A 144,179-nucleotide genomic window follows, 5' to 3' on the forward strand; every position below is an offset into this window, starting at 1 on the left:
ACTGCTGTAATAGAGGCAAGTAGTTTGTGGAAAGATAATAGAAGACATTCAAAATTCTATTTGATGAACTATTTTTTGGATGACTATACTAAGAAAAGACTCCAAGATAAGAATAAATAAAAATAAATAAATCTAAAGTGGTAGAGATAAATCTTGAGTTACATCAGGAGATTGTGAGAAGAATGTGCTAGAGGAAAGGGGCTTTATGTGCCCCACTAAGATTAGTAACAACACTAGTCAGCATGGACTCTTTAAAAATTCTTGCTAAGGAAAACAAGTGTATAATTCTCCTGAAGATTTTTATTAACTCAGTCAATTAGTACTTATATAAAAAAGGGTAGGCAGGGCATAAAAGACTAAGGATTATCCAGACAGTGACGAGATTATTTTATGGTATTGCAGTTGAAATAGCAACATAAGTAACTAGAAGTTATTGCTAATATTTACTTCTGCAATATGTGACTTGCATGTACATATGTTCATTGAAATAGTGCATGATTAATATACTTGTTTTATTTTTATCCCTTTTTTGTGTTTTTAGTTTTGTATTCTCATCATAAATATATTGCAACTTGATTATTTACTAATTAGGCTTATCTCTGCTGTTATCTCTGTGGAAGTAATTTGGTTATTTTTCTTATGTTGGTATTTATATGCCTACTAATTATTTTTTTGCTTTGACTTTGTTTACTCTTATGTATATTTTTGTTATATGGTATCAAAGAAAAAAAATAACACTATACATTGAGTACTGGGCACCAATCTATCAGAAACAATTTTCATCTAACTTTCTTTCTTAATATTTCTAGTGGAAATAAAATCAAGTTTTTAATATACTTCAATAATAAATATATATGTAGTAGGAAAGTGCATATAATATATCCTGCCCATAATTTAAACCCACCATCACAAAAATAATCTGTCAACTAATGCTCTAAATTATATTAGGTCCATTGCATGCATTGTTGAAGTATAATCACTGTGATTGACACCCTAAAGTAATTACATAGCATGCTAGGTTAATTTTCCTTATTATATAGTGCTAATGCAATTTGATATTATAATGTAAAATTCAAGATGTCAAGTGTGTTGTGGCTGATTTAAATTTTTTCAATTAGAAAGTTCCTTTCTTTTCAATGTGATGGGAATGGGGATGAGGGAGAGAACTTGAAACAAATATGCATAGTCAACAAAATTAATTTCCACATTAGACAAGTCCAAAAATTTGTCTTTCTATCTTTTTAGTTCATCATTTCTCTGTCAGAAAGAGGGCAAATTCATCATTAGTCCTCTGACTGGTTTTTGTGCTGATCAAAGTTCTTGAATTTTTCAGAGTGGTTTATTTTTATCTTCATAGTTATTATTTTATAAATTGTCCTTTTGGTTCTGCATCAGTTCATATTAGTCTTCTCAGTTTTCTCTAAAGTCATCCCTTTTGTGATATTTTTATGAAATATATTCATTTTATTTATAAACCCTAATTTACTATCAAATTGACAGTTATCCTTTTAGTTTCCATTTTTGACACAACAAAAAGATCTGCAATAGATATTTCTTGTATATATCTATTCTTTTCCTTTATCTTTTATATCTTTGAGATACTGATCTAACAGGGGTTTCACTGGATCAAAGCATAGTGGTATTCTAAGCACAATTTCAAAATGCTTTCCAGAATGTCTGAATTAGTTCATAGCTCCACCAAAAGTGTGGACCATGTCAGAGTGTTTGTTTTCCCATAGCCACTGTAATATTTCACATTTTTTTGTTTCAAAGCTAATGGGTAAAAAAGCAAGCAAACAACAATCAAAAAAGTGAAAACACTATGTCATGACCTACATTCAGTTCCAGCAGTCTCTTTCTGGATGCAGATAGCTCTCTCCATCACAAGTCTATTGAAAGTGGCCTGAATTACCTCGCTATTGAAAAGAGCCATATCCATCAGAGTTGATCATCATATAATCTTGTTTCTGTGTATAATGTTCTCTTGATTCTACTCACTTTAATTAGCATCAGGTCATGTAAGTCTCTCCAAGCCTTTCTGAAATCATTCTGCTGATCATTTCTCACAGAACAATAATATTCCATAATATTCATATACCATAACTTATTCAGCCATTCACCAACTGATGAACATCCACTCAGTTTCTGTCTAGTTTCTAATCCCAGAGATAAGCCAGTAGAAATTTCTTTTAGGGCCTCACTAGGCTACAAAGAAAACCTGCTCCTATTTCCTTCAGAATCAAATAAGTTTGAGAGCCAAATGAGTGATTCTCTAGCAGAATCAAATCAGAAACAAATCAAAAGTTTACACTTAAATCTTTTTAAAAACCTCTTTTGGGATTCAGACCTATGTAAGGGTCCAGAGAGGAACCTCGCATAGTGCAATGAGAAAGAGACTAATGCCTCTGCATTTGCAGAGAGGCAAATGAGAAATTTGATGCCTAAGGCACCCAAATGTGATCTTTGGAGCTAGTAGGGACCTCCTCAAGAGTAGCAACTCTCACCACAATGAGAATGCATCATCAATGGGAGATGTCTCCTTATCTTATTGGCTATGTGTGTGACCTCATAGACCCAATATAAGTAGTAAGGACCAGGATGTAGGAGGAGTGCAGAGGAGTACAAGAAGTGCAGAGGAGTGCAGGAGTAGTACAGAATGAGATCACGTGGAATAAGGACATGTGCTGGCAAACTGCTGTGTCCAGGTGCTCTGCTGAACATAGAACCATTGTTTGGTGAAGCAGTGGCTGGAGATATCTGAAGTCCTGGGATTAGGTAAGATTAGCAATTGGTAAAGAATCACTGCTCAGTAAGGCAGTGGCCAGAGATTTCCAAAGGCCTGAGATTAGGCAAAACTGACAATCAGTAACCACTGAGGGAGAGGTTACAAGTGGCAACCCAATGTGGGGGCATCACTTTCAAGACTGTCAGGCCCCACAAGGGAAGATTCAACAGTCTCATCAGTAGATGGGAAGTCAGGGAAGCATAATGGATCTGGGTCTAAGTTTACTTGTGATGATGCCCAATTACACAGATGTGCACACAGCTCAAGTATATAAATTAGAGAGCCAGATGGGTGATTCTCTAGCAGAGAACACTTCTGATGAGGAGCAGGGGGCTTGTTCCAGCTTCAAAGTGTTTACTTCCACACCCATTGAGTACAGCTCAGGAAGGAAAAAATCAGGAGGATTTGAGTAAATTGATTAAGAAGTTAGAACAAAAGGTATAAGAACATCACCTACAGGATGAGTCAGAGAAGAAAGAAAAGATTACATTACAACAATTAGAACAAGAAGTGCAAGAGTTACAGGCTGAGTTAGAGAAGAAACAAAAAGTTACTTTATAGCAGTTAGAACAAAAAGTACAATAGTTTTGCTTACAAGTTGAGTCAGAGAAGAAACAAAAAAAGTTATTTTACAGCAATTAGAGCAAAAGGAAGTGAGAAGAGCCAGAGAGGTAGAAGTTAGGAAGAGAAGAACTAACTGAAGATAATGGTTTAAAATTAGTTTTAAGGAATTCCACAAGTTTTAAAAGCAGAAGAAATTTTAACTAAGGCAGCCAGATGAGGAAGTATGAGGAGAAAAGCAAGCAGAGAGTTGGTGCTCATAGCCCTTGAGAGTAAAGCCCCTGGGGCAGAGCTTTTTTATTTTTATTTTTTTATTTTTAGCATTTTACTGATTTATACAGCTTGCTACTGCTCTAGGAAATCTGCAGGGCTTAGCTTCTCTACCAAATGGTAGAGAAAAGAAAAGGTAGATCAAGAATCTTGCTGAAGAGAAGGGGTGTGGTCCTTTTCACATTCAAAGCTTTCAATTCTGCATATGCACTTAGGGTATTCCCCATCTCCTGACCTTCCTCCCTCAACTCCGTCTTATGGATAGGAGGAGAAAGAGGAGTGGGAGGGGCAATGACACCATCAGCACCCAGTATGAAGCAATTTTGCCACCCCCTTTGTCCTAATTACAAGAGGTGGGGCTCAGGCTCAGAGCCCCAGGCAAAAAACACTTGGGACTTGATGGCAGCAACTATTATACACAGAGAGTCTTTAAGCAAGCTGATGGGGGAAGGGAATTACAATTGGGTAGAATAGAGCTTTATGCCACTGGGACTACTGAGATCCCCTAGAGCAGGGGGTCCTTCAAACTATGGCCTGCAAGCCAGATGCAGCGTGCTGAGGACGGTTATGCGGCCTGCCGTGTTATGGCAAAATCAGACCAGAAGTGACGTTCGACCTAAACTCGCGTTAGCAATGCACACTTCAGGCACTGGGTTGAGGTGGCGGAGACAGAGTGTGAGGTGATACCAAGGTGAGATGAGTTCCCAGGCCAGAGTGTGTGGTGTGGGAAGGGAGAGAGATGCAGAAGGAGAACTGACAGCCCACGGCCTTGTACTGTAACAGCAGCCACCACAACAGACAGGCATGGGGGATGTACAGTGCATGCTGTACATGTCACGGCCACTGCAGGAGGAATTCACTGCAGCAGTGAAGGTCGGAAGCGGGAGCATGAAGAGTGGGAGAGAGAGTGTGGGAAACGGAGGCATCACAGTGCAGAGGCAGCTTGGAGGAAGTTGGGCATTGCAGTCTGTATGTCTCTGTGTGGGCAAAGTTATTGCTGGTATAGTGTTTTTGTAGAGCTGTATATATATTGGTATTTTACTAATAGCAATTTGGAATCCTTAGGAAATAACGATGTCAAGAAAAAAAATTGATTCAGAGTGTAGGATATTCAAAGAACAGTGGACTTATGATTACTTTTTCATTCAGTACAAGGAAAGAGCTGTATGTCTGATATGCCAGAATATAGTGTCTGTGTTCAAAGAATATAATTTGCATCGACACTATGAAACTCAGCATAAAGATAAATATGATTGTTTGTTTGGAGAAGTGAGAAAAGATAAAATATTAAAACTGAAAAATACATTGACAACTCAGCAAAATACTTTTGTGAAGCAGAAGCAGCTAAATATTTCATCACTGCGAGCAAATTTTCAAGTTGCCAAGCTAAAATAGCACATACTGGCAGACCTTTTGTGGAGGGAGAATTTGTTAAAGCATGCCTTCTTTCTGTTACCAAAGAGACATGTCCAGAGAAGGCCGATTTATTTAGTATAGTGGGTCTTTCAGGACCTACAATTACATGGAGGATTGAAGAAATGGGAGACAATCTGCATCAGCATTTGCAAAACTCCATTAGAAAAATTTTATATTTTTCCTTGGCACTTGACGAAAGCAATGATGTTTATGATTCTGCACAACTTCTAATTTTTATTCATGGGATGAATGATTGTTTTGAAGTCATAGAAGAGCTTGCTGCTCTACAAAGCATCAAAGGAACAACTACAGGAGAGGATATCTTTGAAAAGGTTTGCCAAACTATGAATGGTTTGAAGCTGGACTAGGCTAAACTATCCAGCATGACAACTGATGGTGTTCCTAGCATGGTGGTCTAAGAAAGGAGTAATTGCTCGCATTAACCAAGAGATGAACAAACATAACCATTCTCATCCAATAGCCATACACTGCCTCATCCACCAACAAGCACTGTGTAGTAAATCACTGAAGTTGGACTCTGTTATGAAAATTGTGGTATCTTGTGTTAACTTCATTAGAGCTAATGCACTAAATCACAGACTATTTCAGGAATTTCTGTCTGAGCTAAATGTTGAGTATGAAGATGTTCTATATCACACAGAAGTCCATTGGCTGAGATGAGGGAAAGTTTTGAAACATTTCTATGACTTACTTCCACAGATTACAACTTTTCTGCTTCCAAAAAACAAAGTACCAGACCTCAATGATGCAGAATGGAAATGGCACCTTGCCTTTCTGACAGATGTAACAGAGCTATTCAACAATTTCAATATGCAACTTCAAGGAAAGGGGAAACTCATCTGTGATATGCAAACACATGTCAAAGCATTTGAAGTAAAATTAGGCTTTCTCCTCAAACAAGGGAAGAAGGAAAACTTCTGCCATCTCCCCATAACTCAAAATCTGTTAACAGAAAAAACTGCTGATTGCATTCCCAAACAAAACATGTGTGTATTCACTGGAAAAAATTGCGAAAGGAGTTCCAATTTAGATTTTAAAAGCTTCATATCCATGAACAGGATATACAGCTTTTCCATAACCTATTTTCTATTGACATTGAAAATGTGGATACAATTTACCAAATGGAACTGCCTGAACTGCAGAATTGTGATTCTCTGAAAGATGCATTCAAGTCAAGCAGCCTTCATAATTTCTATGTATCTCTCCCCTCTGAGACATATCCTCATCTCAGGAACCATGCACTCAAAATGGCAACCATCTTTGGCAGCACTTAGGTCTGTGAACAGACTTTTTGTAGAATGAAACATTTGAAATCTCCAACCAGATCAAGACTAATGGATGCACACTTGCATCACCTGTTACGACTAGCAGTGACAAATATGGAACCAGACACTGACCATCTCATTAGCCAAAAGCAGGCCCATAGTTCCCATTGAAATACTGGTAAGTTTGTTGATTTAACTTTACTTCATTTTAAATATTGTATTTATTCCCGTTTTGTTTCTTTACTTCAAAATAGGATATATGCAGCGTGCATAGGGATTTGTTCATAGATTTTGTTTTTACTATAGTTTAGCCCTCCAATAGTCTGAGGGACAGTGAACTTGCCCCCTATTTAAAAAGTTTGAGGACTCCTGCCCTAGAGAGTCGAAATCTGTCCCTGTCCCACCTATAGATCCCTTGTCTCTACACACAGTCAGCTTGACCTTTCACATGCTGAGAGAGCTTACAAAACAGTGTCTATCCATATACTGATTTGGGAAACTGAGGAATGTGTAGCTAATGTCCCAGTCAATAATATAGGTAAACAATGTATGATTTATACCCAGGAGAAGAAGTAGCATTAGGCTTCCTGATACACACTCCTGAAATGCAATTTGGTGATATTTATCCAGATTTTGACTCCCAGCAACAGAATTCAGAAATATTCTGGGCTTCAGCTATTATAGCTGACCATCCTATGCTCACTATCTATGTAAATGGCATACCATTGAAAGGGTTGGTAGACACCGGTGCAGATCATACAGTCATTAGAGGTGCCAATTGGCCCAGTCGTTGCCCGAAGATTAAGGTAGACACCTATATGTCTAGCAGAGGAGGATCAGTAGCAGCTGAAATTAGTGCTACCCAATATAATAAAGATGACAATACTCCATAAACTAATATATTTATTTAGTGTTGTACCAATCAGACTTCCAAGAAAATATTTTAATGATCTAGAAAAAATAACAACAAAACTCATATGGAAGAACAAAAGATCAAGAATCTCAAGGGAATTAATGAAAAAAAAAATCAAATGAAGGTGGCCTAGCTGTACCTTATCTAAAACTATATTATAAAGCAGCAGTCACTAAAACCATTTGGGATTGATTAGTTGATTAGCTGATCAGTGGAATAGGTTAGGTTCACAAGACAGAATAGTCAACTATAGCAATCTAGTGTTTAACAAACCCAAAGATCCTAACTTTTGGGATAAGAATTCATTATTTGACAAAACTGCTGGGATAACTGGAAATTAGTATGGCAGAAATTAGGCATGGACCCACACTTAACACCATATACCAAGATAAGATCAAAATGGGTCCATTATTTAGGCATAAAGAACGAGATTATAAATAAATTAGAGGAATATAGGATCCAAGATGAACTAGAGATCATTACTGATCACAAAATAGAAAATTTTGATTACATCAAATTAAAAAGCCTTTGTACAAACAAAACTAATGCAAACAAGATTAGAAGGGAAGCAACAAACTGGGAAAACATCTTCACAATTAAAGGTTGTGATAAAGGCCTCATTTCCAAAATATATAGAGAATTGACTCTAATTTATAAGAAATCAAGCCATTCTCCAACTGATAAATGGTCAAAGGATATGAACAGACAATTTTCAGATGATGAAATTGAAACTATTTCTACTCATATGAAAGAATGTTCCAAATCACTATTGATCAGAGAAATGCAAATTAAGACAACTCTGAGATACCACTACCTATCAGATTGGCTAAGATGACAGGAAAAAATAATGAATGCTGGAGGGGCTGTGGGAAAACTGGGACACTAATGCATTGTTGCTGGAGTTGTGAATGAATCTAACCATTCTGGAGAGCAATCTGGAATTATGCCCAAAAAGTTATCAAACTGTGCATACCCTTTGATCCAGCAGTGCTACTACTGGACATATACCCCAGAGAGATACTAAAGAAAGGAAAGGGACCCATATGTGCCAAAATGTTTGTGGCAGCCCTGTTTGTAGTGGCTAGAAACTGGAAAATGAATGGATGCCCATCAATTGGAGAATGGTTGGGTAAATTATGGTATATGAATGTTATGGAATATTATTGTTCTGTAAGAAATGACCAGCAGGGTGAATACAGAGAGGCTTGGAGAGACTTACATGAACTGCTGCTAAGTGAAATGAGCAGAACCAGGAGATCATTATATACTTCAACAATACTGTATGAGGATATATTCTGATGGAAGTGGATTTCTTCGACAAAGAAAAGATCTAATTCAGTTTCAACTGATCAATGAGAAGCAGCTACACCCAAAGAAAGAACACTGGGAAATGAATGTAAACTGTTTGCATTTTTGTTTTTCTTCCTGGGTTATTTCTACCTTCTGAATCCAATTCTCCCTGTGCAAAAAGAGAACTGTTCGGTCATGCACACATATATTGTATCTAGAATATACCATAACATGTATAGGATAACATGTATAGGACTGCTTGCCATCTGGGGAAGTGGGTAGAGGGAGGGAGGGGAAAAATTGGAACAGAAGTGAGTGCAAGGAATAATGTTGTAAAAAAATTACCCTGGCATGGGTTCTGTCAATAAAAAGTTATTAATAAAAAAAGGAAAAAAAGAAATTAGTGCTACCTCTTTGAGAAGGAAATTTGAGGAAAAGACAGTTTTTACTCTTTTTGTAGTTTAAAAAAAAAATCCCCATCAATCTGTGGGGAAAAGACATCTTACAAAGTGAAAAAAAATATGCCTTATTTTATATATATATATATATATATATATATATATATGCCTATATATATATAGGATATATACTATATCCTATAGTACAGGAGCAACTTCACCAAGGACATTTACAACCTTCACTAAGTCTTGGAATTCCCCTGTATTTGTTATAAAAAAGAAATCTGGAAAATGGAGGATATTGACTGATTTAAGAAAAGTAAATGAATAAATGGAGACAATGGGAGCTCTTCAGCCTGAGCTTCCATCTCTTACTCAATTGCCTAGGGAATGGCCTCTTTGGATTAAGGATTGTTTCTATTCTAACCCTCTGGATAAGGAGGATATGAAAAGATTTGCCTTTTCAGTGCCCAGCATTGTAATGTTCTTGTTGATTTTCTGGAGGTCTTGGAACAGCCTTTGTTTTAGTAGATTAATCACCACAATAATAGCCAGGTGTTAAAGTTGAAAGTCCAGATTCTTTATTATCTCCTTGCCTGGAGTTGGGCAGCTTTCTGTAGAGCCTTTCCGACTAGCCTTGGTCTCAGTGAGGGAAGTGCAGGAGGCCAGCCACCACAGTGGTGTGAGATAAAGTGAATGAATCTGTCTCTGAGTCTGAGGGCTTGTGCTTCAGCCTTCAACCACCACAAAGATGGACGATGGAGTGAATCTGTCTCTCAGTCCCTGCTAGCTGTTACATACTCTATTATAATTACATCATCATAGGTGTGAATCTTGTAGAACTATATTAAATACTAAGTACATGTACTGAACTAGAGAACTATTAATCACCATGCTAAACTAGACGACCATTATATTATCAATTACACTGAGTTAGTACCTTGTAAGAAGCCTTGTTTCAAGTATAAGAGTTCTGGCTCATAATACAGGATTAATTTAGCTGAGCCTTATGAAAGATTTGAATGGACAGTTTTGACACAGGGAATGAAAAATAGCCCTACGATGTGTCAAATGTATGTGGCTCCTGCTCTTACTTCTGTAAGAAAAGCATTTCTAAAAGCAAGTGTTAGAAGCATGCCTACAAAAGACCATAGAAACACTAAGGAGCTACCAATTTTATATAACCCCAGAAAAAATTCAAAGGTATGCTCCTTTTCAATATAGAAATGAAGTATATCCTAAGGTGCTTACAGTACAACAACTTTCTTTAAGAACAGAGAATTTGAATACCTTAAATTTGCAGAAATTGATAGGAGCTATCCAATGGATGCATCCAGTGTTAGGCTTAACTACTTATCAATTACAACCATTATATGACATTTTAGGGGGAGACACTGCTTTAGACTCACCAAATCAGCTTACAAAAGAAACTCAAGAGGCTTTGAGAGAGATTAAACTGGCTTTGTCCAATGTGGTTGAAAGAATCATTCAAAAACCCTTGGAAGTATCTGTTTTTGCCACAAAAGAGATGCCACGACAGCCTTCATCAAGTAGACAGTGTGATCAAGTGGGTAACCCTCCAAGCACAACCAGACCAAAGCCTTACTTTCTTACCCAATGCTTGTGGCTAGAATTTTGTTAAAGGGCATTAAACGAGTAGTACAATTATCTGGGATAAGACCTGACAAAATATACACCTTTTATACCAATGCACAAATTAATGTATGCTGTGAAATCATCCAAGAATGGAAAGCTTTATTGGCCACACCTCCAAATGTTACATATGGGTCTCCATTAAAGATAATCCAGCTATTACATAATTAACAATGGATTTTTGAAAAAAAAAAGTTTCTAAGGTTCCTCTTAAAGGACCAACTATCTTTATAGATGCATCCAAACATAACATTTGTGCTGTATACTCTCATGACTTAACTGTAAAGAGAATAGTCAGAACTTCTTTTCAGTCCACTCAGCAGAATGAATTTTATGCAGTTATGCTAGCTCTTAATTATTATCCAGGAGATGGCCCATTCACTAGGTGTGGTACAAAGAATTGTAGCTTTCAATATGTATCAGCTGTTTAAGGAACTTCAGGAGCAAGTGAGAAAACATTCAAGTTAAGTATTTATCTTGCATGTCCACTTTCATAGTGGACTTCTAGGTCCTTCTAACCATGTTAGCCAATATTCCCTTATTTCAGGCAGCCCAAGAATCTCATTCTAAATATCAAACTGCTTGAGCTTTATGCTTGCATTTGGGAATAACAAAAGAGGAAGCTGTACAGCTTGCCTTTCTTTCCAGGCTCCAAAGCTCCCTCTAGGGAAGAACCCTTGTGGTTTGAAACTCAATGAAATTTGGCAAATGGATGTCATTCATGTTAAGAAACAGTGCATCCATGTAACCTTGAATACATATTCTCAATCCTTCATGGCTTCACTCCAATCTGGGGAAGCAGTTAGGCATGTGATCAGCCATCTTTATCATTGTTTTTCCACTGTGGTAGTCCCACATGCACTTAAGACAGATAATGGACCAGTTTATATATCTTTTGCCTTTCGGTTCTTCTACATAGAATTTGGCATTGCCCATTCCACTGGCATCCCAAAAAACCCTACTAGCAAAGTCATTATTGAGCAGGCTATTTGTACCCTCAAGATGCTCCAGTCTAAACAAGAAAAGGGAGTATTGAGGTTCACTTGACTCTCTACCCAACTCATGCAGATTCGCTTAGATACAGCAATATATATATACAATTACCTGCAATTTTCATGTTCTGTGAATCTTACCCCAGCAAGGCTTTTTTGGCACATGCAAAAGGCATAACTGAACAATAAACTGGCCAACAAGAATAAGAGCCCTCTCTCCACGGTGATGTTGAAAGGCCTGGGTTGGGTCAGGGTTTGGGGACCCGGGTATGCTCTTGTCGTTCCAGATACAGACACGACAGCAGAATATAAGTGTGTGTATGTATGTGTGTGTATATATATATATATATATATATATATATATATATATATATACACACACACACACACACACAAACTTCTAACTGCCACAATAATGAGAAAATTCTTATCATCCACCCATGTAGAAATGTAAACAGATAAAGCTTAAGTACTTAATGATATCCCTTTCCTGATTACCTCATTATGCTTCTCCTGAGTACTATTCAGCTCTGGTCTTTTCATCATGAATACTTCAAAGTCCTCTATTTCATTGAATGTTAAACTATAATTGAAGGATTATACTTGGTTTTGTTGGATAGGTGATTCCTGGTTGTGATCCTAGCTCCAATGTTCTCTGTAATATTATATTCCAAGTCTGCTGGTCCTTTAATGTAAAAGCTGCTAAATCTTGTCTAATTGTGATTGTGTCTCCACTGTACTTGAATTGTTTCCTTCTAGATGCTTGCAATATTTTCTCCTTTACCTGGGGATTCTGAAATTTGGCTAATATATTCCTGGGAGTTTTCATCTTGGGATCTCTTTCGAGAAAAATTTCTGGTAAAATTTCCATTATACCCTCTAGTTCTAGAATATCAGAACAGTTTTCTGTGATAATTTCTTTAAAGATGATATCTAGGTTTTGTTTTGGGGGAAAGAGGTGATTACAGCTTTCAGGCAGGGCAATATTTTTTAAATTCCCTCCTCTGGATCTATTTTCCAGATGAGATTTTTTTTTTCCTAATGAGATATTTCACATTATTTTCTATTTTTTCATTATTTTGGTTTTGTTCTATTTTTTTTTTTTGATTTCTCATAACATCATTAATTTCCATTTGCTCAATTCTAATTTTCAAGGAATATTTTCCTGGTGAGCTTTTGTGCCTCCTTTTGTATTTGACCAATTTTGCTTTTGAAGGCATTCCTCTTCTCATTAAATTTTTGTATTTCCTTCTGCATCATTTTCATTTCCAATTTTTTTTTAATCTCTCTAACTTGATTTTCACAATCCCTTTTGAGTTCATCTATGACCTGAGACCAATTCTTATTTATTTATTTTTAGAGGCTTTGGATTAGGAATTTTGACTTTGTTATCTTCTTTTGAGTGCACTTTTTTCCCCCTTCCTTATCACCATTGTAACTTTCTATGGTCTCCTCTTAATTTCTTATTTTTCCAGCCTATTACTCAGTTTTTAAACCTTTGTAAAAGGAAGCTTCCTTTCTAGGGGAAAGGATACAATTTCCCAAGCTTCAAGAATTTTGTGTAGCTGTTTATAGAGATCTTTCTAGGGACCTACTTACAAGCATCTCTTTTGCCCTATAAGGAGGGTTTCTGCTCAACTGCGGCTGTAAGTTCTGATGTGCTAAAGTAACAGAGTCCTTCCTTAGTGATAGTAAAGAGACTTTCTGTGGACTGAGGCCTCTGGAAGTTGAGGCTGCTACCACCAACTCCTTATTTGCTGGTTTCCCAGGGCCCCCTCATCCCCTAGTTGATGCACATTTTTCCTGCTAACCTTCCAAGTCCTTTTTTGTGTCTCTGGACTGAGACATCTAGAAAATATCAGTACTATAGCTAATTCAGAGTCCCAAAGACCATTGCTGCTTTGCTGGCATCCAAGCCAAGATTGGGTTTGAGGCTGTGCTGATGAGGCAAGCACCAGAACTTCAAACTGGATTCCCACCCTTGTACTACAGACCTTTTCTGCTGACGTTCTAAATTGTCTTCAAGTGGAAAATTGTTCCATTCCATCTTTTTTATGTTCTGGCATGCTACAATTTGTTTAGAGTCATTATTTAAAGGAATTTGGAGTGGTTTGGGGGAGAAATTGGTGAGTCTCTGTCTTTTCTCTGACATTTTGGCTCACCTCCTTCCCTGTTTGTAATTCAAAGCTCCTATTTGGCTCTGGTATTTTCACCAAAAAGTTCTCTCTTTCATCAAAAGTTCATTTTCCACTAGTAGGATTGTTGTTGTTGCTTAATTGTCTTCAGTCAGATATGATTCTGTGACTCCTTTGCAGGTTTTCTTGGCAAAGATACTGGAGTAGTTTTTTCTCCAGCTCATTTTACAGATAAGGAAACTGAGGCAAACAGGGGTATGTCACACAGCTAGTAAATCCTGAGGACAGATTTGAACTCAGGTTTTTCTGATTCCAGGTCCAGCACTCTATTCCCTAAGCCACCTAGCTGCTATCATCTGCACCGTGACTTCCAATTCCTTGACCCTGATAATTCTTTCCAGGGTCATCTCCTTGCATTAGCAATCTTCTCTCCTCCTCATCTTGACTCCTTAGTAAACCAATTCAACTTTATACTGTGCTTCTTTCTTGATAAACTCCTAGCTTCCTTATCATATCATCAATTACACCCAGCCAAGCCTCAGTGTTGTATCACTCCCACCATTTGTTGCCCACACCTACATACATATTGCTGAACAAGTTGGAGAAAATCATGCAATCATTCTGCCTGGATCCACTACAAATTTATGTTACATAAAGTTAAGTCATTACTGCTAGGAAATTCTACTGTATTTCACTTACAAAATTACTATCCCACAGAGGCTCTTCCAAGCCTTTTCATTCTTTCTCAAATTTCCTATTGTTCTTTCTCCCCACAATCTTTCAAGTGACAACCTTGCCTCAAATTTTGGGGGGAAAATTGAGGCAATTTTTTCATGAACTCCCTATTCTTCCTCTTTCTCATCTACTATTATTCAATTGCCTTCTGCCACTTTCTTTTTCTTCACTCCTGTTTCATATGATGAAGTGGCTTTACATTTTAATAAAGCTAAACCTTCAATTCTTTATGTGATCCCATTCTGTCCTGTCTCCTCCAACAGATCTTCCCCTCAATTATTCTCACCCTGTCACTTATTTTTGCTATCTCCCCTATGTCTCATGCCCTACTGCCTACAAATGTGCTCAGATCTTTGCTACTCTGAAAAAAACAAAACCTCACTTGATCTTTGCATTCCAGCTAACCATTATCATATATCTCTTCTTATCTTTGTAACTAAGTTCCTGAATAGCTCATTTCTCTCCTCTCACGCTCTTCTTCAGTTTTTACAATATAGCTTCCAACCTTAGAATTCCACTGAACCTGCTTTCTCCAAACTATTTTATGATCTCTTAGTTGCCAACTCATATGGCCTTTGACTTCTCTGCAACTTTTGACACTGTTAATCACTCTTCTCTTTAATACTTCTTCTCTTTGGATTTTCAGGACACAAGTCTCCTTTAATTTTCCTCCAAACTATATGATTGCTTCATCTTAGTCACCTTTTCTAGATGCTGCTAGATCATAGATGTACTTCAGGTACTAAGGTACTAAGTGAAACAGTATGAAGGAGGCAGGGCCCAGATTGGACTCTACCTCCTTTATACTGTTTCACTTAGTGATCTTATCTCTTATAAATCTAACTACCATCTCTAGTTAGTGATTTTCAGATCTAGCTCTCTTATCCTAATCTCTCTCTTATGCTTCAGTCCCACATTCTTACTGCTTTTTAGACATCATAAACTGGAGCTCCAGTAGACATCTTAAATTCAGTATGTCCAAAATAAAACTCATTATCTTTTCCCCTAAGATCTTCCTCCTCATTCTTCTACCTTCCCTATTTACCCAGAGAGGGCAGCAGCATTTCTCCAGTCCCTCAGACTCACAATTAAAGAGCCTTCCTAGATTCCTCACTATCTCCGACCTTCCATATCCAAGATATTGCCAAAATCTGTTGATCTAACCTTTGCAAAATCTTCTCTCTCTGACACTATCATCACTCTAGATTATTACAGTAATAGCCTTTTGGTGGATCTGCCTGTCTAAAGTTTCTCCTTACTTCAATCCATTCTTTTTTAGCCACCAAACTCATTTTTCAAAAGCAAAGATCTGATCATGTCATTGTCCCTTATCCCCAATACTCAATAAATTACAGTAGTTTCTTATTGCCTTCAGGAACAAATATAAATGCTGTTTGACATTCAAAGCTTTTCATAACCTAGCCCTCTTTTATATTCCATTCTTCTTATACCTTATTCCCTGATATATGCTCTTTCATTCAGCATCTCCAGCCACCTGACAAACAAGACATTCCTCTCTGCTCCTGGCATTTTTTTCTGGCTGTCTCCATTGCCTGAAATGCTCTCCTTCCTTTTCTCTGATTGCTGATCCTCAAGTTTCCTTTAATTCTCAACTATAATCCCACTTTCTATAGGAAGTCTTTCCTGTTTTTGTATGGCTTTTCAATTATGTCTAATTCTTGATGACCCCAGTTGGGATTTTCTATGATTTTCCATTTCTTTTCCCAGCTCATTTACAGATTGAGGAACTCTGAAACAAAGTTAAGTGACTTAGCCAGGGTCACTTAGCTAGTCAGTGTCTGAAGCTGAATTAGAACTCAGATCTTCCTGACTATAGGCCTAGTGTTTTATTTACTGGATCACCTAGTTGCCCTGAAAGTCTTCCTTAAGCTCTGTAAATTTCAGTGCCTTCCTTCTTTTAATTATTTCCCATTTGTTTTGTATATATAGTATTGTTTGTATGTTTTTGCATAGTATCTTTTCCATTAGAGTATAAACTTCTTGAGGGAAAAGACTAGGTTTTTTTTTTGTACCCCTAGAACTTAACATAGAACCTGTCACATAGTAAATGCTTAATAAATGTTTATTGATTGATAATTATTTTGAACTTCTAGCCCTAGTCATTAAACTGCAGGTATTATTTGTAGAAATGATCTATACATTCAATCCACAATGCCAATCTTAAGTCAATGACTCATTTTCTTTCTGTTCCTTGCCTAGTACATAGCTTCAATCCAGTTCTAATCAACATCCATAACTATGCCTAACTTTCATAGTCACAAGTACTTCTTCTCAACCTGTGTACATGCAACTCCCTACCCCCTTATTCCATATTGCATTTAGGAGCTCAGCTCTGCAGACAGAGCATCACAAATTCTGGATGACTCTTGTTAACTCTTCCTTGTCTGTAAATGTCATATGATCCGTTCCCTGTTTTATTCATAATAGTATCTTCCTCTTATTCACAGGCCCAATTTAATCCCATGAGAGTAGGTTCTGTTTCAGATATTCCTTACTGTGTATCCTTTAGTGCCTACATTCTCAAAAGATAGCTTCTATATTCCTATTTTGACCTGAATAATGAGTCATTGTGCTTTCTTCTTGGATTCCTTGTTCACTATTTGATCAAGTACTATTCTTCAATATGTGTTAAAGTTGTAGAAATAAATAGCTAGGAAGAAATGCTTCTTTCTATTCCCAACCTTTTCCCAAGTGTCAGCTGCACAGCTGTTTCTGAAAGGAGTTGCAAAGTTTCAAAATCCAGGGAGGAATGTATAAGATTTGAGAACTGAGATCCTGAGCAGCTTAGTTCAGGGGAATAAACTTTTGTATCATCTGTGAGCTGGAATGAGAACTGAGTTACATCCAAGTATTTTCTTTTTTTTTTTTTAATTTGAAAGACTCATTTATTTGTTATATGTTCTTCTTCTTTTTTAAAATAATTATACCTTTTTATTGACAGAACCCATGCCTGGGTACTTTTTTACAACATTATCCCTTGCACTCACTTCTGTTCTCATTTTTCCCCTCCCTCCCTCCACTCCTTCCCCCAGATGGCAAGCAGTCCTATACATGTTAAATAGGTCACAATAGATACAATATATGTATGCAGAACTGAACAGTTCTCTTGTTGCACAGGAAGAATTGGATTCAGAAGGTAAAAATAACCGGGAAGAAAAAAAATGCAAACAGTTTACATTCATTTCCCAGTGTTCTTTCTTTAGGTGTAACTGCTTCTGTCCATCACTGATCAATTGAAATTGAGTTAAATCTCTTTGTCGAAGAAATCCACTTCCATCAGAATATATCCTCATACAGTATTGTTGTTGAAGTATATAATGATCTCTTGGTTCTGCTCATTTCACTTAGCATCAATTCATGTAAGTCTCTCCAAGCCTCTCAGCATTCACTCTGCTGATCATTTCTTACAGAACAATAATATTCCACAACATTCATATACCACAATTTACCCAACCATTCTCCAATTGATGGACATCCATTCATTTTCCATTTTCTAGCCACTACAAACACGGCTGCCACAAACATTTTGGCACATACTGGTACCTTTTCCTCCTTTAGTATCTCTTTGGGGTATAAGCCCAGTAGTAGCACTGCTGAGTCAAAGGGTATGCACAGTTTGATAACTTTTGGGGCATAATTCCTGATTGCTCTCCAAAATGGTTGGATTCATTCACAACTCCACCAACAATGCATCAGTGTCCCAGTTTTCCAGCATCCCCTCCAACATTCATCATTTTTTCCTGTCATCTTAGCCAATCTGATAGATAGTGGTATCTCAGAGTTGTCTTAATTTGCATTTCTCTGATCAATAGTGATTTGGGACACTTTCATATAAGTGGAAGTAGTTTCAATTTCATCATCTGAAAATTGAATGTTCATATCCTTTGACCATTTATCAATTGGAGAATGACTTAATTTCTTATATATTGGAATCAATTCTCTATATATTTTGGAAATGAGGCTTTTATCAGAACCTTTAACTGTGAAGATGTTTTCCCAGTTTGTTGCTTCCCTTTTAATCTTGTTTGCATTAGTTTTGTTTGTACAAAAGCTTTTTAATTTGTACATCCAAGTATTTTCAAAGAGACTTAATAGAGAAAACACAGACTAAGAGTAAGGAATAGATATTAAATAAGCAATGAAATGACAATGATAGGGAAAGAGTGAGTGTCCCCAGCTCTCTCCTAGAATTAGTGAACTGTTCCTGTAAGGATCCAGAGGAGGATCAGATTGAAAGAGAAACTGAAAGGAGAGGTGGTATAGGACAGAAAATTGGAGAGATCAAAGTGAGCTGTAGGATCCTTACTGTCATCTCTTGGCCTGAAGTTACCAGTTTTTCTGACTTCTTCAAAAAGTGGAGAAAATTCAGGCAAGTCTACCTTTTCTGCAACTTTTCTTTCCCATGCCTGTCTAATAATAGGTATTTAGTTTGTCACTTTTAACCAAGACATTCTTGTATTCTCATTTTCCCTCAAATCTTTAGAAGTCAGGAATTAGCTAGAAAACTCAAAATTTAAACAAGTGTTAGAATTTTAGGGATTTTCCTGCAAAGGGTAATGTAATTATATTCATAATTTTTTTCCAATAAAAATTCTATAAAATCACAGAGAAAGCAGTAATGTAGATCTGGAGGTAATTATGTAGTCAGGAGGCTAAAAGTGACTTAATTATTGTCAAGAAGCTAAGTAACTCTCCAGGGAGAAGAAAGCAGAGAGGATTAATGTCAGTAGTCCAATTTTATCCTTCATGAAGGCATCATCTTCTCTTTCAAAAAGAAGAAACAAATTTGAATATTTGAAATTATCTACATATAGCTACAAGTGTCTTGCTGAAAAGAAAAGAGCCTGATACTCTGAGGAGGAAGCCCATTTTTGATCTTTAAAAAAATAATGATGTCTTAACATCTTCTCAAAATAAAAAGATATCCAGTAAAAATCAAGGAAGAAAAAACATATTACAGGAGGCTTTATTTCTCAATTCAGGGGGAATACTGAAGTAACTACTTACTAATTTGATAATAATATAATAATAAAGAAGAAAGAAGTTCAATGTCTTTCCCAGTTAGATATTAAAGACATGACATGTTTTCTCCACAAACTGTCCAAGAAAAGGAAGCTGTATCTCATTATTTGTATCCTGGCAGTGACATTGATTAATGATTAATGAATTTGATCTTAGTTCAGATGTCTTTTAGATTTGTTTTATTGTTCATTGTTGGAGAGTAAATTTTTCCTTAGTTCTTTCTTTGCTCTGTATTGTTTCTTAAAAGTTCTCTGAATTACTCACATTTCATGTTTGTTACAATATATTATTCCATTTTATTCTTATACCAGAATTTTCCAGTCATTTCTCAGTTGATAGGCATCTCTTTTATTTTTTATGTTTTATTACCATAAAAATACTATGATGAATATTTTGTAATGCATATACACTTTCTATCTTTTATTTCCTTTTGCTACATACTTAGTAATAGGATTGCTGGATTAGAGGATACAGAAATAACATTTCTGAACAGAGAAAGAAAATTATAGACCAATCTCCCTAATGAATATTGATGCTAAAATCTTAAACAAGATATTAGCAAAAAGACTCTAGAAAATCATCCCCAGGATAATTCATCATGATCAAGTAGGATTTATACCAGGATTTCAGGGCTGGTTCAATATTAGGAAAACTATTAGTATAATTGACCATATTAATAACCAAATTAACAAAAACCATATGATCATCTCAATAGATGCAGAAAAAACATTTGATAAAATTCAACATCCATTCCTATTAAAAAGCACTTGAGAATAAATGGTAATAAATAGTCTTTTCCTTAAAATAATCAGTAGCATCTATTTAAAACCTTCAGTAAGCATCATATGTAATGGGGATAAACTGGAACCATTCCCAATAAGATCAGGAATGAAACAAGGTTGCCCTCTATCACTATTACTATTCAATATTGTATTAGAAATGCTTGCTTTGGCAATAAGAGCTGAGAAAGAAATTAAAGGAATTAGAGCAGGTAATAAGGAAATCAAATTATCACTCTTTGCTGATGATATGATGGTATACTTAGAGAACCCCAGAGATTCTACTAAAAAGCTATTAGAAACAATCTACACCTTTAGCAAAGTTTCAGGATACAAAATAAACCCACACAAGTCATCAGCATTCTTATATATCACTAACAAAATACAGCAGTTAGAGTTACAAAGAGAAATTCTATTTAAAGTAATTACTGACATAGAAAATATTTAGGAATCTATCTGCCAAGGGAAAATCAGAAATTATATGAGCAAAACTACAAAACTTTCCACACAAATAATGTCATATTTAACCAATTGGAAAAATATTAAATGCTCTTGGACTGGGTATGCAAATATAATAAAGATGAAAAATACTACCTAAATTAATCTATTTATTTAGGGCTATGGCAATCAGACTCCCCAAAAAAACTATTTTAATGACCTAGAAAAAATAACAACAAAGTTCATATTCTGGGGAATAGAGATAGATAAGATGAAGAACTTACAGGAATGTATGAATTCTTTTTCTGTTTTTTATTATTTCTATGTCTCTGTTACCTGCATAAGTATGGTGTGTGCAAACCATTATTTACTTAAAACTAGATATATTTACTTAATCAGAAATGATGACATTTATCCTTGTTCAATGTTATCAATATTTAGATTATTAAATGCCATCAGCTCAGCAATCTGAAGTTTGAAGGTCTGACTGATTCCTCTTGAAACCAGGGAAACAAAGCATTCCATTTTAATCTGCCTTTGGCACCAATGTTTAAGATTCATTTAGGGAAGAGGGCCCCTATTTCTCAATGCTCCCCAACCTATGATGTAATTCTTGGTAACCAAACCTATAAAAACTGTATATCTTTCCCAAATCTTTAGCCCTTCTACTGCAAGCTTTCTCTCTCTCTTTCCCTCCTTGCAGTGGAATTGCTCATTCTCATGAGAATTTATTAATAAATAACTTTTCTGCTTTCTACTGAGTGATCTCTGAGTAGTCATTTTGGGTAAGGGTCTTCTACATCCCTCACAATATGGAAAAACAAAAGGTCAAGAATTTCAAGGGAATTAATGAAAAAAAATCAAGTGAAGGTGGCCTCACTGTACCAGATCTAAAATTATATTATAAAGCAGCGGTTACCAAAATCATTTGGTATTAGCTAAGAAATGGACTAATTGATCAGTGGAATAGGTTAGATTCAAAGGACAAAACAACCAATAACTTTAATAATCTAGTGTTTGACAAACCCAAAGACCCCAGCCTTTAGGATAAGAACTCACTTTTTGACAAAAATTGCTGGGAAAATTGGAAATCAGTATGGCAGAAACTAGGTATTGACCCACACTTAACACCGTACATCAAGGTAAGGTCAAAATGGGTTTAGGGCCTAGGCAAAAAGAATGAGATTATAAATAAATTGGAAAAGCCTAGGATAGTTTACCTCTCAGACCTTTGGAAGAGGAAGGAATTTATGACCAAAGAAGAACTAGAGATTATTACAGATCACAAAATAGAAAAATTTAATTATATCAAATTGAAAACTAATGCAGACAAGATTAGAAGGGAAGCAATAAACTGGGAAAACATTTTTATAATCAAAGGGTTTGATGAAGGCCTCATCTCCAAAATATATGGAGAATTGACTCTAATGTATAAGAAATCAAACCATTCTCCAATTGATAAATGGTCAAAGGTTATGAACAGACAATTCTGAGACAAAGAAATTGAAACTATTTCTAGCTATATAAAAAGATGCTCCAAGTCATTATTAATCAGAGAAATGCAAATTAAGACAACTCTGAGATACCACTACACACCTGTCAAATTGGCTAGAATGACAGGGAAAGATCATGCTGAATGCTGGAGGGGATGTGGGGAAACTGGGACACTGATGCATTGTTGGTGGAAGGGAATACATCCAGCCATTCTGGAGAGCTAAGGAGGGGAAAAATTGGAACAAAAGGTTTGGCAATTGTCAGTGCTATAAAATTACCCGTACATATAACTTGTAAATAAAAAGCTATAATAAAAAAATTATAATTCAATTACTATTACTGACTTGGGGCATATTTGGGTGGGATATGATTGTTCTGCCTTGCTAATATTATTGTGAAAATAATTATTCTTTGTCCACTTCTAATTGGTGGAAAAACTTTTAGTCTTAAATATTTGTTTCATTTTTCAATATATTTTAGATATCAGATTTTTACCAACAACATTTGATATAAAGAATTCTTTAATACTGACTTATTCTAGCTGCATTTCTTTTGTTTATACAAAAAGCCTTTAAATTTTATAGAAGTGAAATTATTAATTTTTGGTTTTTTAATCAATTCAACACATTCTTTAGTTGTGATATACTTTGTATCATGAAACAACCATCTATTTTCCTTTTCTTAAAATTGATGACCTTTTATTGTGATGACCACGTATTTTAAAATCAGCCAGAATCAGGAATTCAGATTAGGGGAAAATCGTCAATCTTTATTCTCAGTGAAGAAAGATCAGAGGTGGAAGAGAATGGGCAATAGCAATGTGTGCAGCTGAGTCAAGAAGCTAGCTAGACCAGAAGCCACACGATCAGCATCTACCAGCATAGAACCTAGGCTCAATCTCTCCCAGCCTCTCTTCCTGTCTCTCTGCCTCCACTCACCAAAATCGTCATTTCCTATACAATACATCAGAATTTGCACAGAGAGTGGGCGGGGACCATTCTTTATCCAAGCATGTATATTAATAGAGTATAGTCCAATTACTATTTAGCCTCATGTGCTTGGGACCTCAGTGCATCAACTCAAGCCTCAGCCCATTACATTTTATATTTAGATAATTTATCTATTACAGCTTATTTTATTACATAAAATAATGTACAATTGAAATTGATTTTTTGCCAGACTGGCTTTCAGTTTTACTAGTAGTTCTTGTTAAATAGGGAATCTTCTCAGAGTATTTTGGGCCTTTCATATTCATTTAGCTATATATCTTGTGTTTATGTAATTTTGCGATACTGATATACTTTTTCTTTTTTTAGCCAGTGCCAAATGATTATTATGACTTTATAATAGAAAGCTTGATTATTTCAGTCCCTTTTAAATTCAACATTTTTCATTATTTCCCTCAAAATTATATGCCATTTATTTCTTCCCCCAATTTTTTTCATTATTCTGTTTAAATCTACAAAATAAGTCCTTAGAAGTTTGACTGGTAAAGTACCAAATCTGCACACTATTGCAGATTATACCATCACTTTAATTATATTGGCATAGCCTAACCATAACTAATACATACTTCTTCAAATATTTGTCTTCTTTTATTTTCTGCTGTAGAGGTCTTTGTAATTGGACCACAATTGTATGCACTGGATTTGACTCAACAAGTTGACTCAGATATTTTGTGCATTTTAAGTTATTTTAAATGTATTTTTCTATTATCCTTTGTTAATAATTTATAGAAATGAAGTTTTTTCAGATTTATTTCTTAAACTACTAATTTAGTAAAACTTGATCAATTTCTTTTCTGAACTTTTCAATATGTTTTCTGTATTCATGGAATAGTGTGAGTGTAGGCCAAATTGGCTTCTTGGTATAAATCCCCCACCTCTATTCCCAACGCTCTTCTCAGAGGAGCTATATTAAATGATCCAAAATTCCCTCTATCTTTTATGGCTGTGAACGCACAGGTAGAGAGAGTGCTCTAGAACAAAATATCAGGGTTAAATTAATCTTCTTCCATCCTCTCAATTTTCTTATTTCCAATAAGTAAGTTGAAAAGTAGAAAAAGATCATAATTAACAATGAAATACTGAATACAAATTGATTTTCTCATGCCCCGAAAGAAAGGCTTCAGGGATTTAATGAGGGAGGCTAAAAAAGGAAAAAAGAACATGATTACTACAATGGAATGTAGAGTCCCAGGTAGTTCAACAGGAAAACTTCTATCCTAACATTTTTCATTCCCGGTCTGCCCAGGCAGACTTGTTCCTGAGTCCTAGTGCCTTTTATTTTGGTGATTAGTTCTGCTTGCATTTTTACTCTTCCAGCTCCATGAGCCTCCTCATGGCTTTTTTTTCCCCTGGCTTAATATATCTTCTTCACATTTCTTCAGTAATTGGCTTCCTTTTCAAATTTCTTTTCTGGACTCTCTAGAATTAACTTTTAAAAGTCATTTGGAAGTGTAGTCTATCTTTTGTGACTCAATCAAGGGATTAATTGGCACCTCATAAAGGTATCACCTAGCTGACCAAATTTTTACAGTTTAACACCTCATTAACTTGTTTCATTTCTGTTATTAGGCCTATGAAAGACCAATTCCTTTATATATGTAAATCACCTATGTAATTTGTGGATAGGAATAGTTTTGTTGCCTCTCTAATGTTATTTCATTAATTTCTTTTTCTTGCATATTTCTATAGCTAGCATTCTAGTACTATGACAAATAATAATAGGGAATTTTTCTCCCTTTCATTCTGGATTTGCTATAAAAGCTTCCAGTAATCCTCATTTCAAATGATAACAGGCATTAGTTTTACACATATACTTCTATCATATTAAAGAAGGATCGTTTCAATGAATATGATTTGTAGGCTTTAGCACTGTGTTTTATTGAAAGCTATTGTGTGTGTTTGACTAATGTTCTATTGTTTTGTAAATTGTGTGACTATTTCTGTTAATTATGTACCCACTTTTGATCATCTTGAATTTCATTTAACTTGATTATTTTTTTTTGATGTTTCCTGTCATTTTAATTAAGACACGTGTGAGTGAGCAGCCCCTGTGGGCTGTGTTCTCCCTCCCCCATGCCACTCCAGCAGCGGGGCAGATGTGGGGTTAGAATCAAGGCCCCGGTGCCCAGGGGAAGATTATTGCTGACCTCTTCAATGTGAGAAAAGTTAAAAGGCCACAGGCCTGTGGTTGGGGCCAGCCCTGAGTATTCCCTTTCCCCAGACAGGCTGGCCCAGGGGATAAGGGGGTATGTCCAGCTCAAGCTGCACTCCCATCCTCAGGACTGTGCTGTGGTAGTGGGCAAGGAAGCCCCTGTAGTTAGGTATAAGGTACAGGGAGGGGGGGTGGTCGTGGTCCCTGTGTGCCAGTTCGTAGGAAGAGGGGAGGGTCCGCTTATGTCCCTCTGCTCTAGCCAGGTCCTGTGACCCACCAGCAGAGATGTGATCCGCAGACCCTCTGACCAAATAGAATGGCTGCCCTCAGTGCAGCCCCGAGGCACTTTGGTGGTGGGCGAGGGCTGGAGTCAGGCCAGCCTGGCTCAGTTCACCTTGACTTTGGGCACCCCTTTCTGCTGGGCAGTCCTTGGCAGCCACTTGCCTTTGGTGTACGATTGGTACCAGAAGTTGGAGAAGAGCACAAGTAAGATGGTCCTGTACATCCAGATGAGGTGAATGATTACAGGGTACTGGTAGTCACAGCTGGGCAGGAAGTAATACTGAGAGATGTGCAGCAAGACCAGCACAAACTGGATCAGATGGATGGCTGTCATGTGCTTCCACCAGAGATAGGGCTGGGCGGCCAGGCCCAAAGTGGACAGCCCATAATAAAGGTACATGATCACATGCACAGAGGAGTTCACCGTGGCATGAAAGGAACCCATTCCTCCTGGGGCCACCCTAACGCCCCACCACCAGCTCCAGGGTTGATTGATGAAAGACATGCAAGAAACTCACCTGGCCATTCTTCTTTTGAAGAATCAAGATTACTGTGTCCATCAACTCGATGAACTTGGAGAAGAGAAAGAGCTAAGCCACACAAACCATCCAGAGGGCCTTTGCGTTCTGGGAATAGTCCATAGGGTCACAACGCCATGTGTAGGTGCTCGGCCAGCCAGACATCAGGAACTCATAGACTATGTAGAGGAAGAGAACTACCAGAGAGAAGTTGTATACGACTATGAAGCTGTGAAACTGGAATGGCTTTCGATTGGCCATCAGCTGGGGCCCAAGGGACAGCACAAAATAGATATAGCCAACAAAGATGGAGGTCATGAGCAACGGGGTGTCCATCAGAGGGTAGTCCTGCAGCCGGGGTCTGCTCTCTTCTTCAACTGTTCATTAAGGACTCCATCCTGGCTGCATTGGCTGGCCAAGCGAGTGCACTCAGAACTCTGCGGGGCAGGCGGTGGGATGGCCGGACTGGCAGGGACCGGGGGTGGGGAGGAGGGGGTGGAGGCAGAGCAGCTACCAGAGGGCCAGGCCACAGAGAGCAGGAGGAGGGCACACCCTGGAGTCCAATGGTGGGTAGGTCAGGACATCAGTCAGTCAGTCAGTCTCAGGGCCAACCCGGCCACCACTTCCTCCACTGCCTCCTCCATTTAACTTGATTATAATAGTTTCCATTGGTGGCTATACATTTTTTTTAAAGTTTCAATAAATATTTACTAGTGATATTCATATGAAGACATATTTGAAGATTTTTAAAAAGACATTATCCCTGTTCTTGATGGAGCTTACAACATATATAGAGGTATTTCAGGAATAAAATTAATAGGATTTTGCAAATTATTGTACGTTGGGGAAAAAGAAAAGAATAAAAAATAGATTTTGAGGGTTGCTGCTTAAATATGACATTTAAGATGAAGATACTGGTTTGGAGGATTCAACAAAAGGATGATATTGGAGAGTTAGGACATTCAGGGGAGATGTCCTACAGGCTATGGAAAAATGCTTGATTGGATCTCAGTGATTTGTGACTTGTACAGAATCATACAGCTGGTAAATGTCTGAGATTGAATTTGAACTCAGTACTTCCTGATTACAAATCTAGCCTTCTATCCACTGTGTCTCCTTGCTATTCTCTTTTTTCTTAATATTATTCTTTGCTGCTTGTTTCTATGTTTCTAGCTACATTAGCCTATTGGATAGAGAGAAGAGAGCAAGAAGGATATGGCTAAATGACTTCAGTTGTCTTGAAGGAGAATTAATTATAATTATTACCTCTCCACACAAATAAAATCAGATCTAATCAACTGGAAAAATGTCAAATGCTCATGGGTGGGGCCAAGCTAATATAATAAAAATGACAAACTTACCTAAAATAATCTACTTATATAGTGTCATGCAAATCAAACTCCCAAGAAATTATTTTACAGATCTAGGAAAAATAATAACAAAGTTCATCTGGAAGAACAAAGAGTCAAGAATTTTGAGGGAGTTCATGAGGGAAAAAATGAAAGTGACCTAGCTGTGCCAGACCTAAAACTATATTATAAAGCAGTGGTCATCAAAACCATTTGGTACTGGCTAAGAAAGAGAATAGATAGAAAATCATCCCCAGGAAAATACACCATGATTAAGTAGAATTTATACCAGGAATGCATGGCTGGTTCAATATTAGGAAAACTATTAGTATAATTGACCATATCAATAACCAAATTAACAAAAAAAAAGATCATCTCAATACATGCAAAAAAAAGCATTTGTTGAAATCCAAAATCCATTCCTATTAAAAAACACTTGAGAGTATAGGAATAAATGGTCTTTTCCTTAAAATAATCAGTAGCATCTATTTAAAATCATCAGTAAGCATCTTATGTAATGGGGATAAACTGGAACCATTCCCAATAAGATTAGGAATGAAACAACATTGCCCTCTATCACCATTACTATTCAATATTGTATTAGAAATGCTTGCTTTGGCAATAAGAGCTGAGAAAGAAATTAAAGGAATTAGAGTAGGTAATAAGGAAACCAAATTATCACTCTTTGCTGATGATATGATGTTATACTTAGAGAACCCCAGAGATTCTACTAAAAAGCTATTAGAAATAATCCACACCTTTAGCAAAGTTGCAGGATACAAAATAAACCCACACAAGTCATCAGCATTCTTATATATCACTAACAAAATACACCAGTTAGAGTTACAAAGAGAAACTCCATTTAAAGTAACTACTGACATAGAAAATATTTAGGAATCTAGCTGCCAAGGGAAAATCAGAAACTATATGAGCAAAACTACAAAACTCTTTCCACACAAATAAAGTTCATGTCCTAGGCATAAAGAATGAGATTATAAATAAATTGGAAGAGCATAGGATAGTTTATCTCTCAGACCTGTGGAAGAGGAAGGAATTTATGACCAAAAAAGAACTAGAGATCATTATGGATCACAAAATAGAAAAATTTAATTATATCAAATTGAAAACAAATGCAGACAAGATTAGAAGGGAAGCAATAAACTGGGAAAACATTTTTATAGTCAAAGGGTCTGATAAAGGCCTCATCTCCAAAATATATAGAGAATTGACTCTTATTTATAAGAAATCAAGCCATTCTCTAATTGATAAATGGTCAAAGGATATGAACAGACAATTCTGAGACAAAGAAATTGAAACTATTTCTAGCCATATGAAAAGATGCTCCAAGTCATTGTTAATCAGAGAAATGCAAATTAAGACAACTCTGAGATACCACTACACACCTGTCAGATTGACTAGAATGACAGGGAAAGATAATGCGGAATGCTGGAGGGGATGTGGGAAAACTGGGACACTGATGCATTGTTGGTGGAATTCTGAATATATCCAGCCATTCTGGAGAGCAATTGGGAACTATGCTAGCTATCAAACTGTGCACACCCTTTGACCCAGCAGTGGACCCATATATGCAAAAATTTTTGTAGCAGCCCTTTTTGTAGTGGCTAGAAACTGGAAAGTAAGTGGATGCCCATCAATTGGAGAATGGCTAAATAAATTGTGATTTATGAATATTATGGAATATTATAGCTCTATAAGAAATGATCAGCAGGATGATTTCAGAAAGGCCTGGAAAGACTTACATGAACTGATGCTGAGTGAAATAAGCAGGACCAGGGATAAGAATTCAGTGTTTGACAAAAGCTGCTGGGAAGATTGGAAACTAATATAGCAGAACCTAGGGATTGACCCTACTTAACACTGTACACCAAGATAAGGTCAAAATGGGTTTATGATCTAGGCATAAAGAATGAGATTTTAAATAAGTTTAGAAGAACATAGGATAGTTTACCTCAGACCTGGGAAGGGGGAAGGAATATGTGACCAACGAAGAACTAGAGATCATTATTGATCACAAAATAGAAAATTTTGATTGTATCAAGTTAAAAAGTGTTTGTACAAACAAAACGAATGCAGGCAAGACTAGAAGGGAAGCAATAAATTGGGAAAATATTTTTACAGTCAAATGTTCTGATCAAGGCCTCATTTCCAAAATATATAGAAAATTGACTCAAATTTATAAGAAATCAAGCCATTCTCCAATTGATAAATAGTCAAAGGATATGAACAGGCAATTTTCAGATGAAGAAATGGAAACTATTTCTAGCCATATGAAAAGGTGCTCCTTTTCATATGGCTAGAAATCATTGTTGATTGAAGAAAATAATTTACTAAAAATCAGTACTGAACAAATGGAAATGAATGACTCAATGAGACATCAAGAATCAATCAAGCAAAACCAAAAAAAGAAAAAAGAAAAAAAATAGAAGAAAATGTAAACTACCTATTTGGGAAAACAACTGACTTGGAAAATAGATGTAGGAGAGATAGTCTAAAGATTATTGGACTTCCTAAAAACCATGATGAAAAAAAGGGCCTGGATATTATTTTTCAGGAAATCCCAAAGAAAATTGCGCTGATGTCCCAGAATCAGAAGGTAAAATGCCCATTGAAAGAATTCACTGATCATCTCCTGAAAGAGACCCCAAAATCAAAACTCCAAGGAATATTGTGGCTAAATTTAAGAACTATTGGACCAAGGAAAAAATTTTGCAAGCCACCAGAAAGAAACAATTCAAATACTGATAAGTCCCAATCAGGATTACCCAGGACCTAGCAGCCTCCACCTTAAAGGGTTAAAGGGCCTGAAATCTGAGATTGTGAAAGGCAAAGGAACTTGGATTGCAGCCAAAAATAAACTACCCCACTAAATTGAGCATTTTCTTTTAGGGAAGAAAATGGACATTCAATGAAATAGAAAAATTTCATTTATTTCTGATGAAAAGACCAGAACTGAAGAAAAAAATTTAACCTCCAAATATAGAACTCAAGAGAAATATTAAAATGTAAAAATAAAAGCTCTCTTGAGAACTATATTTCTGTTATGAATACATAGAGAGTGCATGTACAGTTTGATTTTATTGTTATAATTTTAAAAAGAAACTAGAGGTGGAAAGGGAATTGTACCAGAAAAGGGGAAAGTGGAGGTAAAATGAGGGAAATTACATCTCACCAAGAGGCAAAAAAAAATCTGTTTCAATTTAGGAAAGAAAGGAGGGTGATGAAGATTGTGTGAATCTTACTCTCATTAGATTTGACTCAAAGAGAGAATATTAGATATTTTTGGTTTCACAGAGAAACTTCTCTCTCACTTTATAGGGGAAGTTTGAGGAGAAAAGGAAAAACAAAGGGGGAGGGTAATAAAAGGGTAAAGAGATATAGGGAAAAGTATAAGAAAAGAGGAGGGACTACAAGGGGGAGGCAAATGGTCCTCATAAATAAAATACTGGAGAGGAGTGAAAGGGGGAAAGGAAAGAGAAAAGCATAATTTGGGATAAAATGGCAGGGAATACAGAATTAGTAGTTTTAACGGTAAATGTGGACTGGAATGAACTCTCTCATAAAACAGAAGTGGATAACAGACTGGATTAAAAGCCAGAACCTTACAATATGTTTTTGTTGGTTTGTTTGTTTGCTTGTTTTGTTTTGTTTTGTTTATTTTATTTTTTATTTTTTAATGTTTTTAAATTTTATTTATTTTTATTTATTATAATAACTTTTTATTGAAAGAACCCATGCCAGTGTAATTTTTTACAACATTATCCCTTGCACTCACTTCTGTTCTAATTTTTCCCCTTTCCCTCCATCCCCTCCCCTATATGGCAAGCAGTCCTATGTATGTTGAATATGTTGTATTATATCCTAGATAAAATATATGTGTGCAGAACCAAACAGTTTTCTTGTTTCACAGGAAGAATTGGATTCAGAAGGTAAAAATAACCTGGGAAGAAAAACAAAAATGAAAACAGTTTACATTCATTTCACAGTGTTCTTTGGGTGTAGCTACTTCTGTCCATCATTGATCAATTGAAACTGAATTAGGTCTCTTTGTCAAAGAAATCCACTTCCATCAGAATACATCTTCATACAGGATCATTGTTGAAGTATATAATGATCTCCTGGTTCTGCTCATTTCACTTAGCATCAGTTCATGGAAGTCTCTCCAAGCCTCTCTATATTCATCCTGCTGGTCATTTCTTACAAAACAATAATATTCCATAACATTCATATACCACAATTTACCCAACCATTCTCCAATTGATGGGCATCTATTCATTCATTTTCCAGTTTCTAGCCACTCCAAACAGGGTTGCCACAAACATTTTGGTACATACAGGTCCTTTTCCCTTTTCAGTTTCCTTGGGGTATCCCCAATCAAAGGGAAATGACATTAATCTTTTGGGAAATTCCAATTCCTTCAGAATTTATTTTTCAAAAAAATATGTCCGTTTTCCATTTTTAACAACATCATTATTTTTTTCCTTCTTTGCCAATCTAAATTATTCCAAATTTTTTAAATTTCCCAAATTATTTGGAAAACCTTTCATATTGGTTAGCCCAACATTAAAATTTTGTTCATATCCTTTTCACCTTTGTAATTTGGTTTTTTTAAAAAAAGGTTTTTTTAAAATTTTAAAATTTTTCTTTAAATGTTTTCTAGTTTGTTGTTCCTTCAATCTTTTGATTGGTTTTGTTTTACAAAATTTTAATTTTTCCTTTTTTTTGATCAATAAGGTTTGTTATTCTTGGTCCAAAATTTTTCTCCTTAAAGTTGGAATAAATTTCTATTTTATTTTTTTTTAAATCCTGTTTTTTTTCAAATTTTAATTTGTTTTTTTTTGGTTTTTTAATTTCTTTTAATTTTTGAATAATTTCAGTTAATTTAGTTTTTTTCAAATTTTTTTTTCTAAAAGTTGGGTTTTGTTTGTCAAAATTTATTTTTAAATTTAATTTTTTCTTTGAACTAAGTTCATAATCTTTTAAATTTTTTTCCCAATAAAAAATTTTTGCCTTTTTTTATAATTAATTTAAAATTAGACCAATTTTTTTTTTTTCTTAATTTTTGGTTTTTCCTTTTATTCAAAATTTTTGTTATTTTTTTTTAAAAATATTTTTTAATCCCAGTTAGATTTAAAAATTAGTTTGGGTTTTTTTTTATTTATTTGTTTAGTTTCCTAAAATTTATTTTTTCCAATTTAAATGTTTTATTTGTTAAATTTTTTTTGTTTTTAAACTTGATTTTTTTTAATATTTTTAAATTTTACTTATTTTTAAAAGGAATTTTTTTTATTTTTTATTTTTTTGTTTAAAATCTGGGATTTTTGATTTATTTATTTTTACTTTTGTAAAGTTATGAATTTTTTTTTTTTTTTTGGGTTTCTGGGGTTTCCCTTAATATCTTAGAAAGGGGTGTTTGCTTTCCTCATTTTTTTCTGTTTTTTAATTCTTTTTCTTTTTGTGTAATGTTTCATAAATTTGAATAATTGGGATAGGGGACCTTGTTTACCCAATTTTCTGGGAAAGGTTCCTTTTTTTCCCCATTGATATGAATTATGATGGTTTAAAAAAATTTTTTTTTAAGAAAAAGCTTTTTCCTTTTAAATTTTTTTGGGGGGTTTTTTTTTAAAAATTTTTTCATTAAGGGATTAATTATGGTTTTTTTTTTTTTTTAAAACTTTTTAAAATAGTTTTTCTAATATTGAAAGCCCTGCATTCCTGGTATAAATTTACTTGGTCATGTTTTTTCCCGGGATGATTTTCTGTAATTTTTTTATTTTTTATTTGTTTTAAATTTATTCATTAGGGATATTTCATAATTTTCTTTCTTTTTCAACCTACCGGTTTAATATGTACCATGTCTGTGTCGTAAAGTGTTTGGTAGGACTTTCAATCCATATTTTTTCAAATAGTTTATATGATTGGAGTAAATTGTTCTTTAAATGTTTGGAAAATTCATGTAAACAATTGGTCCTAATTTTTTTTGGGGTGTTGGTTAAAGTTTTTACTTTTTTCTAAGATGGGTTTTAAGATATTTACTTTTCCTCTGTTAATTGGGGTATATTTTTGTTATTCTTTCATTTCATTTGTTGTCAATTTATTGGCAAAAGTTGGGCAAAATAATTTAATTTTCTCTAATTTTCTTCATTATGAAATTTTTTTTCATTTTAAGACTAAAATTTGATTTTTCCTTCCTTTTCTAATCAGATTTACTAAGGGCTTGTTTTTTGTTGGTTTTTTAGAACCAACTCTTAGTTTTATTAATTAATGTTTTTTTACTTTCAATTTTTTGATTCTCCTTTTATTTTTAGAATTTCAAGTTTAATGTTTGACTGGTGGGTTTTTAATTTGTTCCTTTCTAGCATTTTTAGTTTAACCAATACATTGACCCCTATTCTATTTATGCAATAGGCCTCTAGAGTTAAATTTTTAAAACTTTGGTTTCATCCCAGATTAATTTGTCTATGTTTGCTGTTTCACCCAGTCATTCTTTAGTAAGATTATTTGTTTCAATTATTTTTGGCTTTTTGCTTTTGTTAATATTTTTTTTGATTTGATTTTGGATGGTTTTTTTTTGCCTTACTGTTTTGGTTGTGTTTTGATGTTCCTAATTAGGGTCTTTTTTTTAGATTTATGAATTGTTGAAAAAGTAATTTTCTGTTCTATTTTTTGGTTTGTAAATTTATTTAACTTTTTTAGTATTTTTTTCTTTTGACTTTTGTGGTTTATTTATTTAATTTGAGAGTAAGGGGGATACTTTCTTATGTTTTTGTTTCTTTTTTCTTTTAACTTTTAAAATTTAGATGTATACCACCTGGTAATATATGTTTTTATATTGATATTGTTTCATTATTTCTTTTTAGCAAGATATATGTTCTTTTCTTTTTTTAATTAGATAATTTTGTTTTTTGATTTGGATCAGAATGGTATTCTTTTTGATTTCACCTGAAGTAGATTTTGCTCCAACCTGTTACCTTTTTACTCTGATGTATTCCCGTTAGGTGTGTTTTTAAAAAATATTGTAGGATTCTGGCTTTTAATCATTTCTAAGCTTTCTTATGAGTTTACCCTGTTCAATTTAAGGTTAAAATTACCCTTTGTTTATTGCCATCTTTTAACCCTGTTTATGCTTTTTCTCCCTTCTTTCCCCTTACCCTCCTTCCCAATATTAAACTTGTAGCACTACTTGTTTCTACAGCACTCTTTTTATATCCCTCCCTGCTGCCACCTTGGTTCCCCCTATCTTTTCCCTTTTCTCCAGTTTCCATATTCCTTTCTGCTTAGCTTTTCCTTCCCTTTTTCACTTTTCCCCTTTTCATTTTTAATGGATGAGAAAGGGTTAAATAAATTAAAATTCAAAATTTTCTTTAAAGCCAATTCTGATGGAGTAAAGATAACCCCAATATTATCCCTCATTCTTTCTTCTCAGAATAATAGGTTTCCTTTCTTTCATGGATGTAGTAACTTTCCTTTTTTTTACAATGTCTTTCTACCTCCAGTTTTGAACAAGGTATCATTATTCTTTTATACATTTTTACAGTAAAATATAGTTCCCAAGATTTCTTTTTATCTTTTTAGGTTTCTCTTGAGTTCTATATTTGTAGATCAAACTTTTTTTTAAGTTCTGTTTTTTCACCAAAAATAGGTGAAATTATCTTATTTTGTTGAATGACCATCTTCCTTGAAAAAAGATGCTCATTCTGGCTGGGTAAGTTATTTTTGGTTGCGTAACGAGTTCCTTAGCCTTTGGAAATATCATATTCCAGGCCCTTTGATTTTTAATGGTGTGATCCTGGGTGATCCTTTTTGGTTCCTCTATTTTGAATTGGTTTTTCTAGCCACTTGGGTATTTTTTCCTTTGTTTGAGGGTTCTGCATTTGGCCCCTATTTTTTGGTGTTTTGATTTTGGGATCCCTTTCGTGGTGATGATTTTTCAATGTCTATTTTACCTCTGTTTTTTGGACTTTGGGCAGTTCTTTTGATAATTTCCTGGAAAATAATGTCCAGACCTTTTTTTAATCATATTTTTTGGGGTCCAAAACCTGATTGGCTCTCCTAGACCTATTTTCCAGGTTTGTTGTTTTCCCAAGAAGGTATTTCACATTTTTCTCCATTATTTGACTTTTTGGTTTTGCTTGACTGATTTTTGTTGTCTCCTCGAGTCATTCAGTTCCATTTGTTCAATTCTGATTTTCAATGAAGTATTGTCTTCATTCACTTTTTTATATCTTTTTCTAATTGCCCAACTGTTTTGTTCTATGGAATTTTTTTCCATTTCGCCAATTTTATTTTTTAGAGAGCTATTTTCTGTTTCCAGTTCACAAATCCTATTTTTCAAGGATTTGATTTCTTTATCCTCTTTGTTAAATGAGTGGCATGACTTCTCCAGACTCTCTTGCTAAGCCTCCTTCTCCTTTTCCCATTTTTCTTTTTTCTCTCTTGTGAGAGCCTTTTTAATTTCTTCTATGAGATTCATCTGTGCTGAGCGACAGATGATCTCCTCCTTTGGGGATTCACTTGGAGACAGTCTCTTTTTAGTCTCCTCAGGGTTTAGAGTCTGTTCTCTATCCATGTAGAAACTGTCAATCATTAAGGTCCTTTTCAATTTTTTGCTCATTTTGTCAGAGAAGAATCAGAGACAAACTAGTAAAGAAAAAAGAAAAAAAAAAACTCAAATGGAATCTGCTTTTTCGGGGAGGGGCTGGGTGGTGCTACCGAACTTCCTCTACAGACTGCAAGGGGCAGCAGCAAGGCACTAGTAGGACTCTGCTGCCCCTGCTTGAGACTCTGAGAGAGTGTGCTGAGAAGCTGTGGGGGAAGGGTGGCCAGGTCCCGAGAAACTCCAGCTGTTTGGGGTTGTATTCTTGACCCCCGGTGTTTTTAGCTTCTCTACTGGGCTACTGACTTGCTGCCAGGGCAAAGTATCCAATGATGTAGCAAAGCTCTACCCGCAGAGACGGCTGAGATCATACCCCTTCCTTCCTGCAGTTTGCTTGGCTGTGAGCTGCCTGCAGAGCTCTCACTGCCGCTGCCTGCCCTCAGCCTGTGCCTGATCTAAAACTGTCCCACCCTTGAGCAAAACAGACCTTTCCTGTCGAATCTCAAGGATATCTTCTCTTGGTAATTATTTGTGGATTTTTTTTTCAGTCAAGCATTAATTCAGAGGCTTGTCATGAATTGAATTCTGAGAGAAAACGTGGAGTTTACACAGCTGTGTGCCTCCTCTCTGCCATCTTGGCCCTACAATATGTTGTTTATAAGAAATAAGTAATAATTAGGAGTTATTTTGCCCAACTTTATGCCAATAAATTTGATAACCTAAGTGAAATGGAGGGATAGTTACAAAAATGTAGATTGCCCAGATTAACAGAAGAGGAAATAAATGATTTAAATAGTCCCGTTTTAGAAAAAGAAATAGAACAAGCTATTAATCAACTCCCTAAGAAAAAACCTCCAGGGCCAGATGGATTTACATTTGAATTCTACGAAACATTTAAAGAACAATTAACTCCAATAGTATACAAACTATTTTTAAAAATAGGAAAGAAGTCCTACCAAATTCCTTTTATGACACAAACATGGTACTGATGCCTAAACCAGGTAGGATGAAAAGAGAGAAAGATAATTATAGACCAATTTCCCTAATGAATATAGATGCAAAAATCTTAACAATAAAATTAGCAAAGTTATTACAGAAAGTCAACCCTAGGATAATACACCATGACCAAGCAGGATTTAAACCAGAAATGCAGGGTTAGGTCAATATTTGCAAAGTTATTAGCATAATTGACTATATCAATAACCAAACTAACAGGAACCATATAATTATCTCATAGATGTAGAAAAGGCATTTGATAAAATCTAACATCCATTCCTATTAAAAATACTAGAGTATAGGAATAAAAGGACTTTTACTTAAAACGATCAGTAGTATCTATTTTGTTTTTGTTGTTGTTTTTAATTAAAGCTTTTTATTTTTTAAAGCATAGCATGGGCAATGCTTTAACATTAACCCTTTAACATTAGTTCCAATTTTCCCTCCTTTGCCTCATGACCTCCCTTAGATGGCAATTAGTCCAATATATGTTAAACATGGTAAATATATGTTAAATGTGATATATACATACATAATTTATACAATTATTGTGCTGCACAAGAAAAATCAAATCAAACCAGTAAAAAGAAGAACAACAACAAGAAGAAAATGTAATCAAGCAGCAATGAAAAGAGAGAAAATGCTATGTTGTGAAGCACATTCTGTTCCCACGGTTTTCTCCCTGGGTGTAGATGGCTCTTTTCATCACTGTACAACTGGAATTAGTTTAAATCATCTCATTGTTGAAGAGAGCCACATCCATCAGAGTTCATCATCATATAATCTTTTTGTGTTGGTTATGATGATTTCCTGTTCTACTCATTTCACTTAGCTTTTAGTTCATGTGTTTCTCTAGGCCTCCCTGAAATCATCCTGCTGCTCATTTCTTATAGAACAATAATATTCCATAACATTCATATACCATAATTTATTCATCCATTCTCCAATTGACAGGCATCCATTCAGTTTCCAGTTTCTTGCCACTACAAAAAGGGCTGCCATTTTTGCTCATGTGGGTCCCTTTGCCCACTTTAAGATCTCCCTGGAACATAAGCCAGCAGAAACACTGTTGGGTCAAAGGATATTGCAGTTTGATAACTTTTTAAGCACAGTTCCAAATTGGAAATCCGGAATGGTTGAATCTGTTCACAGTTCCACCAACAATGTATCAGTGTCCCAATTATCCCACATTCCCTCCAACATTCGTCATTGTCTTTTCCTGTCATCTTAGATAATCTGAGAGATATGTAATAGTATCTCAGAGTTGTCTTAATTTGCATTTCTCTGACCAATAGTGATTTTAAGCACCTTTTCATATGACTAGAAATAGTTTCCATTTCTTCATTTGAAAATTTTCTGTTCATATCTTTTGACCATTTATCAATTAGAGAATGGCTTGAATTCTTATAAATTTAAGTCAATTCTTTATATATTTTAAAATGAGGCTTTCATCAGAACCTTTGAATGTAAAAATGTTTTCCTAGTTTATTGATTCCCTTCTAATCTTGTCTGCACTAGTTTTGTTTATACAAAAACTTTTTAACTTAATATAATCAAAATTATCTATTTGATTCAATAACGATAAATAAACTTCTTGGGTCACAAATTCTTTCTCCTCCACAGATTTGTTACCTGTGTAACAAATGTTACACAGGTAACATCTATCCTATGTTCTTCTAATTTGTTTATAAAATCATTATTTATGTCTAGATCATGAACCCATTTTGACTTTATCTTAGTATACGGTGTTAGGTGTGGGTCAATGTCTAGTTTCTCCGTACTGGTTTCCAATATTCCCAGCAATTTTCATCAAATAGTGAATTCTTATCTCAAAAGCTAGGGTCTTTGGGCTTTTCAAAAACTAGATTATTATAGCCATCAACTATTTTATCCTGTGTACTTAACCTATTCCACTGATCAATAGCTCTATTTCTTAGCTAGTACCAAATGTTTTTGATGACCACTGCTTTATAATATAGCTTTAGATGTGGTACAGCTAGGCCACCTTCATTGGCATTTTTTTTTCATTAGTTCCCTTGAAATTCTTGGCCTTGTTTCCTTCCAAATGAATTTTGTTATTTTTTTCTATGTCAGTAAAATAGTTTCTTGGGAGTTTAATTGATGTAACACTAAACAAATAGATTAGTTTTGATAGCATTGTCATCTTTATTATATATATTTACTCGACCTATCCAAGAGCACTTGATATTTTTCCAGTTATTTAGATCTGACTTTATTTGTGTGGAAAATGTTTTGTAGTTTTGCTCATATAGTTCCTGACTTTCCCTCGGCAGATAGATTCCCAAATATTTTATACTGTCGACAATGGAATTTTTGTATCTCTTGGGTTTTGGATTTTGTTAGGATGTTAAAAATGTTAAATTTATGTGGATTTATTTTTTCCTGCTACTTTGCTAAACTTGTAGATTATTTCTAAAATTTTAGTTGGTTCTCTAGAATTTCCAAGCATCAATCTTCGCAAAGAGGATAATTTGGTTTCCTATTCCTCAATTCCTTTAATTTTTTTCTTTAATGCCAAAGCTAGCATTTCTAATACTATATTGAATAGTAATGGTGATAGTTGGCACACTTGTTTCACCCTGAACTTATTGGAAATGGTTCCAGTTTATCCCTATTACATATGACAGTAGTATCTATTTAAAACCATCAGCAATGGATGCCCATCAATTGGAGAATGGCTTAATAAATTATGGTATATGAATACTATGGAATATTATTGTTTTGCAAGAAATGACCAGCAGAATAATTTCAGAGAGGCCTGGAGAGACCCACATGAACTGATGCTGAGTGAAATGAGCAGAACCAGGAGATCATTATACATGGAAACAACAAGGCTGTATGACAGTCAATTCTGATGGACGTGGCTCTCTTCAACAATGAGGGGATTCAAACCAGTTCCACTTGTTCTGTGATGAAGAGAGCCATCTACACCCAGAGAGAGAACCATGGGAACAGAGTTAGAACACAACATAGCATTCTCACTCTCTCTTGTTATTTTGCTTACATTATGTTTTCTTTCTCAGTTTTTCTTTTCCTTCCTTCTTGACCTGATTTTTCTTGCACAGCAAGATAACGGTATAAATATGTATACATATATTGGATTTAACATATATTTCAGCATATTTAACATATATTGGACTACCTACCATCTAGGGGATAGGGTGGTGGGAAGAAAGGGAAATTTGGAACAAAAGATTTTGTAAGGGTCAATGTTAGAAAAATTACCCATGCATATGCTTTGCAAATAAATAAATAAATAATTTTGAAAAAAAAACCATCAGCAAGCATCATATGTAAATAATAATAATAATAATTGTCCCCTTCCTTTAAAAATAATTATTTGGACCAACAGGATGATTTCAGAAAGGCCTGGAGAGACTTACACGAACTGATGCTGAGTGAAATGAGCAGGACCAGGAGATCATTATATACTTCAACAACAATACTATATGATGATCAGTTCTGATGGACCAGGCCATCCTCAGCAACGAGATCAACCAAATCATTTAATGGAGCAGTAATGAACTGAACCAGCATTCCAGAAAAAGAACCTGGGAGATGACTAAAAACCATTACATTGAATTCTAATCCCTTATTTATGCACAGCATTTTGATTTCCTTTCACAAGCTAATTGTACAATATTTCAGAGTCTGATTCTTTTTGTACAGCAAAATAACGTTTTGGTCATGTATACTTATTGTGTATCTAATTTATATTTTAATGTATTTAACATCTACTGGTCCTGCTGCCATCTAGGGGAGGGGTGGGGGGGGTAAGAGGTGAAAAATTGGAACAAGAGGTTTGGCAATTGTTAATGCTGTAAAGTTACCCATGCATATATCCTGTAAATAAAAGGCTATTAAATAAATAAAAATAATTATTTGGTGACTTCCTAGAAAATCTCATTGTTCATCTTGTCTTCTTTTTATTTAGGTCAAGTTGTGATCCGCAATATCTAATTCTGAGACATGCTTTCTCCATTCTATTATATTTCTAGCTGAAGAACTGCTTAAAGGAGGCTTGAAGATATGAAAATTAGCATATTCACATCACACAGGTACATATATCTTATTGTAGAATTCAGAGTCAATATAGCACATGATGAATATGCAAAGGCAATATGTCTTTGAGGCAATTATTATTATCAATATTTATTAAGCACCTGCTATATGCCAGCCTATACATCTAAAAATGAAACAAAGCCCCACTGTCAAGGAGCTTACAATCTCATGGGGGGAAAGACAACATATCAAAGTAGGCTGAAAGAGGAGAAAGAAAGATACCAAGGATGAGGGCAAGATACAGAAATCTAGAGCTGAGTGGGAAATGAAGGGTGTTCTCCTTAAAAAAGAAATTCTGGAAGGAAATCCCTGGTTCCAATCAGAGAGAGTGCATTTTTTCAGGGGCACGGTTTACTATTGAAGTACATGTTCCTGAGTTTTCAGAATGAAGGGGTTCTTAAATGTTCTTAAATGATATGTGCAGATCCCTCTTGGTCCTGAATATGATATGTAATACTAGGTTTCTTTCTATGGAAATTTCTGGGTTTGAACTCAGTCTCTTGATGACTTGAACAAAGTTTTAGTTTTGTACCTTTCTCTTTCTCCTCACACAATTCCAGTCCTGGAGGTGACACTGACTGGTACCAATTAAATGTTGATTAAGCCTTTTGCAGGCCTTTCACACTGGCTCTTTCTCCATCTAATACAACTTCTGTACCTTAGAAGAGGTTGATGGTGCTGATTGGTTCTGGTGTGTTATGGCTATAGTTTGTACTTTGAACTCCCTTGGTTTTCAACTGGGCATGGGCAACTCAAGTGCTAGATCACATTCAAGTTGTCTGAGTGCTGGACTGGCCCCTGGTCTCTGCTGCCATGAAAGGATAGACTGTCTGGGTTGTGTCTTGCATGGGCATTGGTCTGGCTCTGCCTTCTGCTGCAGGATACCTGGGTCCTAAAGTACATACTTTGTCTCCTGTTATTGGTTTGGGCTGTTTATATATTTTTCCTTTTTTTCTCTCCCTTTTTGTACCTTACTAGATTGAATAGAAGAACATAGCCCTTTTTCTATGGCTTTTTTTTAACCATTGTTTCTTGTGACACATTGCTTTACTGGCACACTGTTTTGGGTAGTTTGGATTTATCTAGTCCTAACATGTCACCATATTGTTTTGGCTTATCTTGTTATTATTCTTTGGTGAGATATTCACTACACTTAAACTGCTAACACTTTTCCTATCTAACATCTTCCTGTTCCATAACACAAAAACCATAAACACAAAAGTTCATAATACTGTAAATATTCATATATGTGCTACGGTTATAGCACATTTTATATGTACAAATATTTATCTGGCCATTGTCTACTTTGGGAGTTAAATTCCTAGAGAGCAGATGTTTTTGCTCTACTTACCTTGTATAGGATCTAATATTTTACTGCACACAAACAAACATTAGTTAGGTACTTTATATTTTCATCACAATAAATAACTCATTAGTGAAAATTCTGAAACCTTTTACAATATAATTCAAGGAATAAAAGGGGCCTTAATTTATTATGATAAAAATTATCAATTTTTCTAAGGAATCTATTTGAAATTGCTAAATTACTTGGTTTAATCATGTTAAAAATCCATTTTCTTCTTCCCTACAATTATTAGTCATGTAAGAAAGGTTTCTGTTTTTCCCTCTTTAAAAATTTTTTTCAAGTCCATTAATTTTCAAATCTCTTTCACATTTACAATTTAACTTTTTCCTTAAAATATCCAAGGCAGAAATAGCCAGATACAAAATTGCAAAGAGGCAAAAGATATCTTTAGAAAAAAGTTCTTGTTCTTTTCACACAGGAGGACTGTTATCCACTTTAAATTTTTTTTCAGAACACAAATTTACTATCAGTTACTACTAAATCAGCTATATTCTTATTTTTTATCTCATTTCTATCTATAGAGGCATGATTGAGTGATATAGCACTGAATCTAGAGTCAAGAAGACCTGAGTTAAAATTCTATCTTAGACTTAACCTCAACAAACTCCAGTTTTCTTATCTGTAAAATACAACTAATGATATCACTTACCTTACAGGGTGTCCGTAAAAAAATGAATAGAAGTATTTTATAAAATTTCAAGAACTATATAAATTTGAGCTATTGTTACTATGATTTATTGTTATAGCATAAAAGTCTTTGTTGTCTATTAAAGAGTTGCTAGGGCATCAAAAAGCAAATGGCAAAATGTTTTGCTATTTTTTTTTTTCATAAAAGAGGCCCCTTTCTGAAGCCCTTGAAATCATAGAAGAGGCTTATTTTTTGGTACTTACCCATAAAACCAGGGACATGACAGTAAGTGACTCAAACCAAAACCATTGGGTACTTGATAATTGGTACTAGAGGAGGCTAGGAAGATTTTGGAAGTCAACACAAGCTAAGTATATAAAAGAAGTAAGTTATATTTTCTAGGATGTGATAGATTTATATTGTGAGATTGTCAGATAAATCATTACTCTTTTATGGTTTTCTTCTAAATGAAATAGCACATAGAGGATGAATGGGAAATTTGAGACACAATAAAAGAATAAATGTTTTGTTGACAGATATAATACACTAATATTTTCTCTACAATTTGTATAGTACAAAATTTATTGATATGTGTAGATGGATTTTAATTTACATTAAATGCTAATAAAAATGATAATTTGCTAATAAAATGGCTACCACACAACTGTTTACCAATAGAGTGCTATATAGGAGGAAAGATCCTGAATAGGTATAGGAATATCATATAGCTACTTAATAAGGTTAAGACATAACAAGCCCTCTAATAAATCAGCAGATTATAATCTTTATGTTTGAAATTGCTAACCATAAAGAGCTAATTGCATAAAGATTAAATAAATATTTTAATTAATCTTAATAGACATTCTTTAAGAAAATAAGATGCTGCTGCTCCCTAAGTAGCTACTTTATTAATTGGCTGAACATGGTTCACATAAAAAGTAAATATGCAGAAACATGTTTGAACTTAAATAATGTAAATGTATATCTGCCCTGCCAATGTTGGAGATAGATCCCAGAAAAAAGTTCTTTAGAAAAGTATCAGATATCATGTGCCTCCTGCCTTTCCAAAAAGCTGGCTCAACTTGTCAGCCTAAGAAAATAAATAACAAATATCACAACTTAAAAGTAATTGACTGCACCTAGCATGACTTAGGCCATGTCTGCTAGAGCTATAAAAAGCACAACATTGTGTGGAGAAAAGGTAAGTAGAGCAAGTTAGCTATTCATAACATCAGCTCATTTTGAAGTAAATGCCCTTTTAGTTTAATGATCAAGTGCTATGGAAAATATGTTCTCCTAATACTTTGGTATTCAATTAAGTAAAAAGCCATTAATCTTACTATACAAAATATTATGTTGGATACAGAAAAAATATACTACATATCAGTTTCTAATTTTCAAATACAATTTATCTCTAATTTTAAGACATATGCTAAATGGGATTAATGATTTTTTCTTTCTTACTTACTTAGCAAGTCATTCACATTTTATATGTCCCTTTAGATATAATTAAAACTCAGGGGTCAGTGTCAACATATCATAATCCCACTGAAGCAGACAGCCTGGCATACACAATTTATCCAGGTTAAATTACAATCTGGTAGAATTTGTAGTCTATGCCCATCATAAAGGTAACATATATTCATTTCTTGGTTTAAAAAAAAAAACTAAGAAGCCCTTAATTGTTTCTATGCAAACAATTTTCATTTCTATTTTACTTGAATTTCTACTTCTCTTCATATATAAGATCATGAAACTAGAATGTATTCCAAGTATTTAGAGATTATGTAGGCTGATTTCCTCATTTCATAGATGAAGATAATGAGGCTCCAAGAGATTGTGACATGATCAAGTTCACACAAATAAAAAACATTAGGCATGAGATTTTAATTTAGATCTTAAGCCTCCAGAGCCAATTAATTTCTCTACTCTACTACTCTACATTTCCAAGCCAGGATTTGTTCATTATCATCAATGAAAGTTGTTTGTTATTATTATTATGCAATTTGACACAGCCATGAAATATATATGTATATGTGTGTACATGTGTCTACACACATATACATATATATATTATAGAGACACACATATTTATATACTCTCAAATAATTACTTCAGTATTTCAAAAAAACACACTATTTCTTTGATATGACTCCTCTCTCCTCCAGTACAGATCATAATCCAAGCAATGTAAAATAATTGCCTTTAATGATTAAAACTCAGTTGAGCAACACAGCTTTCTAATTAGAACCATATTTGAACCCATTCCAATTTGTTAGGGCTTTCTAAAACTTTGACATGAGTGCTTAGTACACTATTTTTAGTGTTAAAAATACTTAATAAATGCTTGTTAACTTGGCTTGACTAGACACTGTTCACATTTTTAAGAACCAGAATCACCTTTACATCATAATTAGGCACTGAAATTAGATTTTAACCTTACACAAAATTTGAAAGATAAAGAGAAATCAACCTTTCTGAAAAAAAAAAGTGGAGCTTATTTACTCGTTTAAAGGTCTATACTTTTTTTTTTTTAATAAGTAGGACTAGCTGTGTCTTCCTTGACAAAACATTTAAGATACTGACTTTTTAAAAAGTCATATAAATTTCTCTCTAGTATTTTGGAATATGTAAAACATCTTACATATTAAGAAAATATGTGACCTCCAGTGCTAAGTCTAGATGTTATTATGTAGATAAGTTAATGACATTTTGGCATGGTAACAAAAGCAAGTGAAATCTTCTGTGCAATGTAATTTCTAAATGAGTATTTGAAGACAACCTCAAGAACATTATCTTTCAGAAACATAAGATCAGCCCAGATAGCTTGATTATGCTTTAAGTAATTTCCTGTGGTTCTAGACATATCTGTCTGAAGGTGCTTCACACAAGTGCTAGGAGATTTAAATATTGATATTATGAGGATATATATTTTACAGGTCAGACTTTAACTTTAAAAAAACATCCAGTGGATGAGTCATCCTTGCCCCAGCTAAAAAAAAATGTTAATATAAACATTGGTATCAATTATTAGTGCAATGAAATAGATTAAAATGAGCAAAACTGATAAAATTATAACACATATGGTGTCTCCAGTACTTAGATATCATATAACACTTCATAATGTAAAATTGATCTTGATAAGGGAAATTTTTTCTATCTAGCACTACCTCCTCTAGTTGAATATATTTCCATCTAAGAATAGGAAAATATATTGAATATATAAATCTAAAATTTATTTTACTAGTATAGCCTGTGAAATAACAATGTAGCAACAAGTGATCACTAGAAATAACAAGACAACAAATTATAATAAGCCATAAAAATAAAATGTGCTTTTTGATACAACTATATTAATTAATGAGGATCATACAAATTCAAAGAAGGTTTGAAATATAAAATATTTTAATTGAAACAAAAAACAAAGCTTTTAATCATTCTTTCAATCTTTCAATCAAATCACAGTTTATGATATCTTGTTTGTGCAGAATTGTTTGCATATTGTCTCTTCCATTAAATTATGGGCTCCTTCAGGGGAAAGACCATTTTTGTCTTTCTTTTTGTCTTCCAGCTTAGCACAGTCCCTGGTATATAAATACTTTTTGACCTGACTTAACTGACACTTCCCATCCCTTAATTCATAACAATTTTTCTTCTTGAATGTTTGAATTTTAGAATCATGATTCTACTTTCCCAGATTTATGAAGTTTCCCAATCCTTCTGCTTTCCCAAATTTATGAAGTTTCTCATGACCATCCCTTCCTCAATTCTTCAATTCCTAACATAATCATCATTATTTCATAGAAAAAGTAGGTTCTGAGTTCCCTTGAACATGATGAAGTATAGTTCTAGACTTTTAGATATGGTCTTTGGTAATATTTCTTTAAGAAATGCACTTTCAAAGTTTGTGACTAGATCAGAATAGATATTGGCAGGACATTAGATCAAGAAATGTTATGCAAACTGCTTGTTTTTGGTCAGAAATTTATGCACACTTTGTGGAATGATTAAGCATTACCAGAATATGACAAGTCTTTAGTCTTTTTTTCCAGAGATAGAATGTCAACACAGACACGGTTCAAAGTTTGAATTTTTTTTAAGAGATCATATGTTTTCCAGAAATGTAACACAATTTTATAGTATTTTCCCCTGCACATAACATACATAGATAGGTTTCACATTTCTTAATGAAAACTATGATCATCTTGGGCCAGTAAAATCTGTTCTTTAGTAAAGAACAGTTTTAAGGTTCTCTCTTTTCAAAATGATATAAATTTTTTTTGGTGCTAGTGGATATGTCTGGGTAGGAACAACAGGATTAGTGAAAGTTTGGCACAGTTCTCCATTGAACATTTTCAGATTCTTTCTTTATCTGAATATTAAGGCACCTTCAAGGGTCTAGAAATATAATCCTTTAGCATCATTATCTTATTTCTTTGCTTATATCACTTCTCACTCATAAATCACCTATTTTTACTGCCACCCACAGACAATGGAAGTAGAGAAGGCTGGTTCAATGAAATAGAGTTCACATAATTCTTAGTATATTGTCCAGCAGAAGTCTCAAATTCAGAAGCACATTATCATCTGCTTGTATTATATCTTCTTGTGTGTCATATATTGCTTTCAATCTTTCCTTAGGTGTCACCTGGTATCTTAGGTATCCCTTTGTCTTTAGACCTGGATATTTATTTCCACACTAATTTCCTAGAGTTTCTAGTGTGGAATAAGAAATATTAATATAATTCTATGTTTTAAGTATAAATTTGATGGAAACAATTTTATTTAATATTCTAAAGTCCAAGCATTTCTAACTCAAAGAGAGAAATAACCAAATTGACCAAGAACTCCTTCTCCTGTGCCCTTGAATACTTTTTTTTTTAACAAAAGATAATTTATAATTTATAGAAATATCAAAAAAGGAAAAGGATATCTGTTAGAAGATAGTTATCAGTTAATACTCTAATTCCATCTAATGCAACAATATTTACTTAATCTTATGCTAAAGCTGGTCTTTTTCCCCCCGCTTTGGTCATTCTCTTCAAAAATGTTCAAGAAGTAATCAGAGACTATCTTTCCTTTAATCAGTGCCCAAATGGGGAAAGAGGGTACCTATAATAAATGAGTCATAACTCTTTTCCTTTCATGGGATGGAAAAGGTATTAGTCTTAACTACAAAAGAAATATTTCTTATTGTAAACTTGGTTATCACCCTTAATCAATAGTTTTCATTCTTAATCTTTTAAGCACTTTCCTATATGGATAGTCTGAAAAGAACTCTATAGACATTATCGATGAATCACTATTCATACAACAACCTACTATGTTCCAGGTATTTTTTTTTAATCATGTACACAAATATTTATTTTTAGTGAAATGAAAGCAGAAGACAATTATCAAATGATGACACACTGGTTCTTGTCAAATATTACAAATGTGTTTTTAGTTTTAATTCTGATATTCCATAGATTTTTTTGTTTTGGGACCCCAATCCATATTAGGATTTCAGCAGACAAACCACAATTATTTTATGTCCAGAAATAATCCTTTTTTGCTACTTTAAGCAAAAGTTATATATCTTTTGTTGTGTTGCATCAATTTTTAAAAAGTTTTTTATTTTCAAAACATATGCGTGTATAATTTTTCAACATTGACCTTTGCAGAGCCTTCTGTTTCAGATTTTCTCCTCCTTCCCCCATCCCCGATGGCAAGTAATCCAATATATGTTGTACATGTTAAAATATATGCTAAATCCAATATGTGTAAACATATTTATACAATCCTCTTGTTGCACAAAAAATCAGATCAAAAAGAAAAGAGAATGAATAAGAAAACAAAATGCAAGGGAACAACATCAAAAGAATGAGAATGTTATGTTATGATTCACATTCAGTTCCACAGTCCTTTCTCTGAGTATAGATGACTCTGTTCATCACAAGATCATTGGAGTGGACATCAATCACTTTATTGTGGGAGTCACATTCATCAGAATTTATAGTCTATAATATTGATATTGCTGTGTACAATGATCTCCTGGTTCTGTTCATTTCACTATGCATTAGATTATATAAGTCTCTCCAGGCCCTTGAAGTAATCCTGCTGATCATTTCTTATAGAACAATAATATTCCATAACATTCATATACCATAATTTATTCATCCATTCTCCAATTGACGGGCATCCATTCAGTTTCCAGTTTCTTGCCATTACAAAAAAGGGCTGGCACAAACATTTTTGCACATGTGAGTCCCTTTAAGATGTCTTTGGGATATAAGCCAGTAGAAACACTGCTGGGTCAAAGGATATTCACAGTTTGATGACTTTTTGAACATAGTTCCAAATTGCTTTCCAGAATGGTTGGTTTTTTTTCACAGTATCCCAGTTTTCCCACATTCTCTCCAACATTTGGCAATATCTTTTCCTGTCATCTTAGCCAATTTGAGAGGTGTATAGTGGTATCTCAGAATTGTCTTAATTTACATTTCTTTGATCAATAATGATTAAGAACACCATTTCATATGATTAGAAATGGTTTTAATTTCTTCATCTGAAAGTTGTCTGTTCATATGCTTTGACACCATTCATCAGTTGGAGAATGGATTGAATTCTTATAAATTTGAGTCAATTTTCTATATATTTTAGAAATGAGGCCTTTATCAGTATCCTTAAATATAAAACTGTTTTCCCAATTTATTGCTTTCCTTCTAATCTTGTTTGCATTAGTTTTGTTTGTATGAAAACCTTTAAACTTAATATAATAAAAATTATCTATTTGGTGTTCAATTATGAATTTTATTTCTTCTTTGGAAACAAATTCCTTCCTTCTTCACATATCTGAGAGGTAAACTATCCTATGTTCTTTTAGTTTGTTTATAATATTACTCTAAATCATGAATCCATTTTGATTTTATCTTGGTATATGGGTGTTAGGTGTGGATCAATGCCAAGTACTATTTCTAAAGAGGCAAAAGACAGTTCCTGGCCACAAGTAGCTTATGACCTAATTGATGTAAAGTGTGTCCCCTTTAATCTTTGTGGGGAGAAGGATTGAAAGGAATTTTTGGAGGAAGGCTGTTCCTGACTCTCAAACCCTCCCAGCACCTTTCCCAGACAACTCCCAGTTAAATAATCTCATTCAATTTTGAATTGAATTTAATTGAAAATCAGTCTCTCAGATTCATCCAAAGATCAAAAATGCCCCAAGCCTCAGAAGGCTAATAAAAGATAACTCTGAACTCCAAATCTTTGCTAATTCCTAATCAGGAAGGTCTGCCCTTCTGGACTTAGCTCATTGATGAAGATATTTTCTTCTCAGTATCAACCCATCTTTGCAAAATTATCCTAACAGGATGCTTTGCCCACTAAGAAAGCTGTCTTTTTAGCAAGCTGTCTTCTTAGTCTCAATAAAACCCCTTTTGCTACAAATTTCAGGTTTGCGAATTCTTTCACAAAGAATCTGCTACATCAACCAGAGGGAATCACTTACCCTCAATTCTCACACCTCATCATTTGATGGCCTGGTATGGGGACCCCTGAGAGTCTAAAGCCTTTTTTCTTGCTGTTGTCTATTCTATAGGTAGGGTAACCCAAATTCTCAGGAAAATTTGGGTTGATGGGAGCTCCACGCTCAGCAGAATTCTCTGTCTAGGAATGGTCAGACTGGAATTCCTGCATTCTGACAAAAAGTTCCCTTAATCAGGAAAGATTTTGTCATCTCTCTCTCTCTCTCCTTAGGAACGCCTAGGAGAAAGAGGAGCAATAGAATTGGGAAAATCTAAGGCTTGTGACAAAATGGGACAATCTACATTTATCCCTAAGGATTCTTCCTTAGGCAATCTTTAAAAAAAACAGAGACAAATTCGGCTTAAAAGCTTAAATTAAAACAGCACTGCTGGATGCTGCTTAAATTTTCTAGCGGTAAATTAAACTCCCTCCTTCCTAACCTTATAACATTTAACACTGAAAATTAGATATCAAGGAAAATTTATTAAAGAAGAATCTTAAGGAATCATCTTAATGTTTCTGGTCAGAAGTGGGCCTCACTCCTCTTGGATAAGAGGGAGCACCGAACACAGAAATGGAGGAAGCTTTATACTTGCTCATGTGACACAGTTCCTCCCTTCAGAGAAGGATTTGGTTCATTTTATCTGGATTACAGCCTTTCTGATATTCCTACTACATGTTTCCTCTTAACATGTATAAAACATCCCCCATCATAAATCCCACATTCAAAAATGGCAGAAAACTCCTCCTGTGGGGTGTGTTATTTAATATTCAATTAACCTACAGGTGCAGAGGTGATTTGGTCAAGTCATTGACCCCAACTAGTTTGGGCTGGATGGACTATTATCTTAAATTTGTGATTTTCTTAAAACCACATGTCTTTCTGATTGGCTGAATCTACCTGTGCCTTCCTAGCTCCCCAATTTTTTGTTTGCTCAAGGCTTCTATTGATCACTTAATTGTTCTGTGAATCCTAATCTTCCTTAACCTTTCACATTCTGAAAACCTCTTGATCAGTGGTAACCACTATCCCACACTACCTCAAAGCTTGTAACACTGTGGAAACCAACGTTTCAGCATTTTTGACATCTGGGGCCCCAATGCAGTCCTTATCAGGAGGTTTCTTGTGATGTCCGCGATAGTACCCAGGACACTCAGAATCAGCCCGAGTCAGGATAAGCAAAACTCCTTAGTCTTTATTCTTGGTCTTTAGACGCAGGATTGAACAGGATGGAAGTAGAATCTCCGTGACTACCTTCTTCCTTGTCTCCCACCCAGAGTGACCCTGGCTCATCTTATTCTACCCCCTAGTCCCTCCCACAATCCTCTGTATACATGAATCATTGAGCCAGCACAGGATAGTGGTAAGGACCATTTTCCAAGCATATGCCCATAGAGTGTTGTCCAATTGGTAGTTACCCTCAAATGCTCGGCTGTCTTGACCTCAATGCATAGACTCAATACTTTCAGCCCTCTACAACTTCTAAATCCCTTCCAGAACAGGATCTTATGTCTGACAATATTTCTTTAACTCTGTCCTCCTCACCTGAAACAGATGCTGAGACTTTTCAACCTCCACTCTTCAATTCCTCTGATACAAGGAGTGGGACCCCTTTTTCTCCTCGTTAGGATACTGATTTTAAACTCTGCCCCCTGGGAGAAGCAGCAGACTCTCAGGGAGAGACATTCAGAGCAGAGGTACCTCTTGCAATGTTAAATCTCTTCCAGACTAAGGAAAAACCTGGTCATTACTCTGAGGACCCCACCCAGTTTTTGAGGGGTTCAAGACTAATGCCCTCCTTGATTTTTCTTGGGGAGATGTTAATATTAAACAATCTGTCCCAGATATAGGGAGGAAGCTGCAGAAGCCACTGTTGGGCCTCAAATCTCTCCCACTCTGCTGTTAGAAATTGCTGTTGGAGTCTTTAATAATAGGGATCAAACTGCAGCAGAGGAAAGAGACCACAGAATTAAAGCAAGATATGGAGAACAATCCCTATTTTTGGCTGCTGACATTTCTGGGAACCATAGAGGTTTGTGCTTTAGGTGTCATGGAAAATGTCCCAGTAAACTCCCTAGGAGGAGAGACTGCCTATAGGGGACAAGCTGTACCCCCAATACCCTGCACCACTATAGCTTAACACCCAACAGCCCGACACCCACTGAATTTCTTTTTGCTATGGGGGGACTTTTCCTTCTTTCTTGCTCTGGTACTCTGGTCTCACTTGCCCCTTCCTCCACAGAGTGGGGACTGCAGGGGAACTTAAGAATTGTTTGGAGATTTTTCCTCTACTTTGCCAATAAGAAACACTTGTTTTTGTTTTTGTTTTTTTAAATTATTATTCCCTCCTATTCTGCTGCCTTATTGGGCTATGATTTAATAGTGAAATTGGGGACCCAATTTTCTCTTCTCAGACCTCTAGATGGTCTTTTTGTGCTGCTCTCACAGCCCCCTCCCATATTCCCTCTGAAATCTGGGAAAAAATAGATTTCTCTGCTCCAGCCTTAGATTGAGAAATTTCTTAAGCACAAACTTTTAGCTAAAGAGTTAAGAAATTTGGAGTCACTTAACTACATTCTTATCTTGATCTGCAGTTCCAAAAGGCAGAGCCATGCCCTGGGCAATCCCAGACCCATAACCTATTTCTCAAAGGAATTGGCCTCAGTTTACCTAGAATGGCTCTTGTGCCTTAGAGAAGAAACCTCAAAATTTACCCTAGGACACCAGAGCATTTTAGAAGCCAAAGGGTATCAGTGGCTTACTAATGGAAGGCTTACTATATCAGGCTCTCCTACTAAACACACCTGACCAGAAACTAAGCCACTACCCCCTGGGACTTCTGCCCTGAAACCTGAACTCATTTCCCTTTACCGGAGCATTGGAACTGGGGAAGGGAATGAGAGTTAAGATCTATACAGACTCCAAATATGCTTTTCATATTTTGCATGCTCACCAACTATATGGAAAGAAAGGGGACTTTTGGCAGCAAAGAATTTTCCTATTAAATATGCAAGAGAAATTCTACAGCTACTACAAGCTGACCCACGAACCCAGAGAGGTTTCAGTGAAACGCATTTTAACTGGTCACAACCTGGAAGAAGCAATTAGACAGGTCTTCCAGGTTTGGCCAGTTTGTGCCCAAGTAAATCCTGAAGGAGCTGTTAAACCTCCCTCTCTCCTGAAGTCTCTTCAGAGAAGGGGCACATACCCAGGGGAGATTGATTTCCAAGTTGCTTTTTGTCTTTGTTGACACCTTTACTGACTGGGTAGAAACTTTGTCCTGCAGGACTGAGAAGGCTCAGGAGGTATCAAGGTGCTTGCTGAAAGAGATCATACCTCACTTAAGCCTGCCTAGTACTTTTCAGAAAGACAAATAGTCCAGCTTCTACTTCTCATGTATTTCAGAGTATTCCCGTAAAAACTCTGGAGAAAGAAGAGTGAAATTGTCCTTCTTTCTCTCACTCTTATTCTTCTTCCTAATTCTTTCTCGCTCCAAGGATGAGAACTTTGCTCTAGTATCTTCTCCCTGGGTTTTCTTGATGTCATTCTATGGCCCCTGCTAGCAGTTAACGCCTTCTTAGCCTTTCAGCTAGGGAGCTCTGTGGGCAGTGGAGGCATTCAGGATTGTTGGGAGGGCCATTAGCATCCTCAAAGCAGCCCATCAGATGGGACCTGATGAATTTTTACAAAGGCCCTATTACCATCTCTACCCTGGATGCCATCCCACTTTTAATCTGCTCCTGAGATTTCTTTCCTCCAAGCTCCAAGAGCACTTCTAACTACTTCTTCAGCCTGAAGATCATGGGACTCTTCACAACTCCTGGATGCTGCTGCTGCTTCTTCAGATCTCACACTTCTCCTTCTGGCCTGAACTCCCATTGAACATGGTGACAGCTTTATGACCCTTGTCAGATTGAAGCAGCTACTGAAAATGAGACCTTCATCCTGTTGCCCCAAATGAATTTAGGGGGAACTGTATGAGGGAGAAATAGTGTAATCTGGGTCCCCTTTAATCTTTGTGGGGAGAAAGGTTGGAAAGGAATCTTTGTGGGGAGGATGTTCCTGACTCTAACCCTCCCAAGACATCTCCCAGTTAAGTAATCTCATTCAACTGGAAATTTTGGCCTGGGGCATAGTCAACATCCTCTACTGAGCAGCTCAAACTCCCAGTTAAGTAAACTCATTCAATTTTGAATTGAATTGAATTGAAAATCAGTCTCTCAGATTCATGCAAAGATCAAAAATGCTTCAAACCTCAGAAAGCTAATAAAGGACGACTCTGAACGCCAATCTTTGCTAATTCCTAATTAGGAAGGCCTGCCCTTCTGGACTTAGTCTACTGATGAAGATATTTTCTTCTCAGTGTCAACCCATCTTTGCAAAATTATCCTAACAGGGTTCTTTGCCCACTAAGAAAGCTGTCTTCTTATTGCAAATAAATCCCATTCTTGCCACAAACCTCATGGTGTTTGTGAATTCTTTCACAAAACCTATGCAACCAGCCAGGGGGATCCCATTGCTCTTAGGAGATCTCTTACCCTCAATTCTCGCACCTCATTATGATAAGGTACTCATAATGAGTAAGACAAGATGCAAACATATATATAGTAATCAAGCTATATACAAGATAAATAATTGGGGAAGGAGAGGAGTGGTTGGGGAAAACTCACAATAGTTGGGATTTTAGTTGGGACACAATGAAAAGCAAGAAAGGTCAGTAGTTAGATTGTAGAAGGGAGAGGCATGAGTGAGGTGTGAATTCACAAAGTTACAAAGTTAACTTTTGTGAATCTCCCATACCTGTGAACTCCAATGAGTACTTAAATATTTCTTGCTTATATGAGCTCTCTAAAGGTGTGAACACAAGCATTATTGTCTATCAATTCTACTTAGTACCTTGTTTCAAGTTCTGGCCCATAACATCTCTTCATAGGATCAGATCAATCTTATCGAACCAATGCTAAATTAGATAATTATTGCCTCTATCAACTCTAATGACTTAACACTTTGTAAGGATTCCAACATCTCCCCTTTTCTTTATATTTAGAACATAAGTGGTCATGACCTCCCTGACTTCTCAAGGAGGTGAGAACTGCAAAAAGAAGGTGATTACACCTTCCCTGACTGCTCAAAAAAGGAGTGAAAACACCATAAAAAGAAGGAGGTCATGCCCTCTCTGACATCTCAGGAAGGGAGATGAAAACACTAAAGGAAATAGAAAATCAAATCAGATTAGCGGGTTTCTGAAGGGGCTCACTTGAAACAGTATACATAAATCCATCAATATGGGAGGCAAAAGAAGATGTCTTGACTCAAGAAATGGAATGTCTTGTTCATGAAATCGTCCAATGTTAATGGACTAACAGTAGTCCCCAATCTCATGAAGTATTCTCTTTCTATTGGGGAATTGTGAGTTGAACTGAGGAACTTGTCTTTCATATGCTCTCCAATTCTATTGCATATTTATTACATCCAGTATCTATTGTATCCTTTCATTTTGTCCGTAACCTCTTTTCTAAATAAATCTACCTTTTGCCAAAGAGAATGGCCATTGTGAATTCTTCACATGACTGAACCCCAACTTTTGATGCTAAAGCGCACATCATAGATCACATCACTAGGGATACAAAAACAGTGGAAAAAATAAAACATAAATACCTATTATTTATTATATAACTATACCTGAATGTATGTACAAATTATAAATGCATATGTATATGTCTACAATGGTAGTGGTAGTAAATCTTTATTTGTTATCTTTTCCTTTCTATAACATTCATTGCCTACTAAATATCCTGATACTAATGATCATTCTTGGATCAGGGAAGCAGTATGAAAGGATTTTAAATAGAGAACAATAAAGTACTAATGTGTTAGCCCTCTGGCATATTACCTCAGGAAAGAGCCTTAAGAGAGAAAAGAAACACAAAATTGACAAAAATGACCAATTTGATGTGTATAGAAGTTGTTCCTCATATCAGGAAGTCATCCAAAATGAGATTACTCTGAATCTGAGTTACTTCTGGGAAGATTATTGATTTTTAAAGGATGCCTAGGAGTGAGGCTGATCACTATTCATTGTATGGAATTGCTCCCTTTTTAGTATACTCAAAGTATTTATTTGTATCTTATAAAAGAATGGCATGAGCACATTTTTATAATTTAATTTAACACTTCATTATCAGTTCCTTTTCTTTTGATTAAGTCATGGTGGTCTTCTAAAGACTTAACCTTGCATTTGCAAGGGATTAATTTTAGGAGGGATTGCATGGCAACTTTGGGGTATTTGTGTGTGTATGTGTGTGTGTGTGTGTGTGTGTGTGTGCACTTGAGTGCATGCACGCAATCTATTAAGAAACATTTATTAAATACCTGCTTTGGATTGGGCACTGTGTTAAGCACTGGGAACACAAAAAAGAGGCAAAAGTCAATCCTTGTTCTAAAGGAGATTACAATCAAACAAGGGAGAGAGCATGCAAACAAATGTAGACAAAGTAAGCTATAGGATAAATATGGAATAATTTAAAGAAGGAAAGAACTGAAATTGAGGGATATTGGGAAGGATATCTTGTAAAAGGAAAGATTTTAGCTGAAACTGTAATGCTGGAGAAACTGAGCAAGACAGAGATTAGAGAACAATTTAATAGTTTATTAAATGGAGAGCTTTATTGGTACCAAATGATCCATGTTTGGTCCCAGGGCTGAACAAGAGTATTGTCTCAAAGAATCCAGCCCTGAATATCAGACAGCAAGACTCTTTTATAGGATAACAAGAACAATGACATAATGGGGGAGGTACCTGGATGGGGCTAACCTAAGGGGGGGAGGCACCTAGGGTGACATAATGGAGGGAAGTACTGGAGAGGTTATTGATATTCTCATGATGTCTAAAATGGATGGACCTTTATCCTATCAAAGATTAAGAAGGAATGATTATAGCCTAAAGATATAAAACCTTTATCTCATCAAAACATTAAGAGGGAAAGGTTATAACCTGAGGCAGAGTAACTAAATAGGACAATTAGAGAAACTGGGTCAGGACATTAAAAAGGAACTGTGGCACAACAAAACTTAAAGGTAGTCAAAAAGGCAGTAATTAGAGCAGAGGAGAGGGCATTCTAGGTAGGGAGCAACAGAAAATGCATAACCCAAGAGAATAAATGTTTTATTTGTAAAATAGTGAGGGAAACCAGTATCACTGGATCAAAAAGTATGTTTTAGGGAATAAAGCATAAAATTGGAAAGGCAGAAGAAGTTTATGAAATACTTTACATGTTAAACAGAGCATTTCATAGTTGATCCTGGAAGCAATTGGAAGCTACTGGAGTTTAATATATATGACATGATCAGACCTTTGCTTTAAGAAAGTGAGTCTGGTGGCTTAATGAAGAATGAATTGGAATGGGGAGAGATTCAAGTCATACAGACCAATCAGAAGCTTACTGCTACAATTGAGATTTAAGTTGATGAGGTCCTGGATTAAAGCCATGACAGTGTCAGGAGAAAAGGGAGTATATTCAAGAGCTATCACAAAGTGAAATAACCAGACCTTGCCAGCAGTTTGAATATGGCCAATGAGATATAGTGAGGAATCCAGAATTATTCCTAGATTGTGAGATTGAAGAACTGGGAGGATAATGCTGCATTCAGTAGTAACAAAGAAAATGAAAAGATTTAGAGGAAAACTGAAACCCATAAGGACATCAAAGAATAACCAAAGGTGGAGGTTAGTTATCTTCCCTCAAAAGAATGTAAGCTCCTTGGGGGCAGGGACTGACTTTAGTAATCCTGAAAATTTGAAAAGAATCTTTTGTTCTTTTCCCCTAATTCTCCTTTGTTACCTTCACTCTTCTGGAATGTAAACTCCTTGGGGGCAGTGATTGGCCATGTAATGAGGGGTGGAGATTCATGCTGTTTTATTTCTGTAACATCCAATTAATCAGGGGAGAAATTTGTGCTTCAGAATAGGAATAGGAAATAAAATACTGCCTTTGGAGTTTCAAAGGTGTGTCTACCAATCTAGGCATCCATTCTTGCAAGAATATATAATAAATTTTTCCTGCATTCATCAGTGAGTCAGTGGAGTTTTTAGAAAGATATTTTGTTTCTTATACTAATCTTTAATGTTAAGCTCATATATTTATTTGGAATGAAAATGGGATATGGTATATGAGATGAGCTTAAGCCTAATTCCTTCCAGACTACTTTTCTAGTTTTCCTAGAAGTTTTTATCAAATAAGTACTCTTCCTGTTGTAATTTATTTTTTCATGTTTATTGAATAATTAGTCATTGAGTTTCTGTATTTTATTATTCTCTATTAGCTAATCTGTTTTATTTATCTACCTCTTTATATTTTAATCAATACCATATAGTTTTAAAGTTGCTGCTTTATCAGAGAGTTTCAGGTCGGAAAGTGCTACTTCTCATCACTTCCTTTAATATTAAAAACATTTTCCAAATTTATCAACTTTTTAAAGTATCCCTTTGATAATTTAATTGGTATAATATTAAAAGTATAAATTAGATTTGGTAATATTATCATTTTAATGATATTGGTTCAGTCCAACCATGAACACAATAAAGATTCCTCTGACTATTTTTTGAGTTTTGGTAGAGTGATTCCAGATATTTTAAGCACATTGTAGTTATTTGCCTTTCAATTATTGCTTTATAAATTTTGTTATTGCTAAATATAAATGCTATTGTTTTTTGGGGGAGGTGAGGCAATAGGGTTAAGTGACTTGCTCATGGTCACACAGCTAGTAAGGGTCAAGTATAATACTATATGATGGACAATTCTGATGGACCTGGCCATCCTCAGCAATGAGATCAACCAAATCAGTTCCAATGGAGCAGTAATGACCTGAACCAGCTATGCACAGTAAAAGAATCCTGGGAGATGACTAAAAACCATTACATTGAATTCCCAATCCCTATATTTTTGCCCACCTGCATTTTGGATTTCCTTCACAGGCTAATTGTACAATATTTCAGAGTCTGATTCTTTTGTACAGCAAAATAACAGTTTGTCATGTATACTTATTGTGTATCTAATTTATATTTTAATATATTTAACATCTACTGTCATCCTGCCATCTGGGGAGGGGTGGGAGGAAGGAGGGGGAAAATTGGAACAAGAGGTTTGGCAATTGTCAATGCTGTAAAGTTACCCATACATATAACCTGTAAATAAAAGGCTATTAAAAAAATATTATCTACACCAATAAAAAAAAGAATAATTTGTATATTGGTAGTAATTATTCTTTAAACATTTGCTAGAATTCTCATAAATATCTAGACAAAGTGAGGTTTGGTTTTTTTGGTTGTTTGGTTGATTTTAGTTTATTTGTTTGCTTCTTAATTATTAGAAATTCCTTTATATCTGTTGTTCAGGAATTTTTCAGTCATTTCTAGCTCTTTTGTGATCCCATTTAGAATTTTCTTGGCAGAGATACTGGAGTGATTTATCATTTCCTTCTCTAACTCACATTAAAACGAGAAAACAAGACAAACAGCATTCAATGACTTGCCTATGGTCATACAATTAATAATTGTTTGAGGCCCCAATTTGAACTCAAGAAGGATGAATCTTCTTGATCCCATTGTATCTGCTGTGCCATCTGGCTGCCACTTTCCTTTCCATCTAGTTCTATTTCTTTTTCTGAGACTGGATCGCTGTTTAACTAATTAACTTATTAATAATTATTTAAATTAATATATTCCATTAATCTGTTGAGTATTTTATAATATTGAGGGCATCACTTTATTTTGTTTATGTTCTTATTTTTGTTGATATACATATGTAAATAGGAGGTTCTGCTCTCTGCTCCTTTATTATGGTGGTTGCTAAACAGAAATGAATGATTCTAACTGTGGTTCCTTCATATTTAAGTCCTTTCTTCCATCTGCCTTTAGTATTTTTTTCTGACCTTGAAGCTCTGTATTTTAATTAAAATGCTTCTCAGTATTTTTGTTTTGGAATTTTTTTTCAGAGTGTCTGGCAGATTTTTTCTATTTTTATTTTATCCTTTGGTTCAAAGAGTCTGGTCACTTTTCTATTATGATTCCTTGGAATATTATTATATTCTAGGTTCTTTTTTCTTTTGGTAATAGATTTCAGATAATCTGATGATTCTTAATTTCTCTTTCAATCTATTTTCCAGGACATTTCTTAAAAAGCAAAATTTTATATTTTCTTGCCTTTTTTTCCAGTCTTTTGACTTTGTTATTGAAAAAAATGAAAAGTCTGAGAGACATAGTTTCTGAGCAATCAATAATTAATTTATTAATTAAGAGTTAGCAAATAATAAATTGAAGTCAGTGGTTATCTTGGAAATCAGAGATGAATCACTGTGATCATTCTATGATTTCATACCTTTGGAAGAATGTTCTCAGTGAACAGAAATCAAATCCAATCTAAACAAAAAGTTCTATTTTGCACCCAGTCCCTCACATAGCTTAGGTTCCTTTTCCCTTTAATCAGAAATAAGCTCTACCAGTTCACAAGGCCTGCACTTTGAATGAGAAAATAGAAAAGGAAAAAACCCTGATCTCCTGTACCCCAATATTAATAACCAGATATTAATTATCATTTCCCTCACTATAATATTTCTTGCCTTGGAGTCAGAAGATGTATAGCACAGACTTACAAATAAAAAACATAAATATAAAAATTATATATGTATATGTATACATACTTATGTATGTGTATAAATATAAACACATAAAAATTATAGGCTTATAACCAAGAGGAATTTACCAGAAAAACTAGTTTTATTCCACAGGGGGAAAATTGGATCTTAAATGAACTAGAGAAATCCCAATCATTCTTTACAAAAAGAACAGAATTATGTAAAAAAAAATCTCAAGTGCAAATTCAGGAGTCAAAAAAAAGATTAAAAAAGTAAAAATGAGGGATTAAAAAAAGATAACTCTTTACATTTAAATATATAAAGATGGTACATGTCGCCTTAGAACATTATAATTATCAGGCGTCATATATAGAGTCCTATGAAACAGAGTACCTGGGGGTGATTCTGTTATGTTTTGATGCTCTTAAAAAAATGGAAAAGAGAGAGAAAGAAAAAGAATGGAAGCTAGCAGGGATGAAGATAAATTATCTGGTCAATTATATCACATAATTAGGGTACCCCCAAAAAGTTATGTAAAGTGTGGGAGGAACTTGAACCTCATTCTTATTTAAATTGATTAAAGAAGGGTAAAAATGCGCACATAAACACACTCAAAACTGGGTGCAGAAATATATTTCATTGAACAGGGAAAGAGAAGAGGAAGGGAAGAATCAGAATTCTAATTAGAAAAATCAATCCTAAGCAAAATCAACAATAGATATACAAGGATATTTATTGGAGCTCTCTTTTGTGATATAAAGAATTAGAAACTAAAGAGAAGTCCACATTTGGGGGAATGGGAGAACAATTCATAGTATACAGATGTGATGGAATATTGAACAAGTTATGATATATAAATGTGGTCGTATACTATTGTGCTAAAAGAAATGATAAGGGAATCATTTCAGAGAAACCTGTGAAGAATTGTATGAACTGCTTCAAAGTGAAGTAAGCAGAACCAGGATAAAAGTTTATGCAATGACAACAATATTGTAAAGACAACTTTGAAAAACTTAAAACTTTCTTAACAACTCTGATTAATTCAATGACTAATCATGATTCCAGAAGACTTTTTAAAAACATGGTACCCATCTCATGATAGAAGTTATGTATTCAAGAACACAAAGAACACAAGAACACTTTTTCTTCACATGACCAATGTAGAAAACTGAACAAATTCACTATGAATGTTTGTAATGGGGATTTTGTTTTTTCTTCCTTTGTCTTTTTTTTAATTAGGAAAATGATAGAAAAAGTAAAATGTAATTGAAAAATTCTATTTCAACAGAACTTTTATTTATTGCTATACTTGGCAGAGGAAAATAGCAAGTGCTATGCTTTTTTTATTTATATAATTTTCATAAAATATTCACCACATATTCAAACACATTTTCATAGACCAGTTTCAAGAGTAAAACATATTCTTTAAAGTTGCTTCAAATAAAATACTAACAAAATGTATCAACCCTTAGTACATAGCAAAATTGTTTAAAAATTATTATGGAGAGAGTAACTTTATAAAATATGGGAATGGCTATTTCATGAATTCAACATTCTGTATGGATGAATTTTCAAATAGTATTGATGAAGATAGCTCAAAGGTTCTCTTTTGAAAACTTCTCATCTCACCCCTGAATGGCTGAATGAAATCTTCTATAACTGTGGTATGGATGAAATCTAGGAAAAAAGCTAAAGATTCAAAACATGTCCATGGATTATATTATATTCTCTATTTCTGAAAAAAAGTTCGTCAGTCTAATAAAACGCAAAGAGGACCTAGGAAACATCAGAAATAGCCAGCACCTTTTTGCATAAATAGCATGTTTTTCATTGAAACAAAAATAGCCAGTTATCCTAGAAAGTGCTGGAAAGAGCTGGTTATGGAGAGACAATGGCTGGGAATCAAAAGAGAATAATGAAAATTAAAAAAGTCCTTTTTTTCCTCACAGTCAACCTAATGACTTCATAAAGTAAAGCACAAACATTTATAATAATGAGTCATAACAATGATTTGTGAACTTCCCAAATTTTCATTTTATGTCCCTCTGTTTTCCTTTAGACAAAAAGAGAGACAAAGTCTGGAAAGTTTGGGTCATATGGATCACAGTACCATTGCTATGTCTGGAATTTTCTTATAAATATACCATTGCTGTGAAGTTCATAGACCTGGCTAAAACAGCAGGGACAACCTCATTTGTATTTTTATAGTAGTAGAGGGATTTGCAAGAGTTAAAGCAATTTTCCACAACATTTTTTACTGTAACTTGAGAGACAAGAGAAAGTTCCCCTTGTTATTGAAATCTGAAGTGTGATGACTATGTTATAATACAATTTTCAACAGGGTAACAGAAAAATAAATAGCATCATAAACAAATGCCAAGAAGAAAGATAGATTCGGCCTTCAGAAGGCCTATTTTGTAATAGATTTTATACTGTTTGCAACTTAATGCCTTTTAAAGATAAAGCACACACCATTAAATGACTATTTCTAACCTTATGAAAACCGTTACTTAGAAATATCTTTCGCTTTTCTTTTGTGTTTGAACAAATCCCCTTCTACTCCTAAAAAAAATGCAACAATCCTAACTTCTCTCTCTCCCTCCCTCCTTCCTTTCTTCCTTCCCTTTCTCCCCTGCTCTCTCTCTCTCATCATCATAAACTCATATTTCAAGATTATTAAAAGGAAATGTTCATTTTTATCAGAATTCTTCATAGCATTGTGTTATTGTATAATAATATTTCTTTTTTTAATTATAATAACTTTTTATTGATAGAACCCATGCCAAGGTAATTTTTTACAACATTATCCCTTGCACTCACTTCTGTTCCGATTTTTCCCCTCTCTCCCTCCACCTCCTCCCTAGATGGCAAACAGTCCTATATATGTTTGAATATGTCATAGTATATCCTAGATACAATATATGTGTGCAGAACCAAACAGTTTTCTTGTTGCACAGGGAGAATTGGATTCAGAAGGTAAAAATAACCCGGGAAGAAAAACAAAAATGCAAACAGTTTACATTCATTTCCCAGTGTTCTTTCTTCTGCTTCTGACCATCACTGATCAATTGAAACTGAGTTAGGTCTCTTTGTCAAAGAAATCCACTTCCATCAGAATATATCCTCATATAGTATCATTGTTGAAGTATATAATGATCTCTTGGTTCTGCTAATTTCACTTAGCATCAGTTTATGTAAGTCTCTCCAAGCCTCTCTGTATTCATCCTACTGGGCATTTCTTACAGAGCAATAATATTCCATAACATTCACATACCACAATTTACCCAACCATTCTCCAATTGATGGGCATCCATTCATTTTCCAGTTTCTAGCCACTACAAACAGGGCTGCCACAAACATTTTGGCACATACAGGTCCCTTTACATTTATTTCCCAGTGTTCTTTCTTTGGGTGTAGCTGCTTCTGTCCATCATTGATCAATTGAAACTGAATTAGGACTCTTTGTCAAAGAAATCCACTTCCATCAGAATACATCTTCATACAGCATTGTTGTTGACATATATAATGATCTCCTGGTTCCGCTCATTTCACTTAGCATCAGTTAATTTAAGTCTTTCCAAGCCTCTCTGTATTCATCCTGCTGGTCATTTCTTACAGAACAATAATATTCCATAATATTCATATACCACAATTTATTTAGCCATTCTCCAATTGATGGGCATCCACTCAGTTTCCAGTTTCTGGCCACTACAAAGATTATGATTAACCTTTAACTATGAAGATATTTTCCCAGTTTGTTGCTTCCCTTCTAATCTTGTTTGCATTAGTTTTGTTTGTACAAAAGCTTTTAAATTTGATGTAATCAAAATTTTCTATTTTGTGATCAATAATGGTCTCTAGTTGTAGAAACACTAGCCTTGTCAATAAGAGTCAAGAAAGAGATTAAAGGAAACAGAATAGGCAATGAGGAAACCAAACTATCACTCTTTGCAGATGATATGATGGTATACTTAGAGAACCCCAGAGATTCTACTAAAAAGCTATTAGAAATAATTCATAACTTTAGCAAAGTTGCAGGATATAAAATAAATCCCCATAAATCCTCAGCATTTTTATACATCACCAACAAAATCCAACAGCAAGAGATACAAGAGAAATTCCATTCAAAATAACTGTCAACAGCATAAAATATTTGGGAATCTATCTACCAAAGGAAAGTCAGGAATTATATGAGCAAAATTACAAAAAACTTTCCACACAAATAAAGTCAGACTTAAATAATTGGAAAAATATTAAGTGCTCTTGGATAGGCCGAGCGAATATAATAAAGATGACAATACTCCCTAAACTAATCTATTTATTTAGTGCTATACCAATCAGACTTCCAAGAAAATATTTTAATGATCTAGAAAAAATAACAACAAAATTCATATGGAATAATAAAAGGTCGAGAATGTCAAAAGAATTAATGAAAAAAAAATCAAAAGAAGGTGGCCTAGCTGTACCTGATCTAAAACTACTATATTATAAAGCAGCAGTCACCAAAACCATTTAGTATTGGCTAAGAAATAGATGAGTTGATCAGTGGAACAGGTTAGGTTCACAAGACAGAATAGTCAACTATAGCAATCTAGTGTTTGACGAACCCAAAGATCCTAACTTTTGGGATAAGAATTCATTATTTGACAAAAACTGCTGGGATAATTGGAAATTAGTATGGCAGAAATTAGGCATGGACCCATACTTAACACTGTATACTAAGATAAGATCAAAATGGGTTTGTTATTTAGGCATAAAGAATGAGATTATAAATAAATTAGAGTAACATAGGATAGTTTATCTCTCAGACTTGTGGAGGAGGAAGAAATTTGTGATCAAAGACAAACTAGAGACCATTACTGATCACAAAATAGAAAATTTTGATTATGTCAAAGTATGATAATATTTCTAAGAATATCAAATCCAGCACTTTATTCATTGCGTCATCTAGCTGCCCTGTTTAGTACCCTATATTAAGCATATAAATAGGTGCTTAATAATTGCTCATCTTTTCTCCCTTCTACTTCTCCCTTTTCCTTCTAAGCACTTTTTCTTAATGATTTCATCAGCTTGCATAGGTTTAATTATCTATATGCACATGACTCCCAAATCTATGTAGTCAATTCTAATTCTTCTCTTAAATAGATATTAAGATATTAGCTTCAGGACAACTCTACCTTATATCTCATATACATCTCCAACTTAACACTTAAAAATAGAAGCCTATATTTCTTCCAAATCTCATTCCTCTTCCAGAATTTCATATATTATATATTCATTTAATATTTCCTCATGTCACCCTTCACGTACTTTTTCATACCAGGAAAAATGGCTTTTTGAGTTCTCCATTTAAGATAATCTATGTCTTGCTATTGTGTTTTTTCAAATGCTGACCCCTTTGTCTGGAAAGCATGCCCTATTTTATCCATCTTTCTATATTCCATAAAATCATGGTTTAGTAATTAATAAGCATTTATTAAGTTTTTACTACATGCCAGGAATTGTGCTAAACCCTAAAGAAACAAAAAAAGACAAAAAAAAAATCCTCAAAGAGCTCACAATCTAATCAGAGATAAACAAGAAAACAAATACAAGCAAGATATATTCAGTATAGGAGCAGCTAGGTGGGACAGTAAGCACTCTCTGAAGTCTCAAAAATCAGGAGGACCTGAGTTCAAATCTGGTCTCAGATACTTAACACTTCCTAACTGTATGATCCTGGGCAAGTCACTTAACCCCAATTGCCTCAGCCAAAAATAAAAATAAAAAAACCCAAAAAGATATATTCAGTATAAATAGGAAATAATAAACAGAGACTGGCAATAAAAGGAAGAGGGGTTGGGAAAGCTAAAGAAAGATTTTATTTAGGACATGAAGGAAGCCAGGGAAACCAGAAGTAAAGATGAGGATGGAGAGCATTTCGAAGATGGGGAAGAGGCAGAGAAAATGCTCAGAGATATGAGAGGGAATATCTTGTTCATACATTAGATAAGGAGATCAGTGCTTCTAGAATATGAGGGAGGAGGAAGGGATAAGACTAGAAATGTGTGGGCAGAGAGGGAGGGACAGAGGAAGGAGGACTACATAATGAAGATTTTTTGAATACTAAACAGAGGATTTTATTTTGATGGTAGAGGTGAGACTGAGTCATTTGAATGAAACAGATCTGCTTTTAAGGAAAATCTTTTCAGTGCCTAAATGAAGGATGGATTGTAATGGAGAGAAATTTGGGAAAGAAAGTGAGCAAGCTACTGTAATAGCCTCCACATGAGAAGACATAATGGCCTGTGCCAGAGTGGATGACAGCATGAGAGGAGAAAAATAAGTGTACTTGAGAGTGTTGCAAAGTTGAAATCAACAGACCGGTAATAAATTGGTTGGGAGAAGGGGGAGAGAGATAGTGAGGAGTCCAGGATAATTCCCAAATTCTGAGTCTGAGGGAATGGAAGATGGTATTGCCCAGAACAGTGACAAGGAAGTTGTAAGAGGGGGAAGGTTTAGAGGAAAAGGTTATGTCCAGAATATACATGTTGAATTTAATTGAGATATCTACTAGCCATCTAGTTCAAGATGTCTGAAAAATAGATGAACATGTGGAAATGGAAGTTAGCAGAGTCATTAGAGCCAGTAGTAGGTTTGAGGATAATAACATAGAGGGAGCTGATAAGATTGTCAAAAGAAACAGTATTAAAGAGAAAAAAAGAGCACCCAGGATATTGCCCTGAGGGACACCTACAGGACCTAGAGGAAGATCAAGAAAGGCACAGAGTAGAAACAGTTTGTGACATAGAGAAGGAACAAGAAGAAAGCAGTATCCTGAAAACCTAAAAAGAAGAGAATATCAAGAGGAGAGAGTGATTGAGGTAGCCAAGTTCCATCCACTATTGGACCCTTTTTCTGATTCCTGTCCCATACAATACCCCCAGCCCTCAGGTTATTAGGATTCTGAGTCTGTGTGTGTGTGTGTGTGTGTGTGTGTGTGTGTGTATGTAGGAGGGAGGGAATGGTATCTTCTTAAAAGCCTTGAGGTTAGGAACTATTTCAATTTTCAGTTTTGGCTCTCATGCCATAGGAGGAACTTAATAAGTATTTGCTGAATTGAATTGGCAACACAAAATATAAGTGCAGTACAATAGAGAGTATGCAGTAATAAGTATAATAATTACATAAAAGTCCTCTATAGAGATAGAGTGGATCAGCTGATTGAATCAGTAAGTTGACTAATACATGAGATTAAGTGAGGAAAGTTTCCTGAAGTAGATGAGCCTTGTGCTATGTGTGATTTTAAAAAAGAAAAGAAAGAAAGAAGGGATGCAATAGAGTGAATATCTTGTTTCATGAGTGAACAGAAAGCCAAATTCAAATAGGGAAGGTGATGTTTGAAGAATCTTAACAACAAAGCAAAACTCTGAATGAATACATGAGAGATATAAAAATTTCACATCATAAATTACATTACAAGGAAGAAATTACTTTTTAGAGCTATGATTATGGAAAGAGATCATAACCAAACAAGGGATGGAGAAGATGAGAAGAATGAAAAAGATAAAACAAAAAAATTGATTACAAAATATTAAAAAGATTTTTTACAAAAAAAAGTTAATGTAGTCACATTTAGAAGGTTAACAGCAAAAAACAAACTTTTTTAAAAGCAAATTTCTCTAATAGAAGTCTTATATTTAATGTGTCTAAATAATGAAGCTTATTTTTCCATACTGGTGAGGATCAATGCCTTGAGATTGCATGAGAAGTGGGATAGAGTTGATGAGAATTGGAAAGAGGAGAGCTCTATCCTCTTCAAGCTCTGAAATCTCTTTGCGTTCTTCTGTCTTCCAGCTTCTATTCTATTCCAGCCTTGAGAGAGTGGGAGGATGGATAATGCTAACATTAGTTGAGATTGCTGAAGGAAGAATGAGATTCTATGAAGAAGCCAATATGAGAGGAACTGGGATTCTATTGTGTCCCTGTTCTCGATCCACAGAGCTCAAAAATATTGAAAGCCAACCTGGATTGGCTGCCAAACCACATGTAGACCTACAACTATATAATAATCCTGATTTACCATAATGATAATAAGTCACAAGTGGTTGCAATGAATAATCTTGATAGGATTCCTTCCATTCTTTGTATATGAGCTAAAAAATCAATGAATGATATGAGAACCAGGTCTATTAGGTTAGTCACAAGGCTAAATTACAGTATCATAGATAAAACAAAAGATGGATGTATTAATGTATCAGAGTGACAACACTAGTAATTGTCTACATCAAACTTGCACATAATTGTACAGACATGTGAATTACTGCATGTTTGAATATGATTTTTTCTTACTTTTCAATTTGTTCATTTGACTATGTTTTTATGTTATGGTCACATTATAGCAATATCCATTTGTAATGCTGGAGAAACTGAGCAAGATAGAGATGAGAGAGTATTTAATAATTTATTTAATGGAGAGATTTACTGGGACCAAATGGATCCATAGTTTGGTCTCAGGGCGGAACGAGACTATCGTCTCCAAGAATCCAGCAGTGAATGTCAGATACAAGATTCTTTTATAGGGTAACAAGAATGATGACATAATTGGGGGAGGCACCTAACATGAGGATGACATAATGGAGGGAGGTACTGGAGAGGCTCCTGATATGCTAATGATGTCTAAAATGGATAAAGACCTTTATCCCATCAAACATTAAGATGGAAGGATGATAGCCTAAGGTCTAACATAAAAGATCTTTATCCTAACATTAAGTGGGAATAGTTATAACCTGAGACAGAGTAACTGAATAAGACTATTAGGGAAACTGGGTCAGGACATTAAGAGAACTCTGGCACAACATTCCACACTCTCTCTCTTCTAACTATTCAAATCGTTGAATTATCTTCCTCTAGAAGGTCTCAGCATCATAATTTTGACCAACCCTATGTAAATAAACCAAATAAAAACCAAAATAAAGCTAGAAAAATGCAAGGACTTATGGCAAGGACAAGTCTCTTCCTGATAACCCCGGAATTAATCAGCAATACACAAAGATCCTTATTGCAATTATGTCAGGTCCTCTGCAGTTGGGGTGTATATGGACAATTCACTGTGAGTTAGGTCTGTGGTCATTTGTGCATGACTCAGTCTCTGCTTACAGAGCAGCAGGGCTCAAGACAGTTGTGCTGCCCATTCAGAGAGGCAAACCACTCCAAGGGAGAAGGGCGAGGCTTGGAGTAGCTCCACCTGTCCTCGCCCAAAGGAACAGACAGGACTGCAGAAAGGATCAGATTTCTGAGCAGATTATGCAATTAGACCAAGGCAGGCAAACCCCTAACTTTTAGAGGCCTGATACCAAACTGAAAGGTCCTTTTAAGTATGCTGAAATACTAATTAAGGACCTGGGGTAACAGGAGTGGAGAAACTGCTCAGAGAGACTGCCAGTCCCAGGACAGGTGTCTGATTTCTGGTTGTTTCTAAAAAATAATTCTCAAAACTGAGTCTGCCAGGGCAATTCCAACAGAATAAGAGGTTCCAACGTTAAAGCATAATCAGCAAATCATTCCAGTAAATTTAAGCAAGAAATAAAAAATGAAAAGATCTGTTTAAAGGACTTCCAATTAAATCTGAACTAGTAACATAGGGGGTAGGGCAGAAGTGCCTAAGAAAATAGTTTTCCCCAATTTCCTAACCAGTTTCTTCCTCCCCCCCCCTTTTTTTTTTCTCATGGGAAGGAATTATCAAATAACGATTCCACATATAAATCCCAAGAGTGAATCAAAATTCCTATACATATACATAACAGACTGAAAATCCCTCAAACATAGCAGCGATAGTTACACAAGTTTAACAATTTCCATCCCAAGTCTTAAACACAGTAATACAGTTAAAAATTTAACAATTCAACCACTTTCCCACTCCCCCCAATCAGTCTAAATTATATCAGGAGCAAAGGAAATGGTTTTCTTAAAAACTACTTCCTGCTGAAGATGGGCAGAGATTCTCAGTCCAGGGAGGGGGATGGGTGTGGTGTGGAATGCTGACAATCAAAACTTGATCTAGGTCCTAGAAGCAAGTCAATATATTTGTAATTGGATCAAATCTAGAAACAACAACAAAAGAGACAAAGCTCTCTCTGTCAGTCTCTCTTTGCCTCTGTGTGTGTGTGCGTGCGCATACATACATGCTTGAATTTCATAAGAAACCATTCTTAAATTTGATAAATGGTTACAAGGATAAAAACATGCAGTTTTCAAAGAATTAATCTAAGCTATCATTGACCATAAGAAAAACATTTCAAATCACTAATAATTAAATAAATGAAAATAAAAACAACTGGTTTTTGTTTTGTTTTGTTTTTCCTTTTTGGTCATGTCTACATTATCAGTCCCTTTCCTTTCTGATAATATGGTGGTTGGGGGTATTTTACCTTCATTTTTCTGGCCTTTTGATAGTTCTAAAGTCTTTCAGGTTATTTTTTTTTTTTCTTTACATGTTGCTTTAATTAAATAAAATGTTCTCCAAGTTCTGCTTTCTTGACTTTGTTCATGGATATTCTCTCAGTTTCCTTTTGAATCTGTTCAAATTTAAAATAGAAATTCTGAGTTTTACCTCACACCTATCACATTGGAAAAACTGATTTGTTTGTTTTTAAAGGAAATGATAAAAGTTGGAAGGGCTGCAGAAAAGTAGCCATATTAATGAACTACTAGTGAAGTTGTTAATTGATCCAGACATTCTACAAAATATTCTGCAAAAATAATTTGGAACTATGCTTAACAACTTTTGTCCTAGAAATCTCACTCACTTAGAGCCAGAAGTATACTTGAAACAAGGTGTTAACTCAAAGGAATTGATACAATGGTTATCTAGTTTACATATACTTAGTACTTAGCATGGTGATGTAATCATTCTCTAGTTCATACATATTCAGTATGCTGAATGATGTAATTGTAATAGGTTATATAAGAACTGAGGACAGGAAGTCAGACAGAAGTGAGACTGGCAGACTGGCAGAGGAGACTGTATCAGACAATGACAGACACCAGTGAAGGGGACAATAAAGACTTTGGACTTTATTCCTGACTATTCTCATGATGGTTATTCTGTTGAGACCAAGGCTAGTCCCAAGGCCCTCCAGAAAGCTAGCCCAGGCATTAAAACTAAGAAACCTACATGTCTGAAGAAATCCCTAAAGAAAGAAAGAGGAAAGGATTTGCATATACAAACTGATTTAGTGAAGTCTTTTCATGTTAAAGCCTAAAATGAAGAATGTGACCATTAATTGTGGAGTGGTTCATCAAATTATAATATATGAATATAATAGAATATGATTGTCCCATTAAAAAAATAGTGAAAAGGATGTTTTTAGAAAAATCTGGTAAGATTTGATATGAATTAATACAAACATAAGAGAACATAACAAGAACAATTAACACAATAACAACAGCATTGTAAATAGTTGAAATTAAGAACTCTCAGCAAAAAAATAATCAACAATAAAGCAAAGAATTGGCGAGGAAGCACTTCTTGATAAAGAATAACATTAAGATGTATGATGAGATATGAATATTAAGAGAAAAGCAATTTTAGAATTTGTTTTGTTTTGCACAATGTTTTGCACATTGATTATGAGGATTTTGCTTTCCTTCTTTTTTCCAATCAGCATGTTGTGCCACTATTCTCTTTTAATGTCCTGACAGGTTTCCCTAATTGTCCTATTCAATTATTCTGCCTCAGGTTATAACCATTCCCTCTTAATGTTTGATAGGATAAAGGTCTTATATCTTAGACCTCAGGCTATAATCATTACCTCTTAATGTTTGATGGGATAAAGGTCTTTATCCATTTTAGACATCATTAGAATATCAGGAGCTGCTCCAGTACCTCCCATTATGTCATCCTAGGTGCCTCCTTCCATTATGTCATCCTAGGTGCCTCTCCCCATCAGGTTATCCCCATCCAGGCACCTCCTCCATTATGTCATTGTTCTTTTATCTGACATTCACTGCTGGATTCTTGGAGATGATAGTCTCCTTCAGCCCTGGGACCAAACCATGGATCCATTTGGTCCCAGTAAATCTTTCCTTTTCAAATAAATTATTAAAATGTTGTGGGGAATAGATAAAGTGAAGAACTTACAGAAATATATGAATTCTTTTTCTGTATTTTGTTATTTCTGTGTTTCCCCTATGACCTGTATAATATGTACAGGCTCATATCTACTTGAGCCTTGGCCAGTTAGAAACATATTTACTTAACCTGAGACGATGACATTTATTGGTATTTGACATTTATCGATATTTAGTCTATTAGCTGGACCACTATCTGCTTGATTAAGCCTGAAGGCCTGACTTTCTGTTTCCTTGAAATCAGGAGATTTCAGGGAAACAGAAACCTTCCATTCCAATCTCCCCAAATAGCAGCAACCAATTAGATACCTCCCCTTCCCCTTCTCAATGCTCTCTTACTTGTGATGTAATTTCTTGTATAAAAGCTAAGTATCTTTACCATTTCTTTAGCCCTCCTACCTCGAGCTTTCTCTTTCTTATCTCACGATGGGAAGGCTCATCCTCCAGAGGTTTTCAATAAACAACTTTTCTGCCTTCTGCTGAGTGATCTCTGAGTAGTCATTTTGGGTAAGGGTCTTTTACATCCCTCACAATGTTTTCTAATCTCTATCCTGCCTTAGTTTCTCTGGCATTACAAGCATAGATGATGAAAAAGGAAATTAAAAGAATTAAACTATATTAGCATATTCCATTTATGGGCAATTAATATCTCAAATCTTTTAATCTTCATTTTTTCCCCCTATAAACTGTTGTTTAATTGTAATCATGGACAATGAGGTAAATCAGTGACTAGAAGGCCAGGCAGAGAGTCAGGCAGAATATTCTTTGTGAGTTTTGTGTGGAAAGGTGAAGAACTTATAGATTAAGCACATATTGATCAGAGACTGTTAACTAAAGTTGATCAGGCCTATAGGCCCCAGTCACATGATTTTAGATGAGATCTGGACTACATTCCATTGTCCAAAGAAGGAATTAAGTGGCCGAAGCTGTATATCGCCTTTTTCACTGCATTCCACTGACCAAATAGGGGCATAAAGGTTTATGTAACCAATTACAACCTATAGAGGGTGGGATTTGGGGGATTCTTTGTCTGAAATGTATAAAAGCTGTAAGCATCTTCAAGTAAATGACTTTCCTCCTGTGGGTATCTTTGCTGTCCTTTCTGGCCCACAGGCCAGGACTGTCCGTTTCTCAAGATTCTAATAAATTCTTTCTGTACATCATTTGGAGTGACTCCTGAGTAGACAGTTTGGGTAGGTGCAATTGCCCCAAACAGTTTGACTCTGGACCCTATATGACCCTGAGAAAGTCACTTAACTCTGCCTCAGTTTATTCATCTGTAAAATGAACAGGAAAAGGAAATGGCAAACCATTTCTGCCAAGAAAACCCCAGTCAGAGTTGCACATTACTGAAATGATTGAATTACAAAACTGTAATCATATAATTCCTGTGTGTATCTTCATAAGTAGATCCTATATTCTGTAGAGATTGGATGGAATTTCTTTTTTTAATCTTTCGGTTGGATTTTATTGATCAAAAAACCCTACTGACTTTTGTAGTTTAATCTTATCTTAATATTCTTTTGAAGTTAACTGTGTCAGTTAATATTTAAGTTGAATCTCTAGGGATCTATAAATAAACTATCATTTTGAAGTGGGAGGGAAACTTCCCTTTACTGAAGCTGTGTTCCCTTTAAGATTATGACTCTGAAGCTGAGTTCCCTTTAAGATTATCACTAAACTGTGTTCCCTTTAAAATAAATTGTGTCCCCTTTTTGATCTGAGAGATCAGGATCTCCCAGGCTCCAAGGAGCCAAGAGAGAGGGCCCATCTTCCCAGGATGAGAGAAGCAACACTATTCAAAGACAAATCAACTCCCATTGATCTTTTTGAAATTCTAAATTCTCATTCAATTGAGAAATCCTGGTCTGATCAGCTCAGGCTGTCCCAGCTCCCCACCCAGATACCCATATAACAAGCTCCCTTAAATTCACTCCTTGCAAAAGACCCAAGCAATTTGCTAGGACCCTTTGCCCACTGAGGAGGTATTCCCTTGTCAGCGCAAAATTCCATTTCCCTAAAAGGACTCTGTCACTATAGAAGTCAGTCTCTTAGCAAACTGGTTTCTATCCAACAATAAACTTTCGTTTTGCAATTAAAAATTCGGGAATAAATGAATTCTTTCCTTTAAACTTGTGGCCAACCAAAAGGGGAATTTTAACAGCTCTCTTATTGCCACTAACCTCATCACCACTGGGAATCGAGGGGATACAAATCTCATTTTGGTTCTCTGATGATTGGGAAATCCACGAAAATCTGGACAAGGTAAAAAACCTCTCCCACCCCAGCCCCTATTCTGTAGTGGACACCTAAACACACCGCGTAGGTTTGGGTCATTGAAGCCTCTAGCTCAAGCAGTATTCTCTTAAGGTGAATACCTGTGTTCTCTGACAAAAGGCCTCCTTTTGTCCCTTTCTATCTCTAGAGACATCTAGGGACAGACGAAGTTCTGTGGGGAACTTGGGGAAAATTAAGCTTTTTCCTGTCAAAAATGAGACAAAACATCCCTGCTTTAAAAAAAAAAATCCTTCCTTGCAGAGACATTTACTTTGAGAAAAAACCCCAAACTGGAAAGCTTAAAATGCTTAAATTTGCTGGAATCAGACTCTCTCCATCCAGTCCCTCTAGAGACAAAGGAGCTTTTCTTTGCATTTCAATGCACTCCGAAATCCTTTTTCTCTCACCTGAGCTGAATCCTGGAACTTCCAAGGGTTTTGATTTTAAGCTCTGCCCTCAGGCAGAAACTGAGAGACACTCAGAAGGCCGAACCCCCCCTCCCCCCCCCTCCCCAGACCAAGGAGAAACCTGGCCTGGTGTCTGGGGACCCCACCCAAGTTTCTTGGGTCCTGGGGAGATAAACAGAAGAACCTGGGAAAGCCAACCTTGAGCCTTCAGGTTTCTCCCACTCCGCTGTTACATACAGCTATTGGAGGCTTTAATGACAGGACTCACTCAGGTTTTAGCCGAGGAGAGGTCACAACATTAAAGCGAGATTTGGAGATATATCTCTACTCTTAGCTGTTACTCTCAGGAACTACAGGGGTCATGCCGTCTCCCCAATGCCCTGTCCTTCAGCAGGAGTTTGGGGCTTGGTTGAGCATCCCCTCCCTCCAGTTCCAACACGGCATCAACAGCGGAACCCTCGCTATTCGCGGAAGTGGGTAAGAACATTGCATTTCTTTCTCCTTCACTCTCGATCTGCAACTCTGATCTCTCCTTCCCCTCCCCCCATAGAGTGGGGATTACAAAGGAACCCAAGATCTGTCTCAGACCTCTCCTCTGTCTTGCTAGCTTGGTAACCTGTCATTTAAATACTCCTATCCTGTTCCTTTATTGGAGTAGTATTTAGTGGTGAGATTGGGGACTCAATCTTATCTTTTCAAACCTCCAGAAAATTTTTTCACCCACCAACCTTAAATTATACGGTTAAGAGACCTTGAGAAGTTTACTGGCAGTCCAGACAAGCAGGGCCAAGCCCATCCCAGAGCCTTTGTCTATCTCTTAAAGGAGCCAAAGCTGCCAGCCCTTTCAGGAAGCATGCTTATCCCATATATTTTAAAACCGGACTGATTTCCCTGATTTGGTCATCCTGCCTTAGAGCAGTGACTATCATAGCCCTTTTTAATTGAAGAAGCCTCAAAACTAACTTTGGCTCAGCCATTGGAGGTTTTAACTCCCCACTGGGTCCAGAGCATTTTACCCTTAATCCTGCCATCCTGTTCCCCTGACTCCACCCAACCTGGAGAAATTAGCTTTCCAGAAAATGGGGATACAAAAGCAGGTTATTCTGTGGGGAATCTCACTGGCAACCTAGAGGCTAAGCCATTACCTCTTGGGACTTCTGCTTCTGGGACAGAGCTTTAGAACTGGGGAAGAGAATGATGCTGACTCCAAATATGCTTTTGCATGCTCGCAGGGCTGTCTGGAAAGAAAGGGGATACCAAACTGCTTTAAGTTTTTTGGTAACACTTCTGGAAGCCTCAGGGCACCTGCCTAAATTCTTTGCAAAGAGATCAACAGCCTAGTTTTTTTTCCAAAATACTCCTGTAAGCACTCTGGAGGAAGTAGGCTATGTCTTTCTTTCTCTCACTCTCCTACCTAACTTTCTTGCTCTAAAAATGGGAACTTTTTCCTCCTGGCATATTCCTTCCTATTTTTCTTGATTGGCATTCTATACCCCTGCCAGCAATTAGTCTGACTCTTGTAGGCTTCAACTCTGGCCAAAGCTGGAGCTTTAGGAAAAGTCCTTTGGGAATAATGGTAATTGGTCATTTCAAAATTCCAAAGCAATTCAATTAAATTGGGGAGGATCATGCAGAGAGTGAAGAAAGAATGAAGATAATTTCTTTCTGTTCCTTCCTTGTTCCCTGACTGCATGCAGCAGGGCCACTTGGGGTCACAGAGAGAGAAAGAAATGCTGTTTAGTGAAATTCATTATTTGAAAACTCCTTAGCTACTTTCAGCTAGAGAGCAATATGGGCAGTATTGTTGGGTGGGCCATCAGCATTCTTAAGGCAGCACACAAGTTGGGACCTGATGCATTTTCTGCAAAAAGGCCTCATTACCAAAAGACATCATCTCAACCCTGTATGACACCCCACTTTTAATCTGCTCCTGAGATCTGTTTTCTTTAGGCTTCAAGCTGTGAATTTTCAATTACCCTCCAGCCTGCAGAATGGTACAGACTGGGACAGACTGGGACAACATGCCCTGCTGGTGTCTTCAGATTTCACACCTCCCCTCCTGGCTTGAAACTCCCAGTATCTCTATGACCCTTGCCAGTTCAAAGTAGCTATTTAAGTTGAGAACTTTGTCCTTTTTACCCAAATGAATTTGGGTGTAACTGTGGGGGGGAGATGAAATGGTAAAATGGGAAGGAAACTGTTCTTTTTACTTAAGCTGTGTTCCCTTTAAGATCATGACTCTTAAGCTGTGTTCCCTTTAAGATTATGGCTAAACTATGTTCCCTGTAAAATTGAATTGTGTCCCCTTTTTGATCTGAGAGATCAGGATCTCCCAGGCTCCCAGGAGTCTAGAGAGAGGACCATCTTCCCAGGATGAGAGAAGTAGCACTATTCAAGGGCAAATCACCTCCCATTGATCTTTTTGAAATTCTAAATTCTCATTCAATTGAGAAATTCTGGTCTGATCAGCTCAGGCTGTCCCAGCCCTCCCACCAAAATACCCATATAACAAGTTCCTTTAAACTCACTCCTTGCAAAAGGGCCAATCAAATTATTATGCCCTTTTGTCCACCAAGGAGGAACTCCCTTCTCAGTGCAAAATTCCATTTCTCTAATAGGACTCTGCCACTATAGAAGTCAGTCTCTTAGAAAACTGGTTTCTATCCAACAATAAACTTTCATTTTGCAAGTAATAATTTGGGAATAAATGAATTCTTTCACTTTAAGCCTGCAGCCAACCAAAAAGGGAATTTTAACAACTCTCTTATTGAGATGATACAAAACCTCATCAATTTTATTTACCAACTCGGCTTCTTTCAAAGCACAGCTTAGGAACTGCCTTCTGAATAAAGTATTTCCAGATACCCCCAGTTGTTAAAGCTCTACCTACAAAATTATTTTCTATTTACTATGTTTACTCTGAATTTAATCTTCAATAGCTTGAAGTTACACTAAGACTTTGTGGGGGATATTCTACATATCTATCAATGTATATATTGTTTTTCTTTGTAAAATGATTCCTTAGGGCAGAAACTTTTTTTTTTTCATAATAATAAACTAACATATTTCTGTGCCAAGCATTCTAAGAATTTACAATTATCACTTGATTCTCACGACAACCCTTGGAGATAGATGTTATTGTTATCCTCATTTTACAAATGAGAAAACTGAGACAAGTGAACATTAAGTGATTTGCCCAGTGTCAAACTGCTAGTAAATTTAAACTCAGATATTTCTGACTCAGAATCAGAAGTCTGTCCACTATGTCATTTCATTCCTATTTAAAGTTATTAGCATAATCCCTCAAACACGGAAAAAACTCATTAAATGTGTTTTGAATTGATGTAAATTGAATTCTGTTCCCTAAAAATATCAACAGGGAAAATTTTTTTTTTATTGTACAATTAGCTTGTGAAGGAAATCAAAAATGCAGGTGGGCATAAATATAGGGATTGGGAATTCAATGTAATGGTTTTTAGTTATCTCCCAGAGTTCTTTCTCTGGGCATAGTTGGTTCAGTTCATTACTGCTCCATTGGAAATGATTTGGTTGATCTCGTTGCTGAGGATGGCCAGGTCCATCAGAACTAGTCATCATATAGTATTGTTGTTGAAGTATATAATGATCTCCTGGTCCTGCTCATTTCACTCAGCATCAGTTCGTGTAAGTCTCTCCAGGCCTTTCTGAAATCATCCTGTTGGTCATTTCTTACAGAACAGTAATATTCCATAATATTCATATACCACAATTTATTCAGCCATTCTCCAACTGATGGACATCCATTCAGTTTCCAGTTTCTAGCCACTACAAAAGGGCTGCCACAAACATTCGTGCACATACAGGTCCCTTTCCCTTCTTTATAATCTCTTTGGGATATAAGCCCAGTAGTAACACTGCTGGATCAAAGGGTATGCACAGTTTGATAACTTTTTGAGCATAGTTCCAAACTGCTCTCCAAAATGGTTGGATTCGTTCACAACTCCACCAACAATGCATCAATGTCCCAGTTTTCCACATCCCTCCAACAATCATCATTATTTTTCCTGTCATCTTAGCCAATCTGACAGGTGTGTAGTGGTATCTTAGAGTTGTCTTAATTTGCATTTCTCTGATTAATAATGACTTGGAGCATCTTTTCATATGACTATCAACAGGGAAATTTCTAAAAATCCTTTCAATAGTCAAAAAACAGAAATATAGTACCATATATCTCTGTCTCCATCTAGATATTTTAAATCCTTTTACATTTTTGCCACCTTGACATCACTATTTGAGGAAGCCTATAGTTTCACTGTGCTTTCTATCTTTCTGAACATATTCTTACTATTGTTTCAATTAGAGATAACAGACATAAGCTAAAGTGTACTAACAGGAGAGTGACATGGGTGGTGAGGAAAAGCAAGAGGATTATTTATGAGGCCTGGGAAGGAAGTGAGATTGTTAAACTGGTGAAGAAAAGATCACTGGTTTTGCTGTTGTTGTTATTTTAATAATAGCTTTTTATTTTTTAATAATCTATTTTTGTTTTCAAAATACATGCAAAATTACTATTCAACACCCACCCTTACAAAACCTCACCTCAAAAAACAAATTTTTCCCTCTCTTCCTCCACCTTCCTTCCCTAGACAACAAGTAATATAATATAGGTTAAATATGTGCAGTTCTTCTAAACATAGAAAAATCAGATGAAAGAGGAAAAAAAATAAGAAAAAAAAAGAAAGCAAAGAACAAAAATATTTTGAAAATAATGTGTTATCCAAATTCAGTCTTCATAATCCTTTCTCAGAATGCATATGTCTCTCCATCACAAGTCTTTTGGAATTGGCCTGAATTACCCCATTGTTAAAAAGAGCTAAGTCCATCGCAGTTGATCATCACATAATTTTGTTGCTATGTACAATATTCTCTTGGTTCTTCACTTAGCATCAGTTCATGTAAGTCTCTGAAATCATCCTACTGATCATTTCCTATAGAACAATCATATTCCATGACATTCATGTACCATAATATATTCAGCCATTCCCCAACTGATGGGCATCCACTCAGTTTCTTGTTTCTTGTCACTACAAAAAGGGCTCCTACAAATATTTTTGTACATGTGGGTTCTTTATGATCTCTCTGGGATACAGACCCAGTAAAGCTAGTTTTGGATCACAGGGTTTGCACAGTTTGATAGCTCTTCAAGCATAGTTCCAAATTGTTCTCAGAATGGTTGGAGGATCACTGTTTTCACATATGAAAAACTATCATGCAGAAAAGATTTAAGACTTGTTTTAGCCACAAATGGAAAAACTAGAAGTCATGGGTAAAAATTTCAAAGAAGGAGATTTTGACTTGTTATTATGGAGCCTCAAATACTTCACAGCTGTGTTACTCTGAGCAAATTAATTAACCCTGTTTGCCTCAATTTCCTCATCTATCAAATGAGTGGGGAAAAGAAATGACAAACCACTCCAGTAGATACTTGCAAGAAAACCTCAAATGAGCCAGGAACTATAATAGGCACAATTACTAAATGCTTTTTATGCAACTAAAATTGGATTTAAACAACTGGAAAAATATTAATCATTCATGGTTAGATTGAGCTTATCTAATAAAAATGACAATTTTACCTAAATATATTTATTCAGTGCCATTCTAATCAAGCTTATTTTATAGAAAATTATTTTATAGAGCTAGAAAAAATGATAACAAAATTCATTTGGAATGAATCAAGATTAAGAGAATTAATGAAAAAAGAAATGCAGAGGAAGGTAGCCTAGCCATACAAAACTTAAAACTATGTTATAAAGTAGCAGTGATCAACATGATCTGAACTAGCTGAGAAACAGAGTAGTGGATCAGAGTAGGTACACAAGACACAATAATAGTCAATGACTAATAATCTAGTAATAGATCTAGTGTTTATAGTAATAGTTTAGTATTAGTAATAATACTAAACACTAAACACTAGTAATAATCTAGTGTTTTATAAACCCAAAGACTTCAGCTTCTGGGGTAAGAATTTACTATTTGAAAAAAAATTGCTGGGAAAATGGGAAAATATTAGGGCAAAAAATAGGCACTGACTAGCTGCTAACACCCTATACCAAGTTAAGGTCTGAATGGGTTCATGATTTAGACATAAAGGGTGGTGCCATAAGCAAATTAGGAAAGTAGGAAATGGTCTACCTATCAGATCTCAGATAGCCAAAGAAGAATTAGAGAATGTGATGAAATTTGCACAAAGCTAGTGCAGCCAAAATTACAAAGTAAGCAGAAAGATGAGAAACAACTTTTTTACACCCCATATTTCTGATAAAAGCTTCATCTCTAAAATCTATTTATTTATTATTATTTGAGGCAATTGGGGTTAAGTGACTTGCCCAGGATCACTTGGCCCAGGATCACATAACCAAGTAAGTGTTAAGTTTCTGAGACCAGATTTGAACTCAGGTCCTCCTGACTTCAGGGTTGGTGCTCTCTATTCACTGCACCACCTGGCTGCCCCCCATTTCTAAAATTTATAAAGAACTGTTTCAAATTTATAAGAATAAAAGTCATTCATCAATTGATAAATGGTCAAAAGATATGAAGAAACAATTTTCATATGAAGGAATTAAATCCATCGATAGTAATATGAAACAGTGTGTTCTAAATTATTATTGATTAGAGAAATGCAAATTTAAAATAAGCTCTGAGGTACTACCTCACACATTTCAGATTGGCTAAGATAATAGGAAAAAATTAATTATAAATGTTGGAGAAGATGTGGGAAAACTGGGACACTAATGTATTGTTGGTAGAGTTGTAAAATGATTCAATTATTATAAAAACCAATTTAGAATTAGGCTCAAAGGACTATCAAACTGTGCATATCCTTGATCTAGCAATCTCACTATTGGGTCTGTATCCCAAGAAGATAATGAATAAGGAAAAAAGACTCACATCTGTTAAAAAAAATGTTTGTAGCAGCACTTTTTGTAGTGTCAAGGATCTAGAAATTGAATATATGCCCATCAATTAGGGCATGGCTGGATAAGTTGTGATATATGAAGGTAATATACTGAATGCCTACCTAAGTAATATGATAATGTAGGAAAATTAATAGAAGGAACATATAGAGTTTTATAACCCCAAATCAAAAATTTTAAATTTATGAATGGAATTTGTTTTTTTTTTTTACAAACAAAAGAATAGGAATTCAGTCAAGAAGACACTAATTTTTAGATTGACTATTTTTAAAATGGAAAATTTTTGTTGCGTGGATACAAAAAGAGTAACTCAGAATTAACTTCTTGTCTTGTAAGGGAAAAAGGAACACAAAGCAAGCTCCTCTTTCTTTTACCCTTAAACTCTTAGCAAAAGTTTTCTGATGCTGCAAAAAAGTATTTACATGAGGATTTTTATTTTGCACTTTTCTAAAACCATCACTGCTCTTTTTAAGGAAAACTCCATTTATTCCTATATTCTCCAGTATTTTTAATAGGAATAGGTATTAGATTTTGTCAAATTAGATTTGTCAAATGCAGAATAGCATCTATTGAGATAATCATAGAATTTGTCAGTTTAATTATTTGTATAGTCAATTATGCTAATAATTTTTCATATAATTAAACCAGCATCCCTGCATCCCTGATATAATCCTACTTGGTCATGATGTATTATCCTGGTGATAAGTTGTTAATATTTTCTTTAAGATTTTTACATCAATATTCATTAGGGAAATTGGTCTATATTTTTCTTTCTCTGTTTTGACTCTACATGGTTTAGGTATCAGCACCATATTTGTGTCATAGAAGGAATTTGGTAGGACTCCTTTTCTTATTTTTTTTCCAAATAATTTTCATAGTATTGGAATGAATTGTTCTTTAAATGTTTGGTAGAATTCAGTTGTGAATCCATCTGGCCTTGGAGATTTTTTTAAGGGAATTGATTAATAGCTTGTTCAATTTCCTTTTTCTAAAATGGGGCTATTTAAGTAATTTACTCTCTCCTTTGTTAATCTGGGCAATCTATATTTTTGTAAATATTTATCCATTTTGGTTACATTGCTAGATTTATTGGCACACAGTTGAGTAAAGTAGCTCCTAATTATTACTCTGCATATAACTCATTAACAGATAGATTTGATAAAATGGAAAAAGAAAGCAACTCCCAGAAAAACAGAATCTGTGAAACAGAAAAAGAAAATAACTCCATAAGCAATAGAATTTGTGAAATGGAAAAAAAATTCCATAGAACAAAACAACTCATTTCAAAATTCAGTTGGACAAATACAAAAAAAAAAACGTTTAAAAATGAAGAAAATAATTCACTAAGATCCAAAACTGAACAAATGGAAATGAATGGCATTTCCAACAAGACAACAAGAATCAATCGAACAAAACCAAAAAAATTTAAAAGTAGAAAAAAACACCTAAGGGGCAAAACAACTGACCTGGAAAATAGATCTAGGAGAAACAATCTAAGGATTATTGGACTCCTTGAAAACTAAGAAAACTGAAAACTATGATGAAAAATGAGCCTAAACAGGAAATCATCAAAGAGAACTGCCCACATGCCATAGAATCTGAAAGTAAAATGACCATTGAAAGAGTTCACCGAACACCTCTTGAAAGAGACCCAAATTGATATTGTGGCTAAATTTCAAAACAATTGGACCAAGGAAAAAAAATATTACAAGCAGCCAGAAAGAAACAGTTCAAATATCGAGGAGCCACAATAAGTATTACTGAGGACCTAGTAGCTTCCACATTAATGTATCAAAGGGCTTGGAATCTGATATTCCAAAATGTGAAGGAACTTGGAATGTAGCCAAGAATAAATGACCCTGCTAAACTGAGCATTTTCTTTTTTTTAATCTGCATTATTTTTTTTAATAGCCTTTTATTTACAGGTTATATGTATGGGTAACTTTACAGCATTGACAATTGCCAAAGCTCTTGTTCCAATTTTTCCCCTCCTTCCCCACCCTCCCCAGATGGCAGGATGATCAGTAGATATTAAATATATTAAAATATAAATTATATACACAATAAGTATACATGACCAAACCATTATTTTGCTGTACAAAAAGAATCAGACTCTGAAATATTGTACAATTAGCCTGTGAAGGAAATCCAAAATGCAGGTGGGCAAAAATATAGGGATTGGGAATTCAATGTAATGATTTTTATCATCTCCCAGAATTCTTTCACTGGGCGTAGCTGGTTCAGTTCATTACTGCTCCATTGGAAATGATTTGGTTGATCTCATTGCTGAGGATGGCCAGGTACATCAGAATTGGTCATCATATAGTATTGTTGTTGAAGAATATAATGATCTTTTGGCATGCCCAATTCATTGATCTTTCTTTATTTTATGCAAGTAAACATCTAGAGCTATAAAACTTCTCCTAGGAACTGCTTTGGTGCATCTGATAAATTTGGGTATGTTGTCTCATTGCTGTCATTCTTTTGAATGAAATTATCAATTGTATCTATGATTTTTTGTTTCACCCATTCATTCTTTAGGATTAGATTATTTAGTTTCCAATTAATTTTTAGTCTATTCTATTTTACCCTGGTCCTTTATTACATATAATTTTTATTGCATCATGATCTGAAAAAAGATACATTTACTATTTCTGTCTTTCTGCATTTGATTTTGAGAGTTTTATGCCCTAATTACATAGTCAATGCTTATGTAAGTTCCATTTACTGCCAAGAAAAAAATATATTCCTTTCTCTGCCCATTCAGTTTTCTTCAAAGGTCTATCATATCTAACTTTTCTAAAATTCTATTTACTGTTTTTTTTTTTTTTGTGGTTCAATGTATCTACCTCTGATATGTTGGAAAAAATCTTGGTGTTTTTGTTCTTTAAAATATAAGAGTTCTCTCTGGGGGAGAGGGTTCTCGGGGAGGTTTTCTGGAGGCAGCCTTAGTTTCAGTTACAAGTAAATAATCATCCAAAATCGCAGCCAGCTGATAAAAGTTCAGATCTTTTATTGTGTCCTTCAATATAGCCCGGTTAGCTCAGAGGCCTATCTCTCTGCTTGGTTCCAAGAGCTCTTGCAGCTTTGTCCTTTCTATCTGCCTCTGCTTTCTTTAGCCTCCAGGCAGCGCCAAGATGGAAGATGCATTGAATCTCTCTTGCCTTCCAGAGAGGGCTTGTAGGCTTCCTCCCAGAGTGCTCCTCTTCCACCCCAGACAATGTTCCAGAGAAATTCTCTTAAGCTCTAAGAGCTTCCCTCATATATATGATCTCCCAAAGGTTAACTCCTCCTTCTGGAGGCAGGTTTAAGGGAGGTGTAAATTCGGATATCTCATGCTAAACCATGTGAACTCCTATGAGTACTTAAATATTGCTTCTATGAGCTCTCTAAAGGTGTGAGCATTATTGTCTATCAGTATTAGCAACCCATCATCCTGCAAGGATTCGCTCTAAGGTGTGAACCAACAAGCACTGTATCAATTCTATTGAGTTAACACCAGGACTCTGACATCACCCTTGAGTTTTCATCTTGTTTCAAGTTGAGTTGACACTAGGATTCCAACACTGATAGAGATAGGTTGAGATCCCCCACTGGTATAATTTTGTTGTCTATTTACCACTTGGTACATCTATATTTAATATTGATATTACTTCATTATTTATTGTGCCTTTTTAGCAAGATGTTGTTTCCTTCATTAGTTCTTTTAATTAGATTCATTTTTGCTTTTATTTGATCTGAGATCAGGAATGCTACCCCTGTTCCTTTTTTTTTTTTTTTGCTTCAGCTGAAACATAATAGATTCTACTCCAGCCTTTTACCTTTAAATGTGTATCTTGTAAACAACATATTGTAACATTCTGGCTTTTAATCAAATCTGCTGTCTACTTGGATTTTATGGGAGAGTTCATTCCATTCATATTCACAGTTAAAATTACTAACTCTGTATTTCCCCCCATCTTATTTTCCCCAAGATATACTTTTCTCTTTCCTTTTTCCCTTTCCTTCCTCCCTAGTGTTTTGCTTCTGAGTTCTTCTCCCTCACTCCCTCACTCTATCTTCATGCTTTTACAATCCCCTTTCTTATCCCTTTCCCCTTCTACTTCTGTTTTCTCTTCCTTTACCTCTTCCTTTCCTTTCCTTGTTCTCTTCCTACTTTATTATAGAATGAAACAAGTTTCTCTATCATATTAAATATGTCTGATAATCTCTCTTTGAGACAAATCAAATGAGATTAAGGTTCACACAATGCTCACCACCACCCTCTTCTTTCCTTCAACTGTAATAGGTCTTTTTTGCTTCTTCATGTAATGTAATTTACACTATTTTAACTTCTCTTTCCTTTTCTTCCAGTACAATCCCTTTTCCACCCCTAGTTTCTTTTTTATATTATCACAGCTAAGTCAAATTATACCTATACCCTTCTAAGTATATCCCCAACAAACAGTTCTCAAGAGTTAAACAAAGCCTTTTTCTATATAGAAATGTAACCATTTTAACACTTTAAAAAAGCTGCTTTATTTTTCTTCCCTTTTTACATTTTTAGGCTTTTTTTGAAGATCAAATTTTCTGTTCAGTTCTGGTGTTTTCATTAAAAAAAATTGAAAATCCCCTATTTCATAGAATATGAATCTTTTTTCCCTAAAAGATAATGTTCAATTTTGCTGGATAGTTGGTTCTTGGCACCAGTGCAAGTTCAATTACCTTCTGGAATATCATATTCCATCCCCTTTAATCCTTTAAAGCAGAAGCTGCTAGGTCCAGGGTAATCCTGATTGTGTCTCCTTGATATTTTAATTGGTTTTTTTCTTGTTGCTTGCAGTATTTTCTCCTTGATATGATAATTCTGAATTTTAGATATAATATTTTTGGGGGTTTTCATTTTGGGGTCTCTTTCAGGAGGTGGATTTATTGGTGGATTCTTTCAATAGCTATTTTACCCTCTGATTCTGAAACATCAGGACAGTTTTACTTGCTTATTTCTTGAAAATTTTTTTCATTGATGTTTTCAGGTAGTCCAGTAAATTTTTAGATTGTCTCTTCTGGATCTATTTTTCCAGGTCAGCTGTTTTTTCAATGAATTTATTTTCTTCAATTTTTAAAAATTTTGTTTGAGTGATTCTTGATGTCTCACTGAGTTATTCACTTCCTTTGGTTCAATACTAGTTTTAAGTAAATTATTGTCTTCAGTTAGCTTTTTTTAAAATCTCCTTTTGCATTTGGCCATTTGAACTTTTAAATGAATTGTTCTGTTCATCAATTTTTTTTTCATTTCACAAATTCTGTTTCTTAAGTAGTTATTTTCTTTTTCCATTTTACCAAAACTGTTTTTAAGGAGTTATTTTCTTCAGATGGTTTCTGTGTCTCTTTTTCCAGAGCTCTAATTTCCTTTTGAAGCCTTCCAAAAGAGACTTTTGAGAAGGAAACCAGTGTTACCATCTTTTGAAGCTTCATCTGGAGATGTTTTGCTTTTAATGTCCTCAGGGTTTGAGGTCTGTTCTTCCCTGTCTACATAAAAGCTATGTTCAATCTCTTTTTGCTTTTTTGCTTATTTTTAAAGGTTGAAGTCTGCATTTAGTGTAAAGGGGAGATTGTCTCAAGCTTCCTCTACAGTGACAGTAACTTCATGTTGTCCTAGGGATAGTGCTGATGGCTTCCTTCTTGTGCTGGGTAGGTGTGACCAAGTCCCACTTGTTATGCTGGAGTTCAGGGGCTTCCTATTTACCTTCTCTAGTTGTACTGGAGATCTCACAGAGTAGCAAAACCTGCTGTATTTTGGCTACCAGCCTTCCACCAGATTCCCTTTGTGCTCACAGAAGCCTCTCCATTCTAAGTTTTCCTATGTTGAGTCTTCACTGGGCTGCAAATTTCCTCCCTCAATTGCCCAATTGAGGCAGCCCTTTCCTGAAGTTCTTCCAAAATATCTTCTGCAGGAATTTGTTATACCCCAAATATTTATGGGTTCTGTTACTTTAAAACCTATTCAGAGGCTTGATCTGGTCTTAATCTGAAGAAGCCAGGAAGATCTTAAAGACTTGTCTACCCTCTGCCATCTTGGCTCTACCCCTACAAAAAAAATAGTCCAAGAATCCCCCTCATTGAATTTATAAACTTTCCATACTTTTCCCATTATAATTAGGCAGAAAGAGCCAATAAGAATAAACCTTCACAATGTAGTAACAGTTAGGGCAGGAAGGGATCTTGGAGGTCATTTAGCTTTAGATCCTCTTAAGGATGAAAGAATTGAGGCCCTAAGAGGTTAGTGGTTTGTGAGATATAAGCTTCTTGCTTAAAAATAACTTGGGTCATTTCTGAATTTTAGTTTGTTTTGATTTAGTTAATAATTAATTTAATTCTTCATTATATGTTCTCAAGCCAATATTCAGTGTGCTAAACAACAATTTTGTTATTTCTGCATAAAGTGTTAAGAAATATAAAATACCTTGGAACTTATTATTTGTAGACTGAGTCTTAAGATTTTGAGGATGAATATCAAATTGAGGTTAAATTTTACTCCCGAGATAGACCAAGAATTGCCTAAGGCTGCATAGAGAATGAACTGCAAAGGATTAACAAGGAAACGCTTATTATTACAAAGCACATATACTCCCTTTTTTACCAAGTTCATCCTACATAACCATTAACAAATTATTCAATTTCTCTCACTACCCACTTTTCAACGATCAATGATCCTGAACCAACAGGACAATAGACAAGATCTGCACTATGTGTAAGTGGCTGTTAAATTTCTTGGAGAGAAGCAAACCTCCTGCAAGGAGAACCAAAGCATTTTATCTTTTCACTCCACAAAAAGCAGTCTAAATAAAAAATATCAATAATGCATGTACCCATAAATAAACACATTTTTTTCTAAAGGGAAAATGCAATTTATTAATAGTTTATTTTTCCATAGTTCCAAGATTTATTTATTTTGTTTAGATGCAATTAACATTTCACAGTGAACACCCATTCTCCCTGACAAAATACATAACTTGAAAAGCAATTTAGCAAATTTTGATAAAAAGGAAGAATGTGACTATCTTTTGTAACAAATATTAAGATTTTTATTTGGACTATTTTAGTTAACTAGAATTTGGGGTCCTGTTCATTTTGACTTTATTTACATTTTTGAACTTATTATGTACTGTCTCTTGAGCTGACTTTTTTCGTCTGCATTACTTCTCTTAAGTCTTTCCATCTTTATCTGTATTCCTCCAATTCCTCATTTCAGTACAATTGAATCATAGATTGAGAGTTGGAATGTATCTTAGAAATAATTAATTCTAATTCCCTCATTTTTCAAAGTAGAAAATTAGAACTCAGAAAAATTTCCTGGTTTTCCAAACATCTAATAAAAAGTTAATGACCTTTGATTCTAGATCCAGCACCTTGCTCTCCCTATCAATGTTCTTTCCAGTTGTGTGCATTTTGTAATTTATTTATTTATTTATTTTTTGCTGAGGCAATTGGTATTAAATGACTTGCCCAGGGTCACACAGCTTGGCAGTATTAGTTTCTGAGACCAGATTTGAACTCACATCCACCTGACTTCAGGACTGGTGCTTTATCCACTGCACCACCTAGCTACCCCCATTCTGTAATTTATTCAGTCATGGCCCAATTGTTTGGTACAATATTTTGCTTGCATTTTTCAAGTTACAAATAAAATTTTTTTCTGATAATATTTGTACATGTAGGTCTTTTCTTGTAAATACTTCCTTAGAATATAGTCCTGATTAACCAATCAAGTATTTATTAAGTCCCACTTGTTTCCTTAGAAGATGTGTATACAAAGAAAAAAAAAAGTAAACAAGTCATATCCTCAGAGACACAATATAATATTGGCATTTATGTATCCATACATGCATGTGCATATGTATATGTTAACAAGTGTCATCCCATGCAGCATGTTCAGAGTTACCCTTTCTGAATGCAGTTGACCCCATGGGAACTTGGGGTACTACTTTCAGCCATGTGGTGACAACCCCAAATAGACTTGGTGTTTTCCTATATGAAAAATCTAGGCTGATCTTTTTGTCCTACCTACCTCAGGATAGAGATAAGAGGTAACATGCTTTGTCAGTTAAAAGAAGATATTAGTATTGTTAATTCTCTCTTATTTTAGTACTAAGACTCCTAATAAGGGATTGAGAAAAAGCTAAACTTCTCCACCCTAGTATCAAAGAAACTTTGTTTATATGGCAGCTAGTGCAGATCATTTAGCTAAGTAAGTTTTGCCTGGGAGTTTGGCTGCTTCAACACTAAAAAATAAAAGAAATTTTGAAGTTCTTTTTTATTAAATGGCTGAAAATTAAGTAGGTGTCCCATCACTTTGCCGATGGCAAAGCAAATAAGAATTTCTATACTTATATAAAGTGAGCAGAACTAAAGAGAATTACATATTTAACAGCAATATTGTAAAAACAAAAATATAAAAAGACTTAAGAACACTGATATCAACAATGAAATGACAAAGCATATTTCCCAAGTATTAGTGAAACATGTTGCCTACCTTCTGACAAAAAGGCAATGGAAATGAGGAATAAAACTTATATTTTTGAACAAGGCCAGAAATTTTCCTTTTTATTTTTCTTTTCATTTTTTTTAAAGAACTTTTTGGGATAGGTAGGTGGGAGAGAACCAGTTTTCCCTCTCCTCCAAAAAAGAGAGAGAAAATGAGAGAGGAAGGGTGGAAAGAGAGGGGTGGGAGAGAAAGAGAGAGAGAGCAGGAAGAAAGAAAGAATTATAGACAAGTAGGACAATTTTGAGAGTTACATGTTGAGGTCATTTTATGCCTAAAACTCTTTATAATAGAGATTTGCATTTCCATGATTAGGTTGAGAAAAAAAAATGTGATAAATACAATTCAATATGTTAATGCTGGAAATAATATTTAAAAATTGTCCAGAATAACTGAACATAAAAAACAAAGAACCATTAGAAGAATTTACCAACAACCTTCTGAGAAAAAATTCAAGAAGTTCCCTGAGACAAAAAAATGGTTTAAAATTAACCATTTTAAGTATTCATTCCCCAAGCCACCAGAAAAAAAAGGACCTTAAAATTGAAAGGAAATATAAGTTAAATAACACAAGATTCTTTTGAATTTACTAGAAACTAGAGAAGCAAATAGAAAATTTTATGGGACAGAACTCTGGAACAAGGATTCTTACAAGGTCCTAAGTCAGTGGAATTGATAAGACAATGGTTATCTAGTTTAGCATGGTGATTAATAGTTCTCTAGTTCAGTATGATTGATTTAATCTTATAATAAATAATGGTTTCCTAGTGATATAATGATTGCTTTATATTCAGTGTAGAACATATAAGCTGGGACTCAGACTTAGAGCCAGAGAACATGAGCAGACTGGAGGGGTAAGCTCAAGCTCTCAGAGCCAAGGAGAGACAGATTCATTTACTTCATCTCACACCACCGTGGTGGTGACCTCCAACACTTACCCCACTGAGACCAAGGCCAGTCTGAAAGGCTCTCCTCCTTAGCTTTTCCACTGAAATCAAGACTCCAGAAGGCCTCTTAAGAAAGCTAGCCTGGGACCCAGGCAAGGAAACTACATTGTGAAGGAGAGAATAAAGACTTTGGACTTTAACACCTGGCTATTCTTGTGGTGATTACTGAACTGAAACAAAGGCTGCTCAGAGACCACCAGAAAACCAACAAGAATATTACAGAATAATATATTCTTGCAGTGAGCTGGAACTCTGAGAAGGTATACTTGAATCACCGCATGATGCTTATGGCTGTGCATGCTCAATGTGATGTAGTGAGATAATTGTACTGAAGGATTTAAGGGCTGAGGGAGGGCCAGAGAATTCTTTCTACCGCAGTGCTCTCAGACAGAGAAGACTTCAGGCTCCAGACTCCAGAGTCCAGACTCCATCTTTGACAATCATGGGGTGGCTCTCCTGCCTCTTTCACTTCTCTACCTAAAGACCAAGGTATCTGGCTGATCCCTAGGTCCTCCAGAGAGCTAGCCACAACATTACATATCCTGAATAGCAAAGGAGTGCAAATGCAGCCCAAAATTACACATTCTGAAATCTAGGCCTTATAATCAATGATAAAAAGATGTCAATTCAATAAAATAATAATTAAAAGTTTTTCTGCAAAAAAAGTGAGCATATTATTTGACTTTCAGCACTGCAAATGACAGAAAAACTAAAATGGTAAATCATAAAACTACCAAGGAAAAATAATGAAATCAATTAACCCATCTATAAATATAACTAAAAACATATACATTTCTTAATAACACATGACATCTTAACAAAAAACTGATGATGGATTAGAGCAAATAATTAGAAAAGTAATATTAAACCATTTTTAAAACCAATTTTTTTTGCAAATACTAAAGCTTTTTATTTTCAAAATATATGCATGGATAATTTTTTTTTAACACTGACCCTTGCAAAACCTTGTGTTCTAATTTTTCCTTACCTTCTCTGCACCCTCTCCTCTAGATGGCAAGTAATCCAATATATGTTAAACATGTAAATCAATTCTTTATAAGAAAAACTCAATAATAAAGAGAGTGAATTAACAAAAAAGAAAAATGATTATCAGAATCTACTATTCACAATCAGCAAAATTGAGAATAAATAAAAAAGGGAAAGGATTATTGTAAAAATATAAAATTACCCAAACAAATAGAAATCTTAAATAATCTAATTTCAGAAAAGGAAATAGTTATTTGAAAAGGACATACCAAAAGGTTTGGCAGAAATCCCTTGTCTAAGTGGATTTTATGGGGAATTTCATCAAATTTTAAAGAACAGTATTCATACTACACAAATTATTTTCAAAAACTAACAAAGAAAACCCTCTCCCAAATTTTAAATAAAATTCTTTCAAACAGCTTACAGTAAATCATAAAAGAAATCCTTGATTCTGACCAATTTGGATGCAAGGATGTTTAAAGATAAAAAAATTAATAATCAACACGATGAACATATTACAAACATTAATATCCAAAATCACATGCTTCTTTCAATATAGAAGATAATAGCTATATTGTGTATAAATAATAGTAATAATAATCATCACTAAACTAATGACTTAAGATTTGCAAAGTGCTTTGCATGAGTGATATTATTTGATTGTCACAATAATTCTATGTCATCCTTTTTTCTATATCTACAGTTATAGATATTGTTGTTCAGTTGTTCTGTCATGTCCAAATCTATGTGATCCTACGGATGAAGTCCATGGAGTTTTCTTGGCAAAGACACTGGAATGATTTGTCATTTTCTTTTCTAGGATGTCCACATTTTATAGATCAGAAATTGATCCAATTAGACGTTAAGTGACTTGCCCAGGGTCACATAGTAAAAGTTTGAGTCTGTATTTGAACTCCAAGTCTGGTGCTCTGTTGCCTGCACCAATCTATTTGCCCCTATAGTTATAGATATACATTCATGCAGATACTATAGAGAGTTATACAGAGATAGATGAGTCATAGACAAATAGATGGATATATAGACTCCTTTCTATTCTGATAGGTTCAATGATCTATCATATCTAGACAACTTCAGTTGATAAGGAATGTAGTATAGACTATATGAAACCGTCATATCATTTGTTCTGTAATATATTCTAATTAAATTTGCTTTTTTTTGTTGTCACATCATACTGAGGTTTTAGCTAAAATCTCTAACATTTTTAGATAACTCCTTTTATATACCTCTGACAACAATTCATAGATGATTCTTTAATCTCTTCAGGGTATATTTGGCACAGAATTCCAATCCATCAAGATATTTTTGGATGTTGATTGTTAACATCTGTCTATCAATGTTTCAGCAGTCCCATACAGCATTATATCATTTACAAATTATTTCATTTATCTATATCTATGTCCAAGTGGTTAACAAATATTCTAAAAAGAATAAAGTCAAATGCAGAATATTGCAATAGTATCTTATCACTAAAACCTTCTTTCTAGGCTAAACAACTCAATTTGAACATGGCCAGTTACTAAATTTTCCTAACTACACTATAATATATAATATTTCTCCAATTTGGTTACCAGAATATTATAAATAACAACTTGGTTACAAGTCATGTGCCTATTTCTAAAAGCGTTCCTATGATTAATTTAATAATTCTCTAACACTTAAAGGATCTGTGGTTTTACTATTGCTAATCATTTTAGCCATTACAGATTTTAATTTCCATGAGTCAGTCAACTATTTTTAAGGATTTCTATAATCAAAAAGAAAAAAAAATTTCTTGTAGCACTCTTGTTTATAAATTTTTCTGAACTTAGTTGGGCTAGTTCTTAGGCAATGCATGTAAAAGATGTCACTGAGCCTTAGTCAACATTTTTCCAGTATGGAAAGCTATAAAATGTTTCATTCCACTGGCACAGTCTTCAATGATCACCAACAAAACACATCGTGAAGTATCAGAAAAGGATTTCAGTGGAAGATTATTAATTTTTTAAAAAGGGAATTAGTTTAATTTATTACAATTTACAAAATCACAGAATTTTAAATTATCAATTATCTCTGACAAGTCCAATCCAAAACTGAAAAAAGAATCCCCACAATAATATACTTGACATATAACATCCAACTTCTGCTTGAAGAAATTTCATGAAGCATAATCCATACTTTCAGAGATGACCTTTTTGTTTTGGGGTCACTCTAATCATTAAAAAGTTTTTTTTTTTCCTGGGGTAGCTAGGTGGCACAGTGGATAGAGCACCAGCTCTGAAATCAGGAGTATCTGAGTTCAAATCTAGCCTCAGACACTTAACATTTCCTAGCTGTGTGACCCTGGGCACTTAACCCCAATTGCCTCCTGATGTCAAGTCCAAATTTGTTTCTTTACATTTTTTACCCATTGCCCTGGATTTTGCTCTCCAAGACTAAATAGGAAAAAAAAAGAAACCTTCTGCATGAGAACACTTCAAATACTTGAAGGTAGCTCTTAAGTTCCTCCTGAGTCTTTTCTTATTGACTCCATTGTAGACATGCACAAGCACTTAAAATCATTTACCATCTTGATTGTCCTATACTAGATATTCTTCAGTTTATCAATGCTCTCCCTAAAATATAATGACATTAACAGACAATTCAATAAACATTTTTTTCAACACTGTAAGGTGTGCTTTGAAAATAACTTGCTTATAGTCAAACAATAAATAAGCCACAGATCTTAACTCTAACCTTTTCTTTATATCCTGTACACCATATAACTTACTACAAACTGTCCAAAAAAATTGACAGGCATAATTATGGCAGTTAAATTTCTTGAGAAATCCATTTACACTCATTTCCAATTATTCTCCTCTCATTCTCTTCCAAAACTTTTATATTCTGACTTTGGATCTTATCAATTAACTTCAAACTCTGCACAAAATTACCAGTGAATGGTTGTTTGCCAAATCTAATGACCTCTTCTTTATCATCATCTTTTTGAATCTACTACAGCATCTGACATAATTGACAATCTTCTCCTAGATACTGTCTCCACTTCCTCCCCACCCTTTGCTTTCTCATGGTTCTCCTTCTATCTATCCGACCACTCCTGGCTCTGTTTAACTGGATCTTCATCTATGTCATACACACTAACTTTGGGTGTGCTTCAGGTTTTGCCATAGGTCATTTTTTCTTTTTATTGTACTTTTGAAATTGGTGATCTTAATAGCTGTCATGGCTATATATATAATCTCTAGCATTAGCTTCTTTCATACTAAAGTATAACATCATTAATTCTTTGTTTGAAATTTTGAACTTGATAACCCACAGGCATCTCAAAATCAAAATTTCTTTTTTTATTACTCTTTCTTTTTCCCAATTTTCAATGACAGTAAACTGATTAAAAAACCATTTTATTAAAAGACTTTTATGCATCACAATTCTGAGTGCCCAGAATCCATTTTTTAAAATTTATTTAATAGCCTTTTATTTACAGGTTATATGCATGGGTAACTTTACAGCATTAACAATTGTCAAACCTCTTGTTCCAATTTTTCACCTCTTACCCTCCACCCTCTCCCCCAGATGGCAGGATGACCAGTAGATGTTAAATATATTAAAATATAAATTAGATACACAATAAGTATACATGACCAAACCGTTATTTGCTGTACAAAAGAATCAGACTCTGAAATATTGTACAATTAGCTTTGAAGGAAATAAAAATGCAGGTGAGGCATAAATAGGGATTGGGAATTCAATGTAATGGTTTTTAGTCATCAAGAGTTCTTCCCTCTGGGCGTAGCTGTTCAGTTCATTACTGCTCCATTGGAAATGATTTGGTTGATCTCGTTGCTGAGGATGGCCAGGTCCATCAGCACTGGTCATCATATAGTATTGTTGTTGAAGTATATAATGATCTCCTGGTCCTGCTCATTTCACTCAGCATCAGTTCATGTAAATCTCTCCAGGCCTTTCTGAAATCATCCTGTTGGTCATTTCTTACAGAACAATAATATTCCATAATATTCATATACCACAATTTATTCAGCCATTCTCCAACTGATGGGCATCCACTCAGTTTTCCAGTTTCTAGCCACTACAAAGAGGGCTGCCACAAACATTCGTGCACATAGTCTCTTTCCCTTCTTATGATCTCTTTGGGATATAAGCCAGTAGTAACACTGCTGGATCAAAGGGTATGCCGGTTTGATAACTTTTGAGCTATTCCAAACTCTCCAGAATGGTAGGATTCGTTCACAACTCCACCAACAATGCATCAATGTCCCAGTTTTCCCGCATCCCCTCAACAATCATCATTATTTTCCTGTCATCTTAGCCAATCGACAGGTTGTGTCTCAGAGTTGTCTTAATTTGCATTTCTCTGATCAATAGTGATTTGGAACACTCTTTCATTGGTGGTAATAGTTTCAATTTCATCCATCTGAAATTGTCTATTCATATCCTTGACCATTTTAATTGAAAGAATGGCTTGATTTCTTATAAATTAGAGTCAATTCTCCATATATTTTGGAGATGAGGCCTTTATCAAAACCTCTGACTGTCAAAATGTTTTCCCAGTTTATTGTTTCCCTTCTAATCTTGCCTGCATTAATTTTGTTTGTACAAAAACTTTTCAATTTGATATAATCAAAATTTTCTATTTTGTAGTCAATAGTGATCTCTACTTCTTTGGTCATAAATTACTTCCTCTTCCCGGTCTGAAATAAACTATCCTATGCTCTTCAATTTTTTATAATTTCATTCTTTATGCCTAGATCTTGAACCCATTTTGACCTTATCTTGGTGTATGGTGTTAAGTGTGGGTCAATGCCTAGTTTCTGCGATACTAATTTCCAATTTTCTCAGCAATTTTTGTCAAATAATGCATTCATATCCCCAAAACTGGGGTCTTTGGGTTTATCAAACACTAGATAATTAACGTTATAGGCTGTTTTGTCCTTTGAACCTAACCTATCCCATTGATCAACTAGTCTATTTCTTAGCCAATACCAGATGGTTTAAGTAACCACTGCTTTATAATATAATTTTAGATCAGGTACAGTTAGGCCACCTTCATTTGATTTTTTTTCATTAATTCCTTAAATTCTTGACCTTTTTTTTTCCATATGAACTTTTTTTTTATTTTTCTAGGTCATCAAAATAGTTTTTAATCTGATTGGTATGTGCTAAATAAATAGATTAGTTTAGGTAGTATTTCATCTTTATTATATTTGCTCACCCAATCCAAGGCTTTCAATATTTTTTCCACTGGTCAGATCGACTTAATTTGTGGAAAGTGTTTTGATTTTGCTCATAAAGTTTCTGATTTTCCTTGCAGATAGATTCCTAAATATTTTATACTATCAGTAGTTGCTTTTGGAATTTCTCTTTGTAACTCTGACTGTTGGATTTTGTTAGGATATTAAAGTCTGATGATTTATGTGGGTTTATTTTGTATCCTGCAACTTTGCTAAAGTTGTGGATTCTTTCTAATAACTTTTTAATAGAATCTCTGGGGTTCTCTAAGTATAGCATTATATCATCAGCAAAGAGTGATAATTTGGTTTCCTTGTTGCCTATTCTTATTCCTTTAATCTCTTTCTTAGCTCTTATTGCCAAAGCTAGCATTTCTAATACAATATTAAATGAATGGTGAATGGGCAACCTTGTTGCCTCCGTCTTATTGGGAATGGTTGCAGTTTGTCCCCATTACATATGATGCTTACTGCTGGTTTAAATAGATACTTGATTATTTTAAGGAAAAGTCCATTTTGCTATACTCTCAAGTGTTTTTAATAGGAATGGATGGGATTTTTGTCAAATGCTTTTTGTACATCTATTGAGATGATTATATGGTTTTTATTAATTTGGTTATTAATATGGCCAATTATACTGATAGTTTTCCTAATATTGAATCAGCCCTGCATTCTGGTATAAATCCTACTTGATCATATTTTATTATCCTGGGGATGTTTTCTGTAGTCTTTTGCTTATCTTATTTAAGATTTTTAGCATCAATATTTTGGGGAGATTGGTTATAATTTTCTTTCTTGTTTTCAGCCTACCTGGTTTAGATATCATACCATTTGTGTCATAAAAAGGAATTTGGTAGGACTCCTTCATTTCCCTATTTTTTCAAAATGTTTACAAAACATTAACTAATTGTTCTTTAATTTTGGTAAATTCACATGTAATCCATCTGGTCTTGGGATTATTTTTTTAGGGGGTTGATTGTACTTTGTTTTTTTTTCTGAAATGGGACTTTTAAGCTTACTTCCTCCTCTGATAAATCGGGAAGCTCATCCATTTCTGGTTTAAAATTTGTTGGGGGTAAAGTTGGGCAAAGTAACCCTTTATTATTTCTTTAATTTCCTCTTCATTGGTGGAAAATTCTCCCTTTTCATTTTTAAGACTACTAATTTGATTTTTCCTCTCTCCTTTTCTAGTCAGATTTCAAAGGTTTATCAATTTTATTGATTTTTCTAAAACCAACTCTTAGTTTTTTTATTAGTTCCATAGTTTTTTTTCTTTCAATATTATTAATTTCTCCTTTTAATTTTAAATTTCAAGTTTAGTAATCGATTGGGGTTTTAATTTGGTATTTTTCTAGCTTTTAAGTTTTAAAATTCATTGTTCTCTTTTCTATTTTGTTCAAGTAATCTAAGGATATAAAATTTCCCTTATTACCCTTTGGCATCCACAAATTTTGGTATGATATTCATCTTGTCATTATCTTGGTGAAATTATTAATTGTGTCTATAATTTGCTGTTTCACCCAATCATTCTTTAAGATAGATTTAGTTTCAATTACTTTTTGATCTTTTACACCTAACTTTTTTGTTGAATTGGTTTTATTGCATTGGTCTGAAAAAAGCATTTACTTTTCTGCCCCTGCATTTAATTTTGGGGTCTTTATGTCCTAATATATGGTCAGTTTTGTGTGGTTCCATGAACTGCTGAAAGGAAAAGTTCTCCTTTCTGTCCCATTCAGTTTTCTCAGGGTCCTATCATCAATTTTTCTAATTTCTATTACCTCTTTAATTTCTTTCTTATTTTTTTGTGATTTGATTTTCTAAATCTGAGGTGCAAAGATTAGATCTCCTCTATTTTAGTTTTGTTCTATTTCTTCCCAACTCTCTTAACTTCCCTTTAGGAAGTTAGATGCTATACCATTTGATTCATATTTATTAATACGATATTGCTTCATTGTCTATTCCTTTCGCAAGATAAAATTTCCTTCCATCTCTTTTTAATTGATCAATTTTGCTTTTGCGATCTGAGATAAGGATGTCCCCTCTTTTTGACTTTCCTGAAGCATAATAGATTCTGCTCCAGTGTTTTACCTTTACTCTGTATGTATCTCCCTGTTTTAAATGTGTTTCCTGTAAACAACATATTATAGGTTTCTGACTTTTGATCCAGTCTGCTATCCGCCTCCTCTTTATGGGGGAGTTCATCCCATTCACTTTTACGGTTCAAATTACTAATTCTATATTTCCTGCCACCCTGATATCCCCAGATTTTGCTTTTTTTTCTTGCCCTCCTTCCCCCCTTCCTTGGTATTAAACTTATTGGTCCCACTTGTGTCACCCAGCTCTCCCCCTTTAGTATCCCTCCCTCCTCCCTTTGAATCCCTTCCCCTTTCTTGTACCCTTCACTTATTACTCTTTTTCCTTTTCCTTTTCCTCTCCCACTTTTTAATGAGGTGAGAGAAGATTCTCTGTAAAACGAATGTGTCAATAATTCCTCTTTGAGCCAACTCTGATGAGAGTAGGATTCGCACAATGTTCCTCCCCTCTCTAAGTTCCCTCAGATATGATAGGTTTCCTTTCCCTCATCATCGCATGTAGTTTCCCTCTTTTTATCTCCCCTTTTCATTTTTTCTGACATTATCCCTTTCCATTTCTACTTCCCTTTTTTATACTATGTCAGTAAAATCAAATTACACATGTGGTTTTTATGTATATCCACAACAGAAATACAGTTCTCAAGAGTTCCTTTTACCCTTTTCTACTTGCCTTGAGTTCTGTTGTTGGAGATCAAATTTTTTGTTCAAGTCTGGTTTTTTCTTTAGAAACATATGGAATTCCTCTGTTTTATTAAATGTCCATCTTCTCTGGAAAAAATGCTCAGCTTAGCTGGGTAGGTTATTTTTGGCTGCATTCCAAGTTCTTTTGCCTTTTGGAATATCAAATTGCAGGCCCTTCGATCCTTTAATGTTGAGGTAGCCAGATCTTGTGTGACCCTTATTGTGGCACTTTGGTATTTGAACTGTTTTTTCCTGGCTGCTTGTAGAATTTTTTCTTTAGTCTGAAAATTCTGAAGTTTGGCCACAATATTCCTTGGAGGCTTGATTTTAGGGTCTTTTTCAGAAGGTGTTCGATGGATTCTTTCCACGCCTATTTTACCTTCCAGTTCTATTACTTCTGGGCAGTTCTCTTTAATGATTTCCTGTAAAATAGTATCTAGGCTCTTTTTTTCATCATAATTTTTGGGTAGTCTGATGATTTTTAGGTTATCTCTCCTAGATCTATTTTCCAGATCTGTTGTTTTTCCAAGTAAATATTTGCCATTTTTTTCCAATCTTTCATTTTTTTGGTTTTGCTTGACTGATTCTTCCTGTCTCAGTGAATCAGTCATTTCTATTTGTTCAATTCTGATTTTTAGTGAGTTATTTTCTTCATTAGCTTTTTTTACTTCTTTTTGTATATGTCCAATTGAATGTTTAAATGAGTCGTTTTACTCTATGGAATTTTTTTCCATTTCACTAATTTTTTTATTTTTTTTAGTGAGTTATTTTGTTTCTCCGGTTCACAAATTCTGTTTCCCTGCACTTCTTGGTAGTTTTTTCCCTTTTCCAATTCACATTTCAGGAAGTTGTTTTCTTTTTCCATTTTATCAAATTTTTCTTTTAGTGAGTTATATGTCTTTTCTATACTCTCTTGCATAGCTTCTATTTCCTTTTTCCATTTTTCTTCTAGTTCTCTTTTAAGATTTTTAATAGTCTCTTCTAGGAGAGCCTTTTGTATTGGGGACCAACAATTGTATGGAGACTGTCTGCTATTAGTCTCTTCAGGGTTGAAAAGCTATTCTCTTTCTGAGTAGAAACTATCAATCGTCCTTTTGATTTTTTTACTCATTTTGTTAAAGCCTGTGGGGTCTGCCTTCAGGGCCAGGAGGTTACCAGCTTCCTCTGCAGAACAGTGAAAAGTGTATATGGAAGGGTAGCTGTCCTGCCAGCTGGCTGCAAAAAGCAGTGAGGTACTGGAGTGCTCTGGGAAAGAGTTCACCACCCAGAAGTAACTCAGGCCTGAGGGCAGAGCTGGGAAAGTGCCCTGCAAAGAACCCCCACTGTGTGAGATAATGACTGCCCTAGGGCTAGACGCTGAGCAGTGAGAGTTTCACTACCCCAAGCCAAATCCCGCCCTGGGGCTGTGGGTATTAGCAGTTGAGCAGTGAATGGATTTGCAGGGACAGGAAGTGTCTCTGCCCTGGGAAGCACAGTCCTCTTGGGGAAGTTCTGTGCTGATTAGAGGCTGCCCAGGCTGTGCCCCCCTGCCATGCAGGTTTGTAACTGCCCCTGCAAAAGCCCGAACTGCAGGATGTGGCTGCAGGGCTGTGTTTCAGTCTGCCTGAGTCACTTCCGGGTTTGAGTAGCTACAGCCAGATCTTGTTAGGTTCTGGCATTTCTTAGAGTACCCTCTGTTTTAGGCTTTAATATCTTGGCCAGTTTACTGCTTTGTAATCAAGGCAGAGCAGTCAGCCTATAGCAGAGTGGTCTCTATAACTTCTCTAGCCACAGAGAGCACCACTGCCGTTGGTCGGCTCAGGACGCTAGTCTCTTACTGCCTGTGCTAGTCTGTTCCTGGCCCCTCAAGACAAACCTTTCCTGGTGATCTTCCAGATTGACTTCAGCTGTTTAGTTGTTGTGCTTCTGATCTTCATGAATTTAAGCAGTGAAGAGCTATTTTTGAGGCTGGATTAAATAGTTGGTTATGGGGAGAATGAAAGGAGCTTAGAAAGTCGCGTGTGCCTTCTTCGCCATCTTGGCTCTGCCCCTAATGTTCTCTGTTGAGGTTTTCTTGGGAGCAGCCTTCATATCAGTTCAGTAATCACCACAAGTGCAGCCAGATGTTAAAGTCCAAATCCTTTATTATCTCCTTCAAAGTCTTATCTCCTTCACTTGAGGATTGGCTAGTTTTCTGGAGGCCTTCCGGAGTCTTGGTTTCAGTGGAGAAATGAGGGAGGAGAACCTGCCACCAAGGTGATGTGAGATGGGATGAATTTGTCTAAGTCCAAGGGCTTGTGCTCCAGCCTTCAGCCTCCAGCCTTCTGTCTTCTTGTCCTCTGAATCTCTGAATCTCCCTGGCTGAGGCTTCTAGCTTGCTGCACACTGAGTACAAACCCATCATTATATCACTAGGAAACCATTATTTGTTGTAGCATTAAATCAGTGCTAAACTAGATTTAACCATTGTCTCCTCAATTCCACTTAGTACCTTGTTTCAAGTTCTGGCCCATAATACCTCCTTGTATGATTAAATCAATCATACTGAACCATGCTAAATTAGATAACTGTCTCTATTAATTCCACTGACTTAGTACCTTGTAAGAATCTTTTGTTTCAAGTTCAGAGTTCTGGCCCATAACAACTTATCTCATTGTTGAAAAGAGCCACATCCATCAGAATTGATCTCCATATAATCTTGTTGCCATGTACAATGATTTCCTAGTTCTGCTCATTTCACTTAGCATCAGTTCATGTAAATCTCTCCAGGTCTCTATGAAATCATCCTGTTGATCAATTCTTATAGAACAATAATATTCCATAACATTCATATAAACTTATTCAGCCATGATGGGATGATGGGCATCCACTCACTTTCCAGTCTCTTGCCACTACAAAAAGGGCTACCACAAACATTTTTGCATATGTGGGGCCCTTTCTCTCACTTATGATCTCTTTGGGATACAAGCCCAGTAGAAACACTGATGGATCAAAGGGCATGCACTATTTTGATAGTTCTTTGAGCATAATTCCAAATTGCTCTCTAGAATGTTCAGATCCATTCACAACCCCACCAATAATGTATTAGTATCCCAGTTTTCCCACATCCCCTCCAACATCTGTCATTATCTTTTCCTGCCATCTTAGTCAATCTGAGAGGTATGTAGTAGTACCTCAGAGTTGTCTTAGTTTGCATTTGTCTAATCAATAGTGAAAATCAAAATTTCTAAAATAAAGCTCATTATCTTTGCTTCAGAACCCACCTGTCTTCCAAACATCTCTATTACTTTTCAAAGGCAATACCATTCTTCCACCCATTCAAGTTTGTGATTTCAATGTTGTCTTTGACTCCTTTTTCTTGCTTATCCCCCATATCCAATCAGTTGTTTAAATCTTATAATTTGTTTCTCTGTAAAACTTTTTGTAAATTTCCTTTTCACTATCCTAGTCAGTACTCTAATTTATGATTTCATCATTTTTCACATGGACTGTTATAACAGCCTTCCATTCTATCCTCTACACAGCTGCTAACCTAAAGCACATGTAAGGTGCTCCTTTCTTTTCTTCTTCTTCTTCTTCTTCTTCTTCTTCTTCTTCTTCTTTTTTACATTTTTGTTTAATGAAAGGGGCAGGAGGAAAAGACAATTTTTATGAGAAAAACCAAAGAAAAGAACTCCCAACTACTTTGGCAGAAGCACAGTTTCTGAGAGAAAACAGTTTTCAGAGAAAAGTATTGACAGGATCAGAAGGAAAGCAACACCTTCAAGAAGGTATTAAGTACAACTGAGGGCAAAAGGGACAAAGATATTTTGTTTCTGTTAGCTCATTTGCATTTGTTATGCCACTTTTGGAGTTGAAAACTGAAAAACCCAATAACTAGAAATTTTTGGCATCTATGGGACAACTATATGTTTCTTTTCAGAGAAGAGGAGGTTTCACAGAAATAAGAATTTTGGCTTCTTACACTAAGGGAATGAGTCATTTTATACAAGGAGTCAAGACTTTAACAACTGAGGATAGAGCATCAGTGACAAGAGACTAGTTGACTGGAGGAGGTAAAAGCAAAGCAGAGGAAAAGGAGAAAGAGAAGGAGAAGGAAAAGAAAAAGGAAAAAGAGATGAAGGAGGAGAAGAAGAATCATTGTAAAAAAAAGTGGAGAAAAAAGAGGAAATGAATGACAACCGCTTCAAGCAGACTAGATGATCAGAGAAGGACAAACTATCTGTGCATCAGTTTCTAGCAAATCATCTCAATCAATAAGTATTAATTAAATGCCTGCCACATGATGGGCTGTGGAGATACAAAGAAAGTGTCCCTGCTTTTAAGGAACTCACAATGGAATTTAAGGAATTTCCCATTGGAAAGAAAATGTGAAAATAGCAGTGTACAACCAACCTGTGCCACGTTTCTGTATGGCTGAAGTGAAGGAGTGGCCCTAAGAATGTAGTGACATATGTTTAACATATATTGGATCACTTGCCATCCAGGGAAGGGAGTGGGGGAAGGAGGAGAAAAACTTAGAACACAAGGTTTTGTAAGGGTGAATGTGAAAAATTATCTCATGTATGTATTTTTAACTAAAAAAAGAATGTAGTGACAGCTTCTGTGTGACTAAGGGCTGTCTGTCCCCTTCACATATGGCATGAGATTTTCTCTATGCATCTTTAGGAAAGGCAGAATAGACATCTCTAGCCTCTTCTCCCAGTCTTCACTAGAATAGTCTCCAATAGTGAAGCTATTGTAGGAGGAAAAGGAGGAAGTTGGAGCCAGAAACTTCGTCACTGCACTCCTGAGAGGGGGGAAGGGAAGGAGAGATAGAGACAGAGACAGAGAGACAGAAAGAAAGAGAAAAAGAGAGAAAGAAAAAGAGACAGAGAGTACTAGGATAGAATTATATCTACTGCTCTAGAGAATGTGAGTTTATTTTCAAAATACATGCAAAGATAGTTTTCAACATTTACCCCAGCAAAATCCCATGTTCCAAATTTTTCTCCCTTTCTTCACCCTATCCTTTTCCCGTAGAAGCAAGCAATCCAATATAGATTAAACATGTACAGTTTCTCCACACATTTCCACATTTCATCATGCTGCACAAGAAAAATCAGGTCAAAAAAGGAATTTAAAAAGGAAGCAAACAACAACAAAAAAAGGTGAAAATATTATGTTATGATCCATATGCAGTCCCCATAGAACTCTTCCTGGGTGGAGATGGTTTTTTCCTTGACAATTCCACTGGAATTTGCCTGAATCACCTCACTGCTGAAAAGAGCCATGGCATTAGAATTGATCATCACACAATCTTGATGTTGCTGTGTACAATATTCTCTTGGTTCTACTCACGTAAGTCTCTCTAGGCCTTTCTGAAATCATCCTGCTGATCATTTCTTATAGAACAATAATATTCTATTACATTTATATACCATAACTTATTCAGCCATTCCTCAATTGATGGATATCCACTCAGTTTCCAGTTTCTTAACTACAAAAACAGTTGGTAACAAACATTTTTGCCCATCTCGGGGCCTTTCCCTTTTTTATGATCTCTTTGGGACACAGACCCAGTAAAGATGCTGCTGGATCAAAGGGTATGCCAGTTTGATAGTCCTTTGGACATAATTCCAAATTGCTCTCCAGAATGGCTGGAACACTTCACAAATCTACCAACAATGTATTAATGTGTCAGTTTTCCCACATACCCTTCAACATTTATCTTTATCTTTTCCTGTCATCTTAACTGATCTGAATGGTGTGCTGATCACTGTTTATTGGGAGAAGGAGAATCCTAAGTTTAACATCCAAGGTTTAAATCTTCCCACTATATAGCATTACTATAAACATACATACCACTTAAAAAAAAACAAAAACAAAAACAAAGACAAAACCCTCATTTATCCAAACTGGTAGCAAAAAAGAAGTCAGAGAAAGTACATATAGGAGAATATTTACCAGATAATACAGAGTGAAGGAACTTTCACAGTGAGAGAGAGGCAATTCAGCTCAACCAAAAAAGTCTTACTTCTCAACCGAGGGAATGTCCCCTGCAGTCTCTAGTCCAGCAAGTTGGAGAGGGGGACATGACAGTAACTGTCAGCTCTTTTTTTTAAAAAATTATTTTAATAGCCTTTTATTTACAAGTTATATGTATGGGTAACTTTACAGCACTGATAATTGCCAAACCTCTTGTTCCAATTTTTCCCCTCCTTCCCACCACCCCTCCCGCAGATGGTAGGATGACCAGTAGATGTTAAATATATTAAAGTATAAATTAGATTCACAATAAGTATACATGACCAAACCGTTATTTTGCTGTACAAAAAGAATAAGACTCTGAAATATTGTACAGTTAGCCTGTGAAGGAAATAAAAAATGTAGGTGGGCAAAAGTACAGGGATTGGGAATTCAATGTAATGGTTTTTAGTCATCTCCCAGGATTCTTTTGCTGTGCATAGCTGGTTCAGTTCATTACTGCTCCATTGGAACTGATTTGGTTGATCTCATTGCTGAGGATGGCCAGGTCCATCGGAATTGTCCATCATATAGTATTGTTGTTGAAGTATATAATGATCTCCTGGCCCTGCTCGTTTCACTCAGCATCAGTTCGTGTAAGTCTCTCCAGGCCTTTCTGAAATCATCCTGTTGGTCATTTCTTACAGAACAATAATATTCCAAAATATTCATATACCACAATTTATTCAGGCATTCTCCAATTGATGGGCATCCATTCAGTTTCCACTTTCTGGCCACTACAAAGAGGGCTGCCACAAACATTCGTGCACATACAGATCGCTTTCCCTTCTTTATGATCTCTTTGGGATATAAGCCCAGTAGTAACCCTACTGGATCAAAGGGTATGCACAGTTTGATAACTTTTTGAGCATAGTTCCAAATTGCTCTCCATAATGGTTGGATGTATTCACAGTTCCACCAACAATTGTATTAGTGTCTCTGTTTTCCCACATCTCCTCCAACATTCCGCATTATCTTTCCCTGTCATTACAGCCAGTCTGACAGGTGTGTAGTGGTATCTCAGAGTTGTCTTAATTTGCATTTCTCTGATTAATAATGTCTTGGAGCATCTTTTCATATGGCTAGAAATAGTTTCAATTTCTTCATCTGAGAATTGTCTGTTCATAACCTTTGATCATTTATCAATTGGAGAATGGCTTGATTTCTTGTAAATTAGAGTCAATTCTCTATATATTTTGGAAATGAGGCCTTTATCAGAACCTTTGACTGTAAAAATATTTTCCCAGTTTATTGCTTCCCTTCTAATCTTGTCTGCATTAGTTTTGTTTGTACAAAAACTTTTCAGTTTGGTATAATCAAAATTTTCTATTTTGTGATCAGGAATGATCTCTAGTTCTTCTTTGGTCATAAATTCCTTCCTCTTCCCCAGGTCTGAGAAGTAAACTATCCTATGTTCCTCTAATTTATTTATAATCTCATTCTTTATGCCTGGGTCATAAACCCATTTTGACCTTATCTTGGTGTACAGTGTTAAGTGTAGGTCGATCCCTAGTTTCTGCCATACTAGTTTCCAATTTTTCCAGCAATTTTTGTCAAACAGTAAGTTCTTATCCCAAAAGCTGAGGTCTTTGGGTTTGTCAAACACTAGGTTGCTATAGTTGTTGACTGTTTTGTCTTTTGAACCTAACCTATTCCACTGATCAACTAATCTGTTCCTTAGCCAATACCACATGGTTTTGGTAACTGCTGCTCTATAATAAAATTTTAGATCTGGTACAGCTAAGCCACCTTCATTTGATTTTTGTTTTCATTAATTCCTTGAAATTCTTGACCTTTTGTTTTCCATATGAACTTTTTGTTATTTTTTTTGGTCATCAGAATAGTTTTGGAGTCTGATTGGTATAGCACTAAATAAATGATTGTTTGAGGTAGTATTTGCCATTTTTATTATTTGCTCCTTGTCCAGAGCATTTAATATTTTTCCAGTTGGTTAGATCAGACTTAACTGGTGTGGAAAGTGTTTTGTAGTTTTGCTCGTAAAGTTTCTGATTTTCCCTTGGCAGATAGATTCCTAAGTATTTTATACTATCAGTAGGACTTTAAATGGAATTTCTCTTTGTAACTCTAACTGTTGGATTTTGTTACTGATATATAAGAATGCTGATGATTTATGTGGGTTTATTTTGTATCCTGCAACTTTGCTAAAGTTGTGGATTCTTTCTAATAGCTTTTTAGTAGAATCTCTGGGGTTCTCTAAGTATACCATCATATCATCAGCAAAGAGTGATAATTTGGTTTCCTCATTGCCTACTCTAATTCCTTCAATCTCTTTCTCAACTCTTATTGCCAAAGCTAGCATTTCTTCTTTTTTTTTTTTAAATTTAATAGCCTTTTATTTACATGTTATATGTATGGGTAACTTTACAACATTGACAATTGCCAAACCTCTTGTTCCAATTTTTCACCTTTTATCCCCTACCCCCTACCCCAGATGTCAGAATGACCAGTAGATATTAAATATATTAAAATATAAATTAGATGCACAATAAATATACATGAGCAAACCGTTATTTTGCTGAACAAAAAGAATCAGACTCTGAAATATTGTACAATTAGCTTGTGAAGGAAATCGAAAATGCGGGTTGGCAAAAATATAGGGATTGGGAATTCAATGTAATGGTTTTTAGTCATCTCCCAGAGTTCTTTCGCTGGGCTTAGCTGGTTCAGTTCATTACTGCTCCATTGGAAATGATTTGGTTGATCTCATTTGCTGAGGATGGAGGTCCATCAGAACTGGTCATCATATAGTATTTTGAAGTATATAATGATCTTTTGGCCTGCTTGTTTCACTCAGCATCCAGTTCGTGTAAGTCTCTCCAGGCCTTTCTGAAATCATCCTGTTGGTCATTTCTTACAGAACAATAATATTCCATAATATTCATATACCCATTTATTCAGCCATTCTCAACTGATGGGCATCACTCAGTTTCCAGTTTCTTGCACTACAAGGGCTGCCACAACATTTGTGCACATACGGTCCCTTCTCCTTCTTTATGATCTCTTTGGGATATAAGCCAAGTAACACTGCTGGATGAAAATTACGGTTTGTACTTTTTGAGCATAGTTCCAAATTGCTCTCCAGAATGGTTGGATGTATTCACAATTCCACCAACAATTGTATTAGTGTCGCTATTTTCCCACATCCCTTCCAACATTCCGCATTATCTTTCCCTGTCATTCTAGCCAATCTGACAGGTGTGTAGTTTTATCTCAGAGTTGTCTTAATTTGCATTTCTATAATTAATAATGACTTGGAGCATCTTTTCCTTATGGTTAGAAATAGTTTCAATTTCTTCATCTGAAATTTTCTGTTCATTATCTTTGACCATTTTATCAATTGGAGAATGGCTTAATTTTTTATAAATTAGCATCAATTCTCTATATATTTTGGAAATGAGGCCTTTATCAAAACCTTTGAGTGTAAAAATGTTTTCCCAGTTTATTGCTTCCCTTCTAATCTCGTCTGTATTAGTTTTGTTCGTACAAAACCTTTTCAGTTTGATATAGTTGAAATTTTCTATTTTGTGATCAGTAATGATATCTAGTTCTTCTTTAGTTATAAATTCCTTCCTCTTCCACAGGTCTGAGAGGTAAACTATCCTATGTTCCTCTAATTTATTTATAATCTTGTTCTTTATGCCTAAATCATGGACCCATTTTGATCTTATCTTGGTATACAGTGTTAAGTGTGGGTCCATGCCTAATTTCTGCTATACTAATTTCCAGTTATCCCAGCATTTTTGTCAAATAATGAATTCTTATCCCAAAAGCTGGGGTCTTTGGGTTTGTCAAACACTAGGTTGCTATAGTTGTTGACTGTTTTGTCCTTTGAACCTAACCTATTCCACTGATCAACTAATCTATTCCTTAGCCAGTACCACATGGTTTTGGTAACTGCTGCTCTATAATATAATTTTAAGATCTGGTAGCTTAACCACCTTCATTTGATTTTTTTTTCATTAATTCCTTGGAATTGACCTTTTTTGTCTTTCCATATGAATTTTGTTGTTATTTTTTCTAGGTCATCAAGAATAGTTTTGGGAGTCTGATTGGTATAGCGCTAAACAAATAGATTAGTTTAGGTAGTATTGTCATCTTTATTATATTTGCTCACCTATCCAAGAGCATTTAATATTTTTCCAATTGGTTAGATCAGACTTAATTTGTATGAAAAGTAGTTTGTAATTTTGCTCAAAAAGTTTCTGATTTTCCCTTGGCAGATAGATTCTTAAGTATTTTATACTATCAGTAGTTACTTTAAATGGAATTTCTCTTTGTAAGTGTGACTGTTGGATTTGTTAATGATATATAAGAATACTGATCATTTATGTGGATTTATTTTTTATCCTGCAACTTTTCTAAAGTTGTGGATTATTTCTAATAACTTTTTGGTAGAATCTCTGGGGTTCTCTAAGTATACCATCATATCATCAGCAAAGAGTGATAATTTGGTTTCCTCATTGCCTCTTCTTATTCCTTTAATCTCTTTCTCAACTCTTATTGCCAAAGCTAGCATTTCTAATACAATACTGAATAGTAACGGTGATAGTGGGCAGCCTTGTTTTACTCCTGATCTTATTGGGAATGGTTGCAGTTTTTCCCCATTACATATGATGCTTACTGATGGTTTAAATTAGATGCTACTGATTATTTTAAGGAAAAGTCCATTTTTCCTATACTCTCAGTGTTTTTAAGGAATGGATGGTTGGATTTTATCAAATGCTTTTTCTGCATCTATTGAGATGATCATATGGTTTTGTTAATTTGGTTATAAATGGAATTATATTGATAGTTTTCTAATATTGAATCAGCCCTGCATTTCCTGGTATAAATCCTACTTGATCTGTGTATTATCCTGGAATGATTTTCTGTAGTCTTTTGCTAATATCTTATTTAAGATTTTAGCATCAATATCATCAATATTTATTAGGGAGATTGGTCTATAATTTTCTTTCTCTGTTTTCAACCTACCTGGTTTAGGTATCCGTACCATGTCTGTGTCATAAAAGGAATTTGGTAGGACTCCTTCATTCCTTATTTTATCAAATAATTTATATAGCATTGGGGCCAATTCTTCTTTAAATGTTTGGTAGATTTCACATGTAAATCCATCTGGTCCTGGGAATTTTTTCTTAGGGAGTTGATTAATAGCTTGTTCTTTCTCTTTTTCTGAAATGGGACTATTCAAGCAATTTACTTCCTCCTCTGTTAATCTGGGAAGTCTATATTTTTGGAGGTTGTCATCCATTTCACTTAGGTTATCAAATTTATTGGCATAAAGTTGGGTAAAATAACTCCTTATTATTTCTCTAATTTCCTCTTCATTGGTGGAAAGTTCTCCCTTTTCATTTTCAAGACTAGTAATTTGATTTTCCTCCCTCCTTTTTTAATCAGATTTACCAAAGGCTTATCTAATTTATTGGTTTTTTTCATAGAACCAACTCTTATTTTTATTTATTAGTTCAATAGTTTTTTTTACTTTCAATATTATTAATTTGTCCTTTTAATTTTAGAATTTTAAATTTAGTATTTGATTGGGGTTTTTTAATTTGCTATTTTTCTAGTTTTTTTAGTTGCAAGCCCAATTCATTCATCTTTTCTTTCTCTATTTTATTCAAGTAAGCCTCCAAGGACATAAAATTTCCTCTTATTACTGCTTTGGCTGCATCCCACAAATTTTCGTATGTTGTCTCATCATTGTCGTTATCTTGAGTGAAATTATTAATTGTATCTCTAATTTGCTGTTTCACCCAATCATTTTTAGGATGAGATTGTTTAGTTTCCAATTACTTTTTGGTCTATTTATCCCTAACTTTTTGTTGAATGTAGTTTTTATTGCATTGTGATCTGAAAAGAAAGCATTACTATTTCCTTCTTGCATTTTAATTTTGAGGGTCTTTATGTCCTAATATAGGTCAATTTTGTATAGTTTCCATGAAATGCTGAGGAAAAGTATATTACTTTCTGTCTCCATTCAGTTTTCTCAAGGATCTATCATGCTAATTTTTCTAATATTATATTTACTCTTTAATTTCTTTCTTATTTCTTTTGTGGTTTGGTTGTCTAATTCTGGAGTGCAAGGTTGAGGATCTCCCACTATTACAGTTTTGCTGTCTATTTCTTCTTCCACTCTTGCCTCCTTCAGGAAGTTAGATGCTATACCACTTGGGCATATGTTTTAGTATTGATATTGCTTTATTATCTATCCTTTGTTCAGATATGGTTTCTTTCCTTATCTCTTTAATTAGATCAATTTTTCTTTTGCTGATGTGAGATAAGGATGGCTACCCCTGCTTTTTTGACTTTACCTGAAGTATAATAGATTTTGCTCCAGCCTTTTACCTTTACTCTGTATGTATCTCCCTGCTTTAAATGTGTTTCCTTTAAACAACAAAATGTAGGGTTCTGACTTTTGATCCAGTCTGCTATCTGCCTCCTGTTTATGGGAGAGTTCATCCCATTCACATTTATGGTTAAAATTACTAATTCTGTATTTTCTGCCATCCTAATATCCCCAGATTATACTTTTCTTTTTCTTGCCTCCCCCTAATCTTCTTTCCCCATTTTAAACTTATGTGCCCCACTTGTATCATGATGCTCACCCTCTTTACAATCCCTCCCTCCCCCCCCTTTGAATCTCTTCTCCTTTCTTGTACCCTTCTCTTATTACTCTTTTTCACCCCTTTTCCTCTTCCCCTTTTTAATGACGTGAGAAAGGATTTTCTCTAAAACAAGTATGTCAATTATTTTCTCTTTTACCCAATTCTGATGACAGTAAGATTCACAAAATGTCCTCCCCCCTCTCTAAATTCCCTCAGATATGATTAGTTTTCTTTGCCTCTTCATGGGATGTGATTTCCCTCTTTATTCCTCCTTTCCTCCTTTTCTGACATTATCCATTTTACATATCTACTTCCCTCTTTTATGTTATATCAATAAAATGAAATTATACATGTAGAAATTATATATATCCACAACAGAAATACAATTCTCAAGAGTTCCTTTTATCTTTTCTGCATCTCTTTAGTCCTATGGTTAGAGATCAAATTTTTTGTTTAGTTCTGGTTTTTCCTTAGAAACAAATGGAATTCATTTGTTTCATTAAATGTCCATCTTCTTCCCTGGAAAAAATGTAATTAGCTGGGTAGTTTATTCTTGGCTGCATTCATTCTTTTGCCTTTTGGAATATCGATTCCTGCCCTTTGATCCTTTAATATGGAGAGCCAGATCTTGGGTGATCCTTATTGGGCACCTCGCTATTTAAATTGTTTTCTGGCTGTTATAAAATTTTTCCTTAATCTGATAGTTCTGAAATTTGGCCACAATATTTCTTGGAGTTTTTATTTTAGGGTCTTTTCATAAGGTGTTCAATGAATTCTTTCAATGCCTACTTTACCTTCTGATTCTATTACCCCTGGACAGTTCTCTTTGATGATTTCTTCTAAAATAATATCTAGGCTCTTTTTTTTCATTGTAATTTTCAGAAAATCCATTAATCCTCAGATTATCTCTCCTAGATCTATTTTTTAGGTGTGTCATTTTTCCAAGTAGATATTTCGTGGTTTTTTCCAGTTTATCATTTTTTTGGTTTTGCTTGACTGATTCTTCCTGTCTGAATTAATCATTAATTTCTATTTGTTCAGTTCTGATTTTTAATGAATTATTTCCTTCATTAGCTTTTTTAACTGCTTTCTGTATATGTCCAATTGAATTTTTAAATGAATTGTTTTGCTCTATGGAATTTTTTTTCCATTTCACTAATTTTTTTTTTAAGTGAGTTATTTTCTTTTTCCAATTCACAGATCCTACTTTCTTGCGAGTTCTTTGCCTTTTCCAATTCACAAATCTTACTTTCCAGAGTTTTTTTTTACTTTTTCCAATTCACAAATTTTGTTTCCCTGCACTTCCTGGGAATTTTTTACCTTTTCTAATTCATATTTCAGGAAGTTGTTGCTCTCTTGCAAAGCTTCTCTTTCCTTTCCCCATTTTTCTTCTAACTCTTTTGAGACTTTTAATAGTCTCTTCTATGAGAGCATTATGTAAAAAGGGACAGGTAACATTTCCCTTTGGGTATTGTCAGGTGATTGTTTGCTATTAGTCTCTTTGGGGTTACAGACCTGCTCTTTTTCTGTATAGAAGCTGTCGATCAGTCCTTTTCAATTTTTTATTCATTTTTTAAAGGCTTTGGGGTATGCCTTCAGGGTAAGGGGGTTCCCAGCTTCCACTGCAGAGTAGGGAGAGATGTAAACCACCTTCTGGCTCTGAGGTATAAGAGTGCTATGAGTGAAAGTTTCCCCTTTCCCAATGAAGGTGATTAAGCACTGGCTGAGCTATCCAAGTGTGCAGTGGAGCTGTGTAGTTTAGTGACTGCCCTAAGTGTAGAGACTAAACAGTGAAAATGTCACTGCTCCAGGCCAGAGCCCCTTGTGAGGCTGTGGGTATTAGCAGCTGACCAGCAGATAGCCCAGTTAGGACTGGAAGTCTCTGCCCAGAAGCAAATTGCCCTGGGAAAGCTCTATTTTCCCAACCCAAGGCCCCCACTGTGCAGATTAGAGCCTGTCCCAGGCTTTGCCCTCCTGCTGGGCAGGTTCGCAACTGCCCCAAGGAAAAGCCCTGTACTGTGGGTTGGGACTGCAAGTTTGTGCTGTGATCTGTGCTCTCACTTCCGTTTTGGGGCTCCACTGCCTCTAGTTCTCTCTCTGCTTGCGCTGATCTTCTCCCCGGCCCCGAGGACAAACTTTTTCTGGTGAGATTCCAAATTATCTTTGGCTGGTGAGTTGTTGTACTTCTAATCTTTATGAGTAGTAGCAATCAAGCCTATTTTTGAGGCTGAATATAATATTGATAGTGAGAGTAAGAGAGGAGCTTAGAAAGTTGCGTGGGCCTTCTCTCCCATCTTGGCTCTGACCCATCCTCTGTCAGCTCTTCTAATATCTTCCCAGAGTGTTTTTCTTCAGAATTTCAAGTGGGCTTGGCCTCCTCTATCTTCCATCTCGATGTATGAACAGGAACTGAAGCTCTCTACAACTTTCATCAGCTACATAGTACCCTTCATTCTTAGAAGAATATTAATTTCTATCAGTGAGGATACAGTACCATACTAATGGGCTTTGTGACTGGGTTACAAAAATTAAGAAAGCTGTTCAGCACAGGATATCTAAAGCGTGCAAAATTGAAGTCCTTAAATGTGAGGACAAGTTGCAGTATAGAGGAAGACCTAGCACAGTAGGAGGTAGAAGTTGCCTTTTACTGTAATAGAACATAGTCTTATCCCATCCCCTCTCAATTTGAAGCTAGAGATCAGGTAGGCACAGCAGGAGTTGAAAACAATGTGGAAAAAGAAAGTTTTGCTCTTTTTTATACCAGAAACTAAAGATAATCTAAGCAGAGGATAACTCTCCTGAACAAAAGAGCTAATTGGAGAATAGAAGAGTCCTTTGCTATTGACACATCTGACTGGGGAAAGGAAAGGCTAGACTACCTTATTGATACCTACAATTTAAAAGGTGGAAATGCTTGAAATATTTGTCTTATTTACTCTTTACTCTTCTTTCTGTATTCAAGAGGGAACCTTTTAGAACTCTTACAAGGTGCTAAGTCAGTGGAATTGATAGAGACAATGGTTGTTTAGCAGGGTGCTTAACAGTTCTCTAGATGCACTTGGTACTTATTTGTGATTTTTTTAAACCTTTAAGAGAGCATATATAAGCTAGGAGCCTCAACAAGGATGCACTTCAGGAGATTCAAAGCCAGGATTCAGTCGAGGAGATTCACAAGTCAGGAAGAACGAAGGAAGACAGAGAAGTGTGGCAGGCTGTCCTATGGAGAACACTGAAACCAAGATCTGGAAGGCCTCCAGAAAACTAGACAAGCCCCCAGTGAAGGAGATAAGATTTGGAAAGAGACAGTAAAGGATTTGGACTTTAACTCCTGGCTGCATTTGAGGTGATTATTATATTGAACTGAAACTAAGGGTGCCTCCAGAAGCTCCCCAAGAAACCTCTCCCAGAAAACATTATATTTTTAAAAAGAACATTACATTTTGGTGCTCAAACGTGGGACAGACATGATCCTGATTTCAGTGGAAAAGCCTCCAATCCTGATTTCAGTGACCCCGAAATTAGGGTGAGTACAAAAATATACAAGGAAACTTTGTTAAAGGACTAAAATAGTATTTCAACTGAAATGGGACAGATGTTTAGAAAACAGCCTGCTTTTGCTCTTCAAGGAAAATGTTTAGACAACATTGTCAGACTTATAAAAAATCAAGGTTTAATTATAACTTGGGAGCAGATCATTGATCTTTTAAAAAACTGTACAGTACACAGCTCCTTGGTTCTGTAAGGAAAAAGAAGTGAATCCAAATGAGTGGAAATTAGTAGGAGAGCAACTAGGTGAATACTACAATTCCAATTCAAACTCAATTTCCAAAAATACACTTTATACATACAATTTAATACAATTGGCTTTAAGAAATTATATAAATGTTAGAATAAGGAAAAAAAAGAAAGAGCAGGAGGGGAAGGTGCCAACTAAACTAGGTGAAAAGGATGAAGAATCATATAAGAATGGAGTTAAGTATAATTCTGAGTGTGGCACTTCATAACAGGAGCATTTCCCATACACTGACCTACCTCCCTCAATAAACCCTTCATGGGTAGAGGGAGAATGAGAAGGGGGAGAGGCAGAAACACAATTAGCATCTCCTATGAAGCAGCCTATGACAAGATTACAAAAGGCATTGGTTAAGGCTAAGAGAGAAGGATAGGATATATCTGATTTAAAAATAAATGCATACCTTGTGATTGAAGAGCTTGACCTTTCAGGTCAAAAAAGGTGAAGATACACTCTTTTTGATTTAGAAAAATTTAAGGATTTGAAAAAAGGTTGCACCCTTTAGGGGCTACATCATCTTATGTTAAGATGTTACTAGATAGTTTGGCTTATGAAATCCTAACCCCTAGTGATTGGAAATCCATAGCAAGGACATGTTTAGAACCTGGACAAAACTTGTTGTGGCTTTTGCAGTATCATGAATTATATAGGATTCAAGCCAGATGCAATAGGCAAACAGGAGTTAATGTACAAAATCACTTTTGACCAACTACCTGGTGAAAGCCGTTATGGAGAGAATTCAGAACAGATTAATTACCCTACAACAGCTTATGAACAGATCACCAGTGCTGCAGCAAAAGCTTGGGGTTCCCTCCCAGGACAAAAAGATCGAGGGGGGAAGCCTTCACAAAAATAGAGCAAGGTCCCAATGAACTCCTTACAGATTTTGTGGAACGTTTGCAGACAGCTGTCACAAGAATCACTTGAGAAAATGAAGCTACAAAAATAATGACCAGCCTTAGACATCTGGCTAAGGAAAATGCTAATGAGATTTGCAAAAGAATTATATGGGAACTACACAAAGGTGCTCCTTTAGAGGAGATCATAAGATGCTGTGCCACAGTGGTCACAAATGCTTATTATACCCAGACTATGATGAACATGGGAAGACAGGGTCCCTCTTGGCAAGGGACTTCTAAAAAATATCGTCGATGTTTTTAGTGTGGAAAAGTTGGGCATCTGAGAGCCCAATGTAGATATAAATATAGAGTGAGAGGGCAGGGTGAGAGAATAAAACCCAAAACCCTATGTCCAAAATGCTGCAAGGGTTTCCACTGGGTCTTAGAATGTAGATTGACCCAGGGAAATGAGAGACAGGGCCCAGTCCCAAAATATCATACAAAAGATAGGTGGGGCATGATGGCAGCTGAGTTTACACCTAGAGAGTCTTTAGAAGGTCAGGACTCCGATGTGATGAATCCAAGGAAAAGCAATCACATGGCAGAAAGGGATTACATGATCAACCAGCAAAAAAAGCAATCAGATAGCAGAAAGGGATTACATTTGGGGAGAATACAGGCTTTTTAAACCAACAGGGCAGTGTCCAGTGCAAACAGCTCCAAAGTAGTTGCCAGATGATGTGGAGAAATCCCAAAAATGATAAATAGAAAGGACTGGATAGGGTTAAGTGCCTGGGAGAGAGGGTTTGTTTGTATTCCTACAGATGGAGAAGGAAACAGATGCGTGGCAATGAGCACTTGGAGACAGACAGAGAAAGAGAAAAACCTCAAAACAAAAGAGCAGTCCTAAAAAGCATTTGACACTGAAGGAACATGGCTGATAATGAGACTGTTAAATAACTTTAAAATCAGAGGAATCACTGGATTACCTGAAATGAAAAATTGTTGATAGAGACTGTTGCAGGACTTGAAAACCAGCAGGAATCATTGCATTCTCTTAACACAAGATGAGACTATTGCAGGACTTCAAAGCTTGCAGGAATTATTGTATTCCTGGCACATGAACTAATGGACAATAGATTCCTTTTGGACTATTTCTAGGACTTATGGACATGTATAATTCCTCATGTTGATTCATGTTATTTGTTACATCACTACTAGCCTGTGTTATGTTACTATGTGCTTATGTAATTTATGTAATTATGTGTAGTACCTCCCATATTGATGGATTTATGTATATCTGTTTTAAGAGTGAGACCTTTTAGAAACCTGCTAATCTGATTTGATTTCCCATTTCCTTTGGTGTTTTCATCTCTCTTCCTGAGAAGTTAGGGAGGGTGTGACCACCTCCTTTTTATGGTGTTTTTACTCCTTTTTTGAGCAGTCAGGAAAGGTGTGATCACCTTCTCTTTTGGGGTTCTCACCTCCTTAAGAAATCAGGGAGGTCATGAACACCTATGTTCTAAATCAAAAGAAAGCGGGGGATATTAGAATTCTTACAAGGTGCTAAGTCAGTGGAATTGATAGAGACAATGGTTGTTTAGCAGGGTGCTTAACAGTTCTCTAGATGTACTTAGTACTTATTAGAGTTCACACCTTTAAGAGAGCATATATAAGCTAGGAGCCTCAACAAGGATGCACTTCAGGAGATTCAGAGCCAGGATTCAGTCGAGGAGATTCACAAGTCAGGCAGAATGAAGGAAGACAGAGAAGTGGTGGCAAGCTGTCCTGTGGAGAACATTGAAACCAAGATCCAGAAGGCCTCCAGAAAACTATTCGAACCCCAAGTGAAGGAGATAAGATTTGGAAAAAGACAGTAAAGGATTTGGACTTTAACTCCTGGCTGCATTTGAGGTGATTATTATATTGAACTGAAACTAAGGCTGCCTCCAGAAGCTCCCCAAGAAACCTGCTCCCAGAAAACATTATATTTTAAAAAAGAACATTGCAGGAACCTTGTTGCCTTCTGCTATTCCCACACTGCTACCCAGAACCTACTGAACCAACTTCAGTAGTTCTATGAATTCGATACTTTGAGACATTAATGTTAACTCTAAGCTCAGCCTTATGTATAGATAACAGAAACAGCTACATCTTTGGGAACTCTCAAGCCAGAGATACATAAGAAATGGGGAATTGGTCAGATAAAAATTATTGTACTGGATGCAGGATCGCGTATTATTTGGCAACTCCATTGTCTATAACCAATTCTGGCTCACAGTACAATGGTAGAATGGAGCAGTTTGGGTAAAGAAAGAGTGGGAACCCTGAGGGATAACTTTTGCACCTCCATTGCTTATACACACTTTTGACTCACGGTACAAAAGCAGAGTGAAGCACTTTGGGTCAAGAAAGAGTGGGAATCTTGAAGGGCAACTTCTGCAACTCCATTGCCTATACACACTTCTGAATGATAGCTTAAGAATAGAGAGAAGCACTTTCTGTCAAGAGGGAGTGGTAGCCCCAAGAGGCAGTACCACTTTGAGCCACAAGAAGAGTATCATTTCTGGCTAGTATTATTTCCTCCAAAGTAAGAAGGAAAGCATTAATTGTAATCCTAAGGTATCAAGTGACTTTTATGCATAAAGATCAAAGTGTAAAATAAGAGAAGAGAGACCCTAATTCTCTCCAGACATACACACAAAACACAACAGAATTGCCCAAATGCAAAAAGATGTCAGTGAAAAAAATTTACTCAAAAATTAAGACTAAGCAAGTGGAATCTTAAATAGATTGAGAAGAGAGAATTTAGAAATAATTGGAATACTTGAAAGGCATGATCAAAGAATGAACAGCTAGGTGGTGTAATGTTCTCTGTTTCATTTCTTGGGGTCTCTGGGAGTAGTCTTCATTTCAGTTCAATAACCACCACAAGAACAGCCAGGTGTTAAAGTCAAAATCCTTTATTGTCTCCTTCAAAGTTCTATCTCCTTCACTTGGGGCTCAGTTTTCTGGAGGCCTTCTGGAGTCTTGGTTTCAGTGGGGAAGTGAAGGAGGAGAGCCTGCCACTGAGGCAGTGTGAGATGAAGTGAATGAATCTCTCTGAGTCCAAAGGTTTGTGCTTCAGCCTCCAGCCACCACAAAGGTAGAAAATGGAATGAATCTGTCTCAGCCTTTGCTGGCTGTTGTATACTCCATTATCATAGGTATGAATCTTGTGGAACTATATTCAGTACTAAGTACATGTACTGAACTAGAGAACTGTTAAGCACCATGCTAAACCAGATAACCATTGTCTTTATCAATTCCATTGACGTAACACCTTGTAAGAATCCTTGTTTCAAATTCAGAGTTCTGGTCCATAACAAAGTGGCATCATTGGATAGATTGTCCTGGAGTCAGAAAGATTCATCTTTTTAAGTTCAAATCTGGCCCCAGACATTTACTAGTTGTGAGATCCTGGGCAAGTCCTTTTATTCTGTTTGTCTTAATTCCTCATCTATAAAAGAGCTAGAAAAGAAAATGGCACACTATTCCACTGTCTGCCAAGAAAATATCAATTGGGAACATGAAGAGTCAGACACTATTACTAAATAATTTTCACACAAATCAAGACAGATTTAATCACCTAGAGAAGTATCAATAGCTTTTGGGCAGGCTGATCCTGTATTTTTAAAAGTGACAATGCTACCTAAGTTAATTTACTTAGACTTTCAGGAGCCAAGATAGCAAAGTCAACCATGAATAATAGAAAGCTTCCTATGTTCATCTCAGGGCAACAATAAAATAGTGCACTACAACCCTTACCAGAGTGAGGGAGACCTCTCTTGTTTCACCTTGTCTCCTTGCTGATTCTGCTGCTCCAGTAAGTAGTGTGGGGGATAGTTGGCAGCACAGTCCAAGACAGAGAAGTCCCCAGTGAGCTGGCAGCAAGCCCAACTTCAGCAAGAAAATGGGAGATTCTGAGCCCTAATGTGGCAAAACAGATGAATGCCAAAACCAGAATCCTCCCCACCCACCACACATACACATATATGTCATGAAAAAACAAAGGGAGATGTCATACTTTAGCTCCAGGAATAACCATGTGCTCCGGGGTAGCCTTAGTTAAATAGTTATTCTCCAGCTATCAGGCATAAACTTTCCTAAGCACAACTCTTGGCAATCAGGCATCCTGCAGTGTTCAGTCCACCACAGACTTCAGTGGGGCCCAAGGAAATAACCCACCTGGCCTCAGAACATGCCAGACATCACCCTGAAAACCCCAGCTCAGCACCAGGTAAGCTGCCAGATATATAGAGGATCCAGAAGCATCAGACACCCCTCACTCCAACCTTTCAAGCAACATCAGAATGAAGGTGTTTCTGAGGACCTCAAGCCAACATCAGTGTAGCACCAGGTAAATGGCCAAGTTCTGTAGCCACTAGTACAAAAAATTCTGAAACAGTACACCTTCCCATATAGGAAGCAGAGCTCAAATTTAAAAGAAAGAAAAAATGGACAGACAGACAAGAGAAAGAAGATAGAGACAGAGAGAACAGAGAGGAGGGAAGGGAGGAAGAGAAATAAAGACAAAGAGACAGACAGAGATGAGTTGTTTGTTTTTTAAAATCTAGTCACTGAAAAAACTTATGGTGAGAAGGAAGATTAAAACACTAATGCAGAAGAGGACAACAATACCAAAATACCTATGGGCAAAACACTTCCAATAAACTATCCAATAAATGAACTGCCATGATGTACTGGAATAAAAGGGCAAAATGGGAATACAAGAAATCCACCAAGCCAAATTTCAGAACTAATAAATCAAGGAAAAAATGACATAAGTGGTTAGAAAGAAACAATTCAATTACCAGGAAGTGACAATGAGGATTAAACAAGCCCTGGAAGCTGCAACATTAAAAAACCAGAAGTCATAAAACATGATATTCTGGAAGGCAAAACACTAGGAGATTAAGAATGGGGAAACACGTGGGGATATACAGAAGGGAGGGCAAATCATAGGAGATGGTAGACAAAAGCAAAACACTGGTGAAGAGGAAAAGGGAAAAAAGGAAAGCACAAATAGGAGGAAGAATAGATTGGAGGTTAAAATACAGAGGAGAGTAATCAAAACTGTGAATGTAGATGAGAAGAACTCTTCCATAAAGCAGAAGCAAATAACAGAGTGAATTAAAAAATAGAATCTTTTAATATGATGTTTACAGTTAGCACATTTGAAGCTCACATTAAAGGTAAGGAATTGGAGCAGAATATGTTATGCTTCAGTGGAAATAAAATGCAAAATAAAATAGACTTAATTAAATGACATAAGGAAGGAAATTACATTTTGCTAAAACGAGGTAAACAGAATATTTGAAAAGTTAGAAATAGAAAAGTTAGATAAGCTTTTTGAGAAAATTGAAGGGAAACAGAAAGGAATATACCTTTTTCTCAGCAGCACATGTCACCTACACAAAAATGTAATAGGGCATAAAAACCACAAGTCAAATGTAGAAAGGCAGAAATAGTAAATATATTCTTTTCAGATTATAATGCAATAAAAATTACATTTAATAAGGGACAGAGGAAAGATAAAAGTTAATTGGAAACGAAATAATTTAATGCTAAATAAGTAGATGAAAGGGGGCAGCTAGATGGCATCATGGATAAAGTTCTGGTCCTAAAGTCAGGAGGGCCTGAGTTCAAATCTGACTTCAGATATTTAGCATTTATTAACTGCGAGGGTATGTATCCCAAAAAATTCCAAAAAAGGGGAAAGAACCTACATGTGCAAAAACATTTGTAGCAGCCCTTTTTGTAGTGGCAAAGAATTGGAGACTGAGTGGATGCCCGTCAGTTGGAATGGCTGAATAAGTTACGGTATATGAATGTCATGGAATATTATTGTTCTATATGAAATGATCATCAGGATGATTTCAGATAGAACTGGAGAGTCATACATTAACTAATGCTAAGTGAAATCAATAGAATCAAGAGATCATTGTATACAGCAACAAGAAGATTATGTGATGATCAGCAAGGTGATAGATATGGCTCTTTTCAACAATGAGTTCATTCAGGCCAATTCCAATATACTTGTGATAAAGAAAGCTATCTGCATCCAGAAAGAGGACTTCAGTGGAGACTGAAGGTGGAACACAGCATGTTTTTACTTTTTTGTTGTTTGCTTCTTTTTTGTTTTCTTTCTCATTTTTTCCACTTTTGAGCTGATTAACATGATAAATTGTGGAAACGTGAAAAGAAAAATTGCATAGATTTAATAATTATTGGAATACTTGCTGTCTAGGGGAGGGAGTGGGGGAAGGGAGGGAGAAAATTTGGAATACAAGGTTTGCAAGGGTAAATATTGAAAATTAACAGCATATATTTTGAAAATAAAAAAGCTATTATTTAAAAAAGAAATCACAGAAACAATCAATGCTTTCATTAAAGAAAATGACAATAATGAGACAACATACCAAAACTTATGGGGTGCAGCCAAAGCAGTAGTACTTAGGGGAATGTTTATTTCTTTTTTTTTCCCCCAATAAAAGCATTTATTGGCCCGGAGAGCTAGATTGATAAAAGAGGTTTATTACTGAGTTTAGAAGTAGGAGATAGGTGAAGGTAGAGATAAGGAGGGCACTGGACAGAGGATCCAGTGGACAGAGGGTCCTCACATGGCTGCCATGTTTGGAATCTCTGCAAAGAGGGGTTCCCAGTGTGGCCCTTTTAAGTCGGAGACTTAGCTCGAAGGGGCTTTGGGGTGTAACCCCAAAGTTGGCTCAGATCCGGGTGGGGCTGGGACAGGTCCGGATCTTCTATTGGAATTCAAAGGACCACCAGTTGGAGAATGGCTGAATAAATTGTGGTATATGAATATTATGGAATATTACTGTTCTGTAAGAAATGACCAACAGGATTATTTCAGAAAGGCCTGGAGAGACTTACATGAACTGATGCTGAGTGAAATGAGCAGGACCAGGAGATCATTATATACTTCAACAACAATACTATATGATGATCAGTTCTGATGGACCTGGCCATCCTCAGCAACGAGATCAACCAAATCATTTCCAATGGAGCAGTAATGAACTGAACCAGCTACGCCCAGAGAAAGAACTCTGGGAGATGACTAAAAACCATTACATTGAATTCTAATCCCTATATTTATGCCCACCTGCATTTTTGATTTCCTTCACAAGCTAATTGTACAATATTTCAGAGTCTGATTCTTTTTGTACAGCAAAATAACGTTTTGAACATGTATACTTATTGTGTATCTAACTTATATTTTAATGTATTTAACATCTACTGGTCATCCTGCCATCTAGGGAGGGGTGGGGGGTAAGAGGTGAAAATTGAACAAGAGGTTTGGCAATTGTTAATGCTGTAAAGTTACCCATGCATATAACCTGTAAATAAAAGGCTATTAAATAAATTAAAAAAAAAAAAAAAGGAATTCAAAGGGACCAGGATTTGTGAGTCAAAGGGTAATTTACATTAACTGGGGGGGGGGGTTTGGGAATCAAAGATTGGAATCTTTCCTCATCATTCTCCCCTCAAGCAGTTGGAACTTAAATTCATTTAAGGAAAAAGACATGGGGCAAAGTCAGTTATTGAGACAGAATTGAAGATTTTCTCCTTCCAGGATTTTCCAAGTTCAGGGGTCCCCTCTTCATCCCCCCTCAAGCAGTCACCTCCAAAGGCATGTGGGAAAAGGGGCGCCGATCTCCTCTTAACTGCTTCGAGCTGGCAAGGGTCTTAGAGATTTGGGGGTTCATGCCAAGAGGTGAGGCGTGAGGTGTGGGATTTGGGGATGGCAGCAGGGCATTTAAGGGGTGTTTGTCCCAGTCAGTTGTTCCCAGTCCGTTGTCCCGTGTTCTCCAGGCTGAAGGGCAGTTGCGAGTCCAAAGATTGAAGCCCAGATCTCGGGAGCAGGTTAAAACCGGGTGTCATCCAGGGTGGAGATGCAGCAGGAAATGCTTCAGGTCCCTTCTGTGGGCTGCCTATAAGAACCCATCTAACAAGGAGAAGTAGGAAAAAATGCTGGGAGCAAAAAATTATTTGTCTATAGTAAAAAGTGTTAAGTAGTAGCCCTTTCATTCTTAATTTCCAGGAAAGCTAATTTCTCCTGGGGTTGGTATTAAAGGGTGTGGATAAGAAGTCAGGGTAGGCAAGAGCCCTATACATCTAGTCAAGATAAGAATGCAATTTAAGCTCTTAGAAATCTTTTAACTGTGCTGCCTTTCTTTTAAAAGAGTTGGTTCCTTAATAAGCAAAGACCTTGAGCCTTCCCCCCACTTTCCCCACTCTTATGGGGGAGGGGTAGAAGGGTCAGAGGGAGTGTAATCTCAGCACTGCCAACCCAGTTTACTGGCCCCTGAGGTGTTGGGATTGTCCTGGGATAAAAGGGGAAACAGGGCCAGACCCCAAGGGGAATGTTTATTTCTCTGATTCACCTATCAACAAATTGGAAAAAGAATAAGTCAATAAATTAAGCTTGCAACTAAAGAGAACTTGAAAAAGAACAAATTAAATAATATTCAATTGGGCACCAGTTTGAAAATCATGAAAATCAAAGTTGAGATTAATAAGATTGAAAGTAAAAAATAAACAAGCAAACAACACTCCTCAAAATAACTATTGAGCTAATAAATAAAGGAGCTAGCTTTTTGAAAAAGGAAATGATAGATAAGTCATTTGTTAATTTGATTTTTAAATCTCCAGTATCAAAAATGGAAAAGGTGAAATTAATATGTGCCAAATTTTTTTTACAGCAAGTTTCTTGGATAAAGGTCTCATTTATCACATATACAGAGACGTGAATTAAAGTGAGAAGAATCCATTCCCCATTAATAAATGGTCAAAGGCTATGAACAGGCAGTTTTCAGTTTAAGAAATCAAAATTATCTATAGGCATGCAGAAGTGTTCTAAATCACTTTTGATTAGAGAAATGCACAATAAAAATAACTTTGAGATACCACCTTACACCTATCAGATTGGCCAATCTGACAAAAAAGAAAAGTGTTAAATGTTGAGAGCATGTGGAAAAATTGAGATACCAAAGCACCATTGGTGCAATTGTGAACTGATTTAACCATTCTGGAGAGAAATAAAGAACTAGGTCCAAAAGGCAACCAAACTGTGCATATACTTTGATTTAGTAATATCAGTATTAGTTCTGTATTACAAAAAGATAATTTAAAAAAACCCAGAAAATGACCTATATGTGCAAAAAATTTCTATAGCCACACTTTTCATGGTGACAAAATATTGGAAACTGAGGAGATGCCCATTAAATAAAAAATGGCTGTACAACTTATAGTAGTATATGCTACTGCTCAGTAAGAAATAATAAACTATAAGACTTCAAAAAAAAAAAAAACATGGAAAGACTATACAAACTAATGCAAATTAAAAAATGAGCAGAACCAAAACACTGTACATAATATCAGCAACACTGTGTGATAATAAACTAAGAATAACTCGGCTTTTCTCAGCAATACAATAATCCAAAACAAATACAAAGGACTCCTATAGAAAAATACTATTCATACTCAGATATAGGTATATGATGGACTTGGACTACAGATTGAAGCATATTTTCCCCTTATTATATTCTTTCTCATAATTTTTTTCCTTTTGATCACCTTTCACAACTGGGAGTAATATGGAAATATGTTTTACATAATAGCACATGTATAAACTAATCAAACTACATACCATCTTTGTAAGAAAGGAAGGGCAGGAGGGAGATAGGAAGGAAAATTTTGAATTCAACATCTTGTAAAAATAAATGCTAAAAATCTTCTTGACATATAACAGGGGACAGGGAGAGAGAGGAAATACTATTTGTCTTTTTAAAGTTAATTTACTTATTCAGTGCCAAACCAATCAACTGTGAAAAACTTAGCTACCAATGATTAAGACAATGATCCAAGACTGTTCCAATGAAATAATGAAAACACATAATGAACTCTACAGAAGTATAACAAAGCTGTTATAAGCTTGGAATACAAGGTTTGCAAGGGTAAATGTTGAAAATTAACAGCATATATTTTGAAAATAAAAAAGCTATTATTTAAAAAAGAAATCACAGAAACAATGCTTTAATTAAAGAAAATGACAATAATGAGACAACATACCAAAACTTATGGGGTGCAGCCAAAGCAGTAGTACTTAGGGGAATGTTTATTTCTTTGATTCACCTATCAACAAATTGGAAAAAGAATGTCAATAAATTAAGCTTGCAACTAAAGAGAACTTGAAAAAGAACAAATTAAATAATATTCAATTGAGCACCAGTTTGAAAATCATGAAAATTGAAGTTAAGATTAATAAGGTTGAAAGTAAAAAATAAACAAGCAAACAACACTCCTCAAAATAACTATTGAGCTAATAAATATAGCACTGTGGGTCATGTAACTGAATGCAGGAGTTGTGAAACTATGATGTATTATCAGTAAATGTTTGATTTGTATGCCTATTTTTCATACCTCTATACCCAGGATCACTTAAAAAATTTTCAGGAGAAAAGGGTTCATGAGTGGAAAAAGTTTAAGAAACCCTGTTCTAGAAGATCAACCAGTCTTTTTAAGAGCTTTTACTGAACAATTCTTTTAACAGAGGTCAGGGAAATTAACTTTATAATGCAAAAATAAAACATATACTGAACAATAATAATAAACATCCTTCTTCAAGGAGTTATTGTAAATAAAAAAAAAGGAAAAAAAGGGCATATGGAAAAGAGCAAAAGTCTAAAAATTTGGATTCTTTCCTCCTTTCCCTGATCCCATTCTGTTGGGAAAAGAGGGATAGTAGTACTCTGACTCATATCATCTTTCATATTCCTTTTCATATTCCTGAAGTCTAAGACCTTCCCTTTCATTCCTAGGTTTTTCTGTTATGGACTTTGACAGCCTGTAAAACAGACCATTGTTACCACAGCAAGGACACACACAGTTCTAATTCTCTCCTGTCTATAAAAAACAGTAATTATGGAAGCTACTTTATAAAGCCATCTATAACAGTACATTAATTCTTATTGATTAGATGAATAATTTATCAAATATCTACTTCCCTGTCACATTTTAATACCATCATCTACCTAATTTACATCTACTTTTCAATTTTCAAAAGAATGTGTTATCTGACATTTAAAATGACCCCTTTTCTCAAAGTTAACCAGTAACAGAGCCAATGTATCACTCATTTGTTCTATGTCATGATCTAACTAAGCAGATATGCTGCATCTTTAACAAACTTAACCCAACTAACAAGTTAATAACTTCTTATGTAGACATGTAAATCAGAGAACTCAAAAAGCAAGATCAGGTAAAACCATGAAATACATAACAATGTGAGGAAGACACAAAGCTGATTTTGAAATATGATCCCTCTGCCACATCATAATCTCCATTTTATTTTACCTAGAATGAGGCAGGAGTGAAAATAGTTGACCTGATCAGATTCAGATGGAAACCCTAGAGGAGTAAGACCCCTGTTGCACGCCTGTCCAGACACCCTTTGTTACTTTCAAGTGAGCTGAGACCAGGCTGTGAACCATGTAAATAGAAAGTTTCCAGGTTAATGAAAAGCTGTAGTAACATTTGAAACCCTGGACCTAGAATTGTGTTTTGTCTAATGCAAAACAACCTTCATGTAGTTCAGTAATAAAGTTTAACGAATGCTGGTGAGTTTGAATATTGAGAATGAGAGATTATTGAATGGCTAATAACTTCCTTTTCAGTTGAGATTCAGTTGGGATTCAAAGGAAGGGAAAGGAATAGAAGGGAAGGGAAGAGAGAAGGAAAAAGGAAAGAGAAGGGGAAGGGAAATTAAAAATAAAAAGTTCAAAGTTATACATGAAATTTGATATTCCATATCACAAAATTGAAGGAAAGTCCTTTTCTCATAATTTTATGATTCATTTTATTAGTCATCTAAAATGATTTCAACACTACATGGAAATCAATATGTTACAATTTTTTTTGTAACAAGATATGATTTTACTAGTAAAAGGAAATCTTAGCAAAATCCTTTTAGCAACACTTGATGGTATTTGCTAGGCAACTCACAGACTGAAGCATTTGCCTAGGGTCATACATATTAAAAATAATATCACCAGTATCACACATTTGGGAGGTGTAAGAGATTGTACTTGGAGCCTGGTCTTCCTGATTCTTAAGTCAGTTCTCTATGCACTATGTAGCTTTCTACAACTTCTATACAAAATAAAATTTAACTGTTAAGGTACTTCTCCATCTTAATGGAAACAGCCCCATACAAGGCAAGGATTTAGCTAAATATGTCACCAGGATAATTCATTATTTTTTGTTTTAGAAATACCAAGTAGGAATTTATTTAAAATGAGGAAATCTAGTCAATCAAATATCCAAAATAATAGTTTTGAGAGTATATTGGGGGGGGGGAAGAGGAGGAGTAATTGAACATATTGCTATTTTTTCATATATGTGAATTCAAGCATTTTTAGACACTTGAAGAGATCTTGTCAGTGATAATTTGGTTAAGAGAACCAAATTTCAGAGACCACTTGTTCCTACTTAAGAGCCATATAAGTAGATGTATGAGTGATAGAATTAACATATCTATGATGATATGTTATCTATGGGATTATCTATGGGATAAATGTATCTCCTTGCTTCTATTTCTCTGCTGAATTCCCTTACAATTCAGTCTGCTTTGTAATGGCATTACTATTGCAATAAAGCTTTTGCCCCTTGGCTAAGGAGATGGGTTAAAGCCTGCAAATTTTTTTGAGATACTTTGTAATACCAGTCTGTGACCCCAAACTTTTGGGCTTCCCCTTCCCAAGCTCAACATTTGGTGGCCCAATACAGGGAAAGTCTGACTTCCCCTGGATTGATTCCCAATTTGTTAAGGTAAGCCTCCCATTTTTTTTCTCCCACAATCCTATAGTGGGACACCTCAAACCACTGGGAGAAGTCACTTGTCTTGGTCATCATTAGCTCCACACTCAGCAAGTTTTCCTTGACTGGGGATGTCCAGCTTTGGAAATTCTTGTAATTTTTGGCAAAGTTCCTAGAGAACCTTTGCTACCCTTTCACCTTTTCTGGGATGTCAGAGGAGATTAAAGTGCTATAGAATAGCTTTTGGCAAAATTTTATGGCTTTTTGGCAAAGATGGGACAATCCTCTTTCATATCATTCTCTGTGTGTTTGTGTCTCTGTATAGGATATCTGTGTCATATTTGTTTTGTAAACTAGATTAAAATGCAAAAAAAATCCTGAAACATCTCAATTGTGGGGATTGTTAGCAAGATCAGTATAGCCCACATCTCTCTGTTTGCTAACTCTTCTCATTTCAGAACTGTAGGAAATTTCAAATTCTGCCTCACCTGCAGAAATAGGAGAAGCAAAATCATGAGGACTTCACACAATCTTGCCCAAATACCCTCCTACTCAGCTTAGGGGAATGAGGATAGAGTGGGGATCAGACTCAAAAGTCAGCATTCCCTGAGTCTTGACACCTAAAACTACCATCAAAGGGTTATCCTAGCATCCCAGCTTTCAGCAGGTTCTGTCCAGAAATGGTTCGGGAAGAATTCAGCAGCACTCAGAAAGCCAATCAGCCTCTGCATTTGGTAAGACCACCATTCTCTGTTTCAACTATGGATATATATTAGCTATGAAATTTATAGCAAATTATTTTATTTCAGCTCAGTTTTCTGATTTGTAAAGAGAAATAATAGTAGTTGTTGTGAAAACCACATATATGCAGAAGTACTTAGCTATATGAATGTTAACTGCTTTATTGGATATAATTACTTCATATTTGATAATTTTATGAGTTTTTTTTTAATGTGACCAGCAGAAAAACGATTTTTATGTGTGTGTAAAGTAATTTAGGAATTTATTTGAGATATTACAATAAAAGCAATTTTAAAGGAAAGGCCACTAAAAGGATCTATTTGCACTAACAGTGTTAACAGAAGAGTTTTGGAACTTTAGGAAAACAGAAAAGTAGTTTGCCACTACTTTAAAAACTCTAGTTATTAGAGTCAGATTTCTGAGGGCCCTGTCAGTAAAAACTGGCACCTTAGCCCTTTTCCTGGCTCACAAAAGAGAAATGATTTGAATGAATTGGGAAATAACCAAATTGCAATTCAGTTTGTCTAGGCTCATTAACTAAAGTTGAGTCAATTTTAAAATCTGTTCTATCTCAATTTTAAGAAATGTCTTGTTTTCTCCCTAAAATGAAAGGGAAACTTATTTAAGGGGATAGAAAGTCCAGCTAAAATGATTTGGATATTACTTAGGAAAATTCTAAAATTGTTAACTTACTGGAGTTATTGTCATTATGGTAAGCCTTATCAGTTTACCTCTGAATATGAGATATGAACTCCTTTCCCCCTTCACAGAGTAGGTGAGATATTAAATAGCACAGACCACAAAAGCACTAAAATAATTGGGGTGGGCAACTTAGCAAGTTCAGCCCCTTCCATGGGTCTCTGTCAACTCCCCTTAATTTGTAAGCTTGCCAGTTTTCTTGAAACCATCAGGGTAAGCATCAACAGCCCTGAGAAATGAGCCTGTTTAGGATTTATAATTTCTAAACAAGGAACGTGTTTACTAAGAAGCTATAAGCCTGTGTAATTATTAGCAAAGCAGCAAAAAGTTCTCCTATTAAATATGCAAGAGAAACAGTTTTATAGAATCAGATGCCCATGTTGCTGCTCATTTAGCCCTGACCATGATGTCTTTATTTCCCTAGCTCAGAAGAAAGGGGACACACCTTTTCTCCTTCAGGGTGATTTCGAACATTCTCAGGCCTGCTTCAACTCTTTAGTGACAATGGCGCAGCTTTCACTTCTCATATAATTCAAAAGGTGGCTGAGGCACTTAAGATTAGCTTTCTTTCTTGTCACTTTCCACTTTTTCCAGGTGTACCTGGAACAAAACTTGAAGAATGACAGCTTTGCTCTTAGCATTTTCTCTCCAGCTCTCCTGATGTGGGGCCCCACCATTGGGGAGATAATGTAGTCAAGCTAGGGAACTCCATAGGCAGTGGGGGCATTCAGAATTGTTGGGTGTGCTTTCAGCATCTTCCAGGCAGTCCACATACGTGACCTGATGCATTATTTGCAAAGGCCCCATTCCCAAATGTCACCATCTCTATCCTGGATAGTACTCCATTTGTAGTAGCTACACCCCCCACCTTCCCCACCCCTCCATGCACACTTTAACTTGACTATCACATCTTTTTGCCAGAAAGGATCTCTTACCCACATAATAACTGTAGGATATTCATTCCAAAATTATACTGGCAAACTCATTCATAATGCTTCTACACCATCTTCCTTGAAACTTCTTCATAACCTCCTGAGAACTAACATTCCAAATCCCGAAGTCAGCCAATGGAAACTTCTCTATGAACTACAACAAGTAATTCACTTGAAAAAACAGACTCTCCTTGTGAAACTTATTTTCACTGGTCACAAACTAGGAGAAACAATTAAATAGATCTGTCAAATATGCCCAGTTTGTGAAAGGGTTTGCTAAACCCCCATCCTGAAGCCTAAGGAGATAGGTTCAAGAAAATTCTTTTCAGACACCTTGGGACACCAGTCTGGAACCCCAAACTTTTGGGGTCCCCTTCCAACCTCAACAGGTGTGTGAGGGGGGAAGGGAGCTGGAAAAATTGGAGTATTCTCCTTTTCCAAAGTTCCACAATCACTCCAGTTTCATGATTGTTTCCCACTGAGCCAAGACCAAGAGGAAGATTGGCAATAGAAAACAGTAAGGTTTTCTTATTCTTTCTTTTCATGCCTTAAATATTATTTGTAGAAGACAAGCTGGGTATAAAGACACTGAAGCTGGAATGGGTAGCAAGGAAATCAGGGTTTCTTTTGCTTCCAAATTGCAGGTCACAGGAAGAGCTCCACTGCATGTCAATTTGTTCATACAAATCGATGAAAAGGACTCAGGGACCATGCCAGGGGTCAAGGCTAAATGCTTTAGTCAAAGACATGGTACCCTAATCATTGAACAAAGTAGGACAGGAAGACCTATCCTGAAAGGGAGGAAGATATAAAGAGTCCATCATCCACATGAGGCCAAATCTCTCCACCCCACCTCAGCAATCCTTTGAGCAGAGAATGAGGCTGGGGAAATGTGAATAATCAATAAATAAACCAAAAAAAAAAGTGAATCAACAACCAAAGAGGTAAAAGATCCTATAAATTCTTTTTTTTCTTTTTTTTATTATTATAACTTTTTATTGACAGAACATATGCCTGGGTAATTTTTTATAACATTGTCCTTTGCACTCACTTCTGTTCCAACTTTTCCCTTTCGTCCCTCCATCCCCTCCCCTAGGTGGCAAGCAGTCTTATATATGTTAAATATGTTATAGTATATCCTAGATATAATATATGTGTGCAGAACCAAACTGTTCTCTTGTTGCACAGGGAGAATTGAATTCAGAAGGTAAAAATAACCTGGGAAGAAAAACAAAAATGCAAACAGTTTACACTCATTTCACAGTGTTAGGATCCTATAAATTCTAAAGGAAACATGGAACTATAGGAGGGCATTCTTGAGTACTTTTAAAGAGAAATAAGAATTATGAAAGCAGAATTTATGTCTTCACAGACATTTTGTTTATTTTTATCCCTCCTGACTCCTCTGCTTTACTTATGATGTAATATAACTTCCAGAGGACATAGCAATGATTTTGAAGTCCCCTGACCTTAGAGGGCTTCTGTTTCTAACAATAAGTCAGTAATTCTAAATCTTCTGGCTTTAGAGTCTGCCTCAAGGAACCCCATACCCAGTCTAAAAATAATAATCTGATTCTGAATAGACCACTCCTCAGTTCCTTGCTAGATAGATAGATAATCTGTTGGTCAGTGAGAATCAAATTCCTGAGATCACTCCTTGGTCTTATGTCTGGGCCATAAAATTAGCATATTTATAATATGAAGAACTAGATAAATGTGTCACTTTGCTTCTATTTCTTGACTAAATTCTCTTGGAATTTAGACTGCTTGTAATTGCATTACAATTACAATAAACTTTGCCCCATGGCCAGAAAACGGGTTCAAGCCTGAAAATTCTTTTAAGATACCTTGTGACATTGGTCTGTGACCCCAGTGTTTTAGGGTTATCTTTCCTAACTCAACACATACCTGCCACTTTGTCCTCCTGTTATTTAATCCCTTCCAATGGCCCTCTTTTATACTCTTCATTCCTTTCTTCTTGTCCTTAAATGTATATGTTGTTTCCTCTTTATCCCATTCCCATTAATCCACGCACCTCATCCCATTCCCAGTAATCTACACATTCTATAATCCACCTTATTTTATTCCCTTTCCTCTATAAATTTAGAAGACTTTTAATCCTTTCCAAAAGTTTTCTCTTTTATCCTGATCTGAGGTGAATAGCATTCCCTCTAAAAATCCCTCCCTTATTCTCTTCCCCCTCCCTATCACCTTATCCTGTTATTTCTATCTGGATTTTGAAGACTTTTATATCTTTCTAGATATAGGTATTGTTCTCTCTTTAAGTCATTTTTGATGAGAGTAAGGTTCAGAACTACCAGAGTTCTACTGCCATCAAATTCCTCAGTGTCAGGTCTTTCTCTTGTACCTCATTTGTATAAGATAAATTACTCTTTTTACCTTTTTCTACATAGTTTTGTTTTTTAGAATCACATCGCTTTTGGTTCTACCCCAGTCTTCCAAAAGGACTACCCAATTCAAAAGGACTACCCAGTTCAAAAGAAGTACACAATTACTAATGACAATCTTAGACATAAAATTTACATTTCTATGTATGAAAAAATAAACAGCCCCTATTGAGTTCCTTGTAATTAGCCTTTGATGACTTTTTTCACATTTATTTTATTAAAAAAAACAGAATAAGAAAAAAGAAAAACAGAAAAGGAATACAAAACAAAATGAAAGAAAATAGAGAACATCACTATGTGCCCAGCAGAACATCAGAGAGGATTCAAAATATATGACAAATACCAGTTCAAAAAAGTATGTGTGTGTGTGTGTGTGTGTATATATATATATATATATATATATATATATATATATACAAAATATTTAGGAGAGTCCATCTTTTCTTTACTTCCTTCTAAATTATTCTTCCCCCCTTTCATCCCTCCCATTCCAAGCATATAGATAAGATATATTTTATAAAGGTTTATAGATAGATAAGGATACAGTTATATAAACATATGTAGATACATAAATACACATACACACACACATACATATACACCCCACCATAGATCATACATATCTTTCCTATCCCTGCTGATAATTTGTTTTAATTCTTCTCCTAACTTGTCTTGCTATTACTTAACCTCCCTCTACCCATGAATCCCTCCCTTATCTTCTTCCCTCACCCTTTGTTTCCCTTTCTGCCCATCCCTTCTCCCTTATTTCTTTATAGATTTTTGGAGGGTGCTATAACCTTCATAATAGATGTAGTGTTGCCTATTTAACCCATTCCCAATAATCCATGACCAATGGATTAAATGTGAGTAGGTTTTCAGAACTGCCAGCCCTCCTCTCCCCTGTAATGCCTCTATGTCTTTTCTTCCTCTGCACCTCATTAGTATGACATAATTACTATTTTTACCTTAACTCTGCCCTAATCTTTCTTTTGAGCTGTCATATTGTTGATGTCGATCTTAAACATGTGCTATAAATTTCCCATTTAAAAAATAAACAATTTATCCATGATAATTCCTTGAAATTAATCTTTGATATTAGCTGTTATATTAAATTTTCTATTAAGTTAAGGTTTGGTTGATAGAAAATTCTGAAAATCTGCAAGTTCATTGAATGTCCTTTTTTTCTTACAATAATGTTCCTATGTGTTTTCCACAAAGGTTGTTGAGGTGATAATCTGTGTTTTTTTTTTTTTATATTTTTTTTAATTTCTACTTTCCTCACATGTTCTATCACTCTAAGACAACTTTCTTGGATTGTTTCTTGCACATTTATGTCAAGGTCCTCTTTTTGGCCACAACTTTCAGGCAGTCCAATTATTCTTATATTTTCTCTTCTTGATCTGTTCTCCAAATCTGCATTTTTCTTATGTTCCATATTCTATTCTATTTTTTTTCATTCTTTGTAATCTGTTTTGTTATTTCTTGATTTCTCATAGCTTCACTGGCTTCCCCTTGCCCAATTCTAATTTTCAAAGAGTTATTTTCATCTTTGAGACTCTATCTCCTTTTCTGGTTGGTTAACTATTTTTTTATAATAAACTTGTTTTTCTTGGATGATTTTTATTTAGCTAGTTTTTTTAGTTTTTCCTCTATATATTTGAGTTTTAAATTCTTTTTTAAGTTCTCCTATAAATTCTCTCTGGGGAGGAAGCCATTTCATGTTACTCATTAGGGCAGAAGCTTTTTTTTTTTTTAATTTCAATGTCCTCCTCTGAAGATGAACCCCAGTCTTCCCTGTTCCCATAGTATGTTTCTATGGTGGAAGTCTTCTTTACTGTTTTTTTTTTTTTAATAAAAGGGATTAGTATAAGTATCTTTAATCCTGAGGTTGGACCCTTTTTGATTTTTCATATGTCTATGTTTGCCTTAAAGTGCAAAATTGTTCTATTTGTGGGGAAAATCAGGAGAGCTTGCAATTTACTAACCTAATCCATCATCTTCCCAGATTCCTCCCCAGTCTTTGATGAAATCTCATCTTTTACTTGGATCTTGTATTTCAAATTTTCTGTTATGTTCAGGTCTTTTGTAACACAATTCTAAAAACCTGATAATTCATTGAATATCCTTTTTTTCCATTCAGAATTGTACTTATGTTTGCTGGATATATTTTCAGCTACAACCCCAACTTTTTTTAATGTTAAATATGTGCAATCGTCCTATAAATATTTTCACATTTATTGTGCTACAAAAGAAAAATCAGATCAAAAAGGAAAGGAAAAAACCAAGCAAATTCCAACAAAAAAGGTAAAGATATTATGTTGTGATCCACCTTCAATCCCCACAGAACTCTTTCTGGATGCAGCTGGTTTTCTCCATCACAAGTCTATTGGAATTGGCCTAAATCACCTCATTGTTGAAAAGAACCACATTCATTAGAGTTGATCATCACATAATCTTGTTATTGTATTCAATGTTTCTTTTGGTTCTACTCACTTCACTTAGCATCAGTTCATATAAGTCTTTTCAGTCCTTTCTGAAATTATCCTGCTGATCATTTCCTATAGAACAAAATATTCTATAACATTCATATATCATAACTTATTCCGCCATCCCCCAACTGATGGGCTCAGTTTCCAGTTCCTTTCTACATTAAAAAAAGGGTGTTTTGCACATATAGCTTCTTTTCCGTTTTTTAAAGATTTCTTTGGGATACAAACCCAATAGAGACACTGCTGGAACAAAGGGTATTCACAATTTGATAGCCCTTTGGGGTATAGTTCCAAATTGCTCTCCAGAATGGTTGGATTAGTTCACAATTCCACCAATAATGTATTAGTGTCCCGGTTTTCTCACATCCCTTCTAATATTTGTCATTATCTTTTCCTGTCATCTTAGCCAATCGGAGAACTGTCTGTTCTCATATCCTTTGGCCATTTATCACTTGGAGAATGGCTTGTATTATTATAAATTGGAGTCAATTCTCTATATATTTTAGAAATGATGCCTTTATCAGAACCCTTAGATAAAAAGATTTTCCCCCATTTTCAGCTTCCTTTCTAATCTTGGCTGCATGGATTTGTATAAAAACTTTTTAATGTAATATAATCAAAATAATCTATTTTGCATTTCATAATGTTTTCTAATTCTTCTTTGGCCATAAATTCATTCCTTCTCCACAGATCTGAGATAGATTATCCTTTGTTCTCCTAATTTGCTTATAGTATCATCTTTTATGTCTAAATCATGAACCCATTTTGACCTCATCTTAGTGTAGGGTGTTAAGTGATGGTCAATGCTATACTATTTTCTGCCATACTATTTTCCAATGTTCCCAGCAATTTTTAAGTCAAATAATGAGTTCTTATCCCAGAAGCTGGAGTCTTTGGCTTTATCAAACACTAGATTACTATAATTATTGATGATTGTGTCTTGTGAACCTAAGCTATGCCACTGATCAACTAATTTATTTCTTAGTCAATACCAAATATTTTGATGACTGCTGTTTTATAATACAATTTTAGGTCTGGCACAGGTAGACTACATTCATTGCAACCCTAATTCTTTTGCATTTTGATAGATAATGTCCTGAGACCTGCAGTCTTTTAATGTTAAGTATTGGTAGGACTTGTATGATTCTAATTATGACTCTGCTGTATTTGAACTGTGTTTTTTTTTTTCCTTGTTGCTTGTAATATTTTCTCTTTGATCCGAAGATTTCAAAATTTGGCTATGATATTCCTTGGATCTCTTTCAGGTAGTGATCAGTGGATTTCTTTTATTTCTTTCTCCTCTTGTTCTACTACTTCAGCACAATTTAAAAAAAAAACTATTTCTAAGGGCAGCTAGGTCACACAATGGATGGAACACCAGCCCTGAGGTTAGGAGGACCTGAGTTCAAGTCTTGCCTCGCCACTTAACACTTCCTAGCTATGTGACCCTGGGCAAGTCACTAGACCCCAATTGCCTCAGCAAAAGAAAAATAAATAAAAGTATTTCTTATATTATTATTATATCCTTTTTTTCATTATATCTTTCAGGTATCCAATTGTTCTTTTCTTGATTTACTCTCCATATCAATTGTTTTTCTTATGCAACATCTCACATTCTCTTCTATTGTGTCTTTATTTTTTGTTTAATTATTTCTTGGTCTCTTGCAACCTATATCAATATTAAAATTATATGTCTTAGCATCTACATTCTTAAAAGAAATAGCAGTGTTACAGAAAGACAGTAACTAAAACACACTTATGGCAGGAAATTTCAATATTGTTCTCTCAGTTTTGGAAAATTCTAACAGAAAAATAAAAGGGAATATATAGAATTAAGCATTTTTTCTGATGAAGTGAAAGCAAAATTACTTATGAAATCTTCTAAATAGAACTTGTAGAGAGTATATATATATATATATGTATCACATAGAATTTTTTAATTGAAACAGTTTGGAAACAAATATAAAAGAGCAAAAATAATAAGTATATCCTTTAGAGACTATAATTCAATAAAGATGGTAATCAGTTTAGAGAGTACCAAAAAAGACATATAATCAAATAGATGTTTAACAATAAAATCCTAAGTAATAAATGTGTCAAAAAATAAATATAGAAAGAATAATTATGTGATAAAATGGCAGTGATGAAACAGATTTCAAAACTTCTGTGGTGCAGCTAAAGCATAAGAAAATTTTTATCTCTATAAACATGTTAACAAAATTTAACAAAGAGGATTCAAGACCTCCATGTACATTTAAAAATGGATTAGTCAACAAATAAATAATCCTAAATTATAGAATTTGTATAACAATTGCAGAATGCATATTAGAAAATTAAAGCAGAAATAAACTGGAAAATAAGGAGAAAGTCTACAAAAATGTTAAGTAAATCCAAAAAAAGTGGGCATTTAAAAGACTTGTAAAAAGTGGTAATCTTTTAGTTGATTAACTTATTAAAAGGACTGGAGGCAAAAAGAAAAGGACAGAAAATCAAACCAGTAATCTATCAGATGACTAAGATGAAATTCCAACAAAACCAAAAGAAATAAAATAAATGCTTAAAATTTCCTATGAACATTTATCCATTAACCAAAGAAAGAATATAAGAAAATAGAGGAATACTTTCAAAGATACAAAATATCCAAACTAAAGGATCAAATAATCTGATATGGAGGGTGGGGGAATAAGGGGAATGCATAGTAATATTTTAAATTACCAAAAAACCTTTTGCTATTGCTGATATATGGGAGGAGTCTATCAAACTTTAAAAAAATAATTAGTACTAATTCTGGGAAATTGTTCTTTTAAAATTAAGAAATTAAGATTTCTTTTTAAAGATAAAGGCAATTATTTTATCTAAAGGAGGGAAGGATGAAGTAAAGAAAAACTTTAGATTAATAACATTAATAAAAACTTACTATTATTATTATTATTATTTTTTTTGCTGAGGCAATTGGGATTAAATGATTTGCCCAGGGTCACACAGTTAGGAAATGTTAAGTGTCTGAGGCCAGATTTAAACTCAGGTCCTCCTGACGTCAGGGCTGGTACTCTATCCACTGCTGCCCCTAATTAATTTTTTAAAATAATAACAAGCAGACCACAGTAATTTATCCAATAAATCCCTCCTTATGTATTAGAATCCTAGTGATAACTCAATGAAGTTGATAGAAACAATGCTTACACCGATAGAAACAATGCTTACATCTTTAAGAATTTACACATTAGAGCTCACACAATAACTTGGAATTATATAAATAAAATTACTACTATAACTATATACTTTTTGACCCCATAATTTCATTACTAATCTTATACCCAGAGTAGACTGCAGATATAAAAACAATCCCCATGTGCACCAAAAGTATTTAGGGCAACACTTTATTATAATAAAATTAGAAACAAAGTAGATTTTCCCTAATTGGAAAATAGCTAAACAAATTGTGATACATATATTTTGCTATATTTTATTTTTAAATAATTTTATTTTTAAATATTTTAATAATGATAATAAAAATAAATAAATATATTTATATTATTCTTTAAGAAATAATAAATGTGATGAATACCAAGAATCATAAAATGATCTACATGAATTGATAAGTGAAGTAAGCAGAGTCAAGGGAATAATATGTACAATTACTTTATCAGTGTAAGTGGAAAGGAAACCATATTAAAAAGACTATTTCCCTCTTATCTGCAAAGTCAAGCTGCTAGGAGGAAGATGAAAAAAAGAAAAGTCTTTTTTTTTTTTTTTTTTTAACTTTTCTCCTCTCCTGTCTCTTTATGCATACTTAGATACTGAGAGGAAAGTCTATCCTATCTTATCCCCAACTGCTAATGGTAGTTTATAATGCTCTTTTTTTTTTTTAATTATTTTTAATTAATTACTCTGTTTCCACTGTCCATGGGATTTAATCTAGGGGGAATATATATTTTGAGTAGTTACTATACAACAAATGATTGGGAAATTTATATTTGAAAGATTTGTTACCTTCTTAAATGGAACCTTAGAGAATATACATGCATAATGCATGCATAATTCATACATACATACATAACATACATACATACATACACACATACATATTTTCACCACCAAATGTTGCCTGTGTCATACCAAGAAATAAGAAAATATTTACAAAAGCATCTTTTTGATTCAAGGCAATAAAATACTATATGATAAGTACCTAATAATGAAAATAAATATGTAAATCATGAGAGGGTCAAAAAATTGGAGGGTGAGAAAAAGTCACATAATAACTTTATTATGTATTTAAAAGAATAGAATGTTATATGTAATAGATTTTCAGTTGCATGTTTAATCATCTTTTTTTCCTACTATATTGTAGAAATGCTCATGCTATTTCACAATTGGAAATAAAATTTTAAAATACCAAATCATATAAGCAACTACTTGTCTGTGAAACAAACAATATGCCAAAATTTCTGGGACTTAGCTAAAGTTTTTCTCAGAGAGAATATATTACTGAAAATGTGCATCAACAAATTAGAAAATAGAGGCATATCACAATTTAGAAAAATAAATCCAAGTTGGATACAGAAAATTGAAAATTATAGAAGACATTTATTAAAAAGCCATAGCAGAATTGATCAACAAAATTGAGTTGTTTCACAAGAAGAGTATTAATATGTATTATTAGCCAACATTAAAAAGAAGATAAATGAAGTTTCAAAAATTAAAAAAAAATGAACTAGGTGAAATAGCGACAAAGAAGAAATAAAAATTATCCAAATATATTATGCAAGCAAAATTTAGAATTTGAAAGACTTGAAGTAACTACAAATAATAAAGGGCAAAGAATTAGACTTCTGATTTCACAGATCAGATAAGGTACTCCTAGTAAGAAGAGACTCCTCCAACCAATGCTGAGCATCTACTTCCTCTCAAATTGTTGTCCCATAATATAGTTCAAGAATTTCCTGGATTACTGAGAAGTTGTGGATGTCATGGTTTCCTCAAACAAGTATGTGTCAGAGATAAGGTTGGAACAAGATCATCCTGATTTGGAGGCCATCTCTCAATCTAATGCTGCCTCTCACAAAAATATAAGATACCAAAGTTAATAGAACATCAAATAGCAATTTTAAAATCCAATTTCAGAAAAGGAAATTAAACTAGATACAATAGAAATGCCAAAGGAGAGGGAAAATTTGGCAAGGTGGATTTAAAGAATTCTACTCACCTTTTATTTATTTTTATTATCATTTCATCATTTCAGAGCATTCTTGTTG

At 35.2% G+C, this 144,179-nt stretch overlaps 1 pseudogene; it reads right to left on the minus strand.

Annotated features, from left to right (window-relative positions):
- Positions 1 to 25,732: 25,732 nt before the first annotated feature.
- Positions 25,733 to 76,477, minus strand: LOC100919553 (annotated as a pseudogene).
- Positions 76,478 to 144,179: the final 67,702 nt, after the last annotated feature.

The sequence above is a fragment of the Sarcophilus harrisii genome, chromosome 2 (assembly GCF_902635505.1).
Source record: "Sarcophilus harrisii chromosome 2, mSarHar1.11, whole genome shotgun sequence".
Classification (NCBI taxonomy): domain Eukaryota; kingdom Metazoa; phylum Chordata; class Mammalia; order Dasyuromorphia; family Dasyuridae; genus Sarcophilus; species Sarcophilus harrisii.